Source organism: Anabrus simplex, chromosome 12 (assembly GCF_040414725.1).
Source record: "Anabrus simplex isolate iqAnaSimp1 chromosome 12, ASM4041472v1, whole genome shotgun sequence".
NCBI classification, from domain to species: Eukaryota; Metazoa; Arthropoda; class Insecta; order Orthoptera; family Tettigoniidae; genus Anabrus; species Anabrus simplex.
This window is the reverse complement of record NC_090276.1, coordinates 78,867,132-79,011,310: the sequence shown is the minus strand read 5'-3', so window position 1 is coordinate 79,011,310 and position 144,179 is coordinate 78,867,132. Positions and strand designations below refer to the sequence as shown.

At 40.4% G+C, this 144,179-nt stretch overlaps 2 protein-coding genes across 2 annotated transcripts; one reads left to right on the top strand and one right to left on the bottom strand.

The window, feature by feature from the left end:
• The first annotated feature begins 1,152 nt into the window (after nucleotides 1–1,152).
• Nucleotides 1,153–1,470, top strand: LOC136884282 (thioredoxin-2-like). Its single transcript, XM_067156349.1, has one exon. The coding sequence runs from the start codon at nucleotides 1,153–1,155 to the stop codon at nucleotides 1,468–1,470; it is 318 nt and encodes a 105-aa protein (XP_067012450.1).
• Nucleotides 1,471–28,143: 26,673 nt separating this feature from the next.
• On the bottom strand, nucleotides 28,144–90,634 carry LOC137502820 (uncharacterized). Its single transcript, XM_068229865.1, has 3 exons — nucleotides 89,368–90,634; nucleotides 32,660–32,885; nucleotides 28,144–28,764 (listed from the first exon to the last, which is right to left on the bottom strand). The coding sequence occupies exon 1, from the start codon at nucleotides 90,503–90,505 to the stop codon at nucleotides 89,369–89,371; it is 1,137 nt and encodes a 378-aa protein (XP_068085966.1). The 5' UTR covers nucleotides 90,506–90,634; the 3' UTR covers nucleotides 28,144–28,764; nucleotides 32,660–32,885; nucleotide 89,368.
• Nucleotides 90,635–144,179: the final 53,545 nt, after the last annotated feature.

The window sequence follows — 144,179 nt, the reverse complement described above, 5'->3', positions numbered from 1 at the left end:
TGCCGGAATGTAGTCGAGCAGGAGTTTTTGTACGTGCCAGTAAATCTACAGATACGAGGCTGACATATTTGAGCACCTTCAAACACCACCGGACAGAGTCAGGATCGAACCTGTCAAGTCTTGGTCACAAGACCACGCCTCAACCGTGAACCGTCTGAGTCACTCAGCATGGCAGCTGTTCATAATATTATGAAACCCGAGTTCCCATAGATGACAAAATAGTAACAACAACAACAATAACGTAACGTTTGCCTTCAGGAAAATATCCTAAATTTCTTTTGTGAAAATGGAAGTTTATCGACTGAGTTTGCTACATGTTTCGCGCAGGTTAAAGCAAAACTATTAATTACATGTGATCCGAGGCAAATAAGACTCATTTTAACAGCCTTTTTGTTCTTAAATCTATTTTTTAAATCCGAAATCCCGCCTATATGCAACATGGAAATACTGTAGGGAACGCCCACATTCAGTCCCAAAGTGGCGGCTCCGTAAGTAACATTCGTGTCCTGACCTGTGTATATTGACTTGATATTGACATACTGACCTTGCCAAGAACAGAACGGAAACATGACATCTAGCGGACGACCCATGAACCTCTGCCTTCTATATCTCGTAGGCAACACCAATATCACCACTGAACTCTATAGTTTTATACCTCGTGCTATAGCCTAGTTGGTTATAGTTCAGGGGTTTTTAAAGTTCAAAGACGTTGCATACCGGTGTGATCACGGTTCCTCGATTTTCGCATATGGTTTTGATCCACGATAACTGTGACTTTGCCAAACTTGTAGTCGTTCTTGCTCAGTTTGCTTCGCCCAGTTCCGAATGCGAGTAATCGACTCATACGATAGTTGAAACGGTTGAAAAATCACATTTCAAACTATTTGGTCATCACGCGTTAAAAGTAGGATCTTCCGTGGTTTTATGTTCCTTGCTTCTTCTAAATTTTCAGGGAATATTGTTATCTTGTGTAGTGTATTAAATTGTGCTATTCAGGAAGTTCGAGTAAGCCTGTATTAATAACAATAAAAAAAGAGTAGGCCTATCCACGTGAATTTAAAATTGCATTAACTGGAAATCGGAAAGCAATTTTGCTGGGCAGGTTTGTTGTTCATTGCTTATATTCTACGCCTGGAGGGAACTGCAAATAGCATGGTACATACTGTTAAAGATAAACGTGATTTTATTTCCAAGCTCGACGACGCTGGTGATCACCTCGTCGTTGTCGATTTTTACGCAACTTGGTGTGGACCATGCAAAATGATTGCTCCAAAATTCGACGAGTTGGCTGATGAATATCCTGAAGTGACGTTTCTTAAAGTGGACGTTGACGAGTGTGAAGATCTCGCTGTAGAATATGAAATATCAGCTATGCCTACCTTCGTGTTCATAAGGAACAAGAAGAAGCTGGAGTCATTCTCCGGAGCAAATACTAATAAACTTCAAGCAGCGCTCGTTCGCCTTAAATAGAATGTGGTTTGCATTTCGGATGTTTTCATAATTCAAGTCTCAGTGTACTGAAATTACAATTCCGTGACATGTAACAAGAACAATAATAACGTAACGTTTGCCTTCAGGAAAATATCCTAAATTTCTTTTGTGAAAATGGAAGTTTATCGACTGAGTTTGCTACATGTCATTGTTAGTATTTGCTAGTGAAGTGTTTTGGAATTTCAAATGTAGTGTTACGTTAGATTTTGTCAAATAATTAAAGAGCTCATTGGCTCCCTGCATGTGGTGTGCAGCTGGTCAGTTTCCGGTTTCAGGTAAAAGTTAAACAGTTGTGTGTGATTTTAGTTTAATTAGCCTGAACCATGTAAATTCTAAAATATAACATGTCAGATGTAAATAACATTTCAGGGCCGCAAGGATTCATGTATACCGTCTATGACGTGAGAGAATGTGCAGAAACGGTAGGAACGAGTAAACATTAAATTACATTTTTCACTTTAAGACTACTTTTCTTAATCTCGTAGACCTAGCATTTCTCAAAAATGCTACTATTTCACTTACCAGGTAACAATGAAGACAGTTTTACATTGTATATGTAGTGAGTGGAGATCATCGGCATGTTCTTAAATAATTAGGTCTATTTCATTTCTTTATCCATAAATCATGAACTGTACCGTACCATGATAGGGATTACAAATATTTACTGCAAACACATTAAATAATTCGAATTCAGGCTATAACTTGCTTCTAGCGTATCGGCTTATCCTCTTGTCGCCGAAGGTGTTCGCCATTTCCTCTCGCAGGGTCATATTTCTAATTTTTGCTGTCTCTGGATGCAATACAAGCTATTTTCTTTTCTCCGTCCTTAACATCTACGTTAGGGGCGTAATGAATGCGATGCTGGCCAACAGGGAGAAGTAATGGATCATTTGTTATCGTAATGATTAGGCCAGCCATGCACTACTTCGTTTCAATTTTCAGTAATATAACTCTGTAATCGATACCGAAGTCTTGGTTATAATGATGTATTTGATTATTGAAAAAGGAAGAAGGAAATTCAAGTAAAGTTTCAAAACTATCAAACCGCACAAAAGCACTTCGCGCACAGAGGGCTTGTTCGAAACTGGGCGTTACTACACCAACTTCGTTTAATAAATGTGTTTTTTGCTAGTTGTTTTACGTCGCACCGACACAGATAGGTCTTACGGCGACGATGGAACAGGAAAGGGCTAGGAGTGGGAAGGAAGCGGCCGTGGCCTTAATTAAGGTACAGCCCCAGCATTTGCCTGGTGTAAAAATGGGAAACCACGGAAAACCATTTTCAGGGCTGCCGACAGTGGGATTCGAACCTACTATCTCCCGAATACTGGATACTGGTAATAAATGTGTGCTCAGCCACATTTGTGTATAGTGCAGTGCACATCAACAAAGTATCATTTGACGGTTTCGGAATCAATTTCCATTGTTGCAATTATTTTTAAATAATTTGGTGCAGGAGCGCGTCGCGCTGTTGCGAGAGATGTTTGTGTTGGAATTCAAACTGACTGAGTACCGTAGCTTCCAAGCGTGAACAATTTATCACAATACTTGTGTGGAAGACTGGCGATCCATGTTCGTTTTGCTTTCGATGTGTATAACGTAGCCTGCAGAAGAAAAGTATTCATAGCACACACACACACACACACCCCATGGAATTTGTACAAAAGAAAATAAACAACTAAAAGTCCCAGAGATAAAACTGTAAACCCAACAGATCTTTTGCCGGCTGAGTGGCTCAGACGGTTGAGGCGCTAGCAGGTTCTATCCTGGCTCAGTCAGTATTTGAAGGTGCTGACTCGCGTCGGTAGATTTACTGGCACGTAAAAGAACTCCTGCGAGACTCAATCTCGGTGTCTCCGAAAACCGTTAAAATAGTGGGACGTAAAGCAAATTAATATTCATTATTAACAGATCTCTCGAATCTGCAGTATTTTCTAGGAAACCTCGAGATTGTAATCTGAACATACAGTTCGTTGTATTGTACTGCATGAGCACCTTCACTATGTTCTGTCACTCAACCCATCAGTAGTTCGCGGCTGCGCTTCCGATTCAAACTATTCATTTTTTCTTTTTTTGCTAGTTGCTTTACGTTGCACCGACACAGATAGGTCTTATGGCAACGATGGGATAGGAAAGGCCTAGGAGTGGGAAGGAAGCGGCCGTGGCCTTAATTAAGGTACTGCCCCAGCATTTGCCTGGTGTGAAAATGTGAAACCACGGAACACCGTCTTCAGGGGTCCCGGATGCCAGCTCACAGCTGTGCGCCCCTAACCGCACGGCCAGCTCGCGCGGTCACTATTCAAATAACAGAACTCTGATACCCATTGATAACTCAAATCGGCCCAAGATGTAAGTTACATGGTAAGCACAGTGCAGGGTAGCTTCCAAAATTTAGGTAACAAGAGTTCGCACGGAGATATATTATTTTAGAAGATGTAGGGCACACAAGCGCTTCTTCAGGCCAGGTACCTCCCACCGGAACGAGTTCACGGCGCGGGTCTCGCCGTGCTGCAGTGTCTTATCATGATCACTTTTAACCACTGAGTAGGCACCAGCAAATATGGCGTGTGGTCTTTTGATTTGACTCCCGCAGGCGACCTGTGCGCCGTGCTGACAATGAAACGATGATGAAGACAGCACATACACCAAGTTCCCGTGCCAGGAGAATTAACCAATTATGGTTAAATTGCCGACCCTGCCGGGAATCGAACCCGGGACCCTGGTGACCAAAGGCCAGCTCAGTGGGGCCACCAGCTTATCGAGAGAGCGTACACGATATACGTGATCCGGTGGTGGTGGTAGAATAGATCAATGTATCCCCTGCCATCGTAAGACTAGAGGGGCGTGGGTTGGCTGCCAGACACCTCACTCTCATCTTGTTCCTTTCCTCCAGACTTTAATGTTCCAGCAAGGGTCCTTCTTTCCCTCTGATAAGTGTGATCACAACGACATGTAACTTATCTGGGCACATAGGGTGTGGAAGAAGCTCTGTCCTGCGACCTGCGCAGAGCCGACTTCGCCACGTCATCTGGGAGAGGGTCACTTGCTTCTAAACTACCATCGTTGGCGACCTCTTTTACCGCTCAAGTTTTTGCCATTCGACAAGCTCTTTTAATAATAAACAATTTAAAGCAAGCCTGCATTGCAGTGCGTTAATCAGAACTGGTAGGCTATTCAGAACGTACACAAGTGATACCTGAGCTAACCTGGCAGCCAATGGCCACTTGGCTTTACAATACACTGATTCAGGACTACCGTAAATCGCATATTTGGCAGATAAGGAAATCGGACTGGAGTAGAAATGCGGTGGGGTGGAGAAGGATCTTCACTTGTTTAAGATAGGCCTACAGTAATACCAACGATTAGATTGTTGTTTTAAGGGGCCTAACATCGAAGGTTATCGGCCCAATACCAACGATTTTAAAAAAAACTTCGTTTTTATTTCATTATTACACTAGACGTCATATCACCAATTTGATACGCATGAGAAGGAATCACGTGTGCACCCCGCCTCACTTATTTCGAATAAAAGTTATAAGGTCAAACGTAAATGTGGAATAGAAATAGGTACGATTAATCACATTATTTTTCAATGTCCCTTGCCAAACCGATTCGCAAACATATACTCAAATCTCTTGTCTGATAATGGATCCTACACCACATATTGCTGAATTCTCTCTATGTTTTTTCGGAAGATAATATTAGAGTCCGACTCTGTGGTCCGGGTTCGATTCCCTCAGGGGGAACCGGAGCCATTACGCCAGCTGTCTAAAATACAGGGAGGACTTATGTCGGTTTGTTAAAAGTAGGTCGTTGGCCCCCTGTTGTGCGGGTTGCCTACCTCACAGGCGGCATCCCCATTTTCAACTCACCCCTTGAACTACTTCCTTTACTCACATCCTATTTCCTCCAAACCATTTCCTTGACATTATAGTTTTTCAGAATAACTTAGTTCATATTTTCTCATCCGCCATATTTCAGATATTTGCTTCTAAGTTTCTGAAGCCGTCCATGTCGCCGCCATGACACCTTCTACTCACTTTCTTGGTACACTATTATTGAAAGTTATATCATTTACTATTCAGTAAAAATTATTCGCCCTACTGGGGTTCGAACTCCAGAGCTCAGCATCCATAGTCTTGTGCGTTACCGCGCCACCACGATCACTGTCGAACGTACAGTAGTCGTTGAGATACTGGGTAATTAAGTTCCTAAGAGACGGGAGCTAAGAAAGTCCATTCCTCAAGTACCATGAACTGGTTTAGTAGGCGCATTGTAGTAAAAATATATACGTAATCAGTGTATTGTGAGTGAGTTTGTTCGGAAAAGAAATCTCTGCCGTACTGGATTCGTACTCCAGCATTCAGTATCCGAATTCATCGCGTTACCCCGGGCCTACAGATGCGGACTAATTGGAACACTGTAAAGTAAAATACAGCGTGCCATCCACCTAAGCAGGGCGTGGCGGAAGGTCAATGGACTAGCTGGCCAGCTGGACTCGCGCTAATGAGAGAGCATTCTATGCTAGAGTGGAGAGAAAAGAGGACTTCATTAAGGTAAGTTCGAGATTTCAAGGTGGTAAGTATTTAAACGTCCGCCTCTGTGGTCTAGTGGTTAGCGTGATTAGCTGCAACCCCCAGAGGTCCGGGTTCGATTCCCGGCTCTGCCACGAAATTTGAAAAGTGGTACGAGAGCTGGAACGGGGTCCACTCAGCCTCGGGAGGTCAACTGAGTAGAGGTGGGTTCGATTCCCACCTCAGCCATCCTCGAAGTGGTTTTCCGTGGTTTCCCACTTCACCTCCAGGCGAATGCCGGGATGGTACCTAACGTAAGGCCACGGCCGCTTCCTTCCCTCATCCTTACCTATCCCTTCCAATCTTCCCATCCCCCTACAAGGCCCCTGTTCACCATAGCAGGTGAGGCCGCCTGGGCGAGGTACTGGTCATACTCCCCAGTTGTATCCCCCGAACAAGAGTCTGAAGCTCCAGGACACTGCCCTTGAGGCGGTAGAGGTGGGATCCCTCGCTGAGTCCGAGGGAAAAGCCGAACCTGGAGGGTAAACAGATGATGATGATGATGATGATGATGATGAAGTATTTAAACAGGAATAAACATAAATGTTTCTAAATAGAATATTTGAGTGTGATTTTGTAAAATGTAGAATGAAATATTTCATTCTGTTTTAACTACCTTGGTTTCGGTAGCGACTTTGTGTGATGAACGTGGTTGGTATCTTCCTCTTTGCTAAGACTTCACCTTGTCACACGGACAGGATTTCGTGTATAGCCTATGTGTTCTTAGTGTGATAGCGCTTTGACTCGTTGCCAATATACTACTCTGTGCGAGTAAATGCACGTGTGTGCGTGTCCATCCATTCCTTGGTTTTGAACAAATTTGTGTAGGTATATGAACCTAAAATACAAACTGTGTAAGTTACTTTGTGCTTAGTTTTCCTTCATCCTGTTGCGTTCCGATGAAAGTTGTAGGTTCATGGTTGGGGGAATTGTTTATCGAAGGTATGCGTGACAATCTTGGTAAATATAGGTAATTTATTCGTTATGAAATAATTACCAGTCACAGTTTATATTAATTTGTATTCTGCGACGCGTTTGAGAGCTTATACGCTTTCGTCAGGTAGTGAAATTGTGGCATTTAATTGTTGCTCTATTTAATACACAGTTGTTTTCTAAGGAAGACATTGCGCATTATGAATTCGCTACATCTACAGTATGTTGAGTCAATAATAGGTGAGTGTCGTCTCAGAAATATTCAGTTGCTGCTGAAGCTTAGTTTTGAAATATTCATTTTCAATTTTATCAGCGAGTATGTGATCCCTGTACATTCCTAGAGTTTCTAAAATGTACACCTTTTATCCCGTTCGGACGCATCTGTAAAACAGTGAGAGAATTTTCTTTATTTGATGCTTCATAACCTGTATCAGTCCGCCTCTTGGTGTAGTGGTTAGTGTGATTAGCTGCCAGCCCCGGAGGCCCGGTCCGATTCCCGGCTCTGCCACGAAATTTGAAACGTGGTACAATGGCTGGAACGGGGTCCACTCAGCCTCGGGAGGTCAACTGAGTAGAAGTGGGTTCGATTCGCACCTCAGCCATCCTGGAAGTGGTTTCCCAGTTCTTCTCCAGGCAAATGCCGGGATGGTACCTGATTTAAGGCCACGGAGGCTTCCTTCCCTCTTCCTTGTCTTTCCCTTCCAATCTTCCCATCCCCCACCAAGGCCCCTGTTCAGCATAGCAGGTGAGGCCACCTGGGCGAGGTACTGGTTATTCTCCCCAGTTGTATCCCCCGACGCAATGTCTTAAGCTCCAGGACACTGTCCTTGAGGCGGTAGAGGTGGGATCCCTCGCTTGAGTCCGGGGTAAAAGCCAACCCTGGAGGGTAAACAGATTAAGAAGAAGAAGATGCTTAATAACCTGTGTCAAGTATCTGCTGACCTTTCATGCTTATCTAAATGAAATAAAATGCATATTATTATTTTAACATTCAATGAATATTCAACATTCGTAAGACTCAACGGAAACTAGCAACAAAAAAGTCGACTCATAGAGAGAGACATTATTGTAAAACCAACAGATGTCTTGAATAAGCCTCGAAAGTTAGGTTTTAGATTGTAAAGGCTGTAAAACTATTGACCTGTTCTATCATCATCCTGTAATCCCATCTATCGGAGATGAGTGGCAGCAGAACATCACAATTGTCAGTGTGATGTTATGTGCTTTACTCCTTCACGTGCAGTTCTCTTCCGACTCTGTGATATTAGCGCATCTTCCGTCTTGTCTTATTCTTCAAGGGATCGTTTCTTTACGGGTTTTTATGATCATCTTCGCTTGTCGATGTGGACCGATGATCGTTACATAAACCATCGGCATTGATATGGTATCCCCTGCCTGTCGTAAGTGGCGACTAAGAGTGAACTGGGGAGCGTGGGTTGGCGTCATCGAGGCACTTACTTGAGCCCTGGCATTGCTCCTCATTTCATCTATCATATCCGACCTCCCTTGGCCAACTGTTGTCCTTTACCGACCTCGGCAGTATTACTTACTATCTATTACGTAGGGAGTCTTCATTTTCAGACCCATCTTGGCCCTTCAGTCAATCAATCACTACCGATCTGCATTTAGGGCAGTCGCCCAGGTGGCAGATTCCCTATCTCTTGTTTTCCTAGCCTCTTCTTAAACGATTGCAAAGAAACTGCAAATTTATTGAACATCTCCCTTGGTAAGTTATTCCAATCCCTAACTCCCCTTCCTATAAACGAATATTTGCCCAGTTTGTCCTCTTGAATTCCAACTTTATCTTCACATTGTGATCTTTCCTATTTTAAAGACGCCGCTCAAACTTATTCGTCTACTGATGTCTTCCCACACCATCTCCACTGACAGCTCGGAACATACCACTTACAAGTAACAACTCTCATTATTGTTCCGTATTGAAGATGACCTTAGGCAAAAATATCTCAAGGATAATTTGTCTTTCTTTGGTCGATATCTTCATTTTTCGAACTGTCGGGTCCGTTCCAATTTTTCACTCTGATTTTAGTATTATATAGAGGATAGTGTCCTAGTTGTACTTACTCCTAAAACAATAACCACCACCACCACTCTTATCATAGTCGGTACGGTAAAACTGCAGAAGTCATAAATGATCGGAAATTGTATTCCCTATAACTTTTGTTATGTAATAGCCTACTTTTCGATAGGACTAATAACATAGGTATTTAAAAATTCAATTTTACGTGCCTTCCCCTAAACTACCATTTCACTCTGCGTGAATAAAATTATTTATGGCCTAAATTGTAGTGCCTCATTCTCCGACTTTTTATACCGATTTTCATTAAATTCACTTCAGGCTTTTTCTCCTGATGCGCCTACAGACAGACAAACAGACAGATAGACAAGTCCGAAAATTAAAAAGTGCGTTTCCTTGTTAGTGTGGATACAGAAATGCCATTATTTTTAAATTCCGAGCAATGTATAGACAAAACTCTTTATTTTACATACGTATATAGACAGTAGCAGCGATTGGGAATTATAACAGACAACAAAAATTACCCGGGTTTGCGGGGCGGGAGGTGTATATATATATATATCAAAACTTTGTGCCATACAATTAATCTTTCACACACACACACACACACACACAAAACAGCAATATTACACATGTATTATAATTAAATAAACTTACGGTGTGATTATGTAATCAAAAATCATTTAGTATTTGACTACACAGACACATAATAATGTAAGGTTTAATCGCCGCTACTCTTGTGTTGTCTCAGAAGAGTCCTGGTGCAAACTCCTAAGATATAATTCTAATGTTCAATATGGCACAGAGGAATTAACCTATTAAGGTGACCCAACCGGGTATCGAACCCGGGCCACTGCGCACTGTAGCTAATAACTAGAGCTCGGCAGTTGAGGACTGCCCGAAGTCGAAGCTCAACATAATAATGTTTCTTCTGGGTCATTGCAAGCCAGAAAATGGTGGTTTTATTTGTCCTTTTTTTTTGCCTTCTTCGGTGGTTTCTATTCCCAAGAAAGCCGGTGCTGACAGGTGTGAAAACTACCGCACCATTAGTTTAGTATCTCATGCCTGCAAAATTTTAACACGTATTATTTACAGAAAAATGGAAAAACAAGTTGAAGCTGAGTTGGGAGAAGATCAATTTGGCTTCAGAAGAAATGTAGGAACACATGAAGCAATCCTGACTTTACGTCTGATCTTAGAGGATCGTCCGGCCGTCCAGCCACCCTCGATGACCGTGACCGGCGACATCTGAGACGGATTGTCAATAGTGACAGACGGGCAACCGTGCAACAAATCAAGGCTCAATTCAACACAGGCCGTGCTAGACACGTCTCCCAATGGACAATCCGTAGGAACATGGGTTCTGTGGGGTATGGGAGCCGGCGCCGCACACGGGTGCCACTGTTAACCCAATGTCATCGGGCACAACGACGCGCATATGTCGCCAGTCACCAGGGATGGACACTGGAACAATGGCGTAACGTGATATGGTCGGACGAATCACGATTTCAACTGCACCATGCCGATGGGAGGCATCGTGTATGGCGCAGACCAAATGAAGCGATGGATCTTGTTGTATGTCATCCGCTCAGCGCCAGCCTGCCGCACGCACGCAAGCGTGGATCTTTCGAGACTCGACGCGCAGTCTTCAGTGCGCGTGTCTGTACCGTCATGTGCAGTATAAAAGGAGCTCCCTGTCTGCCACTCACCAGGATTCTCCCCAGGGTCCTGCTCCAGAATACACTGTACGTCGAACACGGAGGCTACTCTTAAAAATGTGTCTCGGCCAGGTGGACGGAATTCTGGTAGTATGAGGTTTCACCTCAGGTCACTGCTCCACTTTTCCCGTTCCTGCATCCACGTCGAGCCCCGATGCTGTACTCTACACATCCCCAATCTCACTCAGGCTCCAACACACACATTAGATTCTCTAATTGTGAACTTAGCTTCCTTTCTGTGCAAGCTCATGAACTCAGATACTTCAAGTCAGAAGGAACTCCATTAGCTAATCAATGCTAGTGAAACTGATAGTTTTCGACTATCACGAACTGAACATTCCTACGAACTATCTTTTCAAGATAGAAGCTATTGCAAATACATTCAAAGTGTACATAGTGTATAGTGACAGAAACTCTCTCAAGCTTAATTATCTACTTTGCTTCAAGACAATTTATGTTCATTCCTGTAAATTTAAATATGAAGCAAATAAATAAGTTGTGTTCTTGTAAACCTTATCCTTGTTTACAACAGATCCCGCCTGCCTCGAAGGTGTTGTCCAGGGCGCTGGTGTCTCTGTTAGGGTCTGGGGTGCATTTTCCTGGTATGGAATGGGCCCCCTAGTTGTTCTGGAAGAGACTTTGAATTGTACTCGGAGACCATCTCCACCCATTTTTGGTCTTCCAGCGCCCAGACGGTTCTGCGGTGTTTCAAGATGATAACGCGCCGCCACGTCGCACGGGAATGGTTCCAGGAACATGCAGCGGAGGTCCAACGACTGCCATGGCCACCCAGGACCCCGATATGAACCCTATCGAGCATATCTGGGATGTCCTGGAACGCAGGCTCCGTGCCATGGATCCTGCAGCCACGAACAGACCAGCATTGGCGGCCGCTCTGCAAACGATTTGGTGTCAGCTGCGTCCAGAGGACTACCAGGGACTTGTCGACTCACTTCCACGGCGTCTCGCTGCAGTTCGCAGGGCCAGAGGAGGCCCCACACACTACTAGGTGACTATCCCATGACATTTGCTAAGTCAGTGTAGATCTTTCTTTAGTCTCTTTAGATCTTAACGGCTTTTTTGTTGCCTTTTTCGGTGGTTTTTGTTTATAGACCCTCTCTCAGTCTCTTTAATGGCTTTTTTTTGTTGCCTTTACGGTGGTTTTTGGCTTATAGATCGTCTCTTAGTCTCTTTGGTTCTTAACGGCTTTTTTAAAATGTCTTTTTCGGTGGTTTTTGGCTTATAGACCCTCTTTTAGCCTCTTTAACGGCCTCTTGTTGCCTTTTTCGGTGGTTTTTGCTTATAGATCCTCTCTTAGTCTCTTTAATGGCTTTTTCTGCCCTTTTCCACTACATTTGTGCAGCTCATTCTCAATTCGTAGTGAGAGAGAAAATACAATTATAAAATGAAACCATGCTTGAAAGAAACCAGGGTTATGCAAGATACGTGAACTACTGAAAGGATGCGAGTGTTGTTGATGTCGAGAGAGGTTTCGCAACGGCGATCCTTTCTTTACACCCAAGAACCTGGAGATTGTGAACTGGTTTAAGATTTCCGAATTCCTATTTCTGTAAGCCTGATGTGGCTAAGCCAAATATTACTAACTTCAGTTTCGTTCTCCAGGATGTCGATTGCGAGTTCGCTGAATTAATTATAGGTGGAAAATACATTTCGTTCTAAAATCTGCAAGTACTTATTTTTAACAAATACCGAATTGAAAATGAAAATCCACAGCCTGTTGCCAGTCATTGACCGGATAAGGAATGGAATGAATGAAGCTCCCATCTAGCGACGAGGATAGGAACTGTGCCGGCTGCCGAGGCCTGTCGCATTCCTCTGCGGCGATGATTAATGACTGGCGGATGAAATGAAATTATAGTGGAGAGTGTTGCTGTAATGAAGGCCTCGGTTTTGTCCACCACAAATCTTACATGGAGTGACCGAGATTTGAGCCACGGTATCCAACAGTGAGAGGCTGACGCGTTGCCGCCTGAGCCTTGGAGGCTCTAACAAGTACCTAATTCTTTGTTTAAAATTATGTTAATCTAAAAACATGTAATGTTGAAGTACTTTTGCACTGTAGGCCTATGTTGCCATATTCCTTCATTAAAAATTTTATTAAAACTAAAATTATGAAGGAATTTGGGTAGTATTTTTATAAGTTAGTTCTTTTTTAGGCAATTTATAGATCTTCAAGTTGCGGGCCCGTCCCGCTCTGCAGGCGGGCTCATATTCGTTCGTTAAGGCTTGGCGTTATTTCACTTACGGTACCTCATTGTTATTAATTATATAAGGAGCACTCGAATGAGTATTGAGTTTGTTGTGCCAATTTACATTGTGCTGTATTCTGTTAGAGTCTTTATTCTGTTCTTGCACTTTAGCAGATGGTAGCGGTCGCACTTTTCCTTACACAGTGTACAAACACAGTCATCTGTTGTGTTGTGGAATTTTGTCTTTGCGCATATTTTGTGGTGGAAGCCATGTATTGCATATCTTGTTATGACATGTCTTTGCTCTTGAAGGTGATTGGTCCAGTTTCGATCGATCATGGCGTCATTTCCGTAAAATTCGGGGTCTATTTCCGTGCGTTTCTTAAGAAGTTTTTTCTGAAGCTCTTGGAATGGGCCGGTAGATGGCAGTGGTAGATTGAATCGTAGATCCTCAATGAAGTAAGTTTCCCGTGCCAGTACATAAACAAGTCTGGAGGGTACCAGTTTGCCTACTCCTAGGGCCTTCTTCAGGAACCTTGCTTTGACCCTTTCTATCCTCTCCAAGTCACCGATTGTCAGGTTATCCCATATTATTTCGATTCCATATCAGACAATTGGGGTTATTGCGGTCTTGAATAAAGTCATCGCTGTGTTAAGGGATAGCATAGATATATTCTTGACTAGCTGATACACTGGCGTAGCCAGGGGGGGGGGGGGGGGGCGGGAGGCACTGGGGCCGCCCCCCCCCCCCAAAAAAAAATGTTTCCTGAAACTGGAGCGAGGATCAGCCGTTGTTTTACGTACGATACGAAAAAACTTACGCCGAAATGACGAATTAACGTAGCGACAAAGAATCTACTAGCAGGGCTCAATACGGCCATTCATAATTCTCCATATTTGTACTGCTCGAATGAAAGGAAGTCACTTAGGATTGTGATGCGCGGGGATATTTCACTGTAGAGGCCTCAGTGTTGGGAATGCGTTGACAAATGCCAAAAGATGAGGAAAGGGGCAATTAGCCAGGGATTACTCAGTAGGGGCCGGAACGTGACCACCGAGATAACGTGGTCCACAGCCAGAAACAGTTGAACAACATCGTGTCAGCTTTTGCAGATCAGTTCCAGGAAAGTGGGGTTGTACCGTGGTTGAAAGATGTGCTGTGTTTAAGTTGCAGCGTTCGGAAGACTGTGACAGGATTGTGAGCTGCACATTAGTTTCTCATTTTGTGCCATATAATAACTTTATTTGTCACTAAGGGCAAAATAATGTGCATCCTCGGTAAGTTATGATTTTTTAAAATTCTAATAGCTAGGGGCTTTACGTCGCACCGACACAGATAGGTCTTATAATTCTAATAGCAAGACAGATCGCAGATGCGTACCTTAGTTCTATAGGTAGGTCCATATATTTTGTCAAATGCCCGGGGACTGATTGGAACTTCAAATGGCACCATCAAAAGTGCATGTAACTATCTTGTAATTAGCGGACGTGATAACTCAGTTCCAATGGTTCTATCTTCTCATCAAAACGGCCGAGGCTTGAGTCGCAATCGATGCATGAAACATTTTTAAAATGGGAAGTCACGTTCTATATTGATACCGATTCTGCTTAAAACACTAGGTCGCGTGCCTTACCTTTCTTTAGTACTTTTGAGTAATAACCGCATCATTTATGATGGTGTATTTTGAGTATCAACCATTCTTCGGGCTTACCTTGTACCTTAAATGGTGAGTGGATGCAGTGGCGTACCCACGAAATAATTTCAGTGGCCAAGTCTAAGCCAGTAGCGTGGATACAACTTTTCCATGGAAGGGGTTGTGAAAAGATGTTTTATTTTGTATTTAGAATTTGCTTTACGTCGCACCGTAGGTCTTATGGCAACGATGGGAAAGTAAAGGGTTAGGAGTGGGAAGGAAGCGGCCGTAGCCTTAATTGTATGTTGTATGTTCAGTCTTCAGCCCTAAGGCTGGTTGGATCCTCAACAGCTCCGCCATCAGCTGTCATTAAGGTGTGAAAATGGGAAACCACCGAAAACCATCTTTAGGGCTGCCGACAGTGGGGTTCGAAGCGGATGCAAGCACACAGCTGTGCGCCCTTAACCGCACGGCCAACTCTCCCGGTGGATATGAAAAGAAAGCCCGTCCTACCGAGTGCGGTGATGGATCTTCTGTAGATATTCATGGTTTTGATTGTTACCATATAATTATATCCAACAATCGAAATCATAGCTTCTGTACTCTAAACCGGCTGCATTATTGAAACTGTTCGTAAAAGTGATAATATCGTTCTTCGTTTGTGAGGAAGTAGAATCTTCATTTAATTTTTTTCTAAAAAAAAGAGAACCACTTTGGTACTACGCCCCGTGAAGGTGACTACCTGCCAGGTCGTAGATATTTCGATCACGGGAGATTCATGGCCAACTCTATTGCACCCACAAACAAGGCTGTATCTTTCCGATCCCATGCCTTTCTTAACGCTGTCAGTGGCGGGCATCGAATGCAGGATGACTTAAGTCTAATTCTAAAATAAGGTGACCTAAAAGTAACAAGCCGACCCCGCGGTGTAGGGGTAGTTTGCCTGCCTCTTACCGGAGGCCCCGGGTTCGATTCCCGGCCACGTCAGGGTTTTTACCTGGATCTGAGGACTGGTTCGAGGTACACTCAGCCCACGAGCTTATAATTGAGGAGCTATCTGACGGTGAGATAACGGCCCCGGTCTAGAAAGCCTAGAATAACGGCGGAGAGGATTCGTCGTGCTGACCACAGGACACCTCGTAATTTGCAGGACTTCGGGCTGAACAGCGGTCGCTTGGTAGGCGATGGTCCTTCGGGGCTGTTTCGCCATGGAATTTGGTTTGGAAAAGTGTACAGAGAAGGAAGCAACACCCCTGCAAGGCTCTTTAGCTTCCAGTTAGTTCTTCCGTCCGGTCTCGTGCATTTAGGACAGTTGGAAAACGTACGCCTTAATAAATGCTCTTCATAAAACCTGTGTAAACATACTAACTGAATTTATTTATAACAATAATCACAAACGCCTCCTTTTCACGTGGTTCAGTTGGTTGAGTCGCTGTCCTTCTGAGTCCGAGTTCGCAGGTTCAAATCCCGACTTTAGTCGGTGGCCCTCAAAACGGTGTTGAAATGGCAACAGCTCCATGTCGTTGGTTTCTGCCACGTTAATAAAATTATACATACGAATATTGGCGTCATAAAACTGTAACTTAATGCTGCTATATTCTGCACCCCAGGCTTGCGAGGGAAACGAATTAACAATTTGCTTTACGTCGCAACGACACTGATAGGCCTTATGGTGACGGTGGGATAGGAAAGGCGTAGGAGTTGGAATGAAGCGGTCGTGGCCTTAATTAACGTACAGCCCCAGCATTTGCCTGGTGTGAAAATGGGAAACCACGGGAAACCATTTTCAGGGCTGCCGACAGAAGGGTTCGAATCCACTGACTCCCGGATGCAAGCTCACAACTGCGCTGCCCTAACCGCTAGGGAAACTAATAGGACAAGGTAAACACTCTCTAGCATATGTTGTGACATATATTTTTCTTTACCAACTAACAAAATATCTATACCCATACCCCTTAAATTCTATATTTACTTATTTATTTATTAGTGCCTTTTTTTACAGTGGCGAAGTTAGGGCTCGAGGCCCTCTCGTATACTTAACCACATACTAATCAAAATCTTAAATAAAATACTGAGATACGTAAAACAGTTAAAACTACATAAATTAATAGTTTTAAAAATAAATTTAAATACATTACTAACTAAATTAATATTAAAACTAATTAATATTGAAAAGTGCGGCTGCATGGCTAAATGGTTAGCGAGTTGGCCTTTGGTCACAGGGATCCTGGATTCGATTCCCAGCAGGGTCGGGAATTTTAACCATCATTGGTTAATTTCGCTGGCACGGGGGCTGGGTGTATGTGTCGTCTTCATAATCATTATATTCTCATCCCGACGCGCAGGTCGCCTACAGGTGTCAAATAAAAATACCTGCACCTGGCGAGCCTAACATGTCCTCGGACACTCCTGGCACTAAAAGCCATACACCATTTCATTTCAATATTAAAAACTCTTAAAAATGACATCCTCAGGCACGCACACATTCACATGTCAACCATTCAGTCAGCTGTCCTCAGCAGGTAGTACAGCCCCAGCATTTGCCTGGTGTGGAAATGGGAAACCACGGGAAACCATTTTCAGGGCTGCCGACAGAAGGGTTCGAATCCACTGACTCCCGGATGCAAGCTCACAACTGCGCTGCCCTAACCGCTAGGGAAACTAATAGGACAAGGTAAACACTCTCTAGCATATGTTGTGACATATATTTTTCTTTACCAACTAACAAAATATCTATACCCATACCCCTTAAATTCTATATTTACTTATTTATTTATTAGTGCCTTTTTTTACAGTGGCGAAGTTAGGGCTCGAGGCCCTCTCGTATACTTAACCACATACTAATCAAAATCTTAAATAAAATACTGAGATACGTAAAACAGTTAAAACTACATAAATTAATAGTTTTAAAAATAAATTTAAATACATTACTAACTAAATTAATATTAAAACTAATTAATATTGAAAAGTGCGGCTGCATGGCTAAATGGTTAGCGAGTTGGCCTTTGGTCACAGGGATCCTGGATTCGATTCCCAGCAGGGTCGGGAATTTTAACCATCATTGGTTAATTTCGCTGGCACGGGGGCTGGGTGTATGTGTCGTCTTCATAATCATTATATTCTCATCCCGACGCGCAGGTCGCCTACAGGTGTCAAATAAAAATACCTGCACCTGGCGAGCCTAACATGTCCTCGGACACTCCTGGCACTAAAAGCCATACACCATTTCATTTCAATATTAAAAACTCTTAAAAATGACATCCTCAGGCACGCACACATTCACATGTCAACCATTCAGTCAGCTGTCCTCAGCAGGTAGTCTCGGCAGGTTTAATTTAATTTTGTGAGGCTATTTCTAGCCGAGTGCAGCCCTTGTAAGACAGACCCTCCGATGAGGGTGGGCGGCATCTGTCATGTGTAGGTAACTGCGTGTTATTGTGGTGGAGGATAGTGTTATGTGGTGTGTGTGAGTTGCAGGGATGTTGGGGACAGCACAAATACCCAGCCCTTGGGCCATTGGAATTAACCAATGAAGGTTAAAATCCCCGACCCGGCCGGGAATCGAACCAGGGACCCCCTGAACCGAAGGCCAGTACGCTGACCATTCAACCAACGAGTCGGACGTCTCAGCAGGTGACCTTAAATCTTAATAAAGAGCTAGTTTCTCTGACCTGAGCTGACAGGGAATTCCATAATGTGACGCCGATCACCACAAATAATCTATAAATTGTATTTGTGCGGTGCAGTGGAATAGAATGATAGGATCTAGAACGTGTATTTCAGTGGCGTATGCTGGTATCAAGACGTGGGCTACCGCTAGACTTAGGCTACACCTTTACAATAGTTGGTTTATGGAACACCAAGCCTTAAGCATTTTGAGCTGCCCGCTGTGTTGTCAAGGCTGCTTCACAAGCTACTGCCCTGGCCTCTGCCACCGCCCAATACTCAACACCTGATCAATCGAGTTGGTAGCCTAAGGTTTAGCAAATTGAAGTCTAGCTTTGAGGCTAAATGGATAGAATGCTTGCCTTTGGTCCGACGGCCCCAGTTCAATTTTCAGAATCAACCCCCTCATACTGTTAATTCCTCTGGCTTGGGAACTGGGTGTTTATGACGTCTTCGCCATTCATTTTATCCTTATTAGGTCACCACCAAGCCTATGTAGATGCCATGCACCATTATTATTATTATTATTATTATTATTATTATTATTATTATTATTATTATTATCGTTAAATAACAATGTTGAATTTTACAGCGGTCGTACCCATCGTTCAATGGTTAATTATCTTCCTCGGAAGATCAGTGGTGGCGTCCGACCCATGATCACGGGTTCGATTCCAACCAACAAAAGAGAACACTAAACCTGAAATATTGCGTTTCATTTTTGCAGATCTACCAATAAAAAGAAAACTATATTACTCCTATAACAGCAGCCCTGCAGTGTCTTCCTACAAGGATGTAGAAGTAAACGGGAGTGAAATACCAGCACTCCTCTATCTATATATTTAAGACAGAAGGATGAGGTGAGGAAGTTATATACGATGAGTAACGCATGGTGATAGCAGTGGCGATCTGACGGACCGAAGCCTAGCACAGCTATCCTCCGCCGGTCCCCGCGCCTGTAGGCAGACAGCAGCAAGCCGCGTGAGGCGAGTCGATGGGAAGGGACGAGAGTCTGGGCTGCAATATCAGTCTCCGAAGCCTTGTTCTCAGAAATACGTGCGACGTGTTTCCTCATCGTTTTCAAGGTTTGCAAATGGAACAATGTGTCAGATGCTTACAATATAATGTGCTTTAGATTTCCATCGCTCGCATTTGAGGTTTTTTTTGGCTTCACTGGTAGCCTTGGTAGCCCTCAGTATACGCCACTGGTGTATTTAAGTTGTGAACTGATGATAAAAAGGTGAATTTAGAAGAAATATACAGTGGCTGACTTTCAGCTAACACTCCTAAACACCATCGTTAAAGTGTGTAGCTGCCGACTTCAGCCATGAGGCAGCCTGATAGTATGGGGTGGTATGAATATCGTACCCGATGTTGTAAATCAATCTCAGGCAGGAATTCAGTGCTCGTTGAAGTTTAAGTGTTTCTTCTCTCGTCATATCAACTAATACAACGTAACAGTAATCAAGAATAGGGAGAATGACTGTCTTTATTAGTTTTGCCTTTAGCTCAAATGGAAATATATCCCTCTGCCGTTTAAGAGGGTGAAGCACTCCAAAAGTATTTTTACGTATTTCTTTCGTGTGACCAGAACAATCAGGTGTTTCATTCATAATTAAGCCAAGATTTTTAACCGGTTTACTCTGGGGAATAATGTTCCCATTCAGTAGGATAGGCGGGATTGCGACATTGTTTGAGCAGCTCAGTAATTTTCGTGGTCCAATTATGATTGCCTGAAATTTTGTGGAGTTTAGTATAAGAGAATTTCGTTGTGCATATATACTGAGTCATCAGAGGTCATTGTTAATATCTTGTCTTGCAGTGTCGATATGTTATTTCCTGTCACGGATGGTATGTCATTGATATAAATACAGAAAAGTAAGGGCCCTAGAATACTGCCCTGCGGGGCACCACTAAGTTTCATTTTCCATTTAGAGGCCTTGTCGTTTACTGTTACACGCTATTGATGGTTACTCAAATAATAACTAAGAAACTTAAGCGCAGCCAGGTCGAAATTTAGCAGTTCCATTTACTTTATCATAGTCGGAAATTCTATAGTGTCAAAGGTGCTACTGAAGTCAAGAATGATAAGTTTAGTGAGCAGTCGTTTGTCTATAGCGTTTCTTCTTACCTTCAAAAGTGCTGTCGCGGTACTGTGACCCTTTTTAAATCCAGACTGCAAAGGGTCCAAAGGAGCATTTTTATTTAGGTATTCCAGAACTTGCTCATATACTAAACGTTCAAAGGCTTTAGAAAGCGCAGGGAGTATGAACACATGACGAATGTCAGAGAGAGATTGTGGGTCTAAACTCTTAAGTACCAGTATAATATTCAATATTGTCTGTTTTCCAGACAGTAGGGAAAATTCCGTTTAGTAAACAGTAGTTCAGTATGTGCGTCAGTATAGGCAGGACAGCACCAATAATGTTATGTATAAAAGTAATAGGATTATCATCTACACGCGTGGCCTTTGATTTAATCGAGTACAAAGCCTTTTAAACCTGATTTTCTATGACACTGTGAAATGTGAATGGTGGATTGGCTGGAGGGGAGGGCGGTGATTCGGTGCAGTTAATTGGGGTAGGTTGAATATTTATTCTACTAGAATAATCGTTCAGTTCGTCAAGTAGAATGTCAGGAGTTGTTTGGCTCTGTTGATGTTTTCCTATTCCCAGAGCTCTAACTTGGTCCCATGCGCGACTAGAATTTAAGTTGTTAGCTAAATTCCGGAAATATGCACATTTTTTATTTCTGATTAACTGCTTTGTGCGATTTCTTAAGATGCGGTAAGATTCGAAGTCTGTGCATCTAAGGTTTGTTTATAATGTCGAAATAACGAGTCACGGTGGGCCATCATTCTCTTGGTTTCAACATCTAGCCATGGAGAAGGGCGAGAAACCTTTATTCGACGTGTATGTGTGTGTTTCTTTGCCGCATTAATCGTATAAAATGTCACTTCTTTATAGCTTATCACATGACCATTATTATAATAAAATTACCGTATTTATATTCTGGCTTGGGGACTTGGTATTTGTCCCAACATTTTCCTCTTCATATTCAGACAACATACTACACTACCAAGCACCAAAGAAACACACAACAGTGATTACATCGCTCCATATAGGGTTGGCGTCGGGAAGAGCATCCGGCCGTAAAACAGGGCCAAATTCACATGTGCTACACAGTTCGCACCCGTGACCCCACAGATGTAGGAAAACGGAAGAAGAAGAAGAAGAAGATGATGATGATTACTATTAGCTTCCGGAATCCGCACGAATCCACCACTCTTACTTGGATCGAAGGACACTCATTTCCTTTTTAGGTATTCTATACCACCTAAACTCTGGAAGTTTGGTCACCTATCAAAATAAATGCCCCCCCCCCCAAACTGAAATCCTGGCTACGGTACGGGACTCTCAGAAAGACTGACTTTGTGGTTTTCCTAACCTGAAATCAACATAGGTCATTACTAAAACGTAAGTATGAATGTAGCGATTAAAAGCAATGCTATCATATAAAATACTCAATCAAATGGAAAGCCGCACGTTTTATCACTTTTAACGATCAGAGCTGCGGTTAGATTGCGGTGCCAATCTAATAGTCCAAAGTTCCAGAGCCGGGATGACCAGGCCGCAGATTGCCATGAACACTCATCTGCCATTATTCCGCTAAATATGCACACTGTTCATTCCAATCAGTGCCTTAGAGTAGGGATTGAATAGCCCGAATGCTATGATGATCCAGTGTGTTACATACCAGTTGTATCAGAAAATTTATAAACCAGGGGAATGGCATGCTAAAGAAGAAAGTTATCTAACTCCCCAGCTACTTCCCATCAATATTCAGACAGGCTGTTACACTCTGTACGACTGGGCAAGTTGACCGTGTGGTTAGCAGTGCGCAGCTGTGAGCTTGCATCCGAGAGATAGTGGATTCGAACCCCATTGTCGGCAGCGCTGAAGATGGTATTCCGTAGTTTCCCACTTTCACACCAGTCAAATGCTGGGCCTGTACCTTAATTAAGGCCTAAGGCACTCCTAGCCCTTTCCTATCCCATCGTCGCCATAAAACCTATCTATGTCGGTGTAACGTAAATCAAATAAAAATACTCTGTACGCAGCAGTAATCCTATCTACCGGAGTTGAGGGGCAACAGAAGACACAAAGCACATCAGGACAAACAATGGTCAATGTAATGTTATTGTTGATCAATGTTATGAGCTTTCTATATTGTAGGCCTTCACATTTAGTTTTCTTTCGACTCTGATTTGTAAACCATAAATTGTAGTTTCTTATTCTCCGACTTTACATACCGATTTTCATTAAACGCTGTTTACCCATTTTCTCATTACTCGGCGCTGATATGGACTTAGTAACAAAAATCCAAATTCATGAATATCTTTGTGATCATAGCCAGTACGGTAACAATGTATAAGACATAAATAATAGGAAATTTGATACTATATAACCTTAGTTATGTAGCAGTCATCGATTACACCTCTAATAAGAAATATTTCAGAATTACATTTTAGGCCTTCCCCTAAACTACCATTTCACTCAGCATGAATAAAATAATTTACAGCCTTGACTATAGCAACTTATTTCCTGACTTTGCATACCGATTTTCATCAAGATAGGACTACTAATAACAACAATATTTGAGAATTAAATTTTAGGCCTTCCCCTAAACTACCATTTTTCTCAGCGTGAATACAATTATTGATAGCCTAGATTGTAGCAACTTATTCCCCAACTTTGCATACCCATTTTCTTTAAAATACGACCACTAATAACATAAATAGTTGAGAATTCAATTTTGGGCCTTCCCCTAAACTACCATTCACTCAGCGTGAGTAAAATGATTTATAGCCTAGATTGTAGAGGCTCATCCCCCGACTTCACATACCGATTTTCATTAACTTCTCTTCAACCGTTTTCTCGTGATGCGTGTACAGACAGCCAGACAGCCAGCCAGCCAGACAGACAGACAGACAGACAGACAGACAGACAGACAGACAGACAGACAGACAGACAGAAATTACGGAGAAGTAAAAAGTGCATTTCCATGTTACTATGGACATGACCGGTACAGAAATACCATTATTTTCAAATTTTGAGCAATGTACAGACAAAACTCTTATTTTATATATATAGATATTGTGGATGGCTCTGATTGCTGCTGTCGTTCTGTCTATGACGTGGCTGTTGAAGGATGTCATGCTCGTTTGGAACGTGATGCCCACGTATTTGAATTTCTTGACTATTTCTAGTGGTTCATTATTTAATGATATGGCGTCGTCCTTGGCCGCCTTGCCACCTTTTCTGAAGACCATCTGTACTGTCTTTTCCTGGTTAATTTCAAATTTGTTATCTGAATCCCAAGCTTCTAACTTCATCACTGTCGACTGTAGTTCTGCCTTTGAGCTCGATCCCAGAGCCATGTCATCAGCGTACATTATTAGAGTAGTCTCAGGGGAGTCCGTCATTATTTGTGTGATATCTGCCGTTGCTACATTGAATAGTAGCGGACTTAGTGGGTCTCCTTGGGGTACCCCGTTTGTTTGAATTACTTTCCCGGATGAGGATGCTCCATCTTCTCATTGTTATCATCATGACACACCCAGACACGCAGCTCACCCATGGGAGTCAACTGGAAAGACTACACGGCCTCATCACCACGAGAAATAACCGAGATATTAGCAATTCTTGTACTTGTCACAAATGTTCTCCGGAAATATTAGTCCTATCTGTACAGAACAATAATTATAGACATACGTTTTCCAATCACTTACAGGTGACATATTTTACCGTACTTACTGTAATAATAGAGCCATTCCCCAACTTGATGTTTAGTAGGCCTACCAAAAAATTCATTACGGGCAAGATCGCTGATGTGGATATACAATTCAGTAATGATGGTAACGAACTAACTGGTAATGGTTTATAAGCTGCAAAACTGCGTGGTCATCAGCTCCTATTCATCAGGAATATGATAAACAGGGCTATCGAAAAACATGAAGGAACAATAAGGCGAAAGTGAGTCATGAACTTGCTGGGAAGGGGTTCAACCTTTGCATCACCGGGTAGGAACAAAGAGAGAGAAAAACGATAAACAAAATTATGACCTGCAATACCATTATTGAATCGGTGCCGGAAGTGACGCAGCAGGGTCCTGCGTCACAGTTTTGCATTTGCCAAGCGGGAAGTCAAACTAGTGAATTTGATCATAGCATGAGCAGTGGCGTATCCTGGAATCTCCACTGAGGCATGCAATTAGTAACCATGCAGTTAACACAATGTATTAAGTGAACTCGAGCCAAAAAGTTTTACTGTAAGTTTCTGGATTGAACGTGCGTACACAATTCTTATTTTCTGTTTTTAAATTTACGAGGGTCCACCTTGACGAGGGTCCGCCTCTGTGGTGTAGTGGTTAGTGTGATTAGCTGCCACCCCCGGAGGTCCGGGTTCGATTCCCGGCTCTGCCACGAAATTTGAAAAGTGGTACGAGGGCTGGAACGGGGTCCACTCAGCCTTGGGAGGTCAACTGAGTAGAGGTGGGTTCGATTCCCACCTCAGCCATTCTCGAAGTGGTTTTCCGTGGTTTTCCACTTCTCCTCCAGGCAAAAGCCGGGAGGTACCTAACTTCAGTCCACGGCCGCTTCCTTCCCTCTTCCTTGTCTATGCCTTCCAATCTTCCCATCCCCCGCAAGGCCCCTCGCTGAGTCCAAGGGAAAAGCCAACGCTGGAGGGTAAGCAGATTAAGACGACGAAGAAGAAGAAGAAGAAGAAGAAGAAATTTACTAGGGAAGGTAAAGGTCTCCCGGCTTTAGCTATTTGAATCTTTTCATCAAACGAACGGCCAGTAAATGGCTTTTCAAACTGATTTACAATTATATCCGTTTTAGACTCATCCATCGTTAATACCACATGTGCGCAAAATATAATAAAACACCGAAAACGACGAATAGCATAGGAACAGCACACACAGAATGAACTCACTAATCAGCAAAAAACACAATGAATTAACTCACTAGTTAGCCACAACTCAAGCACTGGAGGTAATTCACCCCAGTGGCATTGGTCAGTTTCGTCACGTTGGGTTCTCACTGGGGGGTAATTGTGGGTCCCGTTCGCTGTAAATATGCCGACTTTCTCCAAGTTGCTAACAGATGGCAGAGGGTAGCACGCGTATGGGGTGACAAATTCTGACCAAGTTTCAATTGCAGCGACATCGTTCGGAGGGTTTCAGAACTACGTCTGCCACCGAATGCAATTTTAAGATTGAATGCCTTGAATCCTTAACTCCTCCGTTTGCTGTCTCTTTCTTCGTAGAGTGGAGTAGACGGCGAGACTGCACGAGCACCACACCTAGTCAAGCAACGGAACTAGTACAGCTGCGCGGAACTTTTGAACTTCTGAGAGATGAAATCGTTAATATTTGACTTGAAACAACCTAAAATCGTACATCAGACAGTTCTTTGTGTTATCATAACGCATGCAATGAATGCCTTGCATTCAAGGAGAATACGCCCCTGAGCATGAGAATTACGGTACCATTCATGTGTGAACGATGTGAACGATTTTCTGATAGAATGTAGTTTGTCAAGAGAATATAGGTGCTACTGTTTCTGTAATTGTTGTGGTGAGTACATTTTTTAAAGTATAAAAATGTATACAATATTGTATTATGTGATAGTAACAACTGAAGGTTATGTAGCTACTAGTTTCTTTCGCTCTATATTCAACTGAACTTTTCTCTGTGTTCTGGAAGATATTGTGTTATTATAGTTTGGATGGGTGTAATGTTTATCAGACAAGTATGTTTGGACTGCGCACGTGTCGCGGTAGTCACTATTCATCTAGGTTCAGTAGGCATTTGTGAAACATGACCAAATATAATGTAGCCACCAACCAGCCATGCAAAAGGGGCATGGAAGTTATGAGCACTTAGAGGTTAATTCATTTTCTCGAATGTGTGCCAGACATACGACTGAAGTGTCGCGTTTGAGCCCGCGATCCTGGCGATCGGCAGAGAGAGCTACCAAACAGGTACCGGTATTAGTTCTGAGATAGCAAACTCCGAATATGGAAGAAATGTACCGGTACTTACATTCTGGAAATAGTTCAGGAATACTTGTGTAATGCCTCGGATTTTTATTTGAGTGCTAGAAAATTTTACTAATAATATGGCTCATGGTGTGGGTTACTGTAGTCACGCCCTAGTTCGTGAACCATGGGCAACGGCTGAGTGGCCTAGTAAGTGTTCCTGAGAGTCGGGATACCAGTTGCTATGGAATTGGAGTGGGCATCTCGAACATATTCTGAGTCATGGCCCTCCTTGTGCTCAGGCGGCTAGGACTATACAATCTACCGGTGGTCCCTGACCTGTTAGAAAAGAGATCCTCACTGGACTATGTGTAAGTAGGGCAACATCCTGCTTCATACATTTACCAAGCTCAGAACATTTTAAGCAAGCCTCGGACCTAAGGGAGTAACGGAGTCCCACTCTCATTTGACAGACGAGGGACTCCTTGGAAACAACTTGGCGAATGAAATCGAATTCGATGGGGAGCTATCAATATTAACGGGGCTTATGGAAGAAAGAAAGTAGAACTGGCTGAGTCAGCAAAGAGGATGCATCTGGATGTACTAGGAATAAGTGATATTCGGGTGAAAAAAAAATGGCGTATGGCTTTTAGTGCCGGGAGTGCCCGAAGGCAAGTTCGGCTCGCCAAATGCAGGTCTTTTGATTTGACTCCCGTAGCCGACCTGCGCGTCATGATGAGGATGAAATGATGATGAAGACGACACATACACCCAGCCCCCGTGCCAGCGAAATTAACCAATTAAGGTTAAAATTCCCGACGCTGCCGGGAATCGAACCCGGGACCCCTGTGACCAAAGGCCAGCACGCTAACCATTTAGCCATGGAGCCGGACGATATTCGGGTAAGGGGAGATAACGAGGAGGAGATAGATTATAAAGTGTACTTGATGGGTGTTAATAAGGGAAGGGCAGAGTTATCAGGAATACTATTGCACGCAACATAGTTTCTGTTAGACACGTAAATGAGTGAATGATGAAGTAAAGGGGCCCTTACACGATCAATATTATTGACAATATCAGTATTGTCAATACAGTCGTTTACTCCTGTCAATATCACCGTCAATATCGCCATACCCTACACGATCAATATTATTGTCAATAATTGTATCAATAAATGTGCTCAGTACGTTTGTTTCTACCATTCGGACTAGTCAAATTGTGTCCTTTCAAGTGAATTTTTGTGGCGTTGTGTATTTTGAAAACATGGACGATCGAAGAAAAGGTTGTGTAGCCATAATTATGGCTATCGGAAGTATTCGTCGAGTTCAGCGAAACCGGTGGATGAAAGAGTGGTTGAAAAAACGTGAAGAATATTCTCATTTGAGGCCGCTGAGGGAAATCAGATTGACAGATGCGTAAGATTTTCACAATTATTTCAGAATGAAAGAAAGGACTTTCATAAAATTATTGCAGATGGTAGAACCACTCTCGAGAAGGCAGAACACAAACATGAGGGAATGCATCCCTGTTAATGAAAGATTAGCCTTAACACTCAGGTACTTAGCTACAGGAAGAAATTTTGAAGATTTGAAGTTCTCTGTCATCATGTCGCCTGCAACTATCAGCGAAGCTATAATTGAAATGTGTGAAACTCTTGTTCATGTCCTACGAGACTACATGAAAGTAAGTATTCTCAATACATTTTCCATATACCTTCCTACTTACCTATGTATATCAGTCTGCCATTTCACACAACCTCTTCACTACCTATATTAAAGTAGTTATCATGATAGTAGAAGTAGGGAAACGTATATTGAATAAATAATTTAAAACAAAAGATGATAGTAATTATGTATTTCTTAAACAGAAAGAAAAAAGAAATAAGGCAATCATAATCAGTCAAAATTCAAAATCCTCAATCTGTGAAGGTGTTGAAAAAAGTCACCACTGATAAATCCTGGTGTTGGTTGTTGTTGTTGTTTAGTGGGTTATCACTGTGAGTAGTAGAAGAATAATTGAATGTGGATAAGGATGAAGTGCTGCCACTACTTGTTCCCGGTTGTGTGGTACTTTGAGGGCTTAGACATTGACATACTTCATTTACTTTTACGGAGTTGCGATGGAGAGTGCCCAAGCTTGCTTCAAAAAGCACATCATTTATCGCTTTCTCACCAAACTGTCTCTGCTTGGCATCTAAAGTGAGCAGTTTTTCTCCCCAAGCTTTTGCGATAGTCGGTATGTTGCTGTCAGGGTTCACCGAGTTTTCCAAATATGAACATGCCTTTTGTAGAAGCTCATTTTGTTTAGCAATCGGCCCTTGCATCCTAGCTTTTTTATTTTGAGGAGTTTGGCGAGAAGGTGTTGGAGGGATGATCGAAGATACAGATGAATTGCATACCAGCTGATCACGCTCCCTAATTAGCCCACTCTCTCCTTCGTCCTCTTCGTGGATCGGTATCTGAAAGCAAGAGGTTGAGTTGAATAATACAGTGAATGTATTACTGGCAGACGTTTTTAAAATTTGTTCTTCATTTCCACCAAGCTATCTTTACACCTACATCTAATGTGATAATTCAACTATGTACATTTGTACAACTCTTTAACCTGTAACACTTTTAACGTATTATGTTTCTATTTTTTCAGTTTCCCACTACTGCAGCAGAATGGATTGACATTGCTCATGAATTCGAGATTCGATACCAATTTTGGAATACTGTGGGCTCTCTGGATGGGAAACACGTACCTATAATCAAACCAGATAACTCGGGATCTTTGTATTACAGTTACAAGGTTTTTTTTAGTATAGTGCTGTTAGCTTTGGTTAATGCAAAAAAAGAATTTATAATGGTAGATGTTGGAATGAACGGCCGAATATCTGACGGGGGAGTGATGTTCTACTCGAAATTTGGTGAATTGTTCCTGGAAAACCAACTGAATTCACCCACACCTAGACCGCTGCCGAATGCAACGGATGTTTTGCCATATATATTTGTAGCAGACTACATACCAATTTGTTGAAACCCTACTCTCAGAGATTACTTAATGATGAGCGACAGGTGTTTAACGAGAGATTGTCACGAGCTCGCGTGGTGGTTGAAAATGCGTTTGGCATCTTGATTTCGCGGTTCGGTGTGTTCCAAAAACCTATCAACCTACAGCCTCGTAAAGCGACAATTATTACCACAGCGTGCTGCTACCTGCACAACTTTTTAGCAAAGGAAAGTGAACAATACCTTAACTCAACTGATCGAGGTTGTGATGACAAAAATTTGTTACCCTTGTACAGTACTTCACACAGAAACAGTGCCAAGACAATACGTGACAAATTTTGTCATTACTATAACAATGAAGGAAAAATGTATCTAGGTACCCAATAATGTGTTTTGCAATGTTTACTTTTCAACATTATCATTATGCTATCTACTGCACTTTTAATACAGTTTTGTCTGAGTTTTAACGGTTGACATTTTATTACATCTTTTCTAAAATTACAGTGTACCCAAACCTACATCTGATGCCACAATCCAATAACATAAGTAGTACAATATTTACTGCACAAAGAAAAGAAGTGAGGCTTACTTCAACTCGCCGTGCAGACGTCTGTCAAATTAAGAATGTTCCAAACCAAATGAGGAATTTTCCGACGATGGTAAAAGGAAAAATGGGCTATTTTTCAACCAAATTATCATTTTAAAAAATGAAATAGCAGTTTTTTCAACCAAATCAATTTTCTCAAATTGTCTTTGAAAATTTGTAATTAAACTTGGAAATCCTAGATATCAAGATATAGATACAAGATAAGAACAACTTAGGTGTAGGTATACAGAAGAAAGTAGGTAAATTAAAACGAAAACCTGACTCAACGGTTCCTGTGCTTCTGCTTCACATGGCTGCTGCTCACAACTGGCTTTTCAAATCTTTCAAGAAATGACAGAGCATAGAATGTCCATGCGGTAGGTTTGTACACCTCATCTGGGCTCTTTCCAGACCTTTTTGATGTGGCGTTCTTCTTTAGCTCTTTCCTGAAATTGGTTCGTAGGCTTTTCTTCTTTACATCTTCTCTTCTGGCCCCCGGCTTTATCCTCACTAAAAAGGGGATGAGGCGGTCAAGCGCAGCAATCCTAGCTGTTTTATTACTGTATTTACGGTCTGCACAATTCCACAGTTCTGGAGACAGTTCAAATTGCTCAATAAAGATCCGAAGGGCTTCGTCTTCCGGGCGTTCAGTCCCCTCGTCATTATTTCTTCCACCTGACTCGTTTACCAATTCAAAGTCTTCAGACATCGTTTCAAGGTCACTCGTATCCATAATACACCGCACAAGGATCACTTCCGTTCCCTACTAAAGCGCGGCAACAACTGAGTATTGACAATATTATTGACGTTCGCCCCTAGACGATCAATAATATTGACAATATTCCCTCCACTTTCAAATATTGACGCCCAGAGATCAGAAAATCTGGATTTCATCAATATCGCTTCAATATCTACCGCCAATACTTGTTTTTTCACCTTACACGGTCAATATTATTGTCAATATTATTGATCGTGTAAGGGCCGCTTAAGAGCAGCTTCTGCTAAGTTAGCTTAGGATAAGGCTAAGTTAGAAATAAACTCGCTGGATGAAGGTGTACGCATAAACCGGCTTCGGTGGTGGGGTCATGTGAGGGGATTGGAGGAGGATAGGTTATCTAGGAGAAGATTGGACTCTGGTATGGAGGGTAAGAAAAGTAGAGGAAGACCCTGACGACGATGGCGTGATGCAGTCCTATGAGATAAATGTAACAACACCACGGAGTCATGAGCTGTAGCCTACATCTTGACAGTCTCGATTTCAGCACAAAATGTTGGACCATTTTGATATCATTTATATCTGCAGTTATGAAACCGAGCCTCACGTGGCTGGGGGGCGGTAGAATAACAACCACGGTGTTCCCTGCCTCTCTTAAGAGGCGATTAAAAAGGGCCTTATAACTTGGGAGCGTGGGTTGGCGACCACAGGGCTCTAGCTGAGTCCTGGCACTGCTACCACTTAGGCCTACTTGTGCCAGGCTCCTATCTTACCTCCAACTCTTGTTCTTTTCCGACGTCGACGCTATTAAGTTCCGAGGGCTAGGGAGTCTTTTATTTTCACACCCTCCGTGGCCCTTCTCTTTCTTTGGCCGATATCTTCATTTTGCGATGTGTTGGACCCCTTCTAAATTTTCCTCTGATTCGTGTTAATGGATGATGGTTGCCTAGTTGTACTTTCTCTTATATCAGTAATCACCATCACCACTTACGAAACCAAACTTTTTATACATTAACGTGCGATGGTTGCAGTACATGAACAAAATTAAAGACACATTCTACATCAAAAAGAAATCCCGTGGCGCTACCACCTTGACCGAATGACTGCTGCTCAGCCCGAAGGCTGACACGTAGTCAGCGCGACGAATCCTCTCGGCCATTAGTCTAGTCCGGGGCAACTATCTCACCGTCAGATGGCTACTCAGCTGTTCTCACATAGGCTGATGGGACCGAGAACCATCCCACAAATCAGGTAAAATCTCTGACATGACTGGAAGTCAATACCGGGGTCTCTGGGTAATAGGTAGGCATCGAGTATTAAAAATGGCTCTTTTTAACTTCAGCACAGAGTTTCCTAGCACATTAAAGCTACCAGAAGTAGCAAATAACAGTCATCTTTATAGCCTACAGTACCGCATTACTTTCTACAAGGTCTTTGAAGAAGGATATGGAGTTCTATCTGGAATTAACGTCGTCACCACAACCACTAGGTCAGTAGCGTCATCTTCTCACTGTGCGCCTTCTTCAGCTTGAGCACTGTTCTACTCCTCAGCCCAGAATTAAAATCCTTGAAATGGCTGGAAAATGAAACGAAGGTCTTGAAATAAGAGACAGCCACGCTACCTCTACAGCAGAGGGCTGCCTAATAATAATAATGGTGTTTAGAATGTCTTTCATTTTCTGACAATTCATGAGCATTGCCATTCTTTTGTGCACACCTTCTTTTGATTCATTGGAACTCTTTATCTTCTTCCCTGTGGATGTACCCGTGATGAGGCATGGTTTCACTTAAGTGGCCATAGGGCCTATATTTTTAAATCAGATGGTCATTTTAGTGAGGTATGGCTCAAGTATACTCATACCATTTTTTCAATTGAATCAGTTTGAGCAAAAAGGCATTATGTCAAATTATGCCATTTTTACTTTTCCTTAAATCGAGATTTAAAACTGAGACGCATTGAATGGTAGAGAAAAGAATTATATCACGCTTCTCCTTGTACTAGAAATTGTTGTTTATAACTTTGCAGGTGGTGGAGGAAATTATTATGCTATTGACAACTTACCTATCAGCATCATACTTCTTTTCATCTTTCTTTTAGTGTAACAGTGCTTGTGTTTCCCGTGCTCCTCACGACTTTTCTTCTCTGAGACCCGCACATTACGCTGTGACGAAAACTAGAATTATCCTTCATTTGTTCTTCTTATGAAGATGACTTTCTGGATCTCCCCTGCATCTTTCAAACATTTCAGATATTTCAGTAGTAGTAGAAGCTTCAATTTTCATAGATTCTGAAAATAAACAGGTTATTAAGAAACTAGTCAAATAAGCCGAACCACGGGCACTCAATTTTTATGACGATCAAATGGCCATGTTTTGAATGTTTTATTGTTTTTTCTACTAGTACTTGACTTATTTCATTAGTAAAGCATTACTGATTTTTATTGTTAAGTATCATGGAAGCCTTAAATTTTGAAGTAATGATGGTAGGTACAATACTGTGGATCTGAAAAAATTTGCACCTTTCAGAAACATTACTCTGCTATTTGGCCAGGGAGAAATTTCTGTTCCAAAATGGTTTTGAATCCAAAAACTAAATAAATTTACCTTAAAATTGGCAAATTGGTCTAATTTTACTTTATTTTCCTTATGAAAATTGAAATTTGGAGCTGAAAGGAATTATTTCTTTATTTCAAAGAGTCTGTACAGAGTTTGCCTGCATGTTTGACCCTGTGGAATCTCTAAGCCTAAACAAGTTCTTCCTACTCAACTTACCAGACAAACAACAAATAAAAATAAGCAAACCTAAAACAAAACAATATAGTAAATAGAAACAAATGGCCCATGGTCAACTCACTTCCGGAGATCCGTTAGCCACGGCAATAAGGCAGCTGGATAAAAAACAAACATTAAATGAGATAAAATAAAACATCAGCTGTACGGCGAAAGACCTTCACCTCTCTCCTGGCTGGTCTCGGAAACCACCGCCACGTTACAACACCTGCCACGCTAGTGTGCCACAATCCTCACATGAACTACTTCCTTGTTGCCAGACTTCACCTCCAAAACAATGTCTTCTCGAACAAACATAATCACTCTTACGTTCACATAACTCTGATCACTCTATGACCAACCTCTTACTAACCCTCATTGACCATACTTACTTTTCTTTCCTATCCTTTAAGAAGCACTTATATTCCAGGCCATATTCACTTGAATTACCATAACCCATCTCTTAACCATCTACCATACCATGCTCACTATACATATCAATTACAATTAGCATGCAGTTAACAAAGACACAGATCCACCATTAACTTGTTAAAAAATCATCCATAATTGCCATCTAAATTCACTACCTCCCTTATCATTCAAACATAATAACTCTGTTCACTCTATGACCAACCTCAAACCATCTTTCAGCCATTCTTCATTATATATTCACTTGGATTACCATACCCGCCTCTTAACCATCCACTAAACTTCACTAGGCCTACTTCTCGTATCATTCAAACATATTACTTAGCTTTCTTACTTCTTGATATTATATCACCAAACTCACTAACTCTGATCACTCTATGACAAACCTCCAGCCATCATTCAGCTATCACTTAGAATCCAGGCCACCTTCATTAAAATTACCAAACCCATCTCTTAATTATATATCATAACAAGCTTGCTATACATTACAATTACAATTGGCATATGTTTAATAAAGACACAGATCCATCACTAACTTGCTACCAGCTCGTCCATCATTCCCCACTACACTACATTACCTCTCTTATCATTCAAACATATTCTTAGCTTTCTTACTTCTTGTTACTATGCCCTCCTCACTATTGTTTTTCTTATCCCATGCATGCATGCATGCACTCCAATAGCCACGCCTAATGCCAGGCTCGCCCAGCCCAATTCAAGTAACACCTCTCAAGTAACAACATGGACGCATGATTTGAAACTCGCTCCCCCTTCCCCTCCATGCTTCATCCCTCTGTTACAGCATCAATACTACACTAGGAGTAGCAAGCTTAGTCATTCAGACCCAACCGGAACAATTGGTCCCAGCTAACGTCGACAAGTAAGTTCATGTGATAAACACTCACTCTGCAATTATTATCATATTGGGTTCCACATTCATCATTCTAATTCCCTGTTTTTTCTCTTATCCAGTTACAGACAACTCATATTCCTCCCAAGGTTGAACCATGCACCAATGGGAAGTTAATCAACAAGAATGACGTAATATTCCAAATTTTTATTTGATGAGCACTAATGAATGAATCAACAATATGTTTCCAACATACATGCTTCAACCTTGAAACATAACCATGCTTCTTTCTAAAGGAATATTCAAACTGATTCAAACCCTAACATGAACGACTTTAACCAAGATTCCAGTTTTGTAACAATTCTTACGACTCAGGCGACCATAAGAGTTGAAGAAACCCCAACTCACGCTGTGATCAATCCAATCTACAATTTGGATGTCTAGTCGTTATAAAATAAATTAATTCATTGTTCATAAATTCTGGCAAAGTTAATGTACATATTGTAAACTATGTTAAAAGCATAAGACCATTGCATTTAGTATTAAGTTAGTTCACTATTAAGTTCTGATGTTCATTCATTCATATTCTAAAGGCAAGGCCTTGTCGCTGCAACCACATTTGTCTCTCATCTGCTGAGCGTTTCAGATCAACATATTTTTTCAAATTCAGCCTGTCCATCACGGAATCCAGATACTTCTTCCTCGGTCTTCCTCTTCCCTTCTTACCCAAAACTTTTCCTTCCATCAGAGTCGTGAGGAATGTGTTATGTCGAAGTGTGTGGCCAAGGAATTTGGTTTTCCTCTTTTCTACAGTGTTGATCAATTCCCTTGTTTCGTTTATTTCCTTAAGGACCCTATTGTTTGACTTTTTCTCTGTCCAACTAATTTTCAGCATCCTCCTCCATATCCACATTTCCATTGCTTCCAGGCGTTTTATATCCTGTTTTGCTAAGACCCATGTTTCGCAACCATACAACAAAACACTCCACACAAACATTTTGGCAAATTATTTCCTAATTTTAATGTTAATGTTCCTGCTTGTCAAAAGCTGTTTCTTGTTACTGAAGGCTTGTTTAGCTAGAGTAATCCTCCTCCTGATTTCTGTGGTGCACCTGTTGTCCTGAGTGATAATGCTTCCCAAGTAGCAAAATTGACTTACTTGTTGTACTTTTTCATCGCATACCTTAATGTTTATTGGTATTTCCTCAGTTGATTTCCTGACAACTAATACTTTTGTTTTTGAGGTGTTCAGTTTCAATTTTGATTCTTGTAGTTTTGATGTTAAAACTTGTAGCATTTTACTTATTTCCCCCTCTGAATCTGCAATTAATGCAATGTCGTCGGCAAACCTTATACAGTGGATTTGTTGTCCGTTAATTTTGATTCCTTTGGTTTTCTGCTTAAGTTTTGATATGTCCTCCTCAAATGAACATGTTGAACCAAAATGGAGATAGCGCACAACCTTGTCTCACTCCCCTTCTAATGGATGCTGTCTTAACATTACCATTGATTTCTGTTGTTGTGCTTTGATTTTTATACAGGAGTAAAATGAGTCTTCTGTCCCTCCAGTCCAGTCCTATATTCTTCATGTTCGTAAAGAGTTGTTTCCAGTTTACTTTATCAAAGGCTTTCTCTATATCCAAAAATGCAATGTATGTTTTCCTGTTAACACTTAGTCTTCTTTCTAGAATAGTTCTTAATGCTGGAAGAACTTCTCTTGTTCCCTTCCCTGTTGTAAAACCAAACTGATCCTGCGATGTATATTGTTCAATTTTCTTTTTAATCCTGTTTTTAATTACATTAAGCAGTATTTTGGATGCGTGCGATAGTTGTAACAGTCAGTAGCATTTCCTATCTTTGGTAAGGTAACTGTCCTACTTTTAGTAAAGTCTCCAGGGATTTCACCATTGTAATAGCATTTTGCAATGATGTTATACAGTTGTTGTTTCATTCTTTCTCCTATTACCTTGAGAAGTTCTGCTGGTATGTCGTCTGGTCCGGATGCTTTCTTGTCCTTTAATTGTTTTAGTGCGAGGTGAAATTCTTCCCATGTGATTATTGGACCTATATTGTCTTCTTCCACCATCTGTTCAGGTTCAAGATAGTCTTGAATTGCCATTACTTCTTCATCCCAGTACAGGTCTTCAAGATATTCCTTCCAGCCTTCTGCGATATCTTCACTATCGATAAGTACCTGCCCATTCTCATCCTTTATAACTGAACTTCTTGTTTTGGGTTTATATTGAAGTGATTTGATCATGCCATATGCTCTACCTGTTCTTCCTCCTATTATATCATTCTCTATAGTCTGCGTAATTTCCTTCATCCATACTTCTTTTGCCTCCCTACATTTTGTCACAATGAGATTCTTTGTTTTTCTGTTGTTCTGTACTGATCTCTGAGATAGCACATAGAACTTTAGGTAACAGAAGACTAGAGCCAAGAAAACCATGGATTATTCAAGAGATATTAGACCTTATTCAGAAACAAAACCAGTATAGGAAGATAAACACAGGATTAAGCCAAGATCAGTACAGTTCTGATGTTTATAGTATTAATTCTTGACCTTAAGATTAGTAATAGGCTGAAGATGCCCATAACTAGGGCGAAACATGTCCCTAACTGGTGTTATTAATTCATGTAGAATTTAATCACTAAAAAATATATGTGTATTGAAAAGGTGGACACAATAATTTTAATCTTGAAAGAGTTTTATATACCACTTAGTCGCACAGCTCGTCTTCTTTGTCCCAAGTCTTCCCAGCCCAAACTTTGCAACATTTTTGTAACGCTACTCCTTTGTCAGAAATCGCCCAGAACAAATCGAGCTGCTTTTCTTTGGATTTTTTCCAGTTCTTGAAACAAGTAATTCTGGTGACGGTCCCATACACTGAAACCAAACTCTACTTTGGGGTCTTATGAGGGACTTACATGCCCTCTCCTTTACATCCTTACTACAACTCATAAATACCCTCATAACCATGTGCAGAGATCTGTACCCTGTATTTACAATCCCATTTATGTGAATACCGTATTGAAAATCTATTGTTAAATTACACCTAGGTGCAACATCGCTCCCCATAAGGAACTTTCACCCCATCAACGCAGTAATTAAGACTGACAGGACTTTTCCTATTTGTGAAACTCACAACCTGACTTTTAACCCCGTTTATCATCATATCATTTCCTACTGTCCATCTCACAACATTATCAAGGTCATTTTGCAGTTGTTCACAATCTTGTAATTTATTTATTACTCTGTACAGAATAACATCATCTGCAAAAAGCCTTACCTCTGATTCCACTTCATTACACATATCATTGATATATATATCAGAAAACATAAAGATCCAATAATACTGCCTTGAGGAATTCCCCTCTTAATTATTACAGGGACAGATAAAGCTTCACCTACTCTAATTCTCTGAGTTATATTTTCTAGAAACATAGCCATCCATTCAGTCACTCTTTTGTCAAGTCCAATTGCACTCATTTTTGCCAGTAGTCTCCCATGATTCACCCTATCAAATGCCTTAGACAGGTCAATCGCGATACAGTCCATTTGACCTCCTGAATCCAGGATATCTGCTATATCTTGCTGGAATCCTACAACTTGAGCTTCAGTGGAATAACTTTTCCTAAATCCAAACTGCCTTCTATTAAACCAGTTAATAATTTTGCAAACATGTCTTATAATATATAATCAGAAAGAATGTTTTCCCAAAGTTTCCCAAACTGACTGGCCTGTAATTTTCAGCTTTATGTCTATCACTCTTTCCTTTATACACAGGGGCTACTATAGCAACTCTCCATTCATTTGGTAAAGTTCCTTCTTGCAAACAATAATCAAACAAGTACTTCAGACATGGTACTATATCCCAATCCATTGTCTTTAGTATATCCCCCGAAACCTTATCAATTCCAGCTGCTTTTCTAGTTTTCAACTTTTTTATCTTACTGTAAATGTCATTGTTGTCATGGGTAAATTTTAATACTTCTTTAGTATTTAGTCACCTCCTCTATCTGGACATTATCCTTGTAACCAACAATCTTTACATACTGCTGACTGCATACTTCTGGCTTTTGTAGATCTTTGCATACACACTCCCCTTGTTCATTAATGATTCGTGGAATATCCTTCTTGGAACCTATACATACCCTTCCATTTTTCAGTAAAATTTGTATAATTGCCAATTATGCTTGCCATCATGTTATCCTTAGCTGACTTCTTTGCTAGATTCAATTTCCTAATAAGTTCCTTCAATTCTCCTTACTTCCACAGCAATTTCTAAATTCATTTTTTTTCATCCTGCACCTCCTTCTTTGTCTCTTTACTTCCCTGTTATAATATAGTGGGTCTTTACCATTGCTTACCACCTTTAAAGGTACAAACCTGTTTTCACATTCCTCAACAATTGCTTTAAACCCATCCCCGAGTCTGTTTACATTTTCATTTACCGTTTTCCACCAATCATAGTTACTTTTTTAAAATCCCTCATGCCTGTTTTATCGGCCATATGGTACTGCCAAATAGTCTTAATTTTAATATATTCCTTTCTTTCACATTTATTTTTAACTACGACAAAAACAGCTTCGTGATCACTAATACCATCTATTACTTCGGTTTCTCTATAGAGCTCATCTGGTTTTATCAGCACCACATCCAGAATATTCTTCCCTCTAGTTGGTTCCATCACTTTCTGAAATCAGATCAGAACATAAATTGCATTTCACTCTGTTCGGTTTTATTCTAGTAAAAAAAGTCCTAAACAGGACTCCGGTGCGACATTATGCAAAGTTTACTGTCTTTCATATGGTTATATTACTAGGCTTCAATGAAAACACTCTTAAAAAACAGTTGAAAACAAAACAGAACACATTATGATATTCGCATGTACCGAAAGCCAGTTGCCGGTGCAACGGAACTCACAGAACAAAGAGGATGTGACGGAACACTTGAGCACGGGGCAGCACGCAGTCAGCTAGTAGGCGAAGGGCAGTGCATAGTGGTGCTTCTGACGGGATAGCGAGTCACTATCTCGATCTCGCTTGGAAATGTTTCGGAACAATTGACACTTGGTGTTCGGGAACAGCGGAACACAACTGTGCACTGGCACAGTGTGCCGAAACAGGGACCCTACATGATGTACAGCAGATTTCAATTCTCATAAGGAACTTGGAATGTTTGTCATGAATGAGTAAATTCATAATTCCAATATAATTGATCCATTATTGAAAATTATAAATTTTCGATCTAACTCATTCTTGGTTGCCTGCATTTTCAGTGTGCAAATTTGGCCTCAACAGTTGATAACTAGCACACCTTACAGTCACATGAAGGAAGTTTCCAAATTTTAAGCATCAAGGTTGACAGAGTAATAGTATTTTATGATGCGGTCCGAAGAGAGTTAGTCTGTCGATACTTCCTGACATGAACATTAAAACAAGAATAATAGTTAACACCACCTTTCCAATACTTATCTTTCCTATATTTAGGAAATAAACATTACAACAGGCGTTGTAAGATGGGACATGTTTCGCTTAACAGTCGTAAGCATCATCAGCCAAAAATAAATCTTAGCCTAAAGTTAGGTCAGGGCCCTGAACCTAGTGTCCTTAACATATATGGCACCCTAAGAATCAACATTTATATTTATAAAATGAAAATAGGCTTAAAACTAGTGTGAAAAAACATGGAATGTTACAACATGGCTAAGAGAAAAAACACAATCGAGTTGAGACAGAGGATAAGAACAGAAAGTAGGCTACAATACAGAGCTGGTAGTGAAATAATTAAAATTATTAGGATATCATTGTTACCAGTCAGTCAATCAGAATGTTCAAACATAAAAACAAGAGTGAAAATATATAAGAGTGTTCATCATGGCTGAGTTAGAAAAAACACGTAATCGTGTTGCCAGAGGTTAAAAACATAAGGTACAACACAGAGCTGGCAGTGTAATATCAAACTCATGGCTGCCAGTCAGTTAATAAGAATGTTCATATATAACAAAACATGATGGTTATATTCTTTTAAGTGAAGAAATAATTAAATCCCACTCTTGTATAGATATGTGAGAACGGGCGAGAGAAGTCATATGTTGTAGCAGACATGGAGTAGTAACACTTCAAACAGGATTGATCACGCCTGAAGCTGCTTCATTTTTGCTGGGAGTTCAAGACAAAAACGGAAAAAATAAGATGCCAAGTGCGTGCACTGAAATCTGAAAATGGAAAAAGGAAAAAGATGTACTGGGGCCTTGAAAATAAGGTGTTCAGAATGGGAGACTAAGATCGCTTACCTCTTATGTTGGATGAGCGTTGAGCGGAGACATTTGCCGTTCAAGGGGGTCTGTTAAATTTATGCCCGTTGCTGCGTGTGTTGTATCTGTGTGCTTGCCTAGGCAAAGAGTAAGTTTGGACGGGAGGGGTAGGCGCAACAATGAGAGTGCTGGAAGCTGGCGGCGGAGCTGTATTATGGGGAGGGGGTAAGGTGGAATCTGTTATGACGACTGGAGGGGTATTTAAAGGTTTATAATTGAAGATTTTTGCAAAATTGTTATGATTTATATTTAGATTAGTGAGTAAATTGGGGACTTGTTCAATTAATGGGCTGTTGTTCTCAGGGACATCATTCAAATTGTTATTATTATTATTAAAATGTTGATCCTAACACCATAATTCGAACATCAAGCGATGATGGCATCACCAAACTGGAGATGCACTTTTGAACAATAAAAAATATATTTTCATCACAATTTTTAAAATCTAAAGTTTACTGGCACGCATACCAGATTGTATCAACACATCTGTATTTATAAAAATATATTTCATAAGATATGGTGGCATGGAGAGCTGCATCAAACCAGTCTATGGACTGGTGACTCAAACAACACAGATCAACAACTGCGTGCAATGCATGAGTTACAGCTGTGCAGTCTGCGGCATGTGCCATATACCAATACAACTTTTGAAAAAAAAAAAAAAAAAAAAGGCTTAGTGTAATTGGGTGCTACATTTTTTTTCTATTTGCTTTACATCGCACCGACACAGATAGGTCTTACGGCGACGATGGGATAGGAAAGGTCTAGGAGTTGGAAGGGAGCGGCCTTGGCCTTAATTAAGGTACAGCCCCAGCATTTGCCTGGTGTGAAAATGGGAAACCACGGAAAACCATCTTCAGGGCTGCCAACAGTGGGATTCGAACCTACTATCTCCCGGATGCAAGCTCACAGCCACGTGCCTCTAACCGCAAGGCCAACTCGCCCGGTAGGGGTGGGGTGGGGTGCTCAATAAAGGTGCAGGTTCCCTTCATAGCATGCTGAATGTTGACAGTGGTCAACTATTTAGAGAAATTGGTAAGCATACTCTCTGCTCGTAACTAGAACTAGGCAGCACGACATCCTAAACCGAGACTTAACTGGAAGCTACATTTTGCCAAGAGACACATGCTACAGACAGTAAAGTTAATCTCCTGACCTCTCTTAACCCTCACATCACTTGCAGTAAATATTAGAGTGACCAACAATTTGGGTGTTAAAAGTGATGCATGTGCCAGCAGAGAACCTCAAATCAATTCTAATTTTCAAAGACAAACATAATAGGAAATTCCAACATTCTGGCGAACCACTGTGTCAGACCATATAGAATGAAGCTTTCACGATCATCGCCAACACCAGGCGGCCTACAAGATTTATACGAGCATCATAAAGAAAGAAAATATGCTGTACCAACACTACAATGATAACATTGGAAATGAACAAAATGGGTTTCGTGGAGGTCAGTTCTGCGCAAATTTACAATTAAACTTGTTGTAGAAAAACATAGAATATATCAAAACAGAAAACTAAAATTATGGCTTTTAACACGTTGACGACAGCAGAGTTCATTCATTAGGAATGTAGAAGTTCAGGGGTACCTGAAATGGATATGCCTTGAGACTGCCCAGTGGGTGTCCCACCGACGATCCCACTCTCTATGCAGTATTGTTTGTTCCGATCGAAGGTGGTGGTGTGAAAATACTCAAAGGTCTAATTAGTAATGAAATCATTAATTTGACATTTGTGGAAACAAACCGCAATGGAAGGAACATAAAACCATAACTGGGCCTGAATTGCGGGGCAAGTTCGGTGCCCCCTGGTCCACTTCAGCTTTCATATTTGTACATATTTTCTCATATAAAAGGCTTAAAGACTTTTATTGAATAATCTCCTGACATGTCCCACATCATAAGAAGTTAGTTTGCTTTCTGTACAGACGAACCAGAAAATATGAAGGCATAATCTGTGAACGACCTGCTATGCAGCTCCATTATATTCATTGCGTCATGAGACCCGCCGGCAGATCTTACCATCCAGACAGCATGACCTGCCAGCGGCTCTAAGTTGAAAACTTGTTAATGGGAAAGAACTCCTTCCGGACAAAGTTTTTTAACTCAAACAATTACTGAAATTAGTAAATGAGTGTACTTAATTATCTTATAGAGAGGAAGCTGACTTAAAACATTAATTTAGATGTATTTATTTTTACAAAATTGCCTTCCGATGAAGGTAGTCTCATAGGACTCACTATACTCACAAACAGAAATTTTACATAACAGCAATAGCAAAACCTTTGCGAGTTATAAATCAGGTTATGAATTTTTCAGGAAAGGCATGTGAATATTATTCTACTTTTGAGGGCCCATTGATGTAGGTAAATGAAATGGCGTGTGACTTTTAGTGCCGGGAGTGTCCAAGGACATGTTCGGCTCGCCAGGTGCAGGTCTTTTGATTTGAATCCCGTAGGCGACCTGCGCATCATGATGAGGATGAAATGATGATGAAGACAACACACACACCCAGCCCCCGTGCCAGCAAAATTAACCAATGGTGGTTGAATTTCCCGACCCTGCCGGGAATCAAACCCGGGACCCATCTGACCAAAGGCCAGCACGCTAACCAGTTAGCCATGGAGCCGGACATTGATGTCATTGTCAGTCCACATATGAGCGATAACTGGACAAGGATCATCTCTTATTGCCTCTACAACAAGTATCTTTGGCTAGCTTATGGCATCAGCGTGTAACAATTGTTCGATGGAACGTTTATTTTTCCCAGTTGCTTATGTACATCAATTAGTTCTTGGGCCACCTACCGGAACGACTGCAGATCTAATGCGCACCTTTCTACATGATCCTCAGTAGACCTGCTGACAGTTGGCTTCCCAGATTCAATGTGCTAGTACTTGATTTTTTATTCTGTTTACCATTGTCATTAATGACCAGATGAAATCTTTCCCACATTTTTCTTTTTGCAGCATGGTGTAGAAAATAATTTTTTGGCTGTGCGGTTAGAGGCGCACGGCTGTGAGCTTGCATCTGGGAGGTATTGGGTTTGAATCCCACTGTCGGCAGCCATTAAGATGGTTTTCCGTGGTTTTTCATTTTCACACCAGGAAAATGCTGGGGCTGTACCTTAATTAAGGCCACGGCCGCTTCCTTCCAACTCCTAGGCGATCGTCGCCATAAGACCTATCTGTGTCAGTGCGACGTAAAGCCACCAGTAAAAAAAAAAAGAAAAAAAAAAGAGAGAATAATTTTTAGTTCATGCTGATGAACGAGAAGATACATTAAAGAGTGAACTGCTGTGCGACCATTTGACCATGACCTTACACAGCAGAGTTCGCTGGCCTGTTGCCCAGGCAGAAGCGAGCTCTCGTCACTGTAAATACCGCTGCGAGGGTGCTCCAGTAAACACTGGAGGTCGACAAACCAGCTCACACACATTAATAACTTATGTTCTGTACACCACTTTTAATTTCTTTACTGATGGTGTCCTTTGATTTTGATAATTTTGAAAAATAAAAATTATATTTAAATGCTATTGAATAACCCTGCCTTTGTAGAAGAGTTCGTAGAAACTGGATTGTGGTTTCTTCTCATGATTGAGTGATGAGTACAGTGAAATAATAGATTGTTTTTACTAGTTGCTTTATGTTGCACCGACAAAGATAGGTCTTATGGCGACGACAGGAGTGGTAAGGAAGCGACCGTGGCCTTAAAGTACAACCCTACCTAGCATTTGCCTGGTGTGAAAATGGGAAACTTCGGAAACCCACCTTGAGAACTGCCAACAGTGGGGTTTGTACCCACTATCTGCCGAATGCAAGCTCACAGCTGCGTGATCCAAACCATACAGTTACTTGCTTGTTTTTGAGTTGAATTTTGTCGGTGAGGTTCATCTTGTAGCTGTTATTCACTGTAATTTCTTTAATAATAATCTGATGCTCTTTATCAAAATCTGAGTCATTTTGGGGTAAAATGTTATTCATTAGTCTCCTTATAACTTATACCTTCGACCTTCATATCGCCTCTGTTGTCTTCATCCAGTTTCTGTGCGAAAATCTCTCATTTCTTTCTCTGTTCTCTTAACGCTTCTCGTATTTCCCTTTAGAATTTCACGTCTTGTGCATTATCTTCACTTTTGACTGCATCTTGTTCTAAATTCTCCACTGTAGAATTCTTCCACATAATGTTAAGATGTATTTGCGATTTTGCTTCCTTAGTCAACATATTTTATGATTGTTGATATCTATTCAGTGTGTGCTCTCAGTTTCTTAGTTTCCTCAGTTCGTTATACTGTGCACTGTTTCCAATTATTTTGTACTTCCAGCATTTTTTTCCCACGCATTCTAGGGCCGAATCTGTAGTCGATAGTTTCTTTTCTCCTCTGGAGCAGTGGTTGGCTGCTTGGACTGTATTTCCTTTGAGACTGTTGCTTCTTTAAACATAGTCACAACAATTGACTTGTCATTGTTCCAGAACTTTTGGTTCTGGTAGAACTGTATTCTCAGGCATAGTCTTTGAGTACCGTTGTCTTTTGTTTGGTTGTTGGAGAACTCTACCAGTCTGTATCTTTTATTGTTACTTAGATCCAGTCCAAAGTTTCTGTCCCCTTCAACTGCAGCATTCCAGTCTCTCATTAAAATAACCTCTTTAACAGAGAGGCAATAACTTCTTTGGTGATTTGTTTGTAGACTGAAGTTGGCACGTAAACCTGAATTAGCAACAGCCCTGACTGTTTCTACCCCACTGATACACTTTGGATAGCCAGAGTATACGATTCTTTACCCTCTGCACTGTTTATCCATTTGATTTGACACTTTTCCACACTTTTTTCAAGGACGTGATATTTCAGATTGCAATTGCACGCTGACGCCCCTTCAACTGCTGGGGATGGCGCTTCCTTCACGACCAGCCAGGGAGTGTTGTACACTAGCTGTCATCATTCTTATCCCATGAATTCCAGTCACCGTTTCACATTTGAGAGCCTACATTTTCTGTGTCTCTGACCCCTGTGGCTGGGGGCTGTAGAATAATATCCACGATACCCCTTGCCTGTCGTAAGAGGCAACTAAAAAGGGCCCAAGGGGCTCTCAACTTGGGAGCGTGGGTTGGTGACCTCAGGGCCCCGAGCTGAGTCCTGGTATTGCTTCCACTTACTTATGCCAGACTCCTCACTTTCATCTATGCTGCCCGATCCCTCTTGTCCAACTTTTGTTCCTTTCCAACCCCGAAGATATTAGCTTTGGGAATCCTAGAGAGTCTTTTATTTTCACGCCTTTCATGGCTGATACCTTCATTTTTTCCTCTGATTAGTGTTACATAGAGGATGGTTGCCTAGTTGAACTTCCTCTTAAAACAGTAATCACTACCACCCCCTCCTTCAGGTGAGAATTATTAAGGTGTTAAATTATTGGTTTGAAGCTACACCAACACACTGCGTATCAGTACCTACCAAGAACCAGCCAGGCACCCAGCAGAAGAGCGCTTGGTGAGGTGAAAGCTGTGGAACGTGTACTTTAAAACAAATAGGGCTTCTCAGGGTGCATTGTGCAGCGCAAGGTGTAAAAGACAATTTCATTAGGTTGACCAGAGTGCAGACCCCGAATACTCAATTTTGAGCAATAGCGCTGTTTCTCTCTTCCTCACCCTAAAAAAGCACAGAACGTCTGCGCCTCGGTTTGCACACATGATATTTTGGATGTTTGGGAGGCCCTGATATAAGCAATGACATCCTTACCCAGGTGCCACAGTAAGAAAATAGTAAATAAGTATTTCTCGGGTAACTACGGCCCTGATTTTAATGTGGTGATATCAAAGTGCAGTATATGTACATAAAAATGTAGTAAATATCAGTGAAATATGTAATATTAGGGCTTGCACAGTACTTCAAAACGTTACCAGCTCTCCGAGTCACAGGAATAGTCAACGTGATGCTCGCGTTACAACTAAATCAGCTAAGTTCATCGACCGTGCGCGATTGAAGAATATTGCGGTTTACATTTTCTGTTTTTCCCTGTGTTTTTGGCAAAATGGTTAAAAGAAAACTAATCACAAGTGAGGCATTTTCTTCCGGCAGCAGTAGTGACCGCACCCAGCTCTGCCTGGTCCATCAACTACGAGTGCAATATATAATTATTATTTATTTATTTAGCATATGATGCTACAGTTGACAATGGACTCTGTATACACATTCTTGACACACACAAAAACACATATACAATCGACTGTATGTATACCTTAAAATTTATAATTATACAAAGTCTACATTAAAAATGTTCAAGTGGAGGGATTTCAGTCTCTTATAAACGAATGTCCAGCTCTTCCAACTTGCAAAGTGTCTCAGGGATCTCACGATGTATGTCCTTGATGGAACCAGCAAAAGCTCGCAGAGGGCAGTCCTTCAGAAAGTGCGTGATGGTTTGCACAGACACATGCCCCACCAATGTGGTCCAGGGGAACAATGTTGCTCAACGTCCATACACCCTACACTTGTCCTCTGGGTGGTCCTACTTGCCCTCGCGGCTATGACAATTGAGAAGTCAACTTAAATAATAACATAATATTCAGTGGGGGACGACGTTACCATCACATTTTCGATCCACTACAGTGTTTTTATATTTTCTTTGATGATGAGAATTTTTAGATAATTACGAATGAAACTTGTACGCTATTTAGGGAAACCACAAGTAAGAAGAAAGCAACACTCTCAACTAAAAGGGCAAGAATTGCATCACGGTCTCCCCCAAATGTTTCAGACATGAAAGCATTTATTACTATAGTAATAACATTGCTTATTTTTAGGATTGTGATTATCATTAGGCTATTATTTGTCTCTCTTGTTGTGGTTAGTCAGTGAACGGTGATTACAGTAACAAACTTACAATAACAATTCCACAAACTACATTATACTGTAAAACTTTTCAGTGACACTTATGCTGTTTATGAAGGAAGAAATTTTCAGCAAATACTGTAATTAAACTTCGTTCCTGGAGCAGATCAGCGCTGAAATTCAGTGAAACACAAAATATATGTTGTTTTTGTACATTAATGCATAATTTAGGATAGTCTTAGCAGTATTTACATCAAGTTACATTTTTCCAATATTCACCCTTTGCCCTCAGCCATAATACATCGCCACCCTTGAAGGTTCAATGCATTAAATTTACAAAAATATAGGTATATTAATTTCATTATGACTGAGACAATGACACTGTTCCTACATTTTATGACACCGGACGAGTTGGCTGTGCGGTTAGGAGTGCGCAGCTGTGAGCTCGCATCCGGGAGATAGTGGGTTCGAACCCCACTGTCGGCAGCCCTGAAAATGGTTTTCCGTGGTTTCCCATTTTCACACCAGGCAAATGCTGGGGCTGTACCTTCATTAAGGCCACGGCCGCTTCCTTCCCATTCCTAGGCCTTTCCTGTCCCATCCTCGTCACAAGACCTATCTGTGTCGGTGCGACGTAAAGAAAAAACCCCACAAAACAACAAAAAAAACATTTTATGACAAAGACAGCGTTGTTACTTTAGATAATTGACAAAGTCCACTGTTGTCTAAATTTGAGAGTAAGTATAGTAGCTTTTTAAATAATCAAATTAAAGACATAACCACCAAATACTTCAAATATTTAAAAAGAATATTATGCACTGTAAATCGTGAGGTATATTACACAATTTGTAGCTAATTTCCTGTAGCCTTCATGGCCTGCAAATTAAAAAAAAAAAATGTTACTAATAAAGTGAATATAATAATAATGTCTTTGGTTTTACGTCTCATTTGCTACTTTTACAATTTTTTTAGAGATGCCGAGGTGCCACAGTTTTGTCCCACGGGAATTCTTTTATGTGCTGGTAAATCTACCAATACAGGGCTGACATATTCGAGCACCTTCAAATATCACTGGACTAAGCCAGGATTGAACCTGCCAGCAACTGTCTGAACCACTCAGCCCGGCTAAAGTGAATGTAGAATCTGTTTTTAAACCCCCAATTAAGTATCACAATGCCGTTTCTCATCCTCGTGTTTTCTGTTGGGATGTTTTTGGCGTTGATCTCTTGTAGGCTGAGAAGAACCGTTCAGCATCGCAGGAAGTAACTGGTAAACTTGCTGGGCGAAATACCCTCCGGGGTATGATGTCACAAACAGAGAGAAAACTGGAACAACCTGTATTTTGTTTCAGGACTGTGGAATGTTTGTTAGAAACTATGATGCCGATTTCTCCTGTCATGGTAATTCTTTAGCATTCTTCACAAATGTCATGGATTCTTGAAGTGGAAGGCCAATGGTCTCTACTTTCGTAATACTGCAAATTGCTCTCGCTGATTACAAACATTGATGCTGGCGACTCGGGAGGAAATGAATCTACAATGTTCATTGAAGAAGCCAACAGCTAGGCTTAGGTGGCAAGCTTACGTCCTTTATAATATTCAACTCTTATTGGGGCTTTTTGTTCATACCATTAAATTACAAATTACTTCTAATTTCTTCAGCGACATGTTGTATTGCATCTGCTAAACATGTGAAAGAAACAGTGTTAGGGTTAAAAAAAACCTTGCAGTGTTGTAGAAGCTTTTAACATATAGGCTGCAGCACCTGAATACAAAAGTATTTTATCTGCTTGTATGACTTCAGATAACAAACAGGGTACCCGTTTTCTGGAAAAACAGGCAAAGCACAAGGAAATCGCTTGTCACATCAAAATCAAGCTTTCTGTCTAAGACTGGGCCTAAGCAGAAGGATGAACAAGACTGATATGTAGAATAATACACTACTGAAAGTCAGTGTTAAAAATCTATAAGTCCATCTTAATCTATATCAATAAAATGCTTTTAACTTCTTAACTAGCAGTTTCCCGCTGGCTCCGCCCAGAAAGTATGGTGTTGTTCGTTACTATCCTCACGGATGTATTTCCAAAGTTTCGAGTTAATGAAACAAAGCACATGATCTGCTGTGGTAATAGAATGTAACATTATGTCAACGAAACACTTGAAAATACATCACACAAAGAAATTGAATTAAATGTTCCTTGGAACAACACTACGTGCCGAACTGTTAAAAAGTCCTTCAAAGATCTTCGTCATGGAGACAAATGTAGGCCTACTCATAACTTTTCTCAGAATCTACCAATTTAAGTAGTTATTACTTCAAAAGAAAGCGCTTGATCCACTGAGTGTTTTTAGACCAAAATGAACTGCGTACCTCAATTAGAACAAAAGATATGATTGCTTCAATGAGAAAAAATGTTGAAGAAATGAGACGTCAAATTGAATGTGCACTCATAACTTTCCTCAGAATCAACCAATTTGAATAGTTAAGAGCTGAAATGAAATAGCTTGATCCACTGAGTGTTCTTAGGCTAAAACAAACTCCATACCTCAATCAGAACCAAAGATATGATTGCTTTAAAGAGACAAAAAATTGATAAATCAAATAATTTGAGGAAAGTGGAAGTTAAGTGATTTATAGTACCTGATGACAAATCTGTGCATGAATACCTTTCAATTAAAAAAGAAATGAAGGAAATCGACCAGATAGAATGGCCGGACTGACGACTTTAGTTTTCATAATTTTTTAAATATATAGATTAGCAGTTTCCTGCTGGCTCCGCCCGCAATGTGCAAATTATGGTGTTGTTCGTTACCCTCCTCACGGATGTATTTGCAAAGTTCCGACTTAATGAAATAAAGCACATGATCTGCTGCGGTAACAGAATGTAATATTATGTCAACAAAACACTTTAAAATACATCACACAAAGAAATTGAATGAAATGTTCCTTGGAACAACACTACACGCTGAATTGTTGAAAAGTCCTTGAAAGATCTTCGTCATGGAGACAAATGTACTCATAACTTTTCTCAGAATCTACCAATTTAAGTAGTTATTACCTCAAAAGAAAGCGCTTGATTCACTGAGTGTTTTTAGACCAAAACGAACTGCGTACCTCAATTAGAACAAGAGATTTAATTGCTTCAATGAGAAAAAAAATGTTGAAGAAATGGCACCATCAAATTGAATGTGCACTCATAACTTTCCTCAGAATCAACCAATTTGAATAGTTAAGAGCTGAAATGAAAGATCTTGATCCACTGAGTGTTCTTAGGTCAAAACGAACTCCATACCTCAATTAGAGCCAAAGATATTATAGCTTCAATATACAAGCCTCTGAGAATTTACTAAACGTCGCCACAATCCTCGATTTGCATCTAGTGTTGTGGCCTCATTTAGTTCTATACCTCTTATCTTTAAATCGTTAGAAACCGAGTCTAACCATCATCGTCTTGGTCTCCCTCTACTTCTCTTACCCTCCATAGCAGAGTCCATTATTCTCCTAGGTAACCTATCCTTCTCCATTCGCCTCACATGACCCCACCACCGAAGCCGGTTTATGCGTACAGCTTCATCCATCAAGTTCATTCCTTAATTAGCCTTTATCTCCTCATTCTGAGTACCCTCCTGCCATTGTTCCCACCTGTTTGTACCAGCAAATCATTCTTGCTACTTTCATGTCTGTTACTTCTAACTTATGAATAAGATATCCTGACTCCACCCAGCTTTCGCTCCCGTAAAGCAAAGTTGGTCTGAAAGCAGACCGATGTAAAGATAGTTTCGTCTGGGAGCTGACTTCCTTCTTACAGAATACTGCTGATCGCAACTTTACTTTACTTTAGCTTTACTACACCTTGATTCAATCTCACTATATTACCATTCACCTAAATAATTGAAATTATCGACCTGTTCTAGCTTTGCATCACCAATCTGACATTCAATTCTGTTGAATTTCTTACCTACTGACATCAATTTAGTCTTCGAGAGGCTAATTTTCATACCATACTCATTGCACCTATTTTCAAGTTCCAAGATATTAGACTGCAGGCTTTCGGCACAGTCTGCCATTAAGACCAAATTGTCAGCATAGGCCAAACTGCTTACTACATTTCCTCCTAACTGAATCCCTCCCTGCCATTTTATACCTTTCAGCAGATGATCTATGTAAACTACGAACAGCAAAGGTGAAAGATTACAGCCTTGTCTAACTCCTGTAAGTACCCTGAACCAAGAACTCATTCTACCATCAATTCTCGCTGAAGCCCAATTGTCAACATAAATGCCTTTGATTGATTTTAATAATCTACCCTTAATTCCATAGTCCCCCAGTATAGTGAACATCTTTTCCCTCGGTACCCTGTCATATGCTTTCTCTAGATCTACGAAACATAAACACAACTGCCTATTCCTCTCGTAGCATTTTTCAGTTACCTGGCACATACTGAAAATCTGATCCTGACAGCCTCTCTGTGGTCTGAAACCACACTGGTTTTCATCCAACTTCCTCTCAACGACTGATCGCACCCTCCCTTCCAAGACGCCAGTGAATACTTTGCCTGGTATACTAATCAATGAGATACCTCCATAGTTGTTGCAATCCTTCCTGTTCCCTTGCTTATAGATAGGTGCAATTACTGCTTTTGTCCAGTCTGAAGGTACCTTACCAACACTCCACGCTAATTTTACTACTCTATGAAGCCATTTCATCCCTGCCTTCCCACTATACTTCACCATTTCAGGTCTAATTTCATCTATTCCTGCTGCCTTATGACAATGGAGTTTATTTACTATCCTTTCCACTTCCTCAAGCATAATTTCACCAACATCATTTTCCTCCTCCCCATGAGCTTGGCTGTTTGCAACACCACCAGGATGATTTCCTTTTACATTGAGAAGATGTTCAAAATATTCCCTCCACCTCTCCAGTGATTCCCTGGGATCTATTATGAGTTCACCTGAATTACTCAAAACACTGTTCATTTCCTTTTTTCCTCCCTTCCTAAGATTCTTTATTACTGTCCAGAAAGGTTTCCCTGCTGCTTGACCTAGCCTTTCCAGGTTATTATCAAAATCTTCCCATGACTTCTTTTTGGATTCCACAACTATTTGTTTCGCTCTGTTTCTTTCAGCTTCAAAGAGACAAAAAGTTGAAAAAATCAAATAATTTGAGGAAGGCGAAAGTTAAGTGATTTATAGTGCCTGATGACAAATCTGTGCATGAATACCTTTCAGTTAAAAAAAAAATGAAGGAAATCGACCGGATAGAATGGCCGTACTGACTGACTTTAGTTTTCATCAATTTTTTTAATATATATATGTTCCTTCTAATGCCCAGTGTTTTAAAACCTACTCATATAATCTACATAACACAGAAGTGATAATTATTTTGGATTGCCCATAATTATTACAGTCTTTGCCTCATTGTTAAGAGAAAATGATTACAGAAAAGCAAAATTATCAGAGAAAAATTCTACAAGGAAAGGAGTGTGTCGGTGGTGCTTCTTTCTGTGCGCAATAGTTGACCAACATACGTATTCAAACAATACTTGGGACCTTCTTCCCGAGTTTCAGAGCGTTAATGTTTAGAAACTTGCATGCTCACTCGTGCCACCTTTAAGGGTAAGGACCCAGGCGTTAGTTTGAAGATGGCTGCTAACCCACTTCACAGATTGTCACTTTATGATAAGGTGTAGCTTGTTTGACTTATAATACATTTATTTGAAGTTATTTTGAACATACTTGAGCATCACTCTTGAGTACCATCTCCCATTAAAACTGGAATATGACAGCGAAAAGAGTTTTAGGTTACTAGTGGACACCCTGACAAAACTTTCAAACTGTACTTAACAAATTGTGCAATTGTTGCATGCTTTGTTTGTTCTAGGCAGTGTTGCCAGGTGTGCAGATAAAAAATCGGTAGATTGTACGTAAACATTTCGGGAGTTTCTCGAGCACTGAAATTTTATAATATAACTAAATTAAGGAATACAATTAAGTTATTATGAGAAAAATATACAGTTTTACTCGCCTGTACTCTTTGGCCAATCAATTCTCCTTCTTCTTCTCCTTCTTGCAGATGTCGTTATTTATCAAGCATAGAAACTGTGTGCCAATTTTGAAATCGTAGCAGGATGCAGATTTTGAATTCCTTTTTGAATGCAAAAATCCAGACATCGTTGCAGTGCTCAGTCTATTTCTGTTTTTTTTTTTTTTTTTTCATTTGATTGATAGCAGAAAAAAACCTTTTGACACTGGCCGATGAATGAGCCAAACAGAAGAGTAAACATAATCCAGCTCTCTTTTTTTTACTTCACATACTGCATTCCATTGGATCTGTACTGTCAACATTTACCTCCATATTTTTTAATATCTGCCACTTAGTGTCAAATTCCTGAATATCAGTTTTTAACTAAGGTAGGAAATTTTAATGCAAGACTGGCTAAAGGTGGAATTCTCTTGCTTCTAACACAGTTCTAAATCTTTCATAGCAGTATCTGTTAAAGGAAATCGTGAGAATGTCTACAAGGCACTCTCAGTTTAAAGTTTTTGACTTGTTGAAGAGAAAGATCCTCACTTGTTTCTGTGTACAAAATAACTTTTGTGCCAAAGAACATTGCATCAATAGGCTTTGAGAAGGATCTTGATAATTAACGTCTTTCAAGGGCGTTTTCTATCAATAGTTCTCTTTCATATAGCGCTCTAGAATTGTCCTCAAGTCTCCTTCAAACTCACGATACGACATCTTTATGATTGCATTTTGAGATTTAAAATGTTGAATTTAGGCAGTACAAGGTCCATAAAGAGTTTGGTTGCACCATTATTTAATTTCTGCAAAAGAGTGTCGCTTGCCATAAGCCTGTCATTACCCACAGCATTGATAAAATACACTTTCAGTGCATCATGTTTCTCTGGAAGCCTAGGTACAAGAATACGTAGAGAAAGCCAAGCTAAAGTAATTTATGGGCCTTTAATTTCATAAAATTTTGGAATTTAGTTCGCGTATGCGTTTAGGACTACAATGAAAGTAGCTGAACACATCCCTTGCAATATCTTCCATGCCCCTTGGTAATGCATATGACGCACATAATCCATCCACGAAAAGTTGCATTTTCCCCCCCATTCTGCATTACACTATACTTCACTTTTTTCTTTATTGATTTTGACACAGATGCCAAATTGGAACTGGAACTAGAATCCATATTTCTAAAAAAGCTTGCCAACTATTACAAACTGTGACACAGATTAACCCGCAGCTAGACGTGGTCTGATCTAAACGACAACTGACTGTGACTCAACTCACTTAACATGCTGATCTGATTCTATATGCGGGTTGGGGTTTCCCTTCGAATGAAGCAGTCAAGCGTGAGTTTTGAGTTCAATAAGAGGGGAGAGATTACATAACTTGAGCTTAAAATGAATGCGGGGAAGTACCTAACGAGTGATGTTATTGATAGGACATCATGCAGTGAGACGAGGGCAGAGTTTTTCATCATTACCATTAATCACTGTCATTCATTTTCCTTAAATTTGGGTTGGAAGAAATTTTGGGAGATATACTTTTTTCTGGTTTTTTGCAGTGTTGCAAACAAATTGGAAGATAATCATAATAATGTTTTTCCACCTAATCAATACTTTTTATTCTTTTCCTTTGGCAAATCTATAAGAAAATTAATACAGTACATCTTTCAACTACTTTGCAGCCAACAGTCAGATTCCGAGGTGAAGTGTTGCCGTTCTGCAGAACACCAAAATACTTAGGAATAACACTTGATAGAACTTTGACTTTCAAGCAACATCTCTCAAATGTAGCTGCTAAAGTAAAAACCAGAAATAATATTCTTCAGAAACTTGCTGATACATCATGGGGAGCCAATACTCATGTTCTAAGATCAACAGCATTAGCCTTATCATATTCTGTTGCTGAATACTGCTGCCCCTCTTGGATCAATAGTGTTCACACAAAGAAGATCAATGTACAACTCAATCAGGCAATGCGGATAATCACGGGTTGCATTCGGAGCACGAACACACTATGGCTTCCTGTTCTCAGCAGTATTCCACCTCCAGCCCTAAGACGATCAGAAGCTCTCTTAAAGGTTTGGAAGAACATTCAGCAGAACCCCCAACTACCCATCCATCAAGATATCACGCACACTGAACATCAACGACTGAAATCAAGGAAACCACCCTGGCGTACAGCAATGGATCTTGAAAGAACCTCTTTTCATGTTAACAGTTCATGGAAAGCCAAGTGGGATCAGTCTTCACTAGTGAACAAACATCTGGTTGAGAATCCTTCTAAACGAGTACAAGGATTTGATCTTCCAAGACGACAGTGGAGAATCATCAATCGGATAAGAACTGGACAAGGCAGATGTGGTTATCTGTTGTGCAAATGGGGTTGGACTAGCTCTGCAGATTGTGATTATGGTGTCTCTTCTCAGTCAATCCACCATATTGTTGCTGACTGCCCAATTCGAGCTTTCAAAGGAACACTTATGGACATTCACCGCACATCGGATGAGGCAGTTGATTGGGTCAAAATGCTAGACCTTGAGTTATAGTATTGTACGGACTTGTGACTATGCACATTTACCCTGAACTATATACATGTGTGTACATAGATTCATCATACGATAAATAAATAAATAAATAAATAAATAAATAAATAAATAAATAAATCAGCTGTATGAACAAGAGCTTAGGTTATAATACATTAAAAGTAAGCACATGTATGTTCTTTAGTCAATCTTAAAAAGAATCCCATGGGAAACTAAAATCTTATAGACTAATTGAGGAAAGAAGGTAGTGTTGGAGGGAGGGGTTGTGTGTGGATTGTGCGGAGGTGAAGGTGGCTTAATGATACTTAGTATCTAACATATTAAAAATACTTATTGGCAGTTAAAATGGCTTAAAATGTCTTACAGACTATGTGAATATGCTTAAAAATATTGGTCCACTTTTCACTGAGTATAGTTGGAGTGTGTTGGATGTTGTTTTGCTTTGAGTGTCCAGCTTCTTATCACCAGGTATAAAACTTCTTTTGAAGTTCCTTTAGTACTTGTTCTAAAAGTTCGTAAACTAGTTTGTTTATCTTGCTTTTACTTATTTGCCTTCGGAAGATACACTGTTGTGTTGGGAGTTTCAATGTGTTCGAATTTGTCTAAATGGGTAGCTTGCAGACGATTGGTAACTAGCAGAAAATACACCAATGTCATTAAATGTATTTTTGTTTTGAATTTTACAAGTTGACTCATATTAAGAAGTTGGGGCGTGTTAGGAATACTCTTAATTTGGTGTACGTCCTTACTACTCTCGCTGTCCCGGGTGTTGGTCTGTGTGTACCGTCCTTGACCTGGTGAAGTAGCGGTGTGCTAATGCATTCTTGCTAGCGTGAACCGGTGGGGGAAGGGGAGGCAAAGGCGTGTCATCATCAGCCGTTTCTCGGGAGAAGGGGGGTTTTAGTTGTGACATCATGATGTCATACGTGTTGGTTTTGTTTACTGAACATGCTTGTTTTCTATTTAATAGTTCCTTGTATCTAAGTATGTGTTTGTAAAGGGAGTTTCCTTGTTCATTCATGTCATTTAAATTCTGGTCCTTATTCTATGATTTATCAAGAACGATATGGATATTTTCCAGGTTGTTTTTGAGTTTTCCTTTATTTACCCTTCTGATAATTTCGACATCTTGTTTAATGTCAGTGAATTTGTGAACACATTAATGCCGACAAACACAGAAGATTTTCGGCAATGGGGGCTGACATGAAAGAAACGGGACTTACTTTTTGAATGTGACTATCCCGTCTGAGTTAAGACACATGGCGTGTGTAGTGAACACACACCACTTTCCCGTGGATTGTAAAACATTCCTCAGTACTCGAGCACTTGACGCAAGACCAGATGCAATTGGAGTCCACTAATATACAGCCATCACCGTTGAGGTGTTTGGATGCAGCCTGTGCCACATTCTTTGCTTTCTCTTGTGCCTTAAGATTTTCTAGAATTTTTTTTTTGTTTCTTGCACATATTTACTTACCTGACACGTGACCAATAGCGTGCTTTCAATTTGTACCAAGGACTTGCCATCCCAGATTGTGAGTCATTCAGATACTTTCTATACGATGCCAGTTATTTTACTAGAGACTGAACAACATTTAAACTGTGTAAAATGTGTAAAATATGTCATATTACTAAGAATATATAAAATGGAACCGACATACAGGTAAAGGAGTACAAGATCCAGTGTTCTTCACTGTTGAGTGACAATCATTCCTGTAAGTGCAGTAATGTAGCGTACTTATCACAAACAAGAACTAATTTCCCCTGTGTTTGTGCGACAGAACGGCTTCTGCACAGCAAGATGAGCACCTTCTTTGGTTTTATAGATTCTTTTTCTCCTTTTCATAATTTTGCACTGAGCAGTAATGAAATGGCGTATGGCTTTTAGTGCCGGGAGTGTCCGAGGACATGTTTGGCTCGCCAGGTGCAGGTCATTTGATTTGACTCCTGTAGGCGACCTGCACGTCGTGATGAAGACGACATATACACCCAGCCCCCATGCCAGCAAAATAAACCGATGTTGGTTAAAATTCCCCATCTTGCCGGGAATCGAACTCGGGACCCCTGTGACCAAAGGCCAGCACGCTAACCCTTTAGCCATGGAGCCGGACACCAACACAATAAAACATGTAAATGATCAATAATCCAAAGAGCATGTAAACATCATTCACAGGTTCCAGAATTGCCGTTTCATATGTACTGTATGTACTGTGCCCTGACATAGGGACTAAGTAGCATTAAAAACAACTTGTGAGCCTCTGTACCTCAGGCGGCAGCCACTGGGTTCTTTGGTTCAAATCCTCGTCACTCTACTGGACAAAGCAGAGACGGCACAGGTTTTTCTCCGGATACTCTGGTTTTCCCTGTCATCTTTCATTCCAGCAACACTCTCCAATATAATTTCATTTCACCTGTCAGTCATTAATCATTGCCTCAGAGGAGTGTGACAGGCCTCTGCAGCTGTTGGCAGCTAATTGGGGGCTTCGTTCTTCCATTCCTGATCCGGTCAAATGATTGAAAACAGGCTGTGGATTTTCATTAAAGACAACTTGACACAAGGACCCACTGTGTTCCTAATGGCAGCCAATGTCTTAACATATCAAAGCATAATTTTATGAAGAAAAAGCACATGAATAGAACTGTGTTAAAAGGGTCTCAGTCAATCCTAGTTTTGATAGAACTGTCTCTGGCTAACATGAAAACATCTTGGAGAAAGGAAAAGATAGAAAAAGATACATAACGTCGTTGCCAGGACAAAACCTCCTGTGTGATAATATTTTTGGAGATATACTGACCCACAGCACATGCATTATGAAGAGCGAGAATGCCTTGACAATATTCACACAATATTGCACCTTAGACGACGGAACCTTACCGGCCAAAGTTCCAAGCTAAAATATTTCACACAGGAGGTTTTGTCCTGGCAGCGACGATATATCATTGAATCGTTCCTACTATTACTGCTAAAATGTTTTCGTTCCTCCCCTGTAGGGGGAGGCGGGCCTCTTAGACGTAACACCGTCTCTCTGGCCAGGAGATGCGGAGAAGGTGACGGGGTTGGCGACCGTGGCCTATACTAGGAACTGTCCCGGCATTCGCCTTCTTGGACGAGAATGGAAAAGCATTGAATGGTTACAAATTCATGCATGTAAGTAGCTGGGGTCATATGAGTATAATTAGTAGAAATAGTAGCAGCAGCAGAATCCTCAGTTTTGCCACAAAAAGAAACGGTGAAAGTTGCTCGATTGAGGCCCTTTTAACATACAGTTTTATATAGTATTTATTATTTCATCATAGAATACAAGTAGCAGGTTTCCTGATGTCTTATATTTAAAGGCACTAATGGACAAAGCGAGCAGTCACTGTACCCTTCTACTGCTCCACAAGCATGTATTTTGTGATACCATTTAGCAACTCTCGATCAACTGCGATGTCGAAAACACTAAAAATGCATGATTTGTAATGATATCTCGAGGGGGTGTCTCATTTTTTGTCCGGTGAGCATATTTATATAAAGAACTTGAAGGGTTACTCTCATAAACTGCACTGTACCCAACATGCCGGGTAGGATATATTGATGTAGCTCTTCTTCTTCTTCTCCCGTGTAACTCAGGGTCTACTTTTCTTTCCATCGCTTCTGAACTTTGGTGTCAACTGGAATGAATTAGGGATTAGAATGATTTATCGATGGAGATGTTCGTTCTTTGAGAAAGGTCTAGGTGATCGGTCACCTGGGCAACAGCCCTTTGATAGATCAAAGATTTCATAAAGAAAATTTAACTTGAAATCGCTTTGTTATGTGTTTGTACCCCTCTGACCCTTTGTCTTTTCCTTTTCTATCTCGCCCTTTACCTTTCACTCTTTGTATCACCATATGTACATTTATTTCTTGACTTTCTTCCACCTTTCTTATCCAACCATGTACTATTGTAGACACACCTGAGCGCTTGACCTGACTATAGAATGGCAAATACAGCAGATTTAAATTTAAGAATTTCATTTTTTAAGTCTGTATTGAACCGAGAATAACAGATACATTATAACTTATTTGGTTTAATATTAGTATTGAAAAGGTGAATTTTTAATTTTACTTATCTAGTAAATACAGCAGAGATGTGAAGTTAAGTATAAGAGATCTCCAAAGTAGAAAGCACATAGGGTTTTCGAGCGTATTGACAAAATAATGTTCATCTTCACATAAATCCCAACAGCAAATAAGTTAAAGGAATTGGAAATCCACTTCTGACTTATCAATAATGATCAAGTGCCACTACTCGAAAAAAAGATAATCATGCAAACTTTACAATTGAGAAGTTTACAATACCTCATGGTCGAATACTAAAGTCCCATATTGAGGTGAAAATTTACAACAGCATAGCACAAAGATGTTCCCCTCTCCCCAACAGCCGAAGAACAAGCAAATAGTGCTGCTTATATAGGCCAGTTGGAGGGGGGAGGTAATTGACACACGGCACTAGAAACGACGAGAACATCCAAGTCGACGACGTGATCCAGGTTTGACACAGGTAATCAGCTGACAGTAGTCCTGTAACTGTGGCAGTATGTGGATGTTAAACATCGGGAAGAAAATGAAAAATGAAAATCCACTGCTTGTTTCCAGTCATTCGACCAGGTAAGAAATGGAATGAATGAAGCTCCCATATAGCGGCGAGGATGGGAATTGTGCCGGCTGCCGAAGCCTGTCACACTCCTCTGGGGCAATGATTAATGAATGACAGATGGAATGAAACGATATTGGAAAGTGTTGGTGGTGGAATGAAATATGACAGGTAAATCCGGAGTACCTGGAGAAAAACCTGTCCCACCTCCGCTTTGTCCAGCACAAATGTCACATGGAGTGACCGGGATTTGAATCATGGAACCCAGCAATGAGAGGCTGCCGCCTGAGCCACGGATGCTGCTCTATCGGGAAGAAAGCAGTGGAAAATGACGAATCCGGTGGAGGTGAGTTGACAATGTTACATTTTCAAGAGTAAACTGGAAGAAGCAGTGACAGGAATTTAGTAATTAATGTAGTTTCTCAAGTTGATGGTTGGCATATTTCTCTTGAAATATCTAAACAAGCAGAGGTGGCAGGGTTTTCCCATGGAAAGTATTGTCCATTAAAGAAGAGGTCACATCTGAGATTTATAGACAATGTTCTTACTAGGAGTAAAATGGTTCTTAACATCAAAAGACACTAGGTTATGGGGAGATGGGCCTGGAATTTTCTGTATTCTAGGTCCAAACTGAGTTATCCTTGTGGAAGATAGTATTTATTCTGTTGGCTAGGTTTTCTAAATATAGCACTGGTCTGACAGGAATTTCATGTTTATGTAATTGTAGAGGATTAGGATTAATCTTCTCGGTCACTGAGGATATAATTTGCATTACTAACTGCAGATTTCATATCTCAGTTACACTGAACTAAGGGGTTATTCTGCCGTAGCCTGAAGTTGATAGAAGAAATGAACTCTTCTCAACATGAGATTTCCTCCAGAATGGCAAAGGAGTATGGATTGTTACCACTGATCTTGTTCAAAACTCATATACAATGACGACAATGCTTGGTCCAGTGCTCACAGTTAATGTCAGAATTCGAAGTGTTGCAGTTCCTCGAGAAAATGAAATGTTCATTTCACAGAACCTAAGTTATAACAATAATTCCTTCAATCCGGATCAGCATCTCAAAATCCTTCATATTGAAACCAAGGGCTCCATATAAAATTCTTTAGGAATAAAAAGTGTGTTAAAAATAAGTAAGAAATATGTATAGGCTAAATGAACAAACTCCCTTTTTTGACCCCTCTGTGATTAATAAATTGTACAGTTTCTCCCTTTAGCTTGATATTCTCGTGTTCACACTACAGTTTGTAATACTAGATGGAGTCTGTAATGGTGATATGTAACAGAAACTTAGCATGTTTTTCTTGAAAGACTGTAGTGTGTTTGCCCAGGCTCATCTGGATTGATCTCTCATGTCTTCCGCCATTGATCCCTCCTCCTGTGCCATCCCCTCCAAACCACCTTAGTTTATTCTTTCCAACTCTCTCATTTAGCTTTCCTATCCCAACTTCCTTCCTAACATCTTCATTTCTCACTCTGTCTTTCCTATCATACTTCTTAGGAATGTCATCTCACTGGCTTAAATTCTATTCTCTTGCCTGCTAGTCAAAGTCCAAGTCTCCGTTGCATGAGTCAGTATGGGTACATAGTACATTTTGTACATTATATCTTTACTTTTCCTTGGTACTTCTTTGCTCCAAATAAGTTTTCTTACACTTTAGTAGAATGCATTGCCCTGCTGTACCCTCCTGCTAATCTCCGTGTCCACCCTAGCATTTTGCATTAATGCACTTCCTAGGTATTTAAAGCTGTCTACAATTTCCAAGCTCTGACTTCCAATTTTCACAGTGCCCTTTCCTTGCCTTTCCCCTCTCAACATCACCATAGTCTTGCTTTTCTCTGTACTGATTTTCATGCCATATTTCTCAATTTTTTCGTTCAGTACATCTAGTTGTTGTTGCACTTCTTTGCTGTTCTTTCCCCAGATCACAACATCATCTGAAAATAGCAGTATCTTCATCTCTTTATCTCCATTGGCTTCCTCTGTTTCATTTACAATTTCGTCCATGACAGCACACTCCCCTGTCTTAGTCCAGTCTTATTCCTAAACCATTCTGTCTTTCCAACTGGGGTCAGTACTCTAACACAGTTGTTACTTGCACCATTTCTAACATTTCTCTTCCGAGTCTCTTTTTAACCATGGTTTCCCATACCTTCCCTCTGGGGATACTTTTCTATATCTATAAAAGTCATGACCAGATCCTTTCCATATTCCCAGTTCTTTTCCATCAGCTGTCCCATGTAGTGTTGGCTACTGAGTGCATGATTCGTAGTAGTGTATCGATTCATTAAAGTGTCCGAGTGAATCGATTCACCGGAACGGCGGGCTCACGGCACACGATTGAGCTGACTCGCAGCGGACAGTGCTGAGTGATGCACTCATGCCTCACCAGCCCATTGCACACTGAAAGAATCGTGCGCAATACACGGCTCAGTGAGACACAAGACACACACGGCTCCCCAGCGAGACTCTGCACACTGGCGGGGAGCCGAGCTTCCGCTGCACCGAGACACAGTGAATCATGGCACACTGAAAGAATCATGCACAATCACAGCTCAGTAAGACATAAGACACACACGGCTCCTTATTGGTACATTAGACACTGGCAGGGAGCCAAACATCCACTGCAGCGAGACATACAGTGAGCCATGGCACACCAAAAGAATCGTACGCACTCAGGGATCAGTGAGACACAACACACACACAGTTCATTATCGGAATACATACAGAGCCATGGTACACTGAAAGAACCGTACGCTATAATGGACTCTCGAGCTCAGCTCATTTGAAAATAATACCCGCTTGCATTCACTGTCCTCTTCTTACAGGGAGTTTTAAATAATAGATGGATTTATTTGCAGTGTTAAAAAGGTAGTCAAAACATAATTCCAAAGTACCTACAGGTAGCTTGTAAGTAGGTAGGCTATTAGGTTATTCTATTTACAGTATTAGTTTAATCAATCAGTAATTTTATAACTAACTGATGTTCGACAATTAATTAAACTCAGCTCTCTAGCCTCCCCGCCTGGCTGAGTGGCTGAGACGGGTGAGGCGCTGGCCTTCTGAACCCACCTTGGCAGGTTCGATCCTGGCTCAGTGTGATGGTATTTGAAAGTGCTCAGCCTTGTGTCGGTAGATTTACTGGCACGTAAAAGAGCTCCTGCGGGACTAAAGGCTGGCCCTTCGGCGTCTCCAAAAACCATAAAAGTTGTTAGTGGGACGTAAAGCCAGTAACATTATTATCTAGCCTACCCTATGATTATGAGTCATGCTCATAAGCACTCGAAATTGTCGTTTTATATTTGGAATAACCGCTTGGTATTCTCTCAGTTTGTATGTCACATCATTGCACAATTCTTCAATAATCGAATCACGAGATCACCAGTGTATGTGGACAGTGAGTAAGTGAGTAGACTGATGCAATAGCTTAAATAAGATGTTTAATCAGAAAACCAGTGGGCTACTGTACATCTCGTGAAGCCTGTACAAAATATGATGATTTAAAAAATCCTCTACTGATAGAAAAAGACGTTTTCAAAGATGACTGAGCTAGTTGGCCGTGCGTTCAGGATCGCGCAGCTATGAGCTTGCATTCGGGAGATGGCGGGTTTGAATCCTACCGTTTCACATCAGGCAAAAGCTGTGGCTGTACCTTAATTAAGGCCACGGCCGCTTCCTTCCCATTCCTAGGCCTTTCTTCCCATCGTCGCCTTAAGACCTATCTGTGTCGGTGCGACGTAAAGCAAATAGCTAGAATCTTACCGTAGGCAGCCGTTAAGATGGTTTTCTGTGATTTTCCCATTTACACACCAGGCACATGCTGGTGCTGTACATTAATTAAGGCTACGGCCGCTTCCTTCCCACTTCTAGCCCTTTCCTATCTCTTCATCACCATAAAACCTTTCTGTGTCGGTGCAACATAAAGCAACTTATTTGATTTATATTTAATATGTGAGCTACTTATTGTGGACGCAGGTATTTTTACATCTAATTCTATATATATATATATATATAAGAGTTGTGACTTTCAGAGACTGTGGAAAACTATTAGGTAGTGTATAAATAATTTTATTCACTCTGTTCGAAATGGTAGCTTAAGGGAAGGTGCCAAAAAAAGTATAAAATTTGAGTTATGTCAGTAATTATTACTATTATTAATATTATTAACTACTTAAGTTTTGTACTGTAATATAATAAGCAAGTATAGTAATGAATCTGAAAGTTAGATGACGCATAGGACTGCAAAACGCCTTACTGGACGGCTGTGGGTCGTAAATATCATTCTTCTCTAAATCCACTTCTTGCAGTTGACCAGCACAGTTGGGTCAATGATCATTCCGTTCTTGTTTTAAAGGCTATGCTAGCTATTCGTCTGGTGCTTCCATTTGCCGCAAATCCTCATTCTTTGAGGCGCCGGCTATAGTGTGTCGACTGTTCCTTAAAACGTCTCTGAACAGACAAGCACCCAGGAGATGGGGAAGTGTGGCAATGCATGGTCGTTAGTTGTCGTCTTCATTGCGAACATGACAGACCATGGTGATCAGATATCCACTTATTACTTGGTGTGTATTCCTTACCCTTATGGGGCAATTTACTCGAGTGCAAAAATTTACGGTCTCGCAATTCGGTACGAATCTTCACGGTATCAGGAAATTGAGTGCGACTGTTAACGATTAGGTCAGTTGCTTCAGTGCCAAGTTGATTCAAGCAGACATAATTCTCTGCTTTAAGGTCACTTGTGCCATTTATATAAGGGTTGTTCTCTCTGCTCAGAAGCTGACAGATGTTGAGCTTCCCAAGAGGAGACCAAGGCCTTTGTATAGCACATGATCGGTTGGTAGTTGAAGGACTTTTTTCTGAGTGCTTTTTATTATCAGTTGAACAGTTCTGGTCTGCTTGCAGCAAAGGTGAGTTAACAAGATTTTCTACTTGGTCTCGTAGCTGGATGGTTAACAGTTCGTCGGAGAAGTTTATGTCTAGAAAACACGTTGGTTCACCACGGGATTGTGTTCTTATTTCTTGTTGATTTATACTGAGATTTTCATCTGAATATTTCCCTTTCTTGATGCGGATATTTACAGATTTCAAAACATTTATGTCAAGGCCTATTTCATGAAACCATTGTAGGGCAATTTTTGTGAGATTAGCTGCCGCCTGCACACTGTTACCGATGATTACCGTGTCATGTGCGAAACTCATGATCCTCCGTCTTTGTTCTCCTTTGGCCGTGCAGTTAGGAGTGGCTGTGAGCTTGCATCCGGGAGATATTAGGTTCTAACCCCACTGTTGGCAGCCCTGAAGATGGTTTTCCGTGGTTTCCCATTTTCACACCAGGCAAATGCTGGGGCTGTACCTTAATTAAGGCCACGGCCGCTTCCTTCCAGCTCCTAGGCCTTTCCTATCCCATCATCGCCATAAGACCTATCTCTGTCGGTGTGACGTAAAGCCACTAGCAAAAAAAAAAAAAAAAAAAAAAAATCTCTTTGATTAGAGGAAAACCATACTGTATTGGCTAGCCAAAGATTTTTCAGATAATAGTGGAAGAATGTGCTCCGTTGGTAAATTATACAGCAGGAGAGGGTGGATAACCTTACAACACACCATGTGTTTTCTGGTTTCGATCTGCATACTATTCATAAAACTAATAATAAGATTGGTTAGTTTATCGGCAATACCTGTTGAATCAAGAGTCTTCCTTAGATGGAGGTACCCCACATTGTCCAAAGCTTTTCTAATGTCTAAAAACACTATGCACTTTAGCCTCTAATATTGACATGTAGCTGGGGAGCTATTGAATACCCTCTGATTGAAACAAATATCATGACAAAACCTCCGCTGCAGATGGTTATTGGACGCCAGTCAGAGCCATTTTGTAAAGATAATAGATAAATATTTACCAGATATTGTAACAGAAGTTGAATCATGGCTAAGTGATACTGGAATTCAAAAAAAGGAGGATGAGAAACTGTAAGGCTCATCTCTGTTTCTGGGGATTACAGATCTGACGCTGATGCAGCTATGTGGGAAATGACATTGAAAGGAACGTAATTGTAGCAGATTTACCAGATATTAGCTGGGATGGTAATGCGAATGATGGAAAGCGTGGCTAACAAAATCTTGGATGGAATTAGAACCAAGTAAAGGGAACAATATTGAGGAAGTGGTGCTGATAAGCTCTATAGGGAAACTGAAGTGATAAATGGTAAAAGCTGTTTTTGTTGTTTAAAGGGGCCTAACAGCTAGATCATCAGCCCTTAATGGTTCAAAATATGGGCCAGATATGTCGATGACACATTAGTAATTTTAAACGAAGAATCAACCAACGCAGCCTCTACACTTCTTCTCCTCAACAACATTGACTCTAACATTAAATTCACCCTCGAATCAGAACACAACAAAACTCTTAATTTTCTAGACTTAACCATTACTAGACATCCTTCTTCTTTATCTTACAAAATTTTCAGAAAACCAACCCAAACTGCAACCAAAATACGACAAGATTCTTCGCACCCTCAAGCACATAAACGTGCTACTTATAACAGCCTTCAACACCCCTATGTCTAAAAAAGATTTAAATAATGACTTAAACACCATCCGTAACATCGCTAAATTCAATGGCTATAACAACTCCTTCATAAACCGTATCATCAACAAATTCAAACACTGTCCTAAAACTACTTTATCTAAAGACAAAACCAAACCCACTGCATTTTCCACTTTCACTTTCACTCAAGAAGCTTATAAAATAACTAATGTTCTTAAAAAACATAACATGAAAATTTCTTTTAGAACCAATAAGAGAAATTTTGATATATTACACAACTCTAAATCACTAAATAAATCTAATGCTTTTTCAAAATCTGGAGTATACATATTCAAATGTAACAACAGCAGCTCCTCGTACATCAGTCAAACTGGCCGCAACTTCAACATCAGATACTCCGAACATATCAACGCCATTAAATACAACAGATTCTCCACCATAGGACAACACATACATGACTCCAAGCACAATTTCACCAATATTGAAAAAGACATGAAAATACTTAAAATCATAAACAAAGGTCCCCTCTTAAACACTACTGAAAATTATTTTATTCACCTTGACCAATACTTCAACCCCAATTTCAACTTAAACGACATTTCTGAAAAACTGCCACCTTCATTTTGGGCCCTCACTTTCAAATTTAAACTCATGCCTTGCGTCCGCCAACTTTGACTACTTCAATCACGACCTGAATGTTTTTATATTCAAGAAATAGCGTACTGTGCATACACATTTTCATTTGTTTCTGGTATTGCGCTTTTTACCATTTTTTCTATTCACTATTGTTTTTGCACGTCAACTGTTCTAAAAAGCTTCAAGATCATAATTACGTATTCAATTATTATATTGAATTGTATTATAAGTATATATATATATAGGTACATTTTCGTGAACCAAGCAAATACTTGATCATTAATCTATCCTTCAATCTCCGTCATCGTATGAAACTACAGCATTTGAAGTTGTAAACACCGCGCCGATCTTCTGGAGCTCGCAAGTTACTTCGGTTGAGCTGCTCATCTTCGGCTTCTTCATGACTTTAGATCTTCATATTTGGATTGTGTTGTGACTGTGCCTGACGGTTTATGCAGTCTGGCTCATTTAACTGTTCTCTGCTTTTCGTGAACATCGTGAGACAGTGCCAAACATTGCGAGTGCCGTGCTGATGCTCGGAAGATCATGCATTACTTCTTTTAAGTCACTTACAATCCACTTCGTCTGAATTTTACAGTGCCTACCCCCATCATTTTTATATCGCCTCATCAATTGATATTGTGTGGACTTGACCGTTAACTTCTTTCTTACTTATGCATTGTTTTTCGAGTTATAATCGACTGATGATGACCCAGACTGGGGTTGAAACCGGTACCATTTCCACTTTTAATTAAATTTATTTATTTATTTATTTATTTATTTATTGTGAACATAACAGGTCATTAGTCCCAATTACAATGTTCACGACAATTGTTACTTACATGTTAAAAATACATATTAAGAACAAAAACCACTACCTAGTTAGAGTAATCCTAAAGCTAATTACTCTGACACACGTCACATTACTAAAATAAAAAAAATAAAAAAGAATAATTATGGTTAATATAACTAATAATACATTACATTACTAATACATTCTAATTAAAATCAGTATAATATTTAAAACAATTATTTTAACAGGATTTCCACTTGGAATGTAATACATTTAAAAAAACAAGGTTTACAACATTTATACTAGTTTATACTATTTTTCCTTTTTTTTTAAATCTTCATAATCTATTAAATTATGTTCAGAAGTACAGTGTTACATGTCGAAATGAATGTAGCTTCAGCCATACTAAAAATATCAACATAAGGATGAATATTGTTGTAGAGCCTCATTGCTCTGTTAATTGGGGAGTTCTTATGTATTTCGGTCTTAGCCTTTGATATAAAGAATATATTTCTAGGACGACTTAGTTTATGTGGCACATAAAATGTTATTGATTTCAATATGTTTGAGTCATCAATTACAGAATTAATTATTTTATACAGGAAAGTCAAATCTTTGCAACTTCGTCTGTGGCGCAAGCTATTCACACCATGTTCCTTCAGCATACCTGAGTAATTTATGAAGGTTGGGTAATTTCCTGTGATTTTATAAGTCATGAATTTTAAAAGGTTGTTTTGAGTACTCTCGATAAGATTGATATTTTTTGTGGTTACTGGGTTCCCAACAACTGAGCCATACTCAAGTCTGGACCTTACAAATGAGTTAAACAAGGTTAATAGTGTCTTTGGACGAAATGATAATGAATTCCGTATAATGAAGCCTAACATTTTAAGAGCATTATTGGTAATTTTTTGAATATGGTCGTTGAATCTTAAATCTTCATTGAATGTTATTCCTAAATCCATTTTTGTCTTGACACGAGTTAATATGTCAGTATCCATTGCATAGTTATATTTAATCTTCTGTTTCTTCCGAGTAAATGTCATGGCTACACATTTATCTATATTAAAATTTAACTTATTCTGTTTGCTCCAGTCTACAAGAGAATCTAAATTGTTTTGAAGTTGTTGACAATCAGATACTGTTTTAATAGATTTGTATATTTTAATATCATCAGCAAAAATAAGAATTTCAGAAGATGTTATAGTTTCCGGTATGTCATTAACAAAGATTAGAAATAGCAAAGGCCCCAAGTTAGAACCTTGTGGAACTCCCGAATTTCCATCAAATTTGGAAGATATATGACCTTTGTAACTTACAACCTGAGTTCTATCCTTTAAATACGATATCAGTAAATTTTGTAATGTAGTAGAAAATCCAAAGGAAGAAAATTTATTTATTAAGCAATCATGATTAACCTTATCGAAAGCTTTTTGAAAATCCGTGTAAATTACATCAGCCTGAGCATGATCATCTAAACTAGCGGATATATATTCAGTAAAGTTGCAAAGATTTGTTTCAGTGGATCTTCTCGCCATGAATCCATGTAGTCTCGGTGAGATACTATTTCTAACATGATCATAAATTTGTTTGTACAATATAATTTCAAAAATTTTGGCTGGGGCACAAACAATAGTAACAGGTCTATAATTACTGAACAATTTGATATCTCCAGTTTTATATACAGGAGTAACCTTGGTATGTTTCCACAAGTCAGGGAATGTCTCTGTTTTTACAATTAGGTTGAAGAGAATGGCTAAAGGATATACTAACACTTCTCTACAACCTTTCAAAATATATGGGGGAATATCATCAGGTCCTACTGATTTCTTCGGTTTTAGGTGGTCAATTGCTTTAAGCACTTCTTCTATAGTTACTGTATATGCTGTATATTAAGTACACCTATTTCATTTGGTTGATCATTATTCCTAAATTCCAAATTATATTTAGACTTTTCCTGAGAGTATATAGTTTTGAAATAGTCTGCAAATCCATTAGCTATGTCATCTGGTGATTGTAACAGACAACCTTGAAATTCGAACTGTGGGTTATTTTTTAAGCATCTCCTCTTATTATTAATAAAGTTCCAGAATACCTTACAATCATTACTCAAGTTATTTTCAATCTTCTCGACATATTGGTTGTATGCAATAGTTATATCTCTTTTTATTTTTGCTCTGAGAGTTTTAAATATATGCATGTAATACTCAGAATTTTTCTTCTTTCTAATTTTTTCTTTTAATTTAATATTACATATAATATCCTTTGTAAACCAGATGGGATATTTTTTCTTGTAGTTTTTCGTTTTCGGAACACACTGATCCAATACAGCATACATTTTATCATAGAAAAGTTGTGTGGCTAAGTTAACATCTCTGCATTCTTTAATATTAATCCAATCCGTTTCCTTCAACAGACTGTAAAGTTTCCAAAATCTGCCTTTGTGAAATTATACCTTCTATGATGATTATTTTCTTTTCTCCTATTTCGGTTAACTTTAAGTATTATCTGAAGAGGAGGATGATACCCGTCTTTTGGAATGATTGGATCAATTTCCTCAACAATACGTATGCCTAATAAATTTGTTAACACAAGATCAAGTGTCTTATTATTACTATTCTGTACATTGTTAACAGACTGGAGATTCGAAAAATGTAATACCCTACTTAATTCTTGACTTATATTACTTCCTTTGTTCAAATCATACGCACTGTCAACTATTTCAGAGATATTAAAGTCGCCAACTATAATAATATTATTTCCAAGTAAATTAATATATTGTTCTAACTTACTAAAAAATTCTACGTAGGCATCTAAGTGTGAATTTGGGGGAAAGTAAACTGTGCAGATATAGTACTTCTTATTGTTGACAGTAAATTTAACCCATACTGACTCAGTACTTGAGTCTAATAAATGAACCATTTCTGGATTAAATGTTGCCTTAACACCAATGAGGACTCCACCGCCATCTTTTTTGCGACTAGTTATGGCATTCCTGTCCTTACGAAATATAGTATACCTATTGTCAAATAGTTCAGAATCATGTAAAGTATCATTCAGCCAAGTCTCAGTCAGACATATTATATCAAAATTATTAGATAATATACCTGTGTATAAAGTATGCGTTTTAGATCTTAATCCACGTACGTTTTGATAATAAATTACAAATTCATTATTTAACAAACACATTACCCAATATGAATAGTGTTCTTAAATTTTCTGATGTCTTCTTCACAGGCGATATTGACAACTGGTGAATTGTCACTTTGTCTCATGAAGATTCGGCCATTCCCTGTCCAAAGGTGCTTCACATTAGATGACCTGCGAAGTTGACGACATTGAGCCAGAAGCCGCTTCCTGGTAGGACAAAGGCTCTCGTTGATATAAACGGGATTGTTGTGGGTGAATCCCAAGTCCAAAGTTGACAGATTCCTTTTCACGCGGCGTTTCCTCAGCAGTTCATCTTTAAGTACTCTCCGACAGAATTTGACGATGATAGTATTGGACGACGGGTAGTTAGGGTTACTTGAGAGCCTATGACATGCATCAATATCCTCTTCATTAATATTTATGTCCAGAGATCTTCCCACCGCCTTCACTAAATTCACTGTATTTTCATTAGCTTGTGTTGGAATGCCTTGAATCTCTATTGTATTTACCCTTGAGTACTGTTCACAGTCTTCAATGCGCTGTTTTAGCTCCAGATTTTCGTTCTTGAGTTTTATATTCTCGTCTTTCAAACTCTCGATCATCCCCAGGGCCTCTTGTAACACCTTATTATATTCTTGTTGCTGTGTGATACTGTGGTCCAACTTTTCATGACACACTTCTATAGATTTACCTAGATCACGCTCAAGTTCTTTCTGAGAATTCTGCACCAATCCAATTCCCTGTTTCATTTCCACAAGTTCATACTTCATTTCTCCAAGAGCTTTTTCTAAAGATTTCTGTGTCTTCTCCATGGTTATTATATTTACCTGTATCTCACTTAATTTACTCATCATCAATTTTATTGAATAAAGAGTTTTATTATTACAACTCTCTCTTTCAGGTTGGTTACTGTCAACAGTGCCAGCAATATCCCCCTCATGCCCGATTGTAATCTCTACATCTCTTATTTACTTGTATTGAATAGGTTGAACTACCATACTTATTATTTCAATTTAACCTCTAACAACAGGCAGAGAATACCGTGGGTGTATTCTTCGTCTGTGTCCCACTTCCACAGGGGATGTGATAGAGAGTAAGTTTGTAAAAGTAGGAGTATTAGGCAGTACAGTATGGTTGTTAAGGAAGGCATGAGGGTGTTTAAAAAAAGTAAATGATCAATGAAGAATGGCAAGTAGCAATATAAACACCTTACCGAATGGGTTTAATAATGATACAGATGTTGATTCCCATGGGAATCCCTATGGGAATCAACATCTATATCATCTGATGGCCAAGCAGGCATCAATTTTTGATAAGGAGACAAAGTCTAAGGCACTGCCGGTGGCTCCAGTTAGCCTACGCAGTGGCCTCCACGGTATGCACTAGCCAGCGTATTGGTAGGTGTGCTAGGTACCAACTGATGAGCCCACGAGGGCGAAACGCTGGCAACCAAGAATGAGTTAGCTGGAAAATTTATAATGTCCAATAACGGACCATTTATATTGGGTTTAATAATGTCGATCTAGAAGACTGTTAGGCAGTACCATATGGCTGATAAAACAGGCATGAGGGATTTTTTAATAACTATGATCGGTGGAAAACGGTAAATAAAAATGTAAACAGACTCCGGGATGGGTTTAAAGCAATTGTTGAGGAAAGTGAAAATATGTTTGTACCTTTAAAGGTGGTAAGGAATTGTAAAGATCCACTATATTGTAACAGAGAAGAGACTAAGAAGGAGGTGCAGGTTGGAAAGAAATAGAGTTAGAAATGGCTGTGGCAATAAGGAGAAATTGAAGGAACTTATTAGGAAATTAAATTTAGCAAAGAAGTCAGCTAAGGATAACATGATGGCAAGCATAATTGGTGGCCATACTAATTTTAGTGAAAATGGAAGAGTATGTATAGGTAGTTTAAGGCAGAAACAGGTTCCAAGGAGGACATTCCAGGAATTATTAATGAACAAGGGGAGTGTGTATGCGAGGATCTTAAAACGCAGAAGTATTCAGTCAGCAGTATGTAAAGATTGTTGGTTACAAGGATAATGTCCAGATAGAGGAGGTGACTAATACTAAAGAAGTATTAAAATTTACCTATGACAGCAATGACATTTACAGTAAGATACAAAAGTTGAAAACTAGAAAAGCAGCTGGAACTGATGAGGTTTCGGGGGATATACTAAAGACAATGGGTTGGGATATAGTACCATATCTGAAGTACTTGTTTGATTATTGTTTGCATGAAGGAACTTTACCAAATGAATGGAGAGTTGCTATAGTAGCCCTTATATATAAAGGAAAGGTTGATAGACATAAAGCTGAAAATTACAGGCCAGTCAGTTTGACATGCGTTGCATGTAAGCTTTGGGAAGGCATTCTGTCTGATTATATAAGACATGTTTGCAAAATTACTAACTGGGTTGATAGAAGGCAGTTTGGATTTAGGAAAGGTCATCATCATCATTCCATGTCCGGTCAGCATTTCCAAAATGTAGCAACTCCGATGGCCTTGTTGTTCGCCTCGATCAGGTCCTGTGTAGTGCAGGGATGTTCTAGTAGGGGACAGATGAGCAAGTGGTTGGGATCTTGTGTTACACCACACTCGCAGGATGCGTCTCCATCAGCTGGAAGTATGGCCCATTTTTGCATGTTGGTCTTGCAAACAGGTACGTCCACCCTAAGACGATTAAGTGATCTCCAAATAGGATAGGGCAGGTCATTTCCTGGAGCTAGCTCTTCCTTTGCAGGAGTATCAGGCGGCAGCATGCTCTTCCACCTGGTGATGCGGTTAGACTCAGGTGTTCCTACCAGTGGTTGAGTCCTGGTGATGAAGCTCTTTCTCGACTTCAGTCGACCAGACTACAGCCTGGTGATCATGCAGTGGGTGGTGAGAATCATTAGTCTACTTTTTCCTCTCTGCATCAGCAGCAACAGCCCTTCTGATAGTGGGGGGAGCTATTCCAACAATCGGGTAGAGTTTGTCAACTGGAGTTGGCTTCAGACATCCCGACAAGATACGTACGGTCTCGTTGATTGCAATGTCAACCTCCTTGGTGTGAGTGGATGCACTCCACACAGGTGAAGCGTACTCTGCAGCGGACAGACACAAAGCAAGAGCAGAGGTTCTCAAAACGTGAGAGCTTGCTCCCCAGGTGGTGGCTGTGAGCTTTCTCAAAATATTGTTCCGTGAACTAACTTTCAGCCTGGTGTTGTGGCAATGTTTCTTGAAGGACAGTGTTTGGTCAAGAGTAACACCTAGATACACAGGTGTTGGACAATGTTCTAGTCGTTTGCCTTGCCATATAATGTCCAGTTCCTGCTGAGCTTCTCTATTCCAACTTGTAGGATTCCAGCAAGATATAGCAGATATCCTGGATTCAGGAGGTCAATTGGACTGTATCGCGATTGACCTGTCTAAGGCAGTTGATAGGGTAGATTATGGGAGACTACTGGCAAAAATGAGTGCAATTGGATTTGACAAAAGAGTGACTGAATGGGTGGCTCTATTTCTAGAAAATAGAACTCAGAGAATTAGAGTAGGTGAAGTTTTTTCTGTACCTGTAATAATTAAGAGGGGAATTCCTCAAGGCAGTATTATTGGACCTTCATGTTTTCTTATATATATCAATGATATGTATAAAGAAGTGGAATCAGAGATAGACCTAAGGCTTTTTGCAGATGATGTTATTCTGTACAGAGTAATAAATAAGTTACAAGATTGTGAGCAACTGCAAAATGATCTTGATAATGTTGTGAGATGGACAGTAGGCAATGGTATGATGAAATCAGGGATAAAAGTCAGGTTGTGAGTTTCACAAATAGGAAAAGTCCTCTCAGTTTTAATTACTGTATTGATGGGGTGAAAGTTCCCTTTGGGGATCATTGTAAATACCTAGGTATTAATATAAGGAAAGATCTTCATTGGGGTAATCACATAAATATGATTGTAAATAAAGGGTACAGATCTCTGCACATGGTTATGAGAGTATTTAGGGGTTGTAGTAAGGATGTACAGGAGAGAACATATGTGTCTCTGGTGAGACCCCAACTAGAGTAGGTCTATGGTTCCAGTGTATGGGACCCTCACCAGGATTACTTGATTCAGGAACTGGAAAAAATCCAAAGAAAAGCAGCTCGATTTGCTCTGGGTGATTTACGACAAAAGAGTAGCGTTACAAAAATGTTGCAAAGTTTGGACTGGGAAGACTTGGGAGGAAGGAGACGAGCTGCTCGACTAAGTGGTATGTCACATGTGATCAAATTCATTTTTGGATCCGTATTGAAAGTATTTGTATTAAATAACACTTGTATGTTTTATTATTCATCCACCTATTCAATACAATACAATCTTAAAAATGAGGACATTGTCCTTATCAAACTTGTTAACATGAAATTAATATATTAGATGGTACATGTTTTGCCTATCAATAGTAGGCATTATCAGCCATTTTTTTTACCTTAGAAATAGATCAGGTGCCTGATTAGAAATAACTTATGAATGCTGTTGAAAACTATGTCGTATAAAATGTATTAGAGACCTTTAAACAACTGTTACAATATAAAATGTAGTATGCTGTTACTTGACAATATTTGTGATATTATTGGAGTCTAGAAACATGACAATTAATTAAGGATTATGACATATTAAAAGATATTACAATAAAGATAAAATCAGAAAACACAGTCCATTTTGTTGTCAGATGGCGTGTTGTTAAAAACTTGGTCGTTGGTTCTTGAAGTTAATAAATATTGATTTTCATTTATATGCTTATAAATTTTGAAGAATTTTTATATGGCCTGGTTTTTTTTGGAGATAATATTAATTGGAAATGTTGGTGCCGTAGGCCATCTTCTTTGATGTGGTAAGAGTTTGTGATAGATGTGGCTCTTTGCTGTTAGGCGAGTTGAGGTGAGCGTATTTGTCAAAAGGGAACATTGCTGTCATCCGGTGGTTGGCCGAGTGTTTGATGAAATTCCCTTCAACGGTAAAAAATATGCCTGATGATGCCTGCTATTGATAGGCGAAACATGTACCATCTAATATATTACTTTCATGTTAACAATTTTAATAAGGACAATGTCCTAATTTTTAAGATTGTATTGAATAGGTGTATGAATAATAAAACATACACGTGTTATTTAATATAAGTGGTATGTTCCGAGCTGTCAGTGGAGAGATGGAGTGGGAGGCAGAGCCCTGCAGCCAGACTCACCGCGCAGCACTTCAAACCCACGGGCTCCGGCAGCCCAGCCCGTGCAGTGCTGTTCTCTTCTGAGGTAGGAGTGTACTGGCCCACAGCACTGGGTGGGCTCAGTAGAATAACCTTGAGTACTTCTCCACAATAACATGTGCGCCGTGCACAACGAAATGTTCACGTCACACTACTATTCGGATCATTCACTCTACGAATTCCCGTGCGCTAATAACATATTTTAAAGTAGGCTAATCGCATTTGGAAATTAAACGGTAGAGATTTTTCTTGCACTGTAATAATAATATTAATAATAATTGAAAACAAACAGAAACTTTATTATAAACTAATATTCATTTGCAATTGACACCTAGTTAACTGAAAATGAATCTAAATAACACAAAGCATATTCATAGGACTTAATTCGTGTTTACCTCAAAATAAAACACAAACAGAAATGACGTGCAATATGCCAAAAATAAAAACAAACCTGAACATAGCTTTTATTTAGTGTGCGTAGTTTATTGGTCATTGGTGGAATGGAAGTACTGGGAATGAAAAGAAGATCATCAGCAATTGTCTGATTCTTTTTATGCGGATACATATATCTCAAAACCTGAAGATGTTACAGATGTGGAAACATGTATTTGTAATGACCTTTAAAAATAAAGAAACCTTCTTCTTCTTTTTTTTTTTTTTTTACTTGAGAGAAGACGTTCTCACGTGTACAGTTCTATATCGCATGGTCATCTCAACCCCAAAAGGCAATACCACACACTAGGTTTACAAAGAGTTTTTGGGGTAGCCGAAATGAAACTCAACTTTTCAGTGAGGTTTTATACTTCAGGGATTTTCAGATAACGTCTTAGTACAGTACCGAGGAACGATTACTTTTATCAAATTAAGAAATCCATGCGAGAAGCCGCGGGTAACTGCTAGTGTGTACATAAAGTTCACTGCAGATGGTATAGCACACAGAATTAACGTCTTTCCCATCACCGAATACCAACCAAATACGACTTTTAAGTTTAGGATCCGGTTCAGAAGTCTTGTATTGTGTGGTTTTTAGTTCGTTTGTTCCTTCTTTTTTTTACTTCATGATTTTTTACCACAGTTTCCTTTCTTTTGGAACTACAATCCACATTCATTTCCGATAACAGGATAGACTGAGGAGTCAAACTGAAAACCACAGCAAATTTGATCGGCTCCACTTGACCATAATGCAACGCACTCTGCTGACACGCAGTACACTGTACACATTGAAGCAGTCAGCCCATAGAACTACCACAGCGTTGTCCTTGGCTCACCGCATACGAATGACATAGCGCTGGCCCAGACCGGCCCGTGCGATGACGTCACGGGCTTCTTATGTTTGACCCTTTCAAAGCCCATTGCAGCCTACCGCCGAAGCAGCTCATGGGCTAGGCTCCTTTGCAGTACTCTGGTGGGAGGACATCGGTAGACGAATAAGTTTGGATGGTGTCTTTACAAGATCACAATATGAAGATAAAGTTAGAATTCAAGAGGACAAATTGGGGCAAATATTCATTTACAGGAAGGAGTTTTTTTTTTTTTTTTTTGTTTTTTGCTAGGGGCTTTACGTCGCACCGACACAGATAGGTCTTATGGCGACGAACAGGAAGGAGTTAGGGATTGGAATAACTTACCAAGGGAGATGTTCAATAAATTCCCAATTTCTTTGCAATCATTTAAGAAAAGGCTAGGAAACAATAGATAGGGAATCTGCCACCTGGGCGACTGCCCTAAATGCAGAAGCGACTAATGTTGGGGAAGTACTGGAATTTTCTTTGGATAATAAAGATATTTACAAAAATTGAAAAGCTACAAAAGCAGGATATACTAAAGGCAATGGAGTAGTGCCCTGTCTGGCATGAAGAAGCTATACCAAATGAAGGGAGAGTTGCAAAGGAAAAAATGATAGAAATAAAGCAGATAATTATAGACGGGAAAGTTTGCCAAATTACCAGTTGGTTTTGTGTGAGGCTCAACTTGTAGGATTTCAACAAGGTATAGCAGGTATAGCAGGTATAGCAGGGTATATCATAGAAAAGGGCTACTGGAATAGACAAAAAGTGACTGAATGGGTGGTTAAATTTCTCAAAAACAGAACTCAGTAGGTGAAGCGTTATCTGATCCTGTAATCATTAAGAGGAGGTGATGTTATACTGTGTGGAGTAATGTATAGGATTGTGAGTGAGTTCAAAACAATCTCAACAAAGTGGTTAGCGGGGTGAAAAGTCAGGATCCTCCGCATTGATGGGATAAGTAGAAGGAAAGATCTTCATATTAACGAGCTTGTAAATAAATGGGGTATGGTTACCTCATCAGGATTACTTGATTTGAGAACTGGAAAGGGAAGCAGCTCGATTTGTTCTGGGTGATAGTGGTGTTACAACGTGTAAAACCGGGAAGTAAGGAGATGAGCTGCTCGACTAAGCGGTATGTTCGAGCTGTCAGTGGTGAGAAGGCGTGGAGTGACATTAGAAGATGAATAAGTTTGAGTGGGGTAGGAAAGATCACAGTATGAAGAATTCAAGAGGGCAAATATTTGTTTATAGGAAGACGAATTACAGATTGGAAGGAATGTGTTTGATGAATTTCCAAGTTTTTGAAATCATTTAAGTACACACTAAGAATTATTTTTGGGATTATGCCATGTAATCCCACAGGCCATGAAAATTTAAATGATAAGTAAAAGGGAACCTGCCAACTGGGAGACAGCCATAAATGCTGATTCCCTGAGTGAAATACATAGAAGGTTTCAAGTATTATCTCAGGACAATTAGTGAAACTGATGCTCAGTGGTATTCTGTAAGAAAGAAGCAATAAAACAATCTTTACATCAGTTTGTTTTCACACCAGCTTTGCTGTACAAGAGTGAACATTGGGTATGGGAGCATCATACATGAAGGTCGCTGGCAGGTGGGTACTCGACATGAGGACAATACTGCTTCGATTGTGAGGTCATGTGAATAATAGAACTCTGTCTCCCTCTCCAGGGCAAAGTTGGCAACGGTTAAACTTGGTTTTTAAGGATTTAAAGACAAGTGGTCATTGTAAAATAGAAGATTATGGAGATACTTTATTATTTGCAGACTGACTGTTGAAAACACAGATGTATGCATGTATTAATTTTGTTACAAAGTGATTTTCAACAGGACCTATATTAATGAGAGATCATCATCATCATCAGTTTTCCACTCCAGTTGCCCGGGTGTGGTTTACAAGCCTGTCTGTCCATGCACCACTCTTCTCTCAAGATGACATCGCAGCTGATTCCTCTTGTTCCTATGTCCTCTTTCACTTGGTCCAGCCATCTCTTCCTACCGGTCGTTTTCCGGCCACGACTGTGTGTAGCCATTGTTTTGCTGTCCTTCTATCGTCCATTCGTTTGACATGGCCAAACCATTTCAAACGGGCCCTTGTCACTTTTTCATTCAGGGATGGGTACACACCAGCTTCCTTCCTTATTCTTTCATTCCTTACCCTGTCCCTTTTTGTCTTCTGTACCATAGTTCGTAGGAACTTCATTTCTGCGGCTTGTAGTTTGCTATCCACTTGTTGGGTTGTTGTGCAGGTTTCTAGGCCATATGTTGTTATGGGGGTGAAGTATGATTGGAATAGAATCTGCTTTGATCTTAAGGGAACTTGTTCGTTCCAGAGATGAGAGATCAGGGAATTAATTTTTAGGTCTTCCTCTAAATTACCATGCCACCGTGCTCTCGGATGCACCTCTTTCCTCTCAACTTAAATACCACTTCTGTAAAATTACATTCAGCTATTTTCATGTGAAATGTAAATAAATATTCTTCTTCAAATTTTGCTTTCTAAGTTTACATTAAGAAAAGACTGACAATGGAATTGTATTTTCCTACATCCTCGCCAGATTGTGCAGACCAAGCGGCCATGGCTCAGCAGATTATGAGGTGACAAGTGGTCAGCACACATCCTCTCCGCTTTCTAGACCACAGCTGCTTTCACGTACGCTAAGTGGACCTTGAACCACCCTCAGATCCAGGCAAAAAAATTCTCTGACTTGGCTGGGAATCAAACTTGGGGGCTTTAGGTACCTGAAGGCTGTGAGACCGGTCATATGGATCATACTAGAAATGGAATATTTTCTTGTACATAATTATTTGCAAGTTGAAAAGGACTTTCTTATAAATTTATTTCAATTTTTAAAATAAGTTAGCTTAAAGTCACTTTAATCCTAAGGTCTTATCGTGACTTCTATTAGTAGAATTTACATTAATTTACAGTAGAGTGAAGAATGAGAGTGAACCGTGTGTTTGGTCTCCTCCCGCCTTAAAGGACTTGATACCTGTGCAGTGCTCTCAGTGAGCTCATTGAAATTTACTACTATTAATTGTGCGTATTTCTGAATGTCCTAGGCATTGATATTTTGTAATAAATGTGTCTCTCCCTGTTCCTCACTTATGGCTCCATGGGCAAGGACTTGGTTCCGTCCTGGGGTGTCCCTCCTTTCTTGCCTTTCTTTTGGTATCTCGATCTTCTGTCATGCCTCTCGCGTGCGGTTACCCCCTCCCGGCTTCTCCGAGAGAGGGGGCGTGCTGACGTTGGACTTGAGTCCTTCCCCTCCCAGCGAGCTGTGCGGCTCGCCGGGTGGTGGAGAATTTCACTTACCTGCTGCTCTTGGAGTAGAGCACTACTCTTTCGTTGAACCAAGGACCGTGAGGGGGGCATGGGAGGTAAGATCTACTGGCTTGCTATGTGTTGGTAGGATGATGGGAGGAACTTGAAACTAGGAACTTGTACGGATATGTAACGCCATGCATCTGGTTGTAATTTGATAAGGGACGGCTTGGTGCCGAGATATTTTGTGAAAGTAACTTAAAGTGTTGTATGTTTCTTGCATCATGAGGGAAAAAGCTCACGAAAATGAGGGAAAGGTTCCAGAATGTTCTGGACGTGTAGTTTAGGAAGTACGCGTGTCATTGTGCCTTCACTGTTAGAAGATTTTTCCTTACCTTGTAACTGGTGAGCTGTATATACGTTGCAGTGCTGTAGTGATTAGTCAGACATTTATTTTGTACCAAGGCGCGCAGGTTATGTTAAGTTAGACCATTTATAAGAGGAGAGGAATTCCTCTATGTTTTACGAGGATGAGAAATGGAAACGGGTCAAAACCTTCCTTTAGTTATGTTGATTTCCAAGCGCTTCCGAATTTGTTTGTTTTCCATTGTCTGTGAATAAATGTTGTTAAGCTGTTTGGAATTGGGTCTTGACATTAAGCCTCTGGGTTGGACCTTACATTTATATCCAGATTCCTGGCCCGCTCTCCTTTGGGTCGTCCTGCTGGTTGAATTACGGCACAGTGCTGATAGGACACCTTGAGGTTTTCCTTAGCCTTTTTCCAAATTGCCCTGATGTTAAGGGGGTCAATCCTTTCTGGTAACAGTTCATCAATGTTCCAGAGATTACTGAGTGGAGAGTTGGGAATCGAACCCGGGCCTCCGGGGGTACCTGAAGGCTGAGACCGGTCATATGGATCATACTAGAAATGGAATATTTTCTTGTACATAATTATTTGCAAGTTGAAAAGGACTTTCTTATAGATTTATTTCAATTTTTAAAATAAGTTAGCTTAAAGTCACTTTAATCCTAAGGTCTTATCGTGACTTCTAATTGTAGAATTTACGTTAATTTACAGTAGAGTAAAGAATGAGAGAAATGTAAAAGATTTCGGTATTTTAAACTGAACAGTTAAATTTTTGAATACAGACCAGTGTCTTTGAAAAATTGATTGTTTGTACAGTGAAGGAGATGAGAGTGCCTCCTTAATATCCTTAGGTATACCGTGGTACTGGCGCCATTTGTCGTACAGTGAACAGTCTGTAATGATGTGTTTCACAGTCAACACACTATTTGCATGTTGTACACATGTGAGGCAGTTTCTTCTCAAGGAGGTAGCTGTGACTTATCTTGGAGTGGCCGATTTGTATTCTAGATATTACGACTTCATCTTGCCTGTGAAGGTTGTGAAGATAGTGTTGTACTGTAGATTCTGTTGTTACTTCATGGAGTTTACTGTTTGAAGCCATTTTATCATCCACTGTTGGTATAATTTCATTTTAGCATAGGTGAAATTAAATGGCATATGGCTGTTAGTGCCAGGAGTGTCCGAGGACATGTTCGGCTCGCCAGGTGCACGTATTTTGACTTGACGGCCGTAGGCGGCCTGCACATCATGATGAGGATGAAATGATGACGATGACAACACATACACCCAGCCTCCGTGCCAGCGATTTTAACCAATGATGGTTAAAATTCCCGACCCTGCTGGGAATGAACCCGGGACCCCTGTGACCAAAGGCCAGCACGCCAACCATTTAGCCATGGAGCCGAACTTAGCATAGGCAGTGTGAGGGGTAGCTATTTTTTTTTTTTTTTTTGCTAGGGGCTTTACGTCGCACCGACACAGATAGGTCTTATGGCGACGATGGGAGAGGAAAGGCCTAGGAGTTGGAAGGAAGCGGCCGTGGCCTTAATTAAGGTACAGCCCCAGCATTTGCCTGGTGTGAAAATGGGAAACCAAGGAAAACCATCTTCAGGGCTGCCGATAGTGGGATTCGAACCTACTATCTCCCGGATGCAAGCTCACAGCCGCGCGCCTCTACACGCACGGCCAACTCGCCCGGTGGGGGTAGCTATTGTCAGATTGCCTAGTGGGAGGTATGTAGAGTCTTTAGCTGCCTGATCAGCCTTGAATACTTTTGTATACTACACAAGGATGACTCATTTGCCTTCTTTCATAATGCTGTTAAACAACAGTTATATTTCTTGTACAAGAATGTGTTTCGATGATGGACTTTCTATTACGTTTAATGCACTTTTTGAATCAGAAAAAATCACGAAGGAGTTATTGCAGGTGCTGGTTTTCAAAATGTATAGCATAGCCTGCTTTATTGAGTACAGCTTGTTAGAGAAGACTGTATAGTAGTCAGGTAATCGGTATAGCATGGTACGTTTAGGATATATAATCACACATCCGTTTCTTTCCTCACATTTTGATCCGTCAGTATAGACTGCTGTGTGCGTTGGGTATTTATTAGATATTTCAAGAAATACTTGATGGTGTGAGATCTGTCAATTTCGTCTTTGACACTGTAGTTTATTTCAAAGTTAATTGTTGGAAGGGTAATAGTCCATGGTGGAACATTAAGAGCCTGGTCTGAGAGGAGTACTGGAGGGATATTTAGATTTAATTCTTCAAGGAACTTAGCTATTCTGACACTGTGATCCTGATTTAACGTGTATACCTTGATGTTTGTTAGGAAAAGCATACAACTTAATTATTGATTCACTCATAGTTGCTACCTTGAGCGCGTAAGTCAAACTTAGTTGTCTACGTCTAATTGCGAGTGGTGGTTCATTTGCTTCTATTTCAATGCTGGCTACTGGACTGGTACGGAAGGCTCCTAGAGCAATTCGAAGAGCTGTGGACTGGATGGAATCAAGGATTTTGAGTGAAGACATTCTTGTGGAATTGTATACAATGCTGCCATAGTCTAATTTAGCCCTAATAATGGCTTTGTACGTGTTCATTAGCACTTGGTAGTCTGCCCCACAGTTCTTTGCTGCCAGGATCTTCAATATGTTCAGCCTTTGTAAGCAGTCACCTTGAAGGTTTTTCAAGTGAGGTATCCAACTTAACATAGTATCGATAAAACTCCTAATATTTTCATAGTTGTTACTGTTTTAATTTTGTGATTGTCTACCTACAGCTCAGGGTTTTGTACAGTATGTTTACATTTGGAGAAGAGTATGGATTTGATTTTAGTTTCAGAAAATGATGATGATGCTTGTTGTTTAAAGGGGCCTATCATCTAGGTCATTGGTCCCTCATAATGGTATTTATCGCTAGTAAAGTAGAACCATGGTATTTGTCATGTTGCGGTTCTAATCAAAAGTAGCAGAGACTCACGGTATTCCACACATTATGGTACTACTCACAGGTAATGAAATACGCACATGTAACACAAACCTATGGTGTTCCTCACATAGGTGTACTAATCATAGGGACTCGTACTATCCCGTGGTGTTCCTCGCATAGTTGGTACTAATCACAGGCAATGCAGACCCACAGTGACGCTCATATAGTGTACTAATCGCGGATACTGTAAAACCCATCCTGATTCATACTGTTGCTGCTAATCATAAACCTACTGTACCTATCATAGTGGTACTACTCACAAGTAAAAGATAGATAGATAGATAAGAAATGGGTGAGCCCTGTCTTCGCAGAGCTCCACACGTAGGTCTATGAAGACCCTTTGTGTCCCTTAAACGGGTTTGCCTAGTCCAGCCCTAGTTGCTCCTATAAAGGATACCAGTGTCCGGATATTGGCTAGTTGTTTCGCTAGTTTGTCAGCTTCTTCGTTTCCACTGATACCTGTGTGCCCAAGGACCCATAATAGGATAACTGAGCTAAATTCACACAGCTGATTCCTGATGTCTTCCAGGCTCACAAAATGTGAGCCAAGGTATCGATGTCTAGTGCTTGCAAGAGACTCGCACTGACATAACACATGCGCGGAGGTCTCCTCCTCCTCCTTGCCGCATCTTCTACACATCGGATCCTGGGTGATTTTCATGATGTGTAGGTGTCTCTGTAAGGTATTGTGGCCTGTCAACAGTCCAACTACCATTCTCATTCTGGTCCTATTCAAATTCATTAGGACCTTTTTATAACTTTGGCTAGGCCCTTTGATAAGTTCACGAGCCTGCCTTGCTATAGTTAACCTCTTCCAAATATCTAAGTGAGACTGGTTTATCCACTGGGATATTGCCAGTCTCACGCTTCGGAGTGACACTCCCAGGAAGGGCTCTGGTCCTGTAAAAGAACCTTTTGAGCCTTGTTTCGCTAGTTTGTCAGCTTCTTCGTTTCCACTGATACCTGTGTGCCCAGGGACCCATAATAGGGTAACTGAGCTAAATTCACACAGCTGATCTAACATCCTTTGGCATTCCCATACCAGTTTTGATGTTGTTTTAACTGCACATAGTGCTTTTAGCGCTGCCTGGCTATCACTGTAAATAGTGATGCATCTTCTGTGTCCAGGCATATATATACAGCACAGGCTAGTATTGTGTATACTTCGGCCTGGAAAACAATAGCATATTTACCCATGGGAAGGGAGAGCCTTGTCTTAGGCCCCCAGACCCCGGCGCCTGTGCCCGTCTCCGTCCGCGAGCCATCTGTGTACCCTGTACAGCCCCCAGACTTAAGACGGGCCCCAGCATCCGTGGCCCACTCCTCCCTTGTGGGTATCACCACTGTAAATTTATAATTCAAATTAAAGCTAGGCTTCATCAGATCCCCGGTCATCATTGTCATAGGGCAAGTCTGGTGAAGCCTTGTAAGAATAGAGGCATGACCTCTATTCGGGTTTTTGAAGGACCATCCTCCGAGTGACCAGAGGCGATAGGCACTCATTCCCGCTATTACCTTAACATATAAATGTAAGGGGGGAAAACCTAGGATGGCCTCCATTGCACATAATGGTGTAGTATCCAGTGCCCCTGTTATTCCTAGACACACAAGTCTTTGGACACTGTTTAGCTTGGTGGTCACAGTTTTACTCTCCGAATCTGGCCACCAGACTAAAGATGCATAGGTGATCGTGGGCCGTACAATAGATATATAGAGCCACTGGACCACCTTAGGTCTTAGGCCCCAAGTCTTCCCGACGGCCCTACGACAGGCCCACATAATCTTGCGAGCCTTATCCACTGTATAATCTATATGTTTCTTCCAACTCAGTCTTGCCTCAAGGATTACCCCTAGGTACTTAACTGAGGTTGTCTTAACTAATTTTTTCCCAAATAGGAAAGGCTCTGACAGTCCATCTAGTCTCCTCCTCCTGGAAAATACCACGAGCTCCGTCTTATTGGGATTAACCGACAAGTCTGTCTCGTGGCACCATCCTTCCACCCTACGTAGAGAGCTCTGTACGAGCTCAGAAACCGTGCTGGGGAAATTTCCTACCGCCATCAGGCTTATGTCATCTGCATAGCCTTGGGCGTATATTCCTCCAACATTTAACCTGGTAAGTAGTTCATCCACTACTAGACACCATAATGTTGGTGATAATACTCCTCCCTGTGGACAGCCCCTGTCTATATTAGCTCTCAATATTACTGCGTTGAGGGTAAACAGAACTTGACGTCCCTGCAGTGAGCCCATAATCCATTTTATGAGCATGCTGCTCACTCCTCTTCTCTCTAGACTATGTTCTATGGAGCCCAAAGATGTATAGTTAAAAGCCCCTTCTATATCTAGGAATACAACCATAGCAAGTTGTTGCTGATCCAAAGCACTCTCCAGCCTAGAAACTAGCTGGTGTAGTGCCGTCTCAACCGACTTCCCTGGTTGATATGCATGTTGATGAGAATGCATGGGAAAGTCTCTTAATACTTTCTCCCTGATATGTCTATCCACCAGTCTTTCCAAAGTCTTAAGTAGAAAAGACGTTAGACTAATGGGTCTATAATCCTTAGGTCTAGTATATGAAGACCTTCCGGGTTTAGGTATATACACCACCTTCGCCTGACGCCACAAGGAGTACATGTACCCCATAGTGAGACAGGCTCTAAAGATTCTGACCAGGTATGGTATAAGGACCCCCCCGCTTCCTGAAGAAGTGCCGGGAAGATTCCATCCACCCCTGGGCTTTTGTAAGGGGCAAAGGATTCTAATGCCCACTTAACCCTTCTTGGTGTAACAATCTCTGCAGCTTCCTTCCAGCCACTTTTATCGGGTCTGAAGGATCCGCTAGATTCTACTTCAATATTCGTGACTACCGAACCTGGAAAGTGGGCATCAAGCAGTAAGTTCAGGGTCCCCCTCTCTGTGGATGTGTATCCATCCGAAGGCGACTACAGTGAACCCAGCCTTGCCCTTCTATCCAAGGTTAGAATTTTATGAAGCCTTGCCGCTTCATGTTGACTTTCAATGGAGTCACAAAACTGTCCCCAAGATTTCCTAGAAGCCTTTTTGACTTCTGACTTGTACCTTCTTTGTAAGAATCTAGGCTTTCTTGATCCTGAAGTTCCCTGTATTTATTCCAGAGCCTTTGTGTATTTCTCCTCAGGTGTTCAAGATAACTATTCCACTTGAAGCTTCCTGTTACTCTTTTTGCCTTAACAATAGGGCAGTTTAATTCATAAGAGGTGACCAGTGTTCGTGTGAGAAAACTCACATTGAGCTCCAGCTCCTCTTTGTTTTTAATTATATTTGAGGGTCCTCCCTCCAGTCCCCTCCTCACGTCCTCCCTAAAAGACGTCCAATCGGTTCGTCTAGGGTTTCTATAAGATGGGATCTCGAGGGAGCCCTCTATATAAAACACAATGTATCTGTGATCTGACAAGGAAGGCTCCAAAGAAACTTTCCAGTCTTTGAATTCCTGTATGATTCCCATGGAACTCAGGGTAAGATCTATGATCCCCTCACTCCTATTATTAATGAAGGTAGGAGTATCACCAATGTTCATGATCTCAAGATCAGTTGTACATAGAAATTCTGAGGTGCTCTCCCCTTCGGTTTGTATATTTACTTCCCCAAATGCTGTGGTGAGCATTGGCGTCACATCTTACTATGAGGTTTAATCCTTGTTTCCTACAGAGTATCACCAGTCTCTTGAACTCCTCCGGCGGGGGTGGAGTTTCAGAGTCTCCTGGGAAATATGCACAGCAAACAACCAAGTCTTTTGGCTGTCCGCCCTCTTCATATCTCACTAGGACTGCTACCAGGTCTCTAGTAATGAAGTCTGGTATAGCCCAGGCGTTGTGATCTTTAACTAGTATACATGCTCTAGGCTTCTCCTCTGCTATTCCACTGAATAAAGTGAAACCTGCACATTTTAGTCCCATGATATGCCCCTGTCTAAGCCAGGGTTCTTGTATCAGGGCGACCGAAAACCTGCCCTTCCGGATACTTCTAATAAGTACCCTAGAGGCCGCTATGCAGTGTTGTATATTTGCTTGTATGAAAGTAATCATTCTTTACCTTTATGCAATACTTTACCTTATGCGGTCTCTGGAACGTGCTGCTCCGTCTCCCGCGATGAGTCTTGAGGCTTGGCTGGCCCAGGTTCCTGTCCGGGCTCCCGCTCTTTGCCCCTGTTGGTCTCGGTATTATCTGTGGTGGGGTTGGTCCTCTGATTGTCACGCTTGTCCTCCACCAAGGTGAAGGTAGCCACATGCACCCCGCAGAAGATCTTCTTCCCCACCACTTTCTCCACGTCTCTGGAGTCCATGCTGATCACAAGTCGGACACCTCTCTTTTCCTCCTTGCGGTCGTAGACCCTCCAGCTGGTGGGATTTAAGCCATGGTTCTGGCGTGCCATTCTCCCCAAAAGGACGTTATTGTCCTTTGGTTGTCCTGGTATCCAGAGCATGACTCTCTCGTAGGAAAGAAGTTTATCCATGCCCACAATTGTGAGCCTGGCTCCTTCCCACGGTTGTATACCTGTAACAAGACTGGAAAGCCATGCTACGGTCTCGTCGTTCTCTGCTATGACGACGGCCGCACCTCTCGACAGATAGCAATCCAGGAACTGAGGCTTAATAGGCCCCTGCTCCGGAAGCTCGTCTATCAGATTGGTGATAGCCTCTTCCACAGCTTCCACCTGTTTCTCGGTTAGCTGCTGGTCAGGATATCCTACAGGTACTATGGCCATCCTGATCCCAGCTTTAGCTATCCTGGCATATTCCACCTTGGGTTTTTTGCGGGTCTGCCGGTCTTCTTCTGGGGTTGCCCCCGACAGAAGTCGTTTCCCCGCTGGCATCTTGGTGGGTGGGGTCCTCTGTGCCCTAGAAGCAGAGCCCTTTTCAGGGTCCCGCTTCTTGTGCCCATTGGATCCCCCCACAGTTGTTACTGTCGTGGTATTAGAAGGCCCCTCAGCTCCCGGAGTTAAGCCCTCTTTGGCCTGCTCCCGGGCCTTTAAGGCCTTCTTATATCTCCTCTTCTCAGCGCCAGAGGGCTGTTTCTTCTTCTTCTTCTGGACCTGTAGATTGCCCACCTCTTGAGTGAGCCCTCTAACTGTCGAAGATGAACTATCCGAGGGTATCTCCGAAGAGTCCCCTTCGGTTGTTGTTGTATTAATGTTTCTCTCGGAGGCCCCAGAAGAGCTCTCCGGTTTATGGATGGCTACCATAGTCATTCAAGTCCCACGAGTAGCTAGGGAAATATATGTCCGCCCAGGCAGAGCCCCGCGTACCTGGGTAAGGCTACCTACTTCGAGAGGGCGCTAAGTATCTCGAAGGCTCCGTTCAAGACACATCTCCCATGTGCCATGCACCCCATCGGCACGGGTCGCATTACATCTTAGGGTTGGGCGGTGCTTTAGCTTCCTCCTCCTTGTATACCGAACGGTTACCCGATGGGCTCCATTCGGCATCGCAAGAAAGGAGCTACTAGTCCCCCTCACCACGAAGAGGATCTTCAATTGAAGAGGGTAACCAGGGTTAGCCCCCTACAATTGTAGAAGCACACACGAGGGGGTCACAAGTAAAAGCGACCCATGGTGTTCCCCACGTGATGGTACTAATTACAAGTAGTCTCCTGGTTCCAATTCGATCATCCCTTGGTCGCTCCTTACGGCAGGCTGGGGATACCGTGGGTGTATTCTTCGTCTGCATCCCCCACCCACAGGGGGTGGTTTTGGAAAACTTGAACCCTGTAACTTTAGCCCATTTTTTAATATTCTCAATTGATTCTTGAAATGACTGTTGAGTAGTCAATTTATTTCTTCCTGCACTTAATTTAGTCAAATCATCGGCAAAAAGGCAAGCCTTTACTGGTAGGTGAATGTTGGAGACAATGCCATTTATTGTGATGAGGAATAATGTGACACTGATCCTTGGGGAACTCCAACATCAATTGCACTAGCCAACATGATTTTGTGGTAAAATAGAAAATATGTAATTCTTATGGAAATCGCTGCCCTGATTCCGAAAATGATGCTATTTTTTTTCCTATCACGTCTAGTTTTGACGCAATTCGGTGTTTTAGTATCTGCATGAATTCGTAAGATGTAATGTTGAGAGATGTTCTCGCGCAACGTTTTTTTAGAATACAATTATGTGACTTGATTTGTTATTGTTTGCATTTTATTATAGGTTTATTGCTCTCTAAATTTTCATTTTGTAGTTGGGGGTTTCCTGGTAAATTCATAACAGATACGCAACAGACCGCGAGGTATGTAGGATTGAAGATAGGACAGTTGAACGTTTGTCTTTCACCTTAGACCATTTGAATAAACAGACGTATTAAAAGCCCTAGCCCTTATGCAATGTTTATGATGGACTGATAAAGCAGTTTCCTTTCAAAGATAACAGTCTGAAAGTATTATACTCAAGAAGATGAACTTGTATTTTTGTACGGATATTTCAAATCTTCTACGTCAATTGGGGGAGAAAGAGCATGAACCTAGTAACTGGCGTGTTTTTATTAACTCTTCCAAAAGAAGTTTAAAGGCTGTTTTGCTTCATAATACAAACGTTCTGGCATCCGTACCACTTGCACACTCCACAAAAATGTCTGAAACATACGAGACATTAAAGTTGGTGGTTGAAAAAAATTAAATATCACGAGCATGGGTGGCAAAGTAGCGGTGATTTGAAGATCATTGGATTGTTGCTGCGACAACAAAAAGGCTAAACAAAATTTCCCTGTTTCCTATGCAAATGGGATAGCAGGGCACAGGATAAACACTGGGATTCAGTGAATTGGTCAGAAAGGAAACAACTACAACCAGGATCCAAAAATGTCTTGAATATAAGTCTTATTGACCGTGAAAAAATTCTACTTCTAGCCTTGCACATCAAATTAGGATTGATGAAACAGTATGTCAAGGCATTAGATAAAAGTAGCCTATGCTTCCAATATTTATCCACTAAATTTCCCTCATTATCAGATGCAAAAATCAAAGCGGGCGTGTTTGTAAACTGATGAAGGGTAAAAATTTCACAGACACGATGATCAAAATTGAGAAAGAGGCATGTAGTGACTAAATTCCTTGACAACATTAAGGACCCTCAATACAAAGAAATTGTGAGGAAAATGTTGGTAAAGTTTAAGAAACTTGGTTGTAATATGAGCCTCAAGCTTCATTTCTTAGTTTCACATCTGGATTATTTCCCTCAAAATTTAGGAGCTGTTAGTAAAGAACAAGGTGAAAGGTTTCACCAGGATCTCAAAGATGCAGAACGACGCTATCAGGGACGTTGGGATGCGAATATAATGGCCGATTACTGTTGGTCGATTGCACGAGACGACCCTTCTAGAGATCATTCAAGAACTTCAAAAACCTGGAAATTCCACGGAAAACGGGAAAAGACGGGGGTGTGATCTAACCTGCACATAATGTAACAAAACTATGTATGTTTAACCATGTAATTTTTATTCAAGGTACAGTTATATTAATTTAAAAGCAACTGTACAGTCGAAACTAAATAGGCGCTTTATGCTTCAGTTTCACGAATTTCAGTAAACATTAAAAATATAATACAAACCATCCACTTGCTTACAAAGCAGCATTTATGTGTATCTAATGCATGCAAAACATGATTACGTTTTGCAAGCTGAAATTTACATTAATATATCAAATTAATCAATACTAAGTATCAACAGTTTTACGTAAGAACAAAATAACATTTTGTAAAATTGCCTCTAAATCAGACGTGATACGCCAAAACTAATTTTTTTCTCGAATTCTGCGTCAAGAAATTCATAAAACCCACCTATTTTCGTTTTTACCGCAGGCTAGTGTTGTTACTTCATGTGAAAGAATTCCATTTGTCCTGACTTGAATTAGATGATCTTGAAGGAAATTATAAATGAAGTAGAGCATGTTTCCACACCATGTCATATGCCTTTTCAATAACTAAACTAACAGCTATTCAGGAACGCTTTCTTATTCTAAACATATCAGCGTGAACGTGCTTTATGAAAACCATTTTCTGCATCACTAAAAAAGTGTATATGTTTCAAATACCAGCGTAATCTCTTTTAAACAATCTTCTCCTTTGACTTACACATTGTATTTGTCGAGGCAATGGGATGATAATTATTTGGGATCAAAATGTCCTTTCCTGGTTTGAGTACAGGCTCTGCAATAGCACAACACCATTGATCTGGAAATAGTTTGGAACTCCATATATAGTTGAAAATAGCAAGTAGATAATTGAGTGCACTATGTGGGAGCCGTTTTAAAAATTCATATGGAATGGTGTCTGGGCCAGGACTAGATCTGCCGCATTAGTTGAGTTCTGTAACAATTTCTTGTAACTATTATTATTAGCATACGGCAAGGAAATTATATACATAATATACAATATATACACAATAACAAAAACATTGATTCACTTCAGGCATTAGTGTTATATGCAGCTGATCAAAAAGTTCCTTGATCTTTAGCATCAAATACTAGATGAAGGTTATTACTTTCGCACCAGTCCATTAATTTAAGTCCACAATCATCTGTTTTAGAATACTTCCAGAGTTTATGATGACTGTTGAAATCCCCCACATAAATCGCAGGATGTTCTGCAGTTGGTACAACATACTGAGGCCATAAAATGCATGGTGGTTTGTAGATGTTGATGATCGAGACATTATTCAGTCGGACGACAACCTGATGGACATTTTCTTCTGTGCTTTGAGATAGTAGCTCAGCTTCTTTGATGTCATTACGGACCTATATGGCCACTCCATATGCTTCATGGTAAGTTGCTCCTAGTGCCGTGTACCCAGCAATACGACCTCTAGTACGGAGTTGTTCTTCATTAGCAACATGCATCTCTTGAAGTACAACATCTATGTTGTTCTCTCAGAGTACTTTTGAGAGATAATCACACTTTGCTCTGCTGATACTTTCTATATTGAGTTGGAAAATATGAATAGTGGGACCAATGTTTCTTGTTAAAGAGTTCTGAGAAGAGCTGTTTCCACATGGTGTCTTTGACATAATTTGATAGCCAGGAGATCCTAGGATAGACTGGCTGCCTATCGCTGTTGCTCGCTAAACACCACCCGGGGGGACACGTGCAGGGCGAAGAGGAGGTAAATCCTGCGGGCGTGAGCAACGTTCATCCCCCTTCTTGTAACTGTAAAGCATAGTTCAGTCTACGTCAGGCCATTCCAACTCGAGCACTTAGTGCTGGACTGCACCAGCGCTGCACTGAACAGCACCGTTCCCCTCCTTCCCCACCTAGTCCACGCAGTACATTGTTTTACATTAAGAACAATTATGTGCAAAAAAGTTTTGCAACTTTAAGCCTGTTATGGATACTGTGTCAAAATGTGTAAATTTCTGCACTAAGCAAGGTTTCAACCACGGCAGTTCAAAGAATTTTTAAAAGATCTCTAGGCAGAATGTAGCGTCATTCCGTTTTATTGTATTGTACGCTGGTTAAGTTGCGCGAAAGTGCTAGCAACCTTCTTTGCAATAATTGCAGAAATTTCTCTGTTCATGGAGGTGAAAGGTTCTCCACAACCAACAATGGGTAGCTGACCTCACTTTCTTGGCCGACATAACGTCTTATTTGAATGCTTCAAATATTTCATTGAAAGAGAGAAACACATTCATTAGCAACATGTGTGATAGAATTAAGGCTTTCGAAATGCGGAATTTGTTATTGAAAAGTCAGCTTGAAGCCGGAAATTTTGACAATTTTACTTCATTAAAATCATTGCATTTGTCTACTTACAAAAATCTTGGAGACTATCAGATGTCGTTACAGGCTTTGCACGATGAATTCAATGCCCGATTCAAATAAATGTACGATATGGCACCTCAACTTGAAATATGTATGACCCCATTTTCGGCGCGTACTGAAAAAGAATCATATTTCCAAACAGGGCTGATAAAACTACAGTGCAACGCAATCCTAAAGAACAGGTACCACCACTACAGCGGTGATTTAATTTCCCTTTACAAAGGTGTTCATCGACAAGAATTTCCCAGACTACATGAACTTGCCTTAAAATTTATTCGGTACAACTTATTTATGCTAACAGATATTTTCAATTCTGAATTTAAATAAATGTAGAACTAGGACTTCTTTGTCTGATGTCTTAGAGGCTGTGCTTAGAATTTCTACTGTCAAATCGATTGTACCCAATATTGGCAAATTAGTTGCTGCAAAACGATGTCAACAATAGACAAACACTAAATGTACATTAAGGCAAACACAGTGTATGTACAGAATAAATTGTTTGTTTGTGTGTTCACAGAATTGTCATAAATATTGTTTTTATAAGCTGCGCGCTGACTTAACGACCTGTGGTTCTGCCTCTGCCACTTCTCCTCCCTCCCCCACCATGTCGCCGGTGCTACGGCACAGCACCGGGGCCGTGGGAGCACCTCAGTTGGAATTGTTTGGTCTAGGTACAGTTTCACATAAGTCTCGAGTTGTTTGCATGCGAAGAAATTCAGGTTCATAATTGTTATCGCTAGACATTTCTGCAAAGTGTTAGTCAGTTGATCAGCTATTTTTTGAGGTTTATTTTTAATAGATCCAGCAATTGGATCTCTTAGAGAAGTATTACAGAATATATTGTATTTACCACTTATTCTTTGGATTTTATTCCACATAACTTTTTGTGAAGTTTGGGAGGTTAAGGAATTTTAACCAGGAGGTTTTCTTACTTAATTTTATTTTATTTCTTGCTATTGATCGATATTTCTGAAAATTGATTTTATTTTCAGGCGTAGGACTTCTTTTGTAGAGGTAGTAAGCATGGCTTTTATTTTTGATAGCCTCTTTACAGGATTCATTCCACCAACGAACCGTTTTCTTGAAGGGCATAGGAGTTGTTTTCGTGATACTCTGGTCAGAAGATTTAATTACTTGAACAATATCATTGAATGTGCTTAGAAAGAATTGGAGTTAGATAATTTAAAAAGTTATTTAACTTCCATTTAGAGTATTGGGGTTTTGATGTGTTGTCTGGAGAACTTTGATCATCGTAAACTATGATGGAAGTGGTCACTTCCTTGGCCAGTTAAACAGCACAGCTATGTCTGGCGTACATATAGTTAAATCTATGCTACTGTATGTTCTGTGTGCTGTATCAAAATTGGTTGGAGCAATTGAGTTCAATAATACTCGAGTAAATTCATCTAGTATCTTCTCTATATCTTTCCCCCTTGCATCAGTATTGCGATGACACCATAAACTGCTGTGGCTATTATAATCACCCATCAAAATGAAGGGTTTGGGGAGTTGGTGTATTAGGTTTCTTAAATCATCAGCGTGAGATGTACTATTCATAGGAAAATAAACATTACATTGGCATATAGCTTGTGGTAGGTATAATAAAACTGCGACTGCTTCTAAATCAGTAGTTAAAGGAACCTCTTGATGGTGTAAATTATTTTTAACATACTGTAGGTAGCTACCTGCATGATTTGGATTAATTTAGTTTTTATAATGTACGTTGAACTGTCTTAAATGGGAAACAAAATTGTCTTGAAAGTTAGATTCTTATAGACAGACAACTGAAGGCTGATGTTTATTTAGTAGAAGTTGTAAATGCTCTCGTGATCGACCATTGAAGTAATGTTATAGTCATAAGAATGACAAACAGGTGTGGAGGGAATGTCGTCATCATCATCATCATCAGCATCATGTGAGAGAAGTAGAGTCATCGCTGGAGTAATCTGGAACTAACTTAAACTGTTAATTGCTTCATCTCGGTTTTCACTGCTAGCCTTAAGCAGTTTCTTGACTATTTGAGTAATGCTGTTCTTAATGGATTTTTCAGTGTAGTATGGATATAGTGTTTGAAGGGCTGGGGCTAAACCCTCTAGATCTTGGGTGTAACTGAAAGCTATTGTTGTTATGTCATTAACTCCAATACTGTTTTCAAAAAAGGATTGGAGCTGTTAGGAACTGAGGGGAAAGGACTGAGGATTGGTTTCTAGGGCTTTCTTAACTGACTTAAGCATATCACTAATAGTTGTGCTTTCCTTCTCTGTGTTTGGTTTCTTATAAGTTTGTTTTGTTTTGTGTTTCCCTGCCTGTTCACTTGTAGGTTCAGTTGTTAGGGGAGATTCCTTAAAATCAAGTTCTTTTTTCTGTCTGTAGTTTCACTGCTAGGTAGTGATATTGGCCTCTTTGATCCAGCAAGATGAATACAAGAGGGGTTTTGAGGACATTCCAAATGAGAGGTTAGAGTCATTTTGACTGAGGGTAAAGGCCCACAGTCTTGATCTTGGGAACACTGAAGTGTTGTAGATGTACCAGTTGTCTGATGAACAGTTTGTGAGGGTGTACAGGTAATATTTTCTCGACAGTTTGTTTTCATTTTTTTGTGTATCCTCTACTGAAAATGAAAACCTACAACCTGTTTTCCAGTCATTGACTGGGTCAGGGATGTAATGAATGAATCATATACAGGCTATTAATATGGTGGGGTCGCCACTCCCAAGTGATGTATGAATGACTGATAAATGTTATGAAATGAGAATGGAAAGTGTTGCTGGAATGAAATATGATAGGGAAAACTAGAGTACCTGGAGAAAAACCTGTCCCGCCTCCGCTTTGTCCAGCACAAATCTCACATGGAGTGACCGGGATTTGAACCACCGTATCCTGCGGTGAGAGGCCAACACGCTGCCGTCTGAGCCACGGTGTGTATCCTCTACTAGTTGAGGAAATTCTGTTAGATTGATGTTGCCCTGAGAATGACTGTTTTGATTTACTGAGGAGTCTTCATTTATTATTTCATCATTATCAGGACAGTTTCTAGCTAAGTGCCCCTCAGTTTTACAAAGGAAGCAGGTGGGTGTGTCGGAGGATAAATAAATCAAGTAACTGGTACCCATGCCTTTGCTGGCAGGACTTAGTGTTGACAGTGCACTGTGTCTTCTGGTATGGGCTAGAGCAATTTTGTTACTTTCATTGATCTGTCTCTGTCTTATCCTTGGCTTTGACAATATGAAAGTGACTGAGGTATGAGCGATGCTAGTAATGCCATTCCTTGTATAGCCAGTCCCTGCAATGAATGGTATGAAAATATTGCTCATAGGGTCGGTCAGTGCATGCATTTCAGTGGGTTCGGCAGACTGATATGTAATAGCAACTTCTGGCTCAGCGAGGAAAGCAACGGGAAACTACCTCACTGCTCATTTCCCTAGTACGCCTCTTCAGTGATGCCTAGGCAGTCTATGACCGCTGATGGCAGAGCTGTTGAGGATCCAACCAGCCTCAGGGTTGAAGACTGAACATAAAACTGGTACCCACATATTCGATTTGGAGAGTATGGAAGTTCATTAAAGTCTTCTTTTTGAACATAAATCTGTTTCCAAAAACTGAGAATGTGAGAAAATCCAGGGATTGTTAGACCTGCTGTAATAGGAGATCTTTAACATTGGTTTAGTGCGGAGTTTGAGAAATTCTTTTTCAATAACAATATTAGGAATCACAGGGCAAACATGAGATAGAATAACTTGTTTGTTTTTAGTTAGGAGAGGTCTTATTTCCAAGGAAACACTATTTGAGAATCTTGGGGCGTTTTGAAATTAATTCTTCAACACACTTCTGACTTGCAAGAAAGATACACGTTCTTCCATTATATATCCGTGAGACAAATCGGATGTTACTAGAGCTAGTCAGTTTTCCAATTGCTAGTATATAATCATGGATACTAATACCATCACAAGATTCAAAATAGCTTGATCTTTGGTAGGATAGGATTGCATTGCTGCAGAATAACTTAACCATGTGTTGTTAGGTATTTTAGGAACAGTAACAGAGGTTGTCATGAGGTTAACCTGGTCCACCGGTACGGGTGGGAATGATGCTTTCTTTATCCTGTTGATTCATCAGGTTAGTTGAGACTTGCCGACCTCCATCAATGGGGGGCGGCCATTATCGGTTAACTAGCAGGATGAGGTTAGTTATGAAATTGATCCTTTAATGTATGCTAACCTCCACAATGCAGATTTAAAAACACACTTACGTACAAAAGTACTTAGCAGCTTCACTCTTGTGCTTCAGACGGTAAAATATAGCTTAGAATTACCGATTATTCAATAGTTCTAAACGACAACACAAACTTAACTCTGAAAATTAAGATAATTCAACAGGCTGTGAGGTTAAAGGTTAAGAAGAAAGTCTTCAAATACAAAAGGAAAAAGCATTTTATTTATTATACATCTGTTCATGCAAAATATCAAAACACACATTGATTACTTCATCAACATTAATCATAACTGGGATTACATAACAAAAAGAAAAAGGAGGCAGATCATATACAACTTAACATTAGTAAATGAGAATCACACATGCAGCCTTAATGCAGAGATTTATAGCTGGTTGCATGAATATGATATTCCAGCATCTTTATTTAAAACAAGTTTGACCAGGGAGCATTATGGTACAAGTCACGCAGTACAAAACACTAAATTTGTATCGTACTTCAATCACCTGACGTAACAAACGAGAATATTACGTACAGGTGGGGGGATGGCAACGTGTTACTTTTCAAGCTCACACCAAATCTGTTTAACTATTATAGTGCCAAGTGGCTGATCTATTGGGCATGCAAGCTGCTGCTAAAAATGCAGGGGGCTGATCTGTAGGCCACGTTTTCCTTTCACCTGTACCTTCAATTCCTGCTGCATGATGGCAGCATAAGTATAACACTGGAAAGATTGAGCTTTTACTCTCAGAAAATATCAATGCCATACGATATCGACATCAGTGAAGTTTTACAAAAGCTTTCTTTCGACACATTGTATGTTTCACGCCTGGTAGCCCTGCACTCTGCCGCTTCATGTCACTTGTTTGTTTATTTAACTCCAGTAGTGTAAGGTTGGATAAGTATATGAAAGATGATTAAAATACACAATGTTTTACAGTAAGCGATTCATTAGAGAATATTTATCAACTGACAAGTGTTCGAAGTAAAGAAGAGATTATTGTGTTTTTAACCTGGAGGCCTACATGCATAATTTTGTAAAAATTCGTAATTCTCAAAAAGTACTATCAAGAATTGCATAATACATTGGTTTTAAATTCAAAATTAGCTGATTATTCTCACAAAGGTTTCATACCCATGATAAAAAGTAAACTCTAATGCTATTACAGTCGCACTCAGATGTTCTCTATTCACCTGTGTACCATGAAAAAAAAAAAAAAAAATAGGAACAGGGATTTACCTCCAAAAATGTAAGATAATACTTTTCCTTAGCATGTACATTATCATTAAAATAGTCTTGGCATTCTTAGGGCAACCACTACATTAACAGCCTGGCATCAAAAGGGTTAAAACATCAAACTGTGATAAGCTCACTGCCTTAAGCACACTTGTGTGGTCATACAGTTCATTCATTGAAACCACTAGGTAAGCGACGATATGCAAGAAAGAATACCTACGTGAAGCAAAAGCTAATTGGGAAAGTGATATCAGAACATGCTGACAATAAGTAACAAGCAAAGGGAAATAAACTGCATCAAAGACAAAAGTGTTGGTGAAGACAATACTGGAATTAGTGCATATGTAACCTCGTATGTATGAGTGGTGTACACATATACAGTTTATAATATTAGAAGAATTATATTAACAGTAGAAATCAATATGATAGTTAACTGAAAGAGAGAGAAATTAAACCCTCCTAGTATTTCCCTTTTAATCTTACTTCAAACACTGTGTACAGGAAAGTGAGTTGCAGAAGACAGACAATGTCGAGGCCGATGCTCGCACACTGTACATATTGCACAACTTTGTCAAATATTTTAAAAGGTACTGAATTATGAGTTTTCAAGACCTGTTACTAAATCCAGACACAGTTCAAGCTGCAGTAAAAGAGCCTCTCCAATGTCCATGTTGGTCGTCCTACCTACTCACTAACCCTTAGTGGAATGGGCGAGAACAAACATAAACCAGAACAATCTCAGCTAAGGTGTGGTGACATCAAGAGAATGTTTCCTGGCCCTCCAGGTTGGGCAACTGTTATCAGAAGGTACAATGGAAAAATGATAATATCCACTACGACATTATGCTGCAGAATAGCCAGGTAGAGTGAGAGTAAATGGTGGAAGTGACGAAATGGAGTAAAGTGAGATGAAGAATGTTAAAACAGACCACAAATGAAAGGGTAGAGAGGGTGAGAAAGAACTAGATTATGATGGCTGTATGAGGATAAGGGGAAATGACGAGGGATGACATTTGCTATTTATTGTAACTTAAGCCATGAAACCTTTAATAAATGGTGTCACTGCAAGAGACGATGAAGAGTGTGCGAAGAGGGGAAAAGGTCAATCACATACACATGTTCTCTCCTTTTCTTCTCAGCTTGAGGGACCTTCAGCCTTGATGTGAAAGTGAGGTGGTAAAAGACTAGGAACAGAAGTAGCACTTCCACATCAAAACTGAAGCTGGGAAGTGGAAACGACTTCAACTAGTCACAAGATACGGTCACTCAATGATCACAGTATTTCTGTTTGAACCATATTTCTTGTCTTTGGGCTGGAGCTGAAGGTCTTGTGGGAGGAGGTGCAACACTGACAGGCCAGCGATGTGGCTTGTAAGAGGGAAGGACCTGGAGAACAAGAAGGAGCGAGGATTCGAACAGACATCTCGACCTGATGATGATTTTAAGAGAAATGGCTGGATATTTATTGTATGAAGCTTGTGCACTTATATCATCTTCAGCCTGAGAGAAAAGGATACTTTCTTATGTTCCTCTTTTCCTATATTCTCAGGCTGTTTCTCCCTCTTGTACTGATAACGACAAGATTTGTCTCTCTTTCACATCCTTCTCTGTTCTAGTTCCTAGACTAATGAATAAACCAGAATCTACATCTACAAAGCAATCTCTGCGTTAAGGCGTTTGACTTTGACAGCAAGTGCTCTCCGAGCCTCTTTCTCGATGGTTCTAAAGAGAAGTGGAGAAAAAGCTCCCTCACGACTTGCCAGTGGTACACGACACATTTCATCTTTGAATAACGACAATGCAATATTCTATTTCATGCACTTCAATTTGCCAGAGAGTAAAATCTATATATATATATATATATATATGTATAAAAAGATAAATATAAAGTAATGCTCCCTAATTTCATACAGGGTTTTTCAAAAACTTGTTCACTGAGGTGCACTCAGTTCTGATCACAGCCTGAAATGTCAAGAACATACAGCTTGATAAAATGAGTATGTTACTTTTACACTTGGCACGAGTTATGCACTGTAGCAAGTGAATGAGTGGACCAGTCTCATTTTAGTAATAAACAGGCAAGCTAACAAATATAAGTGATGTTAAGGGAATACTAAAAATTTACAACAAAATTTGCTTTTGCAGTTCCTATGTCGGTAACTATTCAATACTCGTCAATTAAATTACACACCATGAAGAGTTAGTCCAGACAAACACAATGGTGAAAGAATCTTGAAAATATCTTCATCCAATGAAAAGTTGTGACATGCTGGTATTGCCGTAAGAGAGGGCCACTGAAGAACAGAGGATGTAGAAAATTGAGAAAGTTGATTTTATGTACAATCTTTCTAACCTAAGAACTTTGAAGGGTACTGATAATGCTAAGCCTACTGTATTAATTTACAATTGGGAAGATAATGAGTTTCATTGCTTTCATCACGTGCAGAGGGTGTCGCTTGGAATACATCCGGAACAGTCCATCCCCATCACTCAAATCTGTGTCGGTGGTCTCCGGAGGAAAACCGATGTGATGCCTTTCGAGTAAAGAAAAAAGTGATTATAGCTGAATATATACAAGAATGGTTTATACATTATTTTGAAGTAAAAGGATGACAGCTGCCCAGTTAATTCTAACTTTGTCAGAAAACACCAGAAAAATAAAAAGCTGACTTCAAATTTTAAAACTACTGTAGGTTTTGTGACAGAAAATTGAAGAACTTTTGCATATTTTACAAAAACATTGAAGTATATGACTAATAAGCTGGTAAAAGCCTAAAGAAAATGTTTGCAGAAGGGAACTATGAAAATGAAAAAATGAGACGATTTTGGGAGCATCGCAGTGTCGGCCTCTATAGAAACAAAAGAAAATTCCCTCTACTGTTAGGTTTCTGAATCAGTAGGGTCAGGAAAGTTTAAAATTTGCAATAACAGCAAATTTTTGTTTCATGAGTTAAAAATCTGTTTTTTTAAATAGAAGAAAGGTGAAGTGAAACACTGTTACCAAAATTTAAAATGTGCCAAAATGCAAATTTAGCAAATATAGTCAATTCATGTTAAATAAGTTATTTTATTTGAGAAACCATGATTTTTGAGAAAGAAATTTTGAAAACTCCATTCTCAACCACATTGATTGGTATTAACTAAATTAATAGATTAATACAACGATCATACAATTTTTTAAAAGGATTATTACTGAGAAACAATATCTAGAAGATTCATGTCCTTTTCCTTTCACTCCCTCTTTGAACTTCATTGTGCGCAATGTCAAGAGAATAAATCTGCATTAATCGTTGAGGTTAAGGGGCACGCGGCTATAAGTGCCCACGAAAGAGCTCGACAATATTCAAATGAAGGATTACATGGCAGAGATTCATGCACAGGGTTTTGCAAATTTTGTAAGTGCACAATTGCATGGGAAAAGGTCAGTACTGTAATAAACATGTTAGGAAGAAAAAAAGAAAGAAAAGCAATGCAACGATTCTACCGCTGGCGCTGGTCCATCCCAAACAAAATAGCCTTTCATTATGCAGCGAATGGACAGCTGCAAATGCAGTTGAAGCGTTTACGAAAGGAAACATGCCAGTGGAAAAGTTTGAAAACCAATAGGAAACTTGTCTTTATTATAACAGGCCTAAGCCAAGGAGCATTTTGGAAATTTACTGTCTCCAGTTTTCTACTACTATATAAGTAAGAATATTCTAGGGGAAGGTTTGTGGGTCCCTGACAAGCATAAAGGAAGGATCTCTCTTCAACGCTACCTCAGGTATCTTTTCATCTCATATTTCTATTTTATTTCTTTTCTCATGCAAATGGTCAACTGAAGCACCACCCACAAAACAAAAGAGCAAATCTCTAACTGAAGACTTTTCTGAGAAATGTGTACACAAAAAGCCACTCAGCTAATTTTGAAACGCCCTGTATGAAATTAGGCAGCGTTACTTAAGATTTATCATTATTGTTTGGCTTAGAAAGAATTGCCCACTGCATTTTCAAACCTCTCTAGCAATTGGAAGTACATGAATGCCCAGTATGAAGGAACCAGCCTACAAAGCAATCTGTAGAAAACACGAGGAAGAGGATGAGACAGCTGCTACCTACAATACAATTTGTACTAATATTTGAGCGTACAAGAATACTCGTACTATGGCAGAGGAACATAAGAAACTTTACGCGTCTGTTATCTTGAAGTAAAGCTCGTACTGCTGGTCCAGTCCAAGATAGCTGTTGGACAGGATGTACAGCGTGTAAGACGTAGTACAGGAGCTAGATGGAGCGGTAAATGCAAGCTCTACGTTCTGCAAGGTCTGGAGGTGCCCCCTAAATTGCCTGTAGGCCACGACATCTCTGGATTCCGCTTGCCCCAGCACCAAGGTCCACACAGATGGAGTGTCGACGCAAAGAGCCACGTTCAGGAAGTACTCCTGTCCTGCAGTCAGCAGGACTCGACTACCACTGCAGGGGCCTTGCTGGCTGAACGCTTTCATCTCGCACCAACCAACCGGAGGTAGATATATGGTGAGACTAACGTAGAGTAGAGGCAGAGTGTTCAGGTACTTGTATAGCCTAATGATGCACCCTTTTCGCAAATTCCAGCTCAAAGCTCCGTAGAGAGCTCTGAAATTGTCCCGACAAGACGTCACCATCTGAGGGAGAGTCCCCATGCCTTTGCTCTTGAGGTGTGGAATGAGCAACCGAGATATGTGGGGCAGCGTGAGGAGCGGGGACTGGCTGCCGACAGTCAGCATCTGCAGCAGCATCTGGGAGTGCAGGGTGCTGGCAAGCCACCCTTGACTGGCACACAGGACTACGATGATCCTCACCAGGCTCCGGGCCATCTCCACAACTCTCTCCATTTGTGGCGTACACTCGCTTGTTTTGGAGAAATAATGCTGAAGCACCTGGAAGACTTTTAAAGATGAGCGTGATCTAATTAGATCGGAAGATACACAGCCTGTGGTTGAGACTATCCTTCTTAATTCCTGACTTTCACAAATGATCTGAACGAACTCTTTACAGTTTGTGTCTGAAGTAATCCTGGAACAATACAATCTGAGTGTGTTCTGAGAAACTTTAAAACGCACTGCCATCTTGCTGAGAATGGTTGGCTGAATTTCCTGACTGTCCTTCTCCCACCTGATGCACTGGGTGTGTACAAGATACTGCAGGGCTTTGCTAGTAAGTAACGAAACGTTCGTCACATCAGAGTTGTCTCCGTAGAACATTGGACTGCTGACTAACCTCCTTGCTAGATAAGTATGAGACACAAATTCTTCAGCTGCCTCTACAGACTGCACAGTTCTGGCAGCCACCTCGATGTTTAAACAGTCTGGCAAACACTCAAGTAACGAAGACTCTACCACCAAAGAACCTCGGAAAAACGATTCGAGAACGTCGCCAATGGAGTCACGAGTGAGGACTACTACAGTATGGTTCTTACAAACTGTACAGCTGGCGTCTGATTGCAGAATCATTCTGCTTAGATCCGTGAGGGGGTAGTCGGCAAACATTTCAAGGTCTTCATCAAACTGCTCTGTGCCTTTCACCACTAGCAGATGGCAAGGGAAAACCAACCTTGTGGCAACATCTGCTGTAACGATTACAGTTTGAATAGTGCAGTTCTTCTGCAGGTTTTCCACCACTAACAGATCTTCTTTACATAGGTAATCATGGTACAAACCAATACCAAAAGGTAGAGTTCCCTGGAGAATTTTGTCCCGCACCACCGGTATTTGGTCAATATGAGAGTTGAGCCACGTCTGTTCCTGGTTCACAGAATTAAGTTTGGTTAGCAGGAAAACTGCAGTTTTGAGCAACTGTTTTCTGGAAGGCACAACCACAATCGCCGAATGCCCTGTGGGACAATGTTTCTGAATCATATCCCATACCACACGGTCCATGACTCTCGAACGGGATGCGTAAGATTCATCTGAGAAACCAACGGTCACCACACTCGGACATGTCGTGCTGTTGCTCGCAGAGTTCCGGAACTGATATAAGCTGGCAGATGACGGAGAGACGTTGAGGAAGTCTGCTACATCGTAGGCACTTTCCAGCAGGTAGCTACTTAATCCTACTAACCGTACTCTGCTTCCAACAAGACTCACCATACGTGACACTATCATTTCAGCAGCCACGTCCATCATATTGATGTCGTCGAGGATGAGCAATGACACCTGTGGAAGAAAAACATCTTGCTTACAAAAATCTATTGAAAAAACAAATGTTTCAAACAAAGGAATGACTGGAGATTCACTCTTATCCAGGAAGGATCCCCCCAACTTACAGTTCTGCTATAATCTAGTAGGAGAGACAGCCAATTCTTTTCAGTTTTAACTTAGTTAAAATTAGAAGTCTGCTATAGTGAGAACTCTGTTGTAACGACAGCTTTTTTCTGTCCCTTGAGAATTCCTATATTAAACTGTATATTATCCTTTGGTTACAGCGAGAACCCTATAATCGATGCATCTGTTATTACGAGTGATTAAGGGTGTGTTACTAATTCCGTTATCAATATTTATGCACTCCAGCGATTACAACGATCATCTTCGGTATAGTTTTCGCACTGTGCACCAGCGACTCTCTCGCTGACATTTGAACTCGAAGGGAATGTCAGAGAGTCGATTAGTAATACTTGTCGACAGTTGTTCTGTAAGCACAATTCGAAAATGAAAGAGAGCATGTTTCCGTAATAAATGCGTAAATAACGTGGCCAATAGCAGTAGTTAATCATGAGTAATGAATACAAATTTCATATATTCAGTACTAGTTTCGGTCTCCAGAGACCACCTTCAGCTGAAAATTGTTAAGACAAGTCATGACATATTTAATACTAAAACAAGTGTGTACACGGCTAATATTAATAATATTAGAGTGTATCATCAGAATTGAAGTAAAGATTAGGTTAAAAAATTACATAAAAAGATACTCCAGAACATGTGGTTCAGGTTCATATGTTTGTCCAACCCTTTTCCTGTTTCTCTACGCGGTCGATATGAGGTGAGATGAATCTGTTGGGGTGTGTTTTTATGACCGGATGCCCTTCTTGACGTCATCACAGGGATGAAATGAATGACATGATATATGATAGTAGGAAGGGTGAGGGTGAAACCCGGTGCCAGCACATAGCCTACTCCTATCAAACAGTACCAACGGGTCTGCTCAAGGCTTAACTTCTCCATGCGACGGACGAATCACCCTCAACAGTGTCATATGCCCTCACTTCATATCAACACTGAGGAACGGTCTGGAATTTAATCCAGGCTTTTGGCACGTAATCTACCCTGCCGGCAAAAATTCTGATGGTGAAAGTTTTTACGACCAACAGGACTCAAACTGGCTAACCACGGTGTCAGACCGTTTATACTTCAACACCTTAATGATCATGGGTGGTACAGGTTCACACAACAATTATTAAATCCTGGTGTACGACCAGGTTATTAAAATGGAGGAAAATGTTCATCACAGATTCTGTCAAAAAGTTGTGTTTCTTGAAGGCTTCAATTAAAAGATTAAAATAGCGGCACATGGATGGTTCTAACAGAATAAGGTTGTATTTGATCAAATATAAAACAGAACAATGTAGCGTTGTGTAGAAATACAGTGTCAGGTGATACCGGATCGCTGTTAAGGATCAGGCTCAGTCCGGTTATATTTGAAGGAGCTCAAACACGTCAGCCTCGTGTCGGTACATTTACTCCTGTGGGACTAAGTTCCGTCACCTCGGCATCTCCGAAAACCGTAAAAGTAGTTAGTGGGACGTATAGTCAGTAACGTTATTAAAAAATGACTATGGCACAGAAAGGATGACCGATTTCAAAGGTTAGTTTATTCAGCAATACCTTCTTTGGACGTTTCTGCACAGGACAAGGAAACAGAATGTGTTAAGCGAGAAAACATACTATTGAATACAAGAATAAGAACTATCCAACAGGGGATACGCTTTTTTTCCTGGCATGCATACATTTTATCTCGCATATGTACGGGTACAGGATTCAAACTGGCTAACCACGGTGTTAGACCGTTTAGACTTCAATGCCTTAACGATCATGGGTGGTACAGGTCCTACTGTTTCTAAAGATCAGAGTATTAAAAGGTGTGTAAAACACCAGACAACAAATATAAGAACATTAGCACTGGGGTTCATAAAAGTATCAGCGTATTATTGGTAGATCACACTCTTTCTACAACTCGTCACCTGAAGCCTTTTGTTTCGGACCAGTAGTTCCAAAATCTTTAACCATGAATTATTTGGAGGATAAACTCGGCCATGTGCAAGAGGATTACTCTGACCGTCATCTCGAATGTGACAACACTTCGATCAACTTGAGTCGAAACTCCAAGGTGCGAGTTTCAACATTCGCGTCACCGTCCACTTCCTGGATTTGAATTTTATCTTCATTAATAACTGATATCACAACCTTTTCAGTATTACAAGTGATGAAAATCATCTTTCTGTCCGTATTGAAAATTTCACTAAGTATACCGAATTTTTTTAAAAAAATTTTTACTTCCACCTATTCAATACAATACAAGATATTGACATCCAACTTAAAACATTTTTCAGAAGTGAGACATGTTTCGCCTCATATTTTGAGGCATCTTCAGTCACTAATCAAAACCTTATTCTGTCAGATAACATTTCAAACATTCTATAGCTATTATACAAATGTTCATGAAATAACTAAAACTCAATTGTAATGATAAAAACATGTGTTATTCACTTGATGAAAAAGACGTCATAGGATGGTACAGTGGTACAGAAGATGGCTTGAAGCCTTAGTCAATATTAAATTTTAAATATATAGTGGAAAGCATATAAAATCATTTCATTAAAAATATACAATGCATTCAAATGATATTAAAATAGTAGGTTCTTAAGTGGTACATTCTAAAATGGAGGTGTCTTACAATTATGAGTGGCAGCTGATGGTTTAAAGCCGTAGTCAGAGTTTGATGCATAAGTAGAATAACACATAAATATGAGGTAAAAGAATATGAAAAGGATTACATTAATAAATATAAAAAAGATAAGGAAAAACATTCCAAAATGCTGGGCAAATGTTGAAGACGCCAGCGTATATTTGCCCGTAATGTTTGAACGTCAAACAGTTCAAAGGTTGTTTATAGTTCAAAGGTTGTTTCTAGAATAGTTCAGCAAGATTGTGTAGACAAAGTTTAAAGTTGGCTTGAATTTATTTCGAGTCATCGGAGTAAGTTTGTAGAGAATGATGATAAGCAGTTGTTCTCTACGTTGGTAAAATGTGACTTGAGGTTGAATGGCTGTTGTTTTCATAACTGATTGACGATAGAAGGTTTGATGTGGCTGTTGAAATAAAGTTGTAGATTGGTTGGTTCTATGGCGTTGTTGGCCTGTTTGACTTCTTGTGTGAATCGTTGTTAGGATGGCTTCAAGCCATCTTCTGTACCACTGTACCATCCTATGACGTCTTTTTCATCAAGTAAACAACACATGTTTTTATCATTACAATTGAGTTTTAGTTATTTCATGAACATTTGTATAATAGCTATAGAATGTTTGAAATGTTATCTGACAGAATAAGGTTTTGATTAGTGACTGAAGATGCCTCAAAATATGAGGCGAAACATGTCTCACTTCTGAAAAATATTTTAAGTTGGATGTCAATATCATGTATTGTATTGAATAGGTGGAAGTAAAATTTTTAAAAAAATTTCCTATATACTTCCCTTTTCAGTATCCATAACTGGGCTACACAACAACAGGTTCGTTTCAACATGAGTCCCTGACCGTCCGACGCATGCACAGTTGAGAGAAAGCGTTCCAACACACCTCAAACTGTAGTTACTGATCGCTAGAACTCGTCCACGGCCTGTGGCATGAACCGGTAGTACGGACATGCGCAACGGAATACACGCGCGAGAGAGGAAGCTCACTGGACAGACCACGTGCATTTCAACTCCTGTTCTGTTCCTTGTTCTCACATGTAGTTTGTTAACACTGCCATAACCTCTAAGCGGTAATAATTATTTCTAAATCTGTTTATGAATTCTGTTAAGGTACTTGTTAATTGAGGAGTAGAAATAAATAAGTAAAAAATTAATAAATAATAAATACTAATAAATAAATACGCATTAAAATGGAAAGGTATGGGGATTTCGTTGAATCTTTATCCAGTGAAGATGAGTTGGATATGCAGTTAGCAGCACCAAGGAAGCGAGAAATTTATTTGCGTAAGTTTTGTTGTTGCTAGTGGAATTCTCAAGGTTCTTTCTAATCGTGTCATTTCGATTTCACTGTCCAAACTCAGTAGTGATTATTCTAGTTGTTTTTTATAATGGTAGAAAATGACAGGGTTGTGGCCACATAAAAATTAGTTAGTAATTTAAAACTTTTTGGTAATACTGGTACATCAAAACTGAAACCTACTTACCACTTGTTCCACTGCTTTCCTCTCACCCTAGTGGGGCCTGAGAGCAAACTTTGTTGCACGTGTTGTGGAAGGATGTGTTTGCTATTACGTGTTTTTCCGTTGGTTGGTTGGTTGGTAGTCTATGTAGGGCATGTAGAGACAAACACAAACACCCAGTTCCCGCGTTCGTGGAATTAACCAGACCTGGCCAGGAATTGAACCCGCGACTCTATGAACCGAAGGTTGTGACAATGACCTTTGAAAATAGTGAATTATGATGATAATGAAGAACATGCAAGTGTGTTTATTTTTATACTGAGTGAGTTGGGCACGCAGCTGTGAGCTTGCATTCAGGAGCTAGTGGGTTCAAACCCCATTTTCGGCAGCTATGAAGATTGTTTTCTATGGTTTCCCCATTTTTACATCAGGCAAATGCTGGGGCTGTACCTTACGGTCCCTTCCTTCCCACTCCTAGCCCCTTCCTGTCCCATTGTCGTCATGACCTATCTGTAAAGGAGCTTGTAAATTAATTTTTACGTTTGTAGTTTGAGATTTACTATGCTTAACAAAAATGTGACAATATCAACAGTTCCCTTACACAGTATTTTCTGCCGAGTATTGGGAGCTGAAAACATTACATTTAATCATCAAAGTTCTTTTATCAAAGATTATAAAATTTCTTTGATCCAAATCACTTAAATCATAGTTCCTTAATAGTGAAATACAGGCCTAAGGCTTGGAGGCAGATATCCCTCTCTAACCAATTAAAACGAATACATACCAAGTGTGTGTATTTAATACTTTATTATTTTTTAAAATACTTGTTGTACCATGTTCTCTCTCTCTCTCTCTTTATAATGAATTTCATCAGTATTTCAGTAATTTACCCTTTCTTTTTTCGCACAAATCTACAAACAACTAACAGGGCAAGGTAATACTAAATATGCGCCCAAACTCTTTGTTTACACGTCAGATTGCTGTCCAAGAAGTGTTCCAACACGATCAAGCTGGGACAAGCCGCTGGCCAATCCCAAACCGGCACATGCGCTCAGGGCGATGCATGAATTCGCCGGTGACTGTCAAAAACTCATGTGTTGAAACGAACCTAATATGGCCACGCTAGTCAACTTCACATGACTGTGTTCCTAATCCATACGTAGGCTATCATGCGACAAATATTCGCTACCCTTCACTGTATCACTCAACACACAATAAATTTCTAATGCGAAATACAAGCACAAACAGGTTTTTGGGTTATTCAGCAATATCAATGAAAACCAGAGAGCAAAACTGAACTTTCCTGAGGCTAACTGCTTGCTTCCTGAAGGGGTAATTTACCCTGTAAAGTTTAGGAATTCAAGGAAATTACTCATTTTTGTGCTATTTTCTCCGACCGGCCTCCTGTGGTGAGGGCTCTAATCTGTGTTGGAAATCTGTTCCCTTCACAAGGGATGACAGAACATTTTCAGGGCTAGGAAAAATGTGATTGTACTACGCCATAACAGTGAAAATTTGTAACAAGATAAGCGACGTATTTTCATATAGATTTAATACCATGTGAATAGGAACTTCTAATTTATGACATGATTAGGGATTTCCTCATTAAGACGATTCTTTTCTAATGATGTTTCACTGTATTTTCTCGCATCTCGTTAAATTACGGAAAGGCTATTACTGTGCAAATTTATAGCAAATAAGTTATCATTACTCCACTGGCGCTTGAAATATAATTTCATGATGCATATAAGGTTAAGGTAGGTTAGATGACTGTGTCTGAATAAGGAAACTGAAACTTTTGCCACAGAAATCACCGTAGTGATAATGAAATTGATCTACACATTCATGGTGTCTCAGAATTAGGAAAATAACTAACGATTAAGTTGTAGTATGGATATCTGCAGAAATGTAAGTTTTGAACAAAATTACTTTCGTTTCATACTGATTTTAATGTGCTTCGGGTTTTCTCCCTGACTTTTACGAAAAATTGGATATAACTACAATGTGCTACAACGGACTTCTGCTGTATGTCTTACCTCTAATAAATTAAGTGAACATGATTTCACAATCCTTTTAATTAATCCCACTGGAGGTTACTCTGATGTCTGAAATGTGAGTTAGGATTTCAAGTAAGGCCTTTCACAACAGAACCCTCTTTAATCGTTAATAAGACATCCCAAAATCGTTCTCCTGTACCTCATTTTTCAACTACACATAAAAACAAATGACAGTGGAATCTCGATTCTTCGTTTTTGGGGAGACCATGAAATGAAAATGAAATGGCGTATGCCTTTTAGTGCCAGGAGTGTCCGAGGACATGTTCGGCTCGCCAGGTGCAGGTCTTTCAATTTGACACACGTAGGCGACCTGCGCGTCGTGAGGGATGAAATTATGATGAAGATTACACCTACACCCAACCCCCGTGCCAGAGAAATTAACCAAGGATGGTTAAAATTCTCGACCCTGCAGGGAATCGAACCCCGGACCCTGTGACCAAAGCCCAGCATGCTATCCATTTAGCCATGGAGCCGAACAAAAAGACAAGAAGAAGAAGAAGAAGAAGAAGAAGAAGAAGAAGAAGAAGAAGAAGAAGAAGAAGAAGAAGTACAATACGGGAAAACTGAAAATGCCAGAATGAATTAAAACCATCAACAATTTCGCAAAACATCAGAATAATGAAATATGTATGCCTAAATATAAGCTTACAAACACTGCTAAACCAACCCAAACTCTGGTCCTAATGAGACTTGGCCTACCTAATGAATGTTGCTCAACCTGAAGGCTGGCAGATGACGACGTGACGCACGGTCAGTGTGACGAATCCCCTTGGCTGTTATTTCTGGCTCTCTAGACTGGGGTCGCCATCCACTGTTGGATAGCTCTTAATTAACAGTAACCACGTAGGCCGAGTAGACCTCATATCCAAGTAAAAATGCCTGACCTGGCCGGATATCGAACTCAGGGCCTCTCCGGTTGAGAGGCAGGTGACCGCAGGGCCGGCTTCAAACATTAATTAAAGGCGTTAAAAATCTTGATAGTTGACATTGAGTTTTACCGGGGAAACGCCGTGATAACTTCTTTCTGGTCACAACTTTAGCTAAGCCAAACAACAATCGCTCACAAGTAGTTTTTAACACTTTGAAGACGATGTCACCCCTCGTGGGGTGACGGACGCTCATACAAAATATCGTATGACGCTCCTCATGGGGTGACACGTTAGTGTGTCCAGGACTCTCAACTTCAAGCTGTCGTACGAAACTAGCGCTACCATTTGCTGCTGTATTGCATTGCTTGTTTACGTAAGGTGTTCATAGAGTGCAGCGCGGTGCCCATTCCTTTATCAGCACGCTGTGCATTGAGCAACAGATGGTGGAATTTCTCTGGCATTTGTCACCGCCTATGGGGCGACATACGCAACCATCAGAATTAAATTTTTAATGGCACGGAAAATAATGTGGATTGGAGCCTATTATTGCTTTATTCTTACATACTATTGTTACATAACTTAAGAAATGGTTAATATTAGATCAATGGAGCTCCATAGTTCTAAGGAAAGTTAAAATTTCAAAAGAAAACAACACAGATGATGATATATCATGCTAGTCATTGAATTTATGGCATAGTATAAATGATATTAAAGGTTAACAGTTTTTACAAGATGCACATCACTTGTGAACCAACTCATAGTGGGCAATGTTTACAATATGTTGTTACTTCCTTCGCTTTCCTTGCAGCCTGTCGACCTCCAGTTTTGTTAGCCTCTTTGTAGCATATGCTGCAGTATTTCCTTCTCTTCCGTGTGGAATCTCCAGCCTTTTCAGTTTCTTCCGTCTCCACAAGGAGATGGATACCACGATTGTGACGAGGTGTTTCTACTTCATCCTACAAGCACATTAGTTCAAGAGCACATTTCTCCTTGAAGGTAGTTATGGACATTTTCTGCAGCTTTGGCACTGTTTGATAGTTTCTGTATGCAATCCATGAATTCACGAAGCTCGTTCCAATTAGTAGTTCCGTCGCTACCTTGTGATACCATCTTACAGTTTTCCGAAGAGATGTATTATAGGACGATAGCTGATCAGATACATCAATGCCAGGCTTTGCTTTGTTGTAGTCAATAACTACGGATGGCTTGAAAATTTCCATGTTACTCTTATCACGTTTTCCTGAAGATACAAAATCTAACTGGTGCTTAGTTGAGAGCATATAAACCTCTCGCTTGTCCATCCATTTCACTGCTAGGATGCCATTATGTGATTCCTTAGCAACCATTTCTCCTTTCTTGACTCTTTCCTTTAGACCTGGCAGAAGCCCAACTCTATTTTTCTGCAAGGTACCATCCAGATGAGTGCGTCTAGCTAGGAGTTTATTCGCCAAAATCAACTGATGTGTAGATATTGTCTGTGAACAAAGTTGATCCACTGTCTAAATAAGGATCCATAAGTTCCATCACAACAGCTGTAGCATGTTGTAGTCCAGGGTTAGCAGTTGTCCCTTTACCGCAGTACACCTTTGTGGTGTAGGTATGGGATCATAGATTTGTCAATGAGCAATGTTGCCTGTGGCTCATTTAGTTCTTTGAAATTCTTCTTGAGCATTAGAACAAGAGGTGCGATTTTATACAACCTGTCATGTCCTCGGTTTTTTTCACTGTTGAAATGCCAGAAACGCAAAATCAGTAAGAACTTGTCCCGCTTCATTACATGACCTCCAACATAGTTTTTATACAGTCTGTTCTTTCTTGACCAATAATTATGAAGTTTGGGAAACTGTGCTAAGCCCATCCACATCAATAAGCCTAAGAACTTTTTCATGTCAGCACAATTGATATCAGTACACTGAGTGAATCTACTCCGCCTACTCACACGTTTCCCTTGCAACACATTCCTTTCATTTTCACTGGTTTCATGCACCATCATATTGATGATATCGTCATTAAGTATAGCACGATAGAAATCAACTGGTTGAGATTTAGCACGCAGAGGAAATTTTAAACCGGGGCTACGTGTGAATAAAAAAATGTTTCTGCAAACCTGAGAATGTTCCTCAGTAATTGTCACTGGCTGGCGATATGGTTGAATCATCGCACGGTGCAGCACCAAAATCTGCGCGAGTGTCCTCACTACAAAAACTACTGTCCAATTCCGACTCGGAAAAGGTGGCATCACACTACAAATCCGAAATGTCAACATCACTTGATGCAGCACTCAAACCCTTTTCAAGTTCTTCTTCTATCTCTCTATTGGTAATCATGGTTTACTCGACACAGAAACACATATAAGATTAATTAAATTCTTGTCACACAACTGTAAATTACAAGGAACTCGTTGAAAGGCGCGTAAACCAACAGTTCACAACACAGAGCACAGTGTTCCACAACAACAAAGGTAAAAATCGTGCGCTTTTTCTGTTGCATTGCCAACCTAATAACCATATGTCACCCCAATAGGGGGACAAAAATAGTAACTTTGAACATAAATTATGTCTTTGATTATCATCTACGAATGAAATTACGCTCATCCGTACCCCACAACAACCTGAAATGTGTATATCGCATTTCCGCAGTTTACCGCAAAAAAGCAAATGTACGCGTCAACGTTAACGTGTTAATTCTGTAATCTAATAAAATAAAGCACATCCGATACAAAAGCCCTCAACATTTTGGCAAAGTCCTTCTTTTTTTTTTTTTTTTTTTTTTTTTTTTAAATCTGGCACTTTAATCACAGGTATACTGTTTGTATAAGTCTCTCAAAATCTTTTCCTACGTAAATTAGGCCTATATCGACTTTTAAAGGCTATGGTTTTGAATGTATCTATTCTCAAAAGTTCTTGAATATATTACCTTCAATTCTGGCTGTCCCTAATCACAAGCACATTGGAAAGAGGAACAAATCATAAAAATTACAGAAATTTTGGTATATTTGTGACCTTGAGCTCGGTTGGAAAGCGCGTTGAGACACTTGTGTCACAAGCCAGTACAAATGGGAAATGATAGAAACTTTTTAAATGTTACGCTGCGCATGTAAAACGACTGTGACTTTTAGAAGGACATTTTGACATAAAAATCCCCTTCTTATATTTGGACCAAAACATTAATAAGCAATTCCAAAACCTCCCGTGACTTTATTTTATGTAACGTGCAATGTCTGTTCTGGTCTTGATAACATAATCGTATCCGATCATATTAAAATATTAGATTTGTTTTAGGAAGGAGCAATAATTTAGGTTCCTGTCTGAAGGCCCATTGACTGTATAGTGCACAGAGTAAGTGTTGAAAATCTGTTAATCAAAATCCATGAAAGTAATTAGTAGGATGTAAAACCGCAGATATTATTGTTGTTAGAAAGCGTTTGGGAATATGTGCAAGCAATCTACAACAATTATTGCAGCAGTGTCCAGACTCTTGTGGGTAGAATGGAAAGTAACTGGACGAAGACAGAGTAGTTCTATTTCTAGTGGTTTAACATCACACTAATTCCACCATTGTCCGGTCCCAAGTCCGGAATGGGAAAGGAGGAGGGTTAGCTGGCTTGGTAACCAGCTGTAAAAACAGCTAACACCGAGTGTTGAGCAGCGGTAAATAACTAGATGCCCCCATAACGGTCAACAGTTTCAGGCGGACGAGCCCTATTGGGAGGGGTGATGGTCCCCTCAGTGTAGGAAATGACGCTGGAACCCATCACTTATCTCTTTGGCCCAACGGCAAAACGGACGGAGGAACCTTCTTATAGATCGGTCGTGGAGGCGGATGAGGTCATGCCAGAAGGTATTTCGAGTCTGCGGCAGTCTGTTGCAGTCGTGGTACTAGAACCTGCATGTCGCAATTCATTTCTGCTGCATAGCATAGTTCCGAGATCACAATGTGTGGGTCACTTCCTTGCAAGCTGCGATCCACCTTAATGAAAATCCTGCTTGCGGCACTTTTTCCTGCTGTTACCGCCTTCAACTCAAGTCCAATGGCGATGGGATAAGGACGGTGGCGGCAGGTTTTCGGGTGAAACTGGAAGCCTCTGGTTCGGACCTGCACGTTGACAGCAGATGTGTGATGGTCGTCTTTCTGAGACCCTGTGACTACTCAGGAATTTGGTCCTGCATCTGTGTTTGGGCAGGCCTATTTAGGATCACTGCTGCCTACCTTGAATGGGGAAGGCCCTGGAAAATGTGGGCTAAACATCGGTAGTCATATTCTCAGCTGGCTGGGAGGCCGCACCCAGCAGGCCACCCCTTATGCGGTTGAAAAACGAAGATTACCAAAACTTTGATTATAGGAACCTGGAATGTTCAAAACCTACTTGATTTGAAAGACAATAACGGACCTGAGAGAAGAACAGCGCTCGTCACCCATGAGCTTGGAGGAATGAACATTAATATTACTGCCTTAAAGTGAAACCTGACTGCCCAGCGAAGGTAAACTTACAGAGTTCAGCTCAGGCTACACAATCTTCTGGAAGGGAAAATACGAGGGAGAACACCACATTCATGGTGTGGGATTCGCTGTAAAGACCACACTAGTGAATGATTATCAGCTAACTCCAACCGCAGTCAGTGAAAGAATTATGACTCTCCAAATCCCACTCTCTGGTGCCAAATCTATGACATTTCTGCATATGCTCCCACCTTGGATGCTGATGTAGAAGCTAAAGACCAATTCTACAACCTGCTGAGCACGACCATCACCAAAGTACCACAAAGAGACAAACTCTTACTACTTGGCGATATCACCGCCAGAGTTGGTAAAGATCACCAATGTATGGGGCAATGTGATGGCAAAACATGGACTTGGCAACTGTAATGCCAATGGTCTACTGCTCCTTGGTTTATGTGCTGAACATGAACTCTTCATTACCAATACTCGGTTCTGCCTGCCTAATTGCTTCAAGACCACTTGGATGCATCCTTGCTCAAAGCACTGGCACATCCTTGATTATATCATCACCAGACAATGCGATAAAAAAGATGTCCTTGTTACAAGGACCGCAAGAAACGTCGATGACTGCTGGGCAGAACATAAGCTCCTTTTTTTGCTGGTTGAGAATCTCAATCTGTCGCAAACCAAAAAGATCCGTCCACAACCTGCCCAGAAAGAAAATCGATACTTCTAAACTTCAAATTGAATCCACTGCTACAGATTACAGAAATGTAATCTCAAACAAACTGGCTAGTCATCCCGTCAGCTGTGATAGTACAAATCAGGAATGGGCCACGCTTCAGAAGGTCATCACTGAGTCAGTTGAGGAAACAATTGGTTTTGTGAGAAAAAAATAGACAGGACTGGTTTATGAAAATAATGAAGAAATTAAATGTCTGATCAATGCCAAATGGGAAGTCCATCTATCCTATCTTCAAGATCCGTCTTCCAATGTGAAGAAATCACACTTCTTGGAACTTAAAGGAAAATGTCAGGCACAAATTAGGGAAATCAAGAATAACTGGTGGCAACAAAACGCTTATGAACTGCAGAGACTATCTGATGCCCGTGACCTGCAAAACTTCTATGCTGGCATAAAGGAGATATACGGTCCAATTCGAGACTGCTGAACAACTCCATCATTTTAAATGATAATGGAGAAATTTTAGAGTGTTGGAGGGAACATTTATCTTCACTTCTAAATCGTGTCCTCAATGTTGCTGAGGACATTCTTCATAATGTCCCTCAGCAGCCCCAACAACTATGGATGGCAGTTCCACCTACATACAGCGACTTCACCAATGCACTCAATCAACTAAAACCAAGAAAGGCACCTGGTCCTGATAACATCCCTCCGGAACTGATACAAAATGGAGGTATACCCTTGAAGACTAGACTTCACACACTCATCCTCTTGATTTGGGAAACTCGAGAAGTACCCGACGACTTGAAGAATGCTACCATGATCACTAACTTCAAGAAAGGCGATCGTAGTGTATGTGGGGACTACCGTGGTATACTGCTTTTGTCAATTGCAGGTAAAATTCTCGCAAGAATTCTATTAAACCGGCTCAGAGTTATCTCAGAAAGGATTTTGCTTGAGTCTCAATGTGGTTTCTGAACCTCCAGAGGCACAATAGATGTGATCATCTATGCTAGAAAACTCCAGGAAAAAATGCAGAGAGCAACAACAGCCTCTGTATTTAGTTTTCTATGATCTGGAAAGAGCTGTTGATTCAGTACCAAGAACTGCTATGTGGAAAGTACCGAGACATTTTGGATGACCTGAACGTTATGTGGAATTGGTTCAAGCTCTTCATGATGGCATGTCTGGAAAGGTTCTTCATGGTAACTCATTATCAGATTCGTTCCCAATCACTCATGGATTGAAACAAGGCTGTGTGCTTGCTCCTACACTCTTTGCACTGTACATGGCTGCCATGCTGCATGAATTTTCTGCAAACAACTTAGGCATGGAGATTAAAATTCGTTTTGATAGAGGCCTTTTCAATCTGGCAAGACTTTGCTCACAAAGACGTACTCTGGTTACCCGGGTGACAGAACTGTAGTATGCCAATGACATACCATCTTCTGCTCTAACACCTGCAACAGGTTGATCACTTTTCATATCTTGGAAGCATCTTCTCTAAACGGTGTACCTGTGAACAAGACGTTGATGGAAGAATTGGGGCTGCTCATGCTGCATTCGGATGGTTAATGGACACAGTCTTCATGCGTACTGTATACCAAACTCATGGTGTACAAAGATGATGTCATTTCCACGCTGTGCACCGCATGGGTGATACCAGGCTTCCCCACCAAATTCTTTATGGTGAACTGTGCTCCGGCAGTAGACCTCATGGAGCCCCTCTTAAGTGTTTTAAGGGCCAGCTGAAACACATCATGTAGACAACTGGTATAGATATACAGACATGCCAAGTGACAAGCAAGAAAACTCTGTCAATCACAACCCCGCTTTCCTCCATCCATTCAGTGTGATTTGTGTGGGCGTATGTTTTGTGCCAGGATTGGTCTGTTTAGTCATCGTAAACACATCCATAAACTGAATTGAACTGGTCAATGTAGGCAGGAAGAACATCGCACTAAAACATCAAAGTTTTTTGGCGACGCAAGGATGGGAAAATGACTTGCCGTGTGGCCTCCGGAGAGGCCTGGTGCCCATAGGGGACCTGCGGATTGTGATGAGGATGAAATGATGATGAAGAAGGCACATACACCCAGTCCCCGTGCTAGGTCAATTAACCAATATGGTTAAAATTCCGGACCCTGCCGGGAATCAAACCTGCGACCCCTGTGGCCAAAGGCCAGCAGGCCATGGAGCCAGACGCAAGGATGGGAAAGGGCTATGATTGGGAAGGAAGTGACTGTGGCCTTAATTAAGGTACAATCCAGCATTTTCCTGGTGTGAAAATGGGAAACCATGGAGAACCATCTTCAGGGCTGCCAACGATGGAATCTGAACCCACTATCTCCCGGAATGCCAAGCTTGCGACCCTAACCACACAGCCAACTTGCTCAGTGACTGAGTAGTGTTGTTCATGACAGCACTAGATGGGGAGAAGGTGATGTGTTAACTAGACGACAAGACCTTGAAACTAAGAAGTGAACATGGAGGTCCTGAGTTTCATCAGGGACCGAGAAGAACTGTGATTGCTAAGCAGAGAGCCAATCTAATTGAAGATGAGGAGACTGTCCTGGTCTCGTCTTCCCAATGTGTTTATTCTATTACGGGTTCTTTTTCACGGTCTTATCTGCCTTCATGCAACTCCACAATAATACGAGCTAGAGCTAACATAAACCAAATTTGTTGGGGTATTGCGAACAGCTTCAATTTGTTTTAAAATGTAACGAAAGTGAAGTGAGAATAATTACTCACATGACCAGAAGCAATCCACGTTTGCATGTATTTGTTCCGCAGGGCCAACTCCCAGTCGTGTCTGTGGGTGACGATAATGTCTGCTTCCTCATACAGGACATCGTTCTCAGTGATGTTCTCAGTCACTGTCACCACGTTCCATGGTAGCCTCTCTTGCCAGTACTGCTGCCTGCTGCACACCTGGAGCTTGTTGGTACAGGAGTACACCACCTGGAACAGACAAATACAATTGCAATTAATTCACTAAAATCTGAGATTATTTCCATTAAAGCTATTTTGCCGGTCCAGTATGTCTGCCTCTTACAGGGTGACTGGGTTTGATTGCCTAGATCTGAGGTCCACTCGGCCTAGCTGAGAACAGTCTAGGAACTATATGATGACCCTTGTACCTGCAGGCCTTTTTCTGAAATGCCCCATGCAATTGGTTCCATGAACAAACTTTTCAATTTCTTTCTAAAGTAAAAAGTCTTTGCATAAGAGTGAAACAATCAAGTTTATTCCATGAACAAACTTTATAATACTCCATGATTTTAAAAAGATGATATAAATGTGGTACTGATAGTTTCAAAGTTTTGATTTTTGATAATGGGAAAGAAAGGTAATAACAAGCTGGCTGTGCTAAAAGTTGTCAAGGAGAAACGGGACATCATTTTTGGCAACTTTAAAAATAATACTGAGAAAATGATGCCCATGCTCAGTAGGAGCATAAAAATTAACAATAAAAACATCAACACATCCACACACAGAAGGAAAGCTAACCTTCATTAGAAATTCCTTTGCTATATTACGTGGATTAAAAGGCCAACGTATTATGTTAGGAAATATTACATAGCATCTAGAACTTTGGTAACAGTTCTGCGAATAGTTGATTTTGATGTCCCGTGCATTGCTGCTACACCGTGCAGCTGGGCACCACTTCCTCACCGATGTAAGCATATAAGAATTTGTTGTTTTCCCAAAAGGGATTGACTTCTTTTTGCTGCAGGTTTCAATAAATGACCAATCATTTCAAATTTCCATCGAAGTGAGGTTATGAAAATTAATTCTGCCTTTGTACATTCTCTTGTCGGATTCTTCATCACTATCCTCACTTGATGATAATGAAAGCTCTCGTAACACGTGTACATCTCTAAATCAAATTCTACGCTAATAAACTAGTGTAGTTACTAGTTAATTAACACCTGAAGAGGGAATTGACTCTCTGCAAGTTCTGAAAACTTTTCAATTCATTTCTTTGCACTTATCATTTCTGTACCGATGGAGGGATATAACAGGCTTGAAAAGTGAAAAGATTCATAACTTTCCACTTTCCAAGACAAATGTGAAAAGTGATGGTGGAACAAAATCTGAACTGAAAAGTGCAAAGTGAAACGTTGCAAAGTTCATTCGTGGAACAGGCCCCAGGTTTTCTTCTTTTAAAGCTACTGCAAAAAAAATCTTGTTTTCATGTATCTAGCAACTGAAAAGTGTTTGAATACATCCACAGAATTTTACCGTGACACAGATGTTTAAAACAGTATCATTTTTCAATAATATTCTTTCAAACTGAAAACTGGTCAAAACTTTGCAGGTTGATGTGTACAGGATTTACAAACAGGTCAAAATTTATTCTCAACATTTTCAAAACCAATAAATTGATTTTCTAAGAAATTCTAATAAATTATATTTTTTCTCATCTATATTTTGCAGGGAAAATGACACAGATTAACAAGCCATTGTAGCCTGGCTAGTGAAACAGTAAATCATCATCACCTACAACTTTTTCCACACTGAACAAAGTTATATCGTACTAGAACAACAACCAGTCCATCACTGGTTGGCTATAACCCTCATTCTTCAGATGACTGTTTCTTCACATTTCGAATCATACAATTTATTGTGGGAGATTTTCAATAAAAGAGTAGTGCTATGAAAATGTTGCAAACGTGGGGCTGTTCGACTAGTGGAGACGGTGTGAAATGACATGAATAGACGAATATGGTTGAGTGGAGCTTTTGTAGGTAGGAAAGATCATAACATGAAGATACAGTAGAAGTCCGATATAGCGAGTACGGCATATAACGAGAACTCCGTTATAGTGATAACTTTTTTCTGTCCCTTCAAAATTCCTATATTAAACTGTGTATCGTGCTTCGGTTACAGCAAGAACCCTATCACTGACGCATCCGTTATTACGAGTGATTAAGCGCGCGCAATTTTTTCCGTTACCGATATTTATGCACCCCAGCGATATTGCATGTGATCGATTACCTTTGGCATCCTTTCCTCGCTATGTGCACTAGAGATTTCTCTTGTTGACATTCAAAGGCGATATCGGAGTAGATTAGTAATACCCGTCGACTGCTGTTCTCTAAAGAAAATTCGAAATTAACGAGGATAACACGTTTTTGTAAGAAATGCGTAAATAACGTGGCCGATGGCAGTTGTTAATTCGATAAAAATAAAGACTGAAGTAAACGATATCTTAATTTTAATGTTATATACGGAAATTAATTACGTAAGAATGTGATACACCTCAAGATATGGCAGAGTACATTACTGATTTCAGAGGATATTTCATATCTTCTCGCATCTAGTTACGGCTATTTACATGTAAATTTTCGCGAGGTTATTTCTCTACATGCGTTTCAAATATGATTTCATGATACATATACGGTTAGGTGTTTGCCACCGAAATCTCTGTACTGATACTGTATTTCTCCGAATCTAAGACTTTTCTTCTCAGAATCTCATGCGAAAACTCAAGGGTTGTTGCATTCGCGGCCTAACAGTAAGTTAAAGGATACCACTGGCAACTACCATGGTAACCACGCTGCTTCTTTTCACACGCGCACAGAACTCATTGCCAATAAATAACCGCCTCTTTACTATACATCGCTAGACGCGACAACCGGTTGTACAGTGCCTGTGTGTTTCTCAAATCTGCAGATTGGCATCAAAACATGCGACCCTTCAAATTCTTAGAAAAGACATGGCTACTCAGTGGCAGAGTTATAACGCGTCTATTGTACTTGACGCTTAGTAAAATTAAGGTTTATAGACAGCAGGAATATTCTCGTGATGGATAGTCGTATTGTAAAGATACGTGAAAAGGTATTGCCGGCAAATTTTCAACGGGTTCTAGTCGATACTATGATGCCAATTTTAAGTTAATGGTTATTAAACACTCGGAAATGTAGAATAATTGTGCAGCCGCAAGAAAATACGGATAGACCTAACTAAAGCCAATATTTGGCATTAGCGTGAAGACAAAGAGCTAAAAAATGCGAACTGTACAAAAAATGCATTCAGTGGTCCGCAACAAGGATGCTTTAAAGAAGTTGAAGATGAAATTGTGAGGTATGTGCATGAAAAGCGCAAGGGTGGAATGGCCATACCGTGGTGCAATAAACTCTTTCGTTGACTTTCAACGTCCGCGATTAGGCCTATATATCGCTAGCCGCTGAATTTGGCCGAACCCGGCAAGCGAGACGTGCGTGTAGCCATCGCCCTCTACTATGGCTGCGCTAATACGCCTTCCCAATACAGCAATATGGGACTAGTTCACATTGTTACCACCGAGCGCTTCTTCGCTGGCATTGAAACACGATTGTTCATTACAGCACACGTTAAGTGTTTTGTAAGTTTCTGTTTAAATATACAGCCAATCACTCGATAAATACATTTGAATCACACCTTACACCTTAATAAAGAAATTCGGTGAAGAACGTATCCCTCCGCAGCTGAAAAACCGTACAAAATAATGTTAACCGTAGATAGTAAATAGGGGCTGCCTGGCCGAGGTGGTAAAGTCGTGCCCGGAAGGACTTGGGTTCGAATCCCCGTCAGAAAGTCGTAAAAATTTAAGAAACGAGATTTCCACTTCTGGAGGTGCATATGGCCCTGACGTTCACTCAGCCTACACCAAAAATGAGTACCAGGTTAATTCCTGGGGGCAAAGGCGGCCGGGCGTAGAGCTAACCACTCTACCCCATCACGTGCCGAGGTTAACAACGGTGGAAGCCTTTACCTTCTACTCCCCGAAGGGCCTTCATGGCCTGTATGGAGGTGACTTTGCTTTGCTTGTAGGTAGTAAATACTGTAGAAATAAATAATTTCACACACTTTTCTGTTTAAGTGTTTCACGTTCTCATATTTCGGTCTTTCAAAGATCTTTGTTATTTATGTGGCCAAGTTATTTAAGAATACAAGAATAACACACTCGCAAATAACTTCAATCAATAACTGTGAATATCCAATTTTAGGACAAATAAAGTGAGGAAAATCACGCAACAAGGACATTAAATCGTCACTATAGACGCAACAGGATTTTTATGAACAAATGGTTGTGCTTTCAATACAAAATCATGAATAGCTTTCAAAATCCACATTGGCAAATCAGATGGGTAGTGCAGCCTGCTGTTTTAATATCTTTTATAAATCAAGTCCATTAGCACTGTTGCACACCTTGGTCTTGTCAAAAGAATCAAGCATTTTGTCCGGTTGCAGTGTTGCTACATTTGTGCTACTGACATGTATGTCGAATCATTTTCTTATGATAACATGCATTTGACAGTGGTACCTCCATTAAAAAGTCGTGTATATCTGTATACGAATGGTCTTTTAAATATTCTGATGATGATGTTTGTTGTTTAAAGGAGCCTAACATCGAAGGTCATCGGCCCCATTCTAAATATTCTAGGGCTGTTATTACTTCAGTTGCGAAAATATATTTCGCGCACCGCACGTTCATTTTCTTAAACATTAGACGGCTCGATATTTTTGCATGTAAGAAAGAAATGAACCGGTTTCACAGTTTCATTTGATTGCATCTGATACAGTTTCTTGATAAAATCACCATTTATAATATCCTGGAAACCATCAAATATAGATTTTTTTAGTAAATAATTTCTTACTTCTTCAGAATGTGCGATTGGTCGAAAGCATGAAGAGGCATTTCACTATCAACAGGATGACAGATCTTCGGTTTAATGTGTTTTGAAGAAGACATTCTTCTTATCATGCTAACATTAGTCTTACGATTGTCACTCACAATGCGCAACACGAAAAAAACGCAAGCTTCGACTTCCTTTATTGTTGTGGGTGTTAAGGTATGTAGCTCTGTCCCTAAAAGCCTCTTAAAAAATGCTGCTGATAACCTTTATTTTGTAGTCACAGCGGAAATTATAAAACTGAGAAGGTTATTGACTAGGGTAATTCGATTTCTACTTTCGCTTGCATGACAGTCATCTTTGAGTAAATTTTATTTGCTGAACATGGAACGAAGCATCCTTCTATTCAAAGAAAGTGTCCAGTTTCTTGTCATATAACATCTGCTGTTCGATGGACTACCAACACACACAATCTCTCTGCTTCAGTTAGGCGCTGACTTTCTGCTAAAAGTCTCTCCTTTACTAAAAGGGTTATTCCAGTCTCGCAGTTTATATCTCCTACGTAGCGTGAAAGTGTGGATTTATTCAGTGTGGCAAACATATGACCTGGAATTGAAATTAAGAGAGAATTTCTTTCTTGAGATACCATTCAGCCATTTATGACGTTGTTACTCGTTGAAAGGAAATTCATGAAACGAAATCCCACTTCCCGATCTGCTTTTCATCTTACATGAAGGCAGACAGCAATAAACAATATTATGTACATAAACATAAAAACGATTCACGACCAAAGAAACAAGCCAAATAAGGCAAACAGAGGCTCAAATTACGGCAGCACTCTTAGCAATGATCACTGAGCGTATCTATTCCAGCAGACTAATGCCAGCTTCCCAGCGCTCCAAGCGCCTGAACTGGTAACTATGACGTGTTCGCTCATTTATGTGTGTGACTGGGCGAATGAGAAGGTGTATTAGCGCAGTCATAGTAGAGGGCGATAGTGTAGCGGCAGCCGGTTATATCTGACGCTGCGTAAAAGTAACAGTTTTATAGTCAGCAAGAATCATTTCCTGATGGATCGTTGTATTGTAGAGACACATGGAATAGGTATTGCCAGAAAATTTTCAATGGGTTCTCTTCGGTAGTATGATGCGAGTGTTAAGTTAATGGTCCTTAAACCCGCGGAAATGAAGAATAATTGTGCAGCCGCAAAAAAAAGGAGAAGTACGGTGTGATGAAAGTCAATGTTCGGCGTCTAAAAATGCGTAGGCCTACTGTACAACAAGGCATTAATATGATTTTACAAAGTTCTTTTTGAGGCTGATTTAAATTTTATGAAGGAAAAAGTGGGGTTCACCTTGGATTCGGAGAAATACGGTACTATATTTTTTTCAGAATGAAATTAAACATACACTTTCACGTAGTATCGAATTACGAAAAATAACAAACAAGTAAGCCACAGTGTGGATATCATCTGCGGAAACGCAAGTTTTAAACAAACTAATTGCCGTTTCATGCCGATTTTAATGTGCATGGGGGGTTTTCCGACTTTTATACAAAATCGGATATAACGACAATCCGTTATAGCGAGTACATTTTTCGTTGTTACGCATTCTCGCTATAACGGACTTCTACTGTAGTTGGTATATATATTGGTATAAGGTCAAGGAAGAAATCATTACAATACAGGCTATAAATAGTGTGAAGTAGTTGGTTACGGGAAGAAGTATCTCCGTTAACACCGATCCTAAACTTTCTAATCTTGTGCAGTAATAGTGACTTATTTGCAGAAAGTGATTTTACCCCTGAAGATTTTCGCACAGTCACGGCTGCCCACTGTGCACGGACCGTGAGGACCTGACACAGGTGATAGTTATGTGTACAGTGAACAACATGAGTGAATTGCAGCACACACATCATACAAAGGACACTAGGAAAGTTTTGCAATACGCAAAATTGGTTGGCTGGACACCCCTGTTATGGTGAGAGATCAAAAGAGGGGGGGAAACTGGTCTAGAAGACAGCAAGGCGCGACCTTCACACCAGTTGTTACCAAGCAAGTTAAGATGTTAGTGTGGTCTAAAGGTGAATATCGTGCAATTATCCGCTACAATTTTGCTTGTGGATTAACTGTTGACCAGTGACTAGAGGAAATGACTCCTGTGCTGGGGAAAGACTGTCCACATTGTGCAACAATTTTCCGCTGGTACAAAGAGTTCCAGAGAGGAAATTTTGGGGTTGAAGACGATCCTCGTTCTGGGCGACCGTCTGAATCAGTGACTGAGGAAAGCATTGAAGCTGTGAGGAAAATGTAGCAGCAAGAGAGGTGGTTGACATATCGGCAGGTAGAAGAGACTCTCCACATCCCTGCACCAGCTATTCATTCAATTCTACACCACCATCTCCATGTTAGAAAGGTTTGTTCCCTTTGGGTGCCCCATTCACTTTCAGAGATACGAAGGGCACATCGAGTGAAATGGTGCTGAGAAAGGCTAAAACAGTTTGAAAATGGGACTTCGCCTAACGTCAATAGCATCTTTACAGGTGACGAAACTTGGCTTTATTATTACGATGACCCAACAAAATCCCAGAACAAGGTGTGTCTGTTTGAAGATGAGGGTACTCCTGTGACTGCGAAAGTCAAGGTCAGTGAAGAAAAGGATGATTGCAGTATTCTTCACTAAACGGGGCATCCTGACTCGGGTTGTGCTAGAAACACAAAGGACAGTTACTGCAAAGTGGTACAGTGAGACTTGTCTGCCTCAGGTCATCCAGGCTCTCAAGCAGCTCCGTCCAAGGTCATGGCTCAACATTTGTCGCTTGCATCACGACGATGCTCCAGCACATCGTGCTAATGTAACAATGGATTTTCGTGCCAGATCAGGGTTAACTGTGTTTGATCACCCTCCATACAGTCCTGATCTTGTCCCATGTGACTTCGCACTCTTCCCAGAAGTGAGGATGAAGCTGAAAGGGCGGCGTTTTGTATCCGACAAGGAGCTTCTGGCACATGGGATCAAGAGTGTGAAAATGTAACCGAAGAAAAGTGGCAGAGTTCGTTCAGTGACTGGTTTTGACGTATGGAGAAGTGTATTGAGTGTGGTGGAAATTATTGAAAAAGCCTAAAGCGTTCACTCACATTACAAAATTTTCCTAGTGACCTTTGTATTGATATCAAATTATCAAAAGGAGAAAAGAATACCAAAACAGATGGAGATGAAACAGAGCAAGACTGGGGCAAAATGGTGGAAGAATGTCCCAGCCCAGCAGGAGCTGGATAAGAACAATTTTCGTGGCCATTTAGCAGAGCCTGTTAAAAATGATGTCTCGCCTCAACACCGTTCCCGTGCTGACCACAGGACACCTCGTAATCTGTAGGCCTTCGGGCTGAACAGCGGTCACCTGGTAGGTCAATGGCCCCTTGGGGCTGACAGCACCCGGAGAGTTTTCAATGCTGCTGTGTACGTTGGTCGCAGGTGGATATGGACAGTGCTTCTATCTACATGGGAGTGAATCATATTTCGATAATAATTAAAATTAAGACTGATAAAATATTCAATGTGAGGAACATACAACACCATAAGCTCATAGCAACTATACAGTTTTAGTAGGAAGATTTCGTGTCACCAAGTGGGCTGTGATCTAGGCTCCGTCTGCATGCTACAGGACTTTCATCCCAATTACATCTGATAAAGATATTTGAAATTTCTGATTGCCTGGAGCGTCTTTCTACCTCTTCTGAAACCAAGGTTCTTTCTTCTGGTATATTATTGTCAATTTCTTCAGTAAGTCTTTTTGTCACTATCTCCGAGCGTATCTTCAATTGGTTATTTTCTAAGGCGATCCCTCCATAGGAATTAGGGTCATTTCCCTTTGTAGAGCACCTTTTTTACTGAAGTTTTCCACATCAATGGTATGTCCCCCAAACACAGGCATAGAATCATTAGAACTGTACAAGCTGGAAGTACCGTATTTAATTCCACAATGACTCCAATGGTGGTGCTGATTATTGTTTTAAGAGGAAGTACAATTAGGCAACCATCCTCTTATAATACTTATCAGGGAGGATTAAAAAAAGATCCAGCACTTTGAAAAAGGTACTGGCCAAAGGAAGACAACGGCCACCAAGGGCTTGAAAATGAAAGACTCCCTAGGCCTCGAGTGCTTAATTGTGAATCTGCTCTAATACCGTCGGGAACGGAAAAGAACAAGGGAGGTCGGATAGGATAGATGAAATTGAGGAGCCTGGCACAAGTAAGTGGAAGCAATGCCAGGACTAGGTTCAGAGCTCCGTGTTCGCCAACCCACGCTCCCAAGTTGAGAGCCCCTTGTGCCCCCTTTAGTAGCCTCTTATGACAGGCAGGCGATACCTTGGGTGTTATTCTACTGCCCCCGCCCACAAGGGGACACAACGACCCCTCCCAGCGTAATTTCCCTCTCAAGACTTTTAGGACATATTTTCTGAATATCATTATTCTAGTATTTTTCAGCGAGCTGTGTAATTTCCACTAGCACCTTCGATAAGAAACTGGACACTTCTTGCACCGTACAACCCTGTTTCCTGAATTCCAAGCAGCTATAAATACCTCTGCAAACAGAAAGTCCAATCACCTGCTACGTTGGTGTGCCTCCAGCTGCATTCAGTCTCTTATAGCAGAAAGAGGAGCGAGTTGTAAAGTGACATGCAAAATGGGACAAATTAATAGTAGTTATAGTGCGCAGTTTAAACTTACAGTTGTTTGTTTCAAAGAAAATAATGGAATCAAGTGCACGGGAAGAGAATTTGGTATAGAACAAAAATGTATTTGCTATTGGCGGGCTCAGAAATCAGAATTAATAAAAGATAAACCCACGTGTCGATCGTATCTTGGCCCAAAGTGCAGAAAATTTCCCTTGGTTGAGAAAGAAGTGCTTGACTATGTAGTGGAACTGAGAAAAGACGGGATTGCTGTATCGTATGAAATGATGCAGATGAAAGTGAAGGACGTAGCAAAAAAGGTGGCATTATAAGTACGCAATTTAAGGCGAGCATGGGAGGGGCTGTTCGTTTTATGCATAGAGTCTGCGAAGACGAACCACACTGGCTCAGCGTCTACCGCGTGATTACACGGACAAAGTAATCAAACTTCAACTTCAAACTTTGACTAGAAAAATATTTTCTTCTTTCTCATATTGGAAATGTGGACCAAACTCTTGTCTATTTTGATATGCTGCAAAGTACGACACTGCACATGTAGAGTGTGCCTAGCGTATTAATTTTAAAAACATGCAAGAAATTACGGTGTACCATCATGTTGGCAGTTTGTTGTTTACAAAAGAAAAGCCTGGTGTTCAATCTTCCAGCTGGCATAGTCGTTCAAGCGCAGGAACAAGGATGGATATCAGCTGATGTAATGAAGAACTGGCTGAAAGTTGTGTGGGATTGACACCCTGGATCCATGCTTATTCTGGAGAATTTTTGTGGCCATTTAGCAGAGCCTGTTAAAAATGACGTCTCGCCTCAACACCGTTCCCATCATAATACCAGGCGGGTTAACAAAGTTTATAGCTGCTAAACGTCTCGGTGAATAAATCCTTCAGAGATCATCTCGGCCAGTTTTATGGGGAGTGGATGGCATCCAGTTCCTTTGAACTGAAAAAAGGGGCAGCATTAAGAGACCTAGTATTGAGAATTGTGCTCTTGGATTCTTCAATCTTGGAATCTGATCACGGAAGACATCATCGTGAAGAGCTTGAAGAAGACTGTAATAATTAACGAGTTGAATGACTAAGAGAATGGATACGAACAACTCTGCTGACGAAGAGTAAAGGACAGACCTGTCTATGTCTTCAGCCCAGAGACTGGTTGGATCCTCAAATAGCACCAGCAAAGGCTATGCAGTTATAGGGAAACTGTAAAATACAATGGCAGCGCCAACATGAGGCATATGAGGCAAGATGAGTAGCGAAGTAGTTTGCCGTTGCTTTCGTCACTGGACCAAAAAGGGTTAGTGTAGTACCTTATGAGCAAGACCTACATTGATTTCATCACTGATTTTATTTACATACTTTCATGCCTGCCACCTTTCAAAAAGAGAAATCTGGAAGATCGTAAAACGGAACATTTTTAACAACACGCGCTTGCGTCGCAAAGTCCTGAGACATAATGACAAAGGACGGCAGGGGGGGGGGGGGGGGAGAGATTATAAACAATACTAATACAAGTCAAATATATGTTATGATCACCCCTGAAATCAAATACTTACAAAAAGTTACATCTTGATGAGTGCTCATCTGTTTCCACTTCACTGGGAACACTTCCCCGTGATCGTATAAAACAATGAAATTAAGCAGAGATCGTATAAAACAATGAAATTAAGCAGAATATGCCTCCCTAAAAGACCGATAATATCCTTCCTTAGTTGAACTCATTACGAACACCACTAAAGATACTAAATCGCTTACAAATTCGTTACACAATTCCACGAGTTTCAGAACTACCGCCAATGTTACTCACACCCACACAAACAAAGCCTTTCACAGCTGCTACGAAGCACGACGCAGTTACTAAAGTTGTTATATATAAATTCACAGCCTGCTACTTTTCACGGATTTCTTTTCTTCAAAATCAAAGCCTGCTACCTGTTTGGGAACATCTCAGTGAATGAAGTAGCAGTTGAAGTCGAACAGGTGACAAAAGCGCGGTGATAATCGATAATGTGATTGTCCATACATTTACCGGTCAAATTTCAAACACTGCATCTTGTATTACCAGCTACTGATGATGTAGATGTTGCTAAGTCCCAACTGACGAGCCTAACTTAGCACACGAGGGCAAAACACTGGCAGCCAAGAATGAGTTAGCTGGAAAATTTATAATGTCCAATAACGGACCATTATATTGATATTACCAGCTACTTTAAAAGTAATAAACTTCATTGTTAGGTTCCGTATTGAGTTGAGACTATGCTTAAAGTAAATACAAAATTTTAATATTCCACCTTCTCTGGAATATTAAAATTTTGTATTTACTTTAAGCATGATTACCAGCTACTATCGAAAGTCACATCCGATTTAACTGCAGAAAACGAAACCAAGCGCGGATATTCAAAATCCGTACAATAACCCTGTTAATCCGTAGAACCGTAAAACACACTCAAAATCCAACATTTTACGGAAAAACCAGAATACTTGGCAGGTATGTACTTTTTATGCCTGATATTTATTACGCCACGTTTGTGCCAGCGTTCACCTGTACAACCGGTCAAACTTTGTGTTATTTGCCTTTAAATAATAATTTGATAAATACATTTTTTGAAGTTGTATAGGTCTATTTTACGTGTGTTTCTGACAACGTGAATATACACCATTCCCCCCTCCCCCCATAACATTTGCCTTCTAAATGTGAAAGGAATAAAAGGGGGCGGGGGGAAAATTATACAAGTAAATATAGTAATATGCCAACGGCCGTAGCTGTGTTGAAACACCGGATCCTGCGAGATCTCTGAAGTCAAGCAACATTGGGCGTGGTCAAGATTTGGATGGGTTGCCACGTGCTGTTGGTGGGGGGTAAGGGAATGGATGAGCGGAAAGTAAGTGGCGACCCTAGTGTACGTAAACTCCGGCTCAGGCACACCTCTGCGGAGGTTTGGACCTGCCTTCGGGCAGAATACACCCTTACAGTAATATATTAGCTGCTGTCCTGATATACTGGTCCAGATGTTTCCTGTTTCTCGAACTCGAACCTCTTCTGTTGTGAATGAGCTGATATTAGTGTCATCTGGTGTGCTGCTGTGTATTCCTTCTGGTTTGATATAACTGTGAAGAGTTTCTCCCATATGGCCTTATTGATATGTCCAACAGAAGGAGCATTTCTTCCTTTTTCAAGCAATCAAAGGAAACAGAGATCTACATCTAAGCAGGCGACATGACATCACAGAGCTACGAAAGGCAATCCACACTCTGCAGGAAGGATAACAGAGAGAAGACCGAGCACTTGATTTTTCAGGAAGGGTTGACAGGTATTCCCCAAAGACAGAAAGTTTTCAAACAAAAACCCCAACAAACCGTAAATATCTAAGCTTGATTCTACAAATGACAATGAACCTGTTCAAGATTCACATAAGACTGCAAACGGCAGTAGCTACGAGATTCATTCATGTGCAACTCAGTTTTGTGTAATTCTGTTTTATACATACATTTCTATTGCTCCCAGCAAAATTGAACCCAAAAACATGTTAAACTGCTTTTGGACACAACCCATTTATACATTTTAATTTTTGTTAAATGCAGTTTAGCCGGGCTGAGTGGGTGTGGTCTTCTGACCCCAACTTGGCAGGTTCGATCCTGGCTCAGTCCGGTAGTATCTGGAGGTGCTCAAATACGTCAGCCTCATGTCAGTAGATTTACTGGCACGTAAAAGAACTCCTGCGGGACTAAATTCTGGCACCTCGGCGTCTACGAAAACCGTAAAAGTAGTTAGTGGGACGTAAAGCAAATATCATTAAAAAATGTAGTTTATTTGTTCATAAAAATAATGTTGCCGATGTATGTATTTCGTCTGATCAAAACACAGGAAAGTTAGAAATGCTATAGAGTCGACAGGACTTCAGTGCAGTGGTGTAGCGAGAGTGATTGCATGACACAAAGATTACAAGACACTTCATCTGCACGTAACAGAGTTAATGCCGCAGAGACAGGAATTTCCTGTTGTAGAAATGAAATATATTAGAATCGGCATTGTTGACGGCGGGGTGTAGGGAGCGACCACGTGGCATAAAGCGAAAGCACAAAGATTACGAGACACGTGCGTTTAAGCAGGTTATGGAAACGATGCAATACTGAATTATAAAAACTGCCTCAGTTGGTCGTGGAGAACGGAAAGAGAAAAGTTACACGCTGGATGGGAAAGTAAAGTTTGTATGACAAGTGGACAATAATACACACAAAAACAAATTGAAACAGTTGGACATTTAGGAATTAGTACAAGGAATTATATTTTAGACAAATTGGGTGCAAAATTAACAATGTTGAGAGCAGGTCGGTGTTTACAATTTGCTTTACGTCACACAGACAGGTGGGGGTCAAACACATGTCTGTTGAACACACAACACTATAACATAGCTGTAAAAAACCCCACATTATTAAACAAGGAATAAAAATACACAGTATTAAACAAAAAATGTCATGTTTCGTTGTTAACAGAATACCATCAGATTCCATCAAGTCACACATGCAATATTTGGAAATATTTAAGTTTATTTCTGTCCAAAGGCCTAAGAATTTGGAAGTTATCTTACTTGTCTCCATTCGAGGCGTTTGGCTGCCAGGTCCGGTCAATGACACGCCGCACTTCTAGTGTTCCCTTGGTGTTGCTATCATTATTGTTTCTCGTAATACAATTCTTTTAAAAACTCCGTTTCAACTTGTCTTTCCATTCTCCTGAAATAACGTGAGTTAAAATTTTGCAGGTGTGAGAGACTAACCTAATGGCCCCGTGGCGTAGGAGTAGCGTGCCTGCCTCTTACCTGGACACCCTGGGTTCGATTCCCGGCCAGGTCAGGGATTTTTACCTGGACCTGAGGGCTGGTTTGAGTTCCACTTAGCCTACGTGATTAGAATTGAGCTGTCTGACGGTCAGGTAGTGGCCCCTGTCTAGAAAGCCAAGAAGAACAGCTGAGAGGATTCGTCGTGCTCATCAAACGACACCTAGTAATCTGCAGACCTTCGGACTGAGCAGCGGTCGCTTGGTAGGCCAAGGCCCTTTAAGGGCTGTAGTGCCATGGAGTTTGGTTTGGTATGGTTGGAGTGTAAGGATCATTTTTTGTAATAGAAAAACAATAGTCACTTGTATACGTGGCATTAAAGATATGGCTGACGTTCTGTTTGCAGAACGTAAACCCGGGAAAATTTTAAGGTTCAGAGAACGACAGATAGTCTGTAATGCCTACAATTATATACAATTGAAACTGATTAGGATGTCCCTCTTTAGCGCGTTTCTCTGGTTATCACGTCATTATTCCTAAGTCCCAGTTCATGTCCTATTAAATACATGCTAAGGAAATCTGAATAGCATATTTATATCACTCTTTAGTACGTTTATAAATTAAAATTAATTTAAATTTAAATATAAAGTAGCATTCCGGGCCAAGTTCCGCGCACGACACTCCAGCCACAGCAGACGTGCGTAGGGATTTGGCAGACTACCTAGACAAAATAGCGCACTAGCATCAGTCCCAAGTCAGTCTTTGCTGTGGTTGTTTGGATAGCGCAACATTACCTCGCCTGAGTGTTGTTTCTTAATCTTGGTGCTTAATTGTCATTCGTAAGTGAATAGTGTAATATATTAAATTAGTCCTACTGTATGTACGTATACAGCTGACGTGTAGCGCTTATCTTTATGTTGGATTAGGCCTATTCTACTTAAACATAGGACTAGTGGTTTGCAAGACATTAAGTTATAGAGATGACAATTTACCGAGGAAAAATTTAAGTTTATCGAGAAACGGGATGCTAATCCACACATGAAACGTGTGCAAATAGCCCGGATGTTGGACATTCCCATGACAACTTTAAATACGATAGTAAGCAACCGCAAGAAGATTGAGGACGCTTGTCTGGCAGGAGGAAGCAGCCAAATGAAACATGTCTGTAAAAGCCAGTCTCCAGCTTAGGAAGATGTTCTGGTAAACTGGTTCAAACAAGTTCGGGCTTCGAATATTCCTACTGATGGAACATTGATTCAGGCCAAGGCATCACATTTAGCTGCCAAAATGGGATTCCATAACTTCAAGGCACCTAATGGATGGTTTGAAGGTTTAAAAAAACAACTATCATATAAATGTGTCCATGGGGAGGCTGCCAGTGTCAGTATCGATACCGTTCAGACTTGGAGAGATAAGACACTGCCAGAAAAAAAAAGGACTTATAGCTCTGTTGATGGCAGATGAAGCTGAGCTATTTTTCCAGCTTCTTCCTGATAAAATGTACGTGTTTAATAGTGAGAAATGCCATGGAGGTAAACTCAGTAGAGAGAGACTGACAGTGCTATTACGCTGCAAAGAGAGTGGTATGGAGAAATTGACACAGCTCGTAACAGGGAAGTGGAAGAATCCACGCAGTTTTAAGAATGTACATACCTTTCCATGCCACTACACAGCGAATAACAATGCTTGGATGATTTCATCGATTTTTGAGAACTTCTTGTGATCACTCAATGCCAGAATGGAAGTGTGGCAGAGGAAAATCACGTTCATTGAACGCTGTGCTGCGCACCTTGTTGACAAATCTTATTTGAGAAATGTACACATAGTGTTTCTTTCCAAGAACTGTACAAGCCATCTGCAGGCCATCGTTATGCTACTTAGGTTCCAGAATGGGTAAAGAGAAGAAAAAGTAAATAAATGCAATGTAAATTTTAATCTTATACCAGTTGTACAGTATCATTTGAAGTAATTCCACATACTGTATATCAGATGACTATATTTGTAAGTAGTACAGGAGATATTATAAGTAGAATTTTGTAAACAATGTAAATTTATTAAGGATGAGCTGTGTGTTTAATAGAAAAAATGTTAGCGTAAATTATATAATATTGTATTATAGGAAAATTTTATTCCCTTGTTAATTTAATATTTAGTGCTTGACAATAATGTATTTTAGTGTACCATTTGCCACCGAGGTAAACACCTCATTTGCAAATAAAGAGATTTTGATTTGATTTGATCATCCAGTGTGTGAAGCATAAGTATATCTACTGCAGAAGAGATTGGCATTCCTGGAAACAGCTTCACGTAAAAACACAATTCTGGATGCCATGGACATCAGTAAACGAGACTACAGTCTGAAACTGTTTCAGCAACTGATGATCTAGATGAAGACGACATGAACTTTGCTGCGTATGTTGAATGTGATAACAATGTTGCCACCTGCAAATTGCAGACGGTAGATGAAATTCATGAACACCTGATGACTGACAAAGACAGTAACGAGCAAGAACTCGAGGAGATCTGCGCAGCAGTACCAACGCATTCAGCAGCGGTAGAAGCTCTGGGCATAGTGCGGCGTTATGGATTAAGTTTTGTCGTGGATAACAGTGTAATGGATTGCGTTACCAAACTCTATATTGTCGTTTGTAATTTGGAACAAAAGAAGAAGCAGCCTACATTGAATATATGTCATTCGTCCCCAGTGACAAATGCTCCCAGCTTAAAATGTGTGACGATCGCTTCCAGTCCATTAGTTGTTTACAACTGAGCCTGACTCATTGTCCGGCTCTTTCCTGGGAAATTCCACAGGACTATCCCTTTCACTCTAAAAATTGCACTTGCCTGCTAGCCTTACTTCCTCCCATTTTCGCTCCGAGTGTCATAGTGTTCTGGTCATACTTATTAAGTGCATTCTAGTTGTGCTTGATATGGAAGTTTCAACGAACAGTCATGGGAAGCCTTGCGCCCACTACCAAGGTTACTCGTACAATGTTAAAAGGAAAAAAGAAGATGAAACTGTAATTTGGTGCTGTACGAACAAGAGATCCGCATGTTGCCGAGGATCAATCAAGAGCCAACGTGGTGAAGTGCGGTGTTCAAGCGAGCATCAATGTGGACCTCCTGATGAAGCTTGCTTAAAAGTATTAAAAGCTCTCAATCAGGCGAAGAAGAGAGCACGCGAGGCGGACGCGCCAGTCTCTAAAATATACTGTGAACAAATGGGTAATCTCCACTACAAGGGCTATGATTTTGTAACTGAAATATCAGCACAGAAAGTTACGAAGAGCCAAATCACAAGGTAATTTTTTTTTTTTTTGCTAGTGGCATTACATCGCACTGACACATATAGGTCTTATGGCGACGATGGGATAGGAAAGGCCTAGGAGTTGGAAGGAAGCGGCCATTGCCTTGAAAGGTATAGCCCCAGCATTTGCCTGGTGTGAAAATGGGAAACCACGGAAAACCATTGTCACGGCTGCCGAAAGTGGGATTCGAACCCACTATCTCCCGGATGCAAGCTCACAGCCGCGCGCCTCTAACCGCACGGTCAACTTGCCCGATCGCAAGGTAATCAACAAGAACTGGAATCGCCTGAAGAAGTTGTCCTGGAAATGGAATTGCTTACCATGACAGATGGGAGTAGTTTTCTTTTGAAAGACGACAACACTGGTGAGAAACTTATTCTTTTTAGTGGAACTTTAGGAAAAGAAGCTTTGAGAAGTAAGAAAGATTTTTTTTTTATTGATGGAACTTTTAAGAGTTGCAGTAAACAATTTTTGCAAATTTATACCATTCATGTAGACATTGGAAGCTCAAAAAACGAAACAAATATTCATATCCAGTTGTATTTGCTCTCTTGCCAAACAAAAGAAAAACATATGTTTGGCTTTTTCGCCTTCTTATTGAGGCCATACCAGAGTGGAATCCAGCGAGTGTGACAGTCGATTTTGAATCTGTAGCAATTTCGGCCATTAAAGTTGTATTTCCAGCAGTAGAGGTAAAAAGATGCTACTTCCACATGAAAAACTGCATTTGGAGAAAAGTTCAAGATTTGGGTCTTGCTTGCGAGTATATGAAGAACAAAGGAGTGAGAATGATCATCCTCCACCTGAAGATGTTTTACGATGGTTGGTTGGAAATATGTTCCAGAGTACCTGATAATGAAAAACTTTCTGCATTTTTTTGGACTATTTCGTACAAAGGTGGATGGAGAATGGAGTTCCAGTCGAGATTTGGAGTTGTTACGGCAGGAGTCATCGAACCACCAATTCCGTCGAGGGATGGCACAACAAAATTAACGCCGAACTTGGAACACCAAAACCTCGAATCAAAGACCTCATCAAATGTTTAAAGAAAGAAGCAGAGAACTCTGCATGTGCACTGAAAAGGGCCCAGCTCAAGATGGAAGGTGAACGAAGAAAGACGCTTACATCGCTCCAGATGACAGACTGGAAAGAACAGTTAAAAAATATGAAGAAAGTGTTGATATTGTCGCTTGTTTGAAAACAATTTCCCATCTCCAAAAACTTTGAAGAGTTGCTATGAAATCCAGAAGGTTCACTGTTGATTGGCGAGAGTAAATATGTAATTAGTTTAAATAGAATCAGGGAAAAATGTAAATGCAGTAAATGTCCATGCTTAAAACTGATGGAGATTAATTTTAGCACAAAGTAACTGACGAAGTCAATAGCCGATTTTAAACATTCCTATATACAAAAGATACTGAGCCGATTGCAGAAACGGCATTTAGACGATGTCTACGGTTAAACAATACCTAAGTATGGCTGCCGCATTGCAGAGACGTTATTTATCACTTAGACACTGTCTAAAACCAATGTTTAACCAGTCATGTTTAAACACTGCCGAGAGCACTGTTTAACCTCAAATGACAGGAGTGAATCACAATCAGAGGTTATGTACTGTGAAATATATAATTTGTATTATCATGTTGAGACAGTTCCGAGAAAAAAGGTTAGTCCGACGGCCTCTCTGTGGGTCACCCGCTGCTAAATCTCAGCAATTCGTTTGACATACACGGGGAGATAATCATAAAATAAGGTTTCGCTTTACGAGAGACTTGTTTCTTGAGACTGACAAAGTGACAGTCCGGTAACTTGAATACAATTCTTGGCAATCGATATATTTTATTATATACATGGGGTAATTTCCATGGAATTATAGGTCACTTCGACTACATACATATCACAATTACGTGTCCCGATCATCTGAGGGCTTCACATACATCAACCGGGAGAGATTCACTTATATTTACTGCCAAGTAAACACACATAATAGTGAAAACTAAAAAGTAAGTTGTATGGGATTTTTATATATATAATCGCATAGGTTTTCGGCAACTATCAGATAGGAAAAGGCAAGTGGTGGTGATTATCGTTTAAAGAAGATTGGGGAGGAAGAGCCGTGGCCATAATTACAGCCCTAGCATTTGCCTGGTGTAAAAATAGGGAAACCACGGAAAACAATCTTCACGGCTACCGATGATGCGTTTCGAACCTACGATTTCCAGAATGCAAGCTACATCTATATGGCCCGTACAACACACTCGGTTACACATTACTATTGCTTCATCTTCTCTTCGTCGAAGCTACCGTATTTATTAGCAGATTACACTCACTGTAACAACGCTATAATGAAAGCTACACTTCCCCGTACGGTGGCGTGTCGCTTTAATGTCGATAATATTATGAGATTTAATTTGCACCGAAAGCGATGCTCTTATCTGTGGGCAAGTCATGCTCAGCCATATTTAAGTAATGTGTAGGAAGACTAAACAGCTGACTGGCGTTTGGCGCGCGCACCGACGAATTTCATTGGTTGTGACAAGAAAAGAGTTGCATGAAAGATAATTCTGTCTCCATTTTCAAACCAAAATTGAAACTTTAAGGGATGTCTAGGGCTTAAAACTAGTCATCGTTTCTGCAATCGGCCCATTCTGTGTAGCCAGTCCAAAGCCAGGATAAAGTGTGATGGAAGTCAGGGAGTCGTCCTAAACACAACTGATGGTCACGCACAGTCAGTGTTAACACTCACATTATCCCCTGCCTGTCGTAACAGGCAACTAAAGGGGGCCCCAGGGGGTCTGAACTTGGAAGCGTGGGATGGTCACCACGGGGACCTTAACTGAGTCCTGGCATTGTTTCCATTAACTTGTGCCAGGCTCCTCACTTTCATCTATCCTATCCGACCTCCCTAGGTCAACTCTTGTTTTTTTTCTGACCCGGAAGTTATTAGGAGTAGGGTGTCTTTCATTTTCCCGCCCTATGTGGCCCTTGTCTTTTTTTTTTTTCTCTCTCTCTCTCTGATTAGCGCCTAGTTGTACTTCCTCTTAAAACAATAATCACCATCACCACCACCACCACCACTGTAGCTGGCCTGCAGAACACTGCTGGATTTAAGTAGTAAAGAGAGGTGGAGGGGAAAACCCTCAGGAATACTCTTTAATGAGAACGGCCCTTTCTGGGGGCGATTTCCAAGGGGAACAGCTGGACTGGACTGGGAGCGATTGTCACACATTTTACGCAGGGAGCGATTGAGAGGACACCGTCTACATTAGATATGTTTCTTACACGCAAGTCATGAAATGTAAATTACTCGGTGTATTTTTAAACATGCTGGTTTATTCTGAATCAAATTCTTGACAACTTTTGTACATTTTAATTTTTTTAATGCAAATACGGAGGTATTAGTTCACATTTCCAAGAACGTTTTCCCTTGATGTTTTACTATGTTGGTATTCTTTAAATGTATTATTTCTTTATTCATTTCATTAATTATAATTGTAAACACTTGTTTCTTTGTCTTTATCATAATTATTTTTACGTTCAAACATAACTTTTAAATTTAATAGCGTAATTTTTTTAGCACGTTTCCTCTTTATGACTTTTTTTTTCCCCCTTGGTCCCAACGTCCTAACCAGTTTGGACTGTAAAGACCACGAATCAGGAGAGAAATGTGGATTGGACTGCAACGGAAATCGCTGCAGCAGGTGGCATTTCAAGAACCGTGGTGTTTAAAGTTCACGCTGAGGCTACCAAGGAAACTTTCGTGTCATCAGGTAAGAAGAGAATACTGAAAACGAGGAGAAACAGCAGGGTTTTGAAATACAATAACTTTGAACGGAGTGCAGTTCGACGGAAAGTTTTTCATTAATAATCAACTACCAACACTAAATTCTGTTCTGTTGGCTGTCCATAGAGATCCAGATCTCCCAGATTTCAAAAGATCAACACACCCTGTCCTACTTAAAGAAATGGATTTTATTTACAAACGGAGGTGAAACAAAGCCATGCTGATTGAAAAAGACTATGTTGTGTCTTGGAGCCAAAGATATTTATCCCAAGTGAAGACATTCCGAAATGAAAATAGAAACATTGTTACAATGATGAATCCTTTGTTAATACCAGTATAACAGTGCAAAAGGTGTGGGTTGACAAGTCAATACCCAGTCTCTGCGGCAGGCATTTTTAGCAGGACTTTCCAGTGGTTTGAGGGCACCTACAGGTCGTGGGCCACGATTTGTGTTAGTGCATGCAGGTAACGAGTGCGAATTTGTGCCGAATGTGAAGTTTGTATTTTTGTGTAAGAAAAACACTGCTGACGTTCATAATGAAATGGACGGTGACTGTTTTGAGATTTGTAAACAGCGTGAGGACACAAAATTTCAAGAAATAGAATCTGACTTCAGGAAACACAATTCACGAAATTACTACAGAATATTCAAACAAAAATTAACCAAGTATTCCCCTCCGTCGCTCCAATTCAAGAATGAACTCGGGGGAATGGCTCACAACTCACAACAACGCTGAAAAGTGTGAAATTCTTGAGAAATACTTTTTCAAATTATTAAATTGTGAAAAGCCTCTACAAAAATTCGAATTTTATCCAGTACAACAGAACCCAGACTCAGAACCACCCAATGTACAGGAAATTAAAGAGATAATTCAATCATTGAAAAATGACAAAGCATCAGGAGACTATCAAATTACTGCAGAACTATGGAAAAATGCAGGAGAAAATCTCATCACAAAACTCACAGAAATTATGGATGAAATATGGCAAATTGAAAAAAATCCCTGCAGAATCCAAGACCGACCTCAACAATTATTTGGAATTTCAAATGATGT

Excerpts from the sequence above, each read along its gene's own strand:
- LOC137502820 (XM_068229865.1), bottom strand. The coding sequence starts at position 90,505 with ATGACTATGGTAGCCATCCATAAACCGGAGAGCTCTTCTGGGGCCTCC.
- LOC136884282 (XM_067156349.1), top strand. The coding sequence starts at position 1,153 with ATGGTACATACTGTTAAAGATAAACGTGATTTTATTTCCAAGCTCGAC.